The 139,463-nt window shown below is 34.1% G+C and overlaps 12 protein-coding genes, 1 long non-coding RNA gene and 5 pseudogenes across 15 annotated transcripts; 9 read left to right on the top strand and 9 right to left on the bottom strand.

Moving 5' to 3' along the window:
- Positions 1-6,492: 6,492 nt before the first annotated feature.
- On the top strand, positions 6,493-12,492 carry LOC120143705 (annotated as a pseudogene).
- Positions 12,493-16,434: 3,942 nt separating this feature from the next.
- Positions 16,435-19,844, bottom strand: LOC120143752 (phospholipase A1 PLIP2, chloroplastic-like). The gene is made up of 5 exons (XM_039157986.1): positions 19,046-19,844; positions 18,140-18,652; positions 17,978-18,037; positions 17,321-17,737; positions 16,435-17,241 (listed from the first exon to the last, which is right to left on the bottom strand). The coding sequence occupies exons 1-5, from the start codon at positions 19,715-19,717 to the stop codon at positions 16,660-16,662; spliced, it is 2,244 nt and encodes a 747-aa protein (XP_039013917.1). The 5' UTR covers positions 19,718-19,844; the 3' UTR covers positions 16,435-16,659.
- Positions 19,845-21,457: 1,613 nt separating this feature from the next.
- Positions 21,458-24,954, bottom strand: LOC120143711 (dnaJ protein ERDJ3B-like). Its single transcript, XM_039157958.1, has 10 exons — positions 24,884-24,954; positions 24,650-24,798; positions 24,428-24,562; positions 23,907-24,016; positions 23,078-23,194; positions 22,887-22,973; positions 22,300-22,359; positions 22,046-22,123; positions 21,877-21,948; positions 21,458-21,788 (listed from the first exon to the last, which is right to left on the bottom strand). Exons 1-10 carry the CDS (start codon positions 24,952-24,954, stop codon positions 21,630-21,632), a joined length of 1,038 nt encoding a protein of 345 aa, XP_039013889.1. The 3' UTR covers positions 21,458-21,629.
- A 1,250-nt stretch (positions 24,955-26,204) lies between these two features.
- Positions 26,205-26,686, top strand: LOC120143744. The gene is made up of 2 exons (XR_005517974.1): positions 26,205-26,271; positions 26,372-26,686. It is a non-coding gene; the product is annotated as an uncharacterized LOC120143744 (long non-coding RNA).
- Positions 26,687-28,044: 1,358 nt separating this feature from the next.
- LOC120143714 lies at positions 28,045-32,356 on the top strand (annotated as a pseudogene).
- Positions 32,357-33,486: 1,130 nt separating this feature from the next.
- On the bottom strand, positions 33,487-35,262 carry LOC120143738. The gene is made up of 3 exons (XM_039157976.1): positions 35,032-35,262; positions 34,684-34,781; positions 33,487-34,070 (listed from the first exon to the last, which is right to left on the bottom strand). The coding sequence occupies exons 1-3, from the start codon at positions 35,161-35,163 to the stop codon at positions 33,515-33,517; spliced, it is 786 nt and encodes a 261-aa protein (XP_039013907.1). The 5' UTR covers positions 35,164-35,262; the 3' UTR covers positions 33,487-33,514.
- Positions 35,263-58,317: 23,055 nt separating this feature from the next.
- Positions 58,318-59,611, bottom strand: LOC120143721 (annotated as a pseudogene).
- Positions 59,612-65,628: 6,017 nt separating this feature from the next.
- LOC120143722 (phosphoribosylformylglycinamidine cyclo-ligase, chloroplastic/mitochondrial-like) lies at positions 65,629-68,319 on the top strand. Its single transcript, XM_039157966.1, has 8 exons — positions 65,629-66,001; positions 66,514-66,608; positions 66,686-66,787; positions 66,879-66,938; positions 67,093-67,265; positions 67,428-67,530; positions 67,619-67,777; positions 67,900-68,319. Exons 1-8 carry the CDS (start codon positions 65,689-65,691, stop codon positions 68,068-68,070), a joined length of 1,176 nt encoding a protein of 391 aa, XP_039013897.1. The 5' UTR covers positions 65,629-65,688; the 3' UTR covers positions 68,071-68,319.
- Positions 68,320-69,031: 712 nt separating this feature from the next.
- Positions 69,032-75,521, top strand: LOC120143715 (annotated as a pseudogene).
- Positions 75,522-78,775: 3,254 nt separating this feature from the next.
- On the bottom strand, positions 78,776-79,489 carry LOC120143746 (zinc finger protein GIS3-like). Its single transcript, XM_039157982.1, has one exon. It carries the CDS (start codon positions 79,476-79,478, stop codon positions 78,900-78,902), a length of 579 nt encoding a protein of 192 aa, XP_039013913.1. The 5' UTR covers positions 79,479-79,489; the 3' UTR covers positions 78,776-78,899.
- Positions 79,490-86,948: 7,459 nt separating this feature from the next.
- LOC120143737 lies at positions 86,949-89,311 on the bottom strand. The gene is made up of 4 exons (XM_039157975.1): positions 88,981-89,311; positions 88,037-88,881; positions 87,796-87,890; positions 86,949-87,681 (listed from the first exon to the last, which is right to left on the bottom strand). Exons 1-4 carry the CDS (start codon positions 89,309-89,311, stop codon positions 86,949-86,951), a joined length of 2,004 nt encoding a protein of 667 aa, XP_039013906.1.
- Positions 89,312-91,281: 1,970 nt separating this feature from the next.
- On the top strand, positions 91,282-91,951 carry LOC120143700. Its single transcript, XM_039157953.1, has one exon. The coding sequence runs from the start codon at positions 91,389-91,391 to the stop codon at positions 91,815-91,817; it is 429 nt and encodes a 142-aa protein (XP_039013884.1). The 5' UTR covers positions 91,282-91,388; the 3' UTR covers positions 91,818-91,951.
- An 11,915-nt stretch (positions 91,952-103,866) lies between these two features.
- LOC120143709 (probable galacturonosyltransferase-like 7) lies at positions 103,867-105,542 on the top strand. Its single transcript, XM_039157957.1, has 2 exons — positions 103,867-105,129; positions 105,515-105,542. The coding sequence occupies exon 1, from the start codon at positions 104,001-104,003 to the stop codon at positions 105,102-105,104; it is 1,104 nt and encodes a 367-aa protein (XP_039013888.1). The 5' UTR covers positions 103,867-104,000; the 3' UTR covers positions 105,105-105,129; positions 105,515-105,542.
- A 6,432-nt stretch (positions 105,543-111,974) lies between these two features.
- Positions 111,975-114,966, top strand: LOC120143753 (COBRA-like protein 7). The gene is made up of 2 exons (XM_039157987.1): positions 111,975-112,606; positions 113,462-114,966. The coding sequence occupies exons 1-2, from the start codon at positions 112,048-112,050 to the stop codon at positions 114,865-114,867; spliced, it is 1,965 nt and encodes a 654-aa protein (XP_039013918.1). The 5' UTR covers positions 111,975-112,047; the 3' UTR covers positions 114,868-114,966.
- A 242-nt stretch (positions 114,967-115,208) lies between these two features.
- On the bottom strand, positions 115,209-117,242 carry LOC120143736 (two-component response regulator ARR14-like). The gene is made up of 6 exons (XM_039157974.1): positions 117,119-117,242; positions 116,693-116,845; positions 116,205-116,591; positions 116,007-116,092; positions 115,536-115,934; positions 115,209-115,298 (listed from the first exon to the last, which is right to left on the bottom strand). The coding sequence occupies exons 1-6, from the start codon at positions 117,240-117,242 to the stop codon at positions 115,209-115,211; spliced, it is 1,239 nt and encodes a 412-aa protein (XP_039013905.1).
- A 9,760-nt stretch (positions 117,243-127,002) lies between these two features.
- Positions 127,003-129,620, bottom strand: LOC120143754 (annotated as a pseudogene).
- A 1,173-nt stretch (positions 129,621-130,793) lies between these two features.
- Positions 130,794-133,534, top strand: LOC120143755 (protein DEHYDRATION-INDUCED 19 homolog 3-like). 2 transcript variants are annotated; one of them, XM_039157989.1, is made up of 5 exons: positions 130,794-131,014; positions 131,139-131,281; positions 132,329-132,406; positions 132,680-132,953; positions 133,069-133,190. In XM_039157989.1, the coding sequence occupies exons 1-4, from the start codon at positions 130,939-130,941 to the stop codon at positions 132,941-132,943; spliced, it is 561 nt and encodes a 186-aa protein (XP_039013920.1). In that variant the 5' UTR covers positions 130,794-130,938; the 3' UTR covers positions 132,944-132,953; positions 133,069-133,190. The 2 variants fall into 2 exon arrangements, with proteins under 2 accessions (XP_039013920.1, XP_039013919.1); XM_039157988.1 differs by having other exon boundaries at positions 130,797-131,014; positions 132,680-132,939; positions 133,119-133,534.
- Positions 133,535-134,041: 507 nt separating this feature from the next.
- LOC120143740 lies at positions 134,042-137,187 on the bottom strand. Of its 2 annotated transcripts, none has more exons than XM_039157977.1 (6): positions 136,710-137,187; positions 135,882-136,081; positions 134,943-135,165; positions 134,759-134,844; positions 134,581-134,672; positions 134,042-134,490 (listed from the first exon to the last, which is right to left on the bottom strand). In XM_039157977.1, exons 1-6 carry the CDS (start codon positions 137,001-137,003, stop codon positions 134,228-134,230), a joined length of 1,158 nt encoding a protein of 385 aa, XP_039013908.1. In that variant the 5' UTR covers positions 137,004-137,187; the 3' UTR covers positions 134,042-134,227. The 2 variants fall into 2 exon arrangements, with proteins under 2 accessions (XP_039013908.1, XP_039013909.1); XM_039157978.1 differs by having other exon boundaries at positions 134,042-134,481.
- Positions 137,188-139,463: the final 2,276 nt, after the last annotated feature.

Raw genomic sequence — 139,463 nt, 5'->3', positions numbered from 1 at the left:
CTGTTTGGCATTCAAAGGGTGGTTCAAAATTTGATCAACACTGGAAAGTTGGAATTCAATACACCATCTACATCAAATCATCCATTGCCAAATCATGAGATAAAAACGAATGCAATTCAGGAAGAGAACAGAAAGAAAGCAAAAACTGACATTTCTGAAATAAAATCTCCTTTGTTTGGGTATTCCAACAACTCTCTTTAGCCGATATAATTCCACAACAATTCAGGCCAAGCAGATGAAGGCAAGAATTATTGTGAATATCATCAGGAGAAAGGGCATAAAATTCAACTATGTCATGAGTTTAGGGATTTGGTGCAAAAATTGATGAACAACAGAGAAATAGATTCTTTGAGAAGAACCAGGGAAAAAAGAAGATGATGTTTGCTCATCAGAGGATTCTAAACCTAATCAAAGAATAAATGCCTGTGATCATTAATGTGAAATCATCTACGGCGATTCCTGCACCAATAAAGCCGAAAGTAGTTTATCACCACTCCTCTACCATTTCCATACAAAGATACCCGCAGGGTACCTTGGAATTATACTACCAATGTTTCAATGGTAGGAGGATCTTTTTTCTCTAGAAAAAACGAGAAAAAACAGAGTTTGGGTACGATATCGAAGTCTGAAGCAGTGAGCGAAGTCGGTTTCTTTACAAGAAGTGGGAGATGTTACTCTCCTAAACATCCAATGCTTCAGAACAAGCGAAGCAAAAGGAAAAACCATGGTAATACCTCAGAAGGTATTTGAGGATGAATCCCTTCCAGCATTTAATGAGCCTGTGACAGAAAAACAGCTCAAGAATTTTTGAAATTCTTGAAACATAGTGAGTATAGTGTGGTTGAACAACTACACAAACAACAAGCGAGAATTTCTATTCTTGATCTATTGATGAATTCAGAAGCACATAGAAATGCTTTGATGAAAATTCTCAATCAAACATTCATCCCTGAAGATATATCCCTCATAAACTTGACAAATTGTGGGACATAGCCGCTGACAATTACATAACATTCACGGATGATGAATACCGGAAGGCGGAATGGGGTCAGTAAAAGCTTTGAACATCACGACACATTGTCATGGTCATGTGTTGCCAGGAGTATTGATTAAAATGGATCCGCTCTCAACTTGATGCCTCTAGTCACACTTCAAAGAATGCCTGTGGATCAATCACACATGAAGAGTTATCAGAATGTAGTGCGAGCATTTGACGGTACTCAAAAGAGTGCTTGGGAAATGAAATACTGTTGTTAATTGGACCAGTCGTGTACAGTATTGACTTTGTGGTGATGGACATCCACCCTACATATAATTTTCTATTAGGGAGGCCATGGATTCATTCAGCAGGAGCTGTTCCTTCTTCATTACATCAGAAATTGAAATTTGTTATTAATGGACAACTAATATGCGTAGGAGCTGAAGAAGAATCATTGCGTCGGTAACAAGTGATGTTCCATATATCGACCAATGATGATGCTCTTGAATGCTCTTTCCGAGCTCTTGAATTTTAAATGCAACCTTTATTGCAGAAGGAAGCAAAATTTCATATCCCAGATTGTCTGATTGCACCAAGATGACGGTACAACAAACTTTAGGCATCGGAGCTAAAGCTGGGAAAGGTTTAGGAAGAATCTTCAAGGGATTTCAGTTCCTGTCAGTATAAAGATGAAGAAAGATCGTTTTGGGCTTGGTTTTAAGCCCAATTTTCAGCAAAAGAACAAAGAAATGAAAAGAAGATGTGAAGACAGAAAGGCAATGTCGAAAGGGAAAGAAATTCTTTGGGAACACATGTTTTTCCCACAGTTGAAGACCACATTCAGATCAGGGGGAACAATTAATGTAGAACAGCAACTTGTTGAAGTCTTTAAAGAAGAAAAGTTGACGAAAAATCAAGACATAGTTGAAGAAGCTATGAATGGATTATTTATCAACATGATCATGAATGACAACAAGACTGGCAAGTACTTGGATAGGATTCGCCCATGTTTTCCGGGAGAAACACTCAACAATTGGACCACTGAAGATCTTCCTATAGTTTTTAATATTAACACAGAGTAATATTCAGAACTAATCTTTATGTTTAGCTCAAAATATGAAAACTTTTTGTTATCTTGTAAAGGAAATTATGTTAAATATAAGGAACTTTCTTTAAAATTTTCAGATGGCAATCATTCTTTACATTTTCTTACATTTTTACATTTATTTATTTCATAAATTTACTATATTCTTTCGGAAATATGTCCGACTTAAATTTGCAGGTGTCACCATGTTAATAGCATGTTTATTCCTAAATTTAATCAAGAGATAAATTTAGAGCAACCTATATGTCTGGAAGAAATCAATGGGTGTGAGGATAAACTGGAATGTGATATTCCTACTGAACTATTAAGATTGTAGAAAAAGAAGACAACAATTCTACCCCACAAAGAAGAGGTTGAGACTGTGAATTTGGGAATAGATGAAGAAATAAAGAGGTGAAAATTGGTACTACTCTGACAATCCAGATAAAACAAGAATTGATAAATCTCCTTCAGAGTTCAAAGATATCTTTGCCTGGTCTTATCAAGATATGCCTGGTTTAAGCACAGATATAGTGATACACAAGCTTCCATTAATTCATAATATAAACCGGTCCAACAAAAACTCAGACGAATGAGGCTAGAAATGTTGTTGCAGATCAAAGAGGAAGTGATGAAACAGATCAATGCATGTTTCCTACAGGCAGCTAAATACCCAGAATGGATAGCCAACATTGTTCTCGTACCGAAGAAAAATGGAAAAGTTTGAATGTGTGTGGATTACAGAGATCTCAACAAAGCTAGTCCGAAAGATAGCTTTCCATTACCCCACATAGACACATTGGTGGACAATACTGCAGGACATGAATGGTTTTCATTCATGAATGGTTTTTCAGGATATAATCAGATAAAAATGAATCCTGAAGACATGGAAAAAACAACATTTATAACCATGTGGGGCACATTCTGTTATAAAGTGATGTCATTTGGATTGAAAAATGCAGGGGCAACGTATCAAAGAGCCATGGTAACTTTGTTTCATGACATGATGCACAAAGAGATTGAAGTATATGTAGATGACATGATTGCCAAATCCCGAACTGAAGAAGAACATATTCAAAATCTGAGAAAGCTTTTCCAGAGATTGAGGAAGTATCAGTTAAAGCTCAACCCCGCTAAATGCACTTTTGGGGTAACTTCTGGAAAACTTTTGGGATTTGTGGTCAGCAAAAAAGGAATCGAGATTGATCCAGATAAAGTAAAAGCAATTCAAGATCTTCCACCACCCAATACAAAAAAAAGAAGTTCGAGGCTTTTTGGGAAGATTAAATTATATATCTCGGTTCATTTCTCAATTAACTAACAAATGTGATCCAGTGTTCAAATTACTTCGAAAGAACAATCCTGAAGTCTGGAATGAAGAATGTCAAGAAACTTTGGATATTATTAAGAAATATTTATCCAATGCCCCAATTTTAGTATCACCAATGCCTGATAGACCATTAATTCTCTATTTAACGGTCTTCGAAAATTCGATGGATGGTACTAGGACAGCATGATGAATCCGGAAGAAAAGAAAAGCTATTTTATCTGGTAAGAATTTACTGATTGTGAAATTCGATATCCACCAATACAAAATTATGTTGTGCCTTGGTGTGGGCTACTCGAAGACTCAGACAATATATGTTATACCATACTACTTGGTTGATATCCAAACTTGATCCTTTGAAATTCTTAATGGAATCACCAGCTTTGACAGGCAGAATGGCTAGATGGCAGATGTTATTATCTGAGTTTAATATTGTATATGTCAACCAAAAAGCAATAAAAGGAAGTGTAATAGCTGATTTTCTGGCCAGTCGTGTATCAAATGATTATCAGCGTTTGAGTTTCAATTTTCCTGATGAAGATTTGTTATGTATATCCATGAATGAAGAAGTCAGAACAAATGACACATCTGCATCTTGGAAGCTTTACTTTGACGGAGCATCCAATGCTTTGGGACGAGGAATCGGGGCTGTGTTAATTTCTCCAGAAAATATTTATTATCCCTTTACAAGTAGACTGGAGTTCTTTTGCACCAATAACATGGCAGAATATGAAGCTTGTGTCATGGGATTGAAAGCAGCTATAGAAAGAAAAATCAAATGTCTCAAAATATATGGAGATTCATCGTTAGTGGTGTATCAATTGCGAGGAGAATGGGAAACAAAAGATCCCAAATTGTTGGAATATCGAAATTTTACCCTCGAATTAGTAAAAGAATTTGAGAGAGTTACCTTCAATTATCTCCCTCGAGAAGAAAATCAAATGGCAGATGCTTTGGCTACATTAGCTGCTATGTTTCAGGCAACTAAGAAAGTTGATATGATGCCAATCAAAATGCAAGTATATGAAATTCCTGCACATTGTTATAGTGTGGAAGAAGAAGTAGATGGTAAACCATGGTATCATGATATTCTGCAATATATCAAAAATCAAAGTTATCCACCAAATGCATCGGAAATTGATAAAAGAACCTTGAGAAGAATGGCTGCTGGATATTTTCTTGATGGAGAGATTATGTATAGAAGAAGCAATGATCAAATGCTATTGAGATGTTTAAATACCAGCGAAGCTCGAAGCATCATTGAAGAAGTACACGGTGGAATGTGTGGAACACATGCAAATGGTCTTTCCATGGCCAGAAAAATAATGAGATATGGATACTATTGGGCTACCATGCACACAGATTGCATTGATTATGCAAGGAAATGTCATAAATGCCAGATATATGCAGACAAGATTCATGTACCCCCATCTCCTTTACATGTAATGACAGCACCCTGGCCATTTTCTATGTGGGGAATAGATGTCATTGGTGCAATCACACCAAAAGCATCGAATGGACATTGCTTCATCCTTGTGGCAATTGATTATTTTACTAAATGGGTGGAAGCTGCTTCATATGTCAATATTAAGAGGTCCACAGTCTGCAAATTTATAAAGAAAGAGATAGTTTGCCGATATGGCCTACCAGAAAGGATCATTACAGATAATGCTCTGAACCTGAACAACAAAATGATGACCGAACTTTGTGCACAGTTTAAGATCAAACATGCAAATTCAGTGGCGTATCGTCCAAAGATGAATGGGGCAGTTGAAGCAGCAAACAAGAACATCAAGAGAATCATTACAAAGACCACTGAAACTTACAAAGATTGGCACGAGAAGTTACCTTTTGCTTTATATGCATACCGAACTACTGTTCGAACATCTACTGGGGCAACACCGTTTTCTTTAGTCTACGGGATGGAAGCAGTCTTACCAATTGAAGTTGAGATTCCATCGCTTCGAATATTGAGAGAAATAAAATTGGATGAATCTGAATGGATCCAAGCTAGATTTGATCAATTGAACCTTATTGAGGAGAAAAGATTGAAAGCTATTTGCCATGGACAGATGTATCAAAAACGGATGATGAAGTCTCATGACAAAAAAGTACATCCAAGAGAGTTCCAAGAGGGTGATCTAGTACTGAAAAAGATTTTGCCTATACATAAAGATTTCCGTGGGAAATGGATGCCTAATTGGGAATGGTCATACGTTGTAAAAAAGGCCTTTTCCGGAGGAGCATTGATCTTAGCAGAAATGGATGGAAAAATTCTGAGAAATCCAATAAACTCGGATTCTGTCAAGAAATATTATGCTTGAAGAAAAAAGAAAAAAAAAAGAGAAAAAAAAGGGGTCAAGGTGAAAACTCGCAAAGGGCATCTTGTAACCAAAGGAAGGATTTGAGTTGAAAACCTGGAAAGGCGGCTCAAATGCAGGTTGATATTAGGCATCTAGCAATTGAATACTCTTAAGATTTTGACAGTTTGGAAGAAACTTCACATCTACAAGCATTTCGACAACGTTTGAGATCTTCCAGACAAAAGCTTACATCATTTCTCTAAATTGTGTCAACTTGATTAATTTAGAAATACTTATGCTTATAATTTGTTGAGACATTTGAATTTTTATCATTCTTATGCTTTCCAGAACTTTGAATACAATTCTATCTATTTCAAGTTCAATTTATTTGAGATTCAATTTATTTTTGGAAATTCAATTTATTCTTCTATGAATTAACATAATTTTGAAATGAGTTAAAGATTTCTGAATATCACTTGATGTTAATACTTTTAAATACATGGAATACAAAGTAAGCAAATCATCACCATCTTAAAGCCATGAACATCAAGATTGTTACATGGGATGCTACCAACAACAAGGTCGAATCCGCCAAATCTACTCATCAATTGCTCCAACCGATCACCATTCAGTTCTTGCACATCTGTTTTCAAAGATATACTAAGACAGTAGAATGCGACCTCTGCAGTACTGATTCCAGCAAAAAGAAACAAGACATTGATATCACTAGGAAACATGTCTCTATACGGATCCTTGTGTATGGTTTTTAAGGAAAACTAGAAGCATTTCCACCTCATCAGGTTCAAGTGGAGCAACTTTATTCCTTCCAACCCATACTAGATTCCATTTTCAGCACTCATCAAGAACATACTTCTGGACACTCAAATATGGCTCATTGTCATAAGCTTCAAGAACCTTACAGATCCTTTCTGTCAATTTGGCACTTCCTGTACATGTTTATAAACAGTTCAACTTTGTTCTTGGATCCCAGGAAGGCCATCATTTCTTTGTCAATGGAAAAGCATCAGCACATGGAGGAAGCAGAATAAAGAGAAAATCTGTTCTTAATTGGCAGAATTATGAATATAACCCTTGTCAGTGTAGTAGCATGAAAATATTTCGAATCTACAAATTATGGCTTTACATCTAATAAATATTGTGATATCCCAGTCCAAACCTTAACTGGAATAAATGCAATTTGCTAATAGCATCTTCTGGAAGTGTTCTTTGAGTTATCTGATCTGGTTTGGCAGAACCAATCATTGAATTTGGAAGATGAATTTGCTCATAGTAAAAATAAGGAGACTCAATAGCATCTTCTGGAAATGTTCTTTGAGTTATCTGATCTGGTTTGGCAGAACCAATCATTGAATTTGGAAGATGAATTTGCTAATAGCATCTTCTGGAAGTGTTCTTTGAGTTATCTGATCTGGTTTGGCAGAACCAATCATTGAATTTGGAAGATGAATTTGCTCATAGTAAAAATAAGGAGACTCAATAGCATCTTCTGGAAGTGTTCTTTGAGTTATCTGATCTGGTTTGGCGGAACCAATCATTGAATTTGGAAGATGAATTTGCTCATAGTAAAAATAAGGAGACCCAATAGCATCTTCTGGAAGTGTTCTTTGAGTTATCTGATCTGGTTTGGTAGGAACTACAGAACAAATCATTGGAATTAAAAGATGAACTTCATGATCATCTTCATTAATAAGCTTCTTTTCAAGCTTCATCTGTTTATTCCTTGTCCACAAATCATAGCCCAAGTTTCGCCTTCGTTTGTAATTGAGATCATTGCATAATGGCTTCCCATCTTTTACCGGAAGAAATGTGTCGGCAGTCTTAGCCATTTGAGCAGTACATATAAAATTTGCAATTGATGAATCTGGAACACATATCTCTATGGCTATTGAAGTTTCAGCCTCTGAGAATCCCATTTTTGTCAAGTATAACAGTTTATTCTCCTCATCAGAATCAGAATTCAAGATTACTTGGTATTTAAAGAACTATCGATATCTGTGAAATCATCTTGAAAGGACATTTCATAATCAGATGAGTTGTTATCAGAACCAACATGTCGCATGAAGGCAAGCTTTTCAAGAGCCTATACTATTGAGTTTTATTCTCAAGAGGTTTTGTGACATTATATCTACATCTACATTTGTCAAAGATGATAGATTCTCTGATTTGAAGAAGAAAGATTTATTGGGTTTCTACAATTGAAGAAATACTCAGTACACCAATCTGAAATCAAATAACTTAACATTCATGCATCATATTTAGGCATTTACAAAAATATGTGCATTTTCATTTATTTTCATCCATGTGGAATTTTGACAGGAATTTCAAAGATTTTAGCAAAGATTTAAATCTATCACTTGATGGATTATCTTTTCCAGAAAGAGTTCATAATGAGAAGAACTCATCTGAAGAAGGATGAAGAAGTTCATAATGAGAAGAATTTGTTCAACCTTTTGTTTAAATCTATCACTTGATGGATTATCTTTTCCAGGTAGAGTTCATAATGAGAAGAACTCATCTGAAGAAAGATGAAGAAGTTCATAATGAGAAGAATTTGTTCAACCTTTTGCTTAAATCCATCACTTGATGGATTAACTTTTCCAGAAAAAGTTCATAATGAGAAGAATTTATCTGAAGAAGGAAGAAAAGAAGTTCATAATGAGAGGAATTCATCTGAAGAAAGAAGAAGAAGTTCATAATGAGAAGAATTTGTTCGACTTTAGTTTAATCAACATCAACTTTTCCAGAGAGAGTTCATAATGAGAAGAACTCATCTGAAGAAGGATGAAGAAGTTCATAATGAGAAGAATTTGTTCAACCTTTTGATCAAATCCATCACTTGATGGATCAACTTTTCCAGTTCGAGTTCATAATGAGAAGAACTCATCTGAAGAAGGATGAAGAAGTTCATAATGAGAAAAATTTGTTCAACCTTTTGATCAAATCCATCACTTGATGGATCAACTTTTCCAGTTCGAGTTCATAATGAGAAGAACTCATCTGAAGAAGGATGAAGAAGTTCATAATGAGAAGAATTTATTCAACCTTTTGATCTAATCCATCACTTGATGGATCAACTTTTCCAGTTCGAGTTCATAATGAGAAGAACTCATCTGAAGAAGGATGAAGAAGTTCATAATGAGAAGAACTTATTCAACCTTTTGATCAAATCTATCACTTGATAGATTATCTTTTCCAGTTCGAGTTCATAATGAGAAGAACTTATCTGAAGAAATAGATGAAGAAGTTCATAATGAGAAGAATTTGTTCAACCTTCTGCTCAAATCTATCACTTGATAGATTATCTTTTCCAGTTCGAGTTCATAATGAGAAGAACCCATCTGAAGAAGGAAGAAGAAGTTCATAATGAGAAGAATTTGTTCAGTTTTTTGCTCAAATCCATTACTTGATGGGTCAGTTTTTCCAGAGAAGAACTTATTCAACCTTTTGAATGACTCTATCACAGAAAGAAAAAGGTCAACATCATCCCCAGCGGAAAGTTCATAATGAGAAGAACTCACCTGACAGAGAGAGAAGAATTTATTCAACATCTCCATACTAATCAAGTGAAATCAAATGAAAAAAACTTATCATCTTTTCGTCTTTGTTCTATTCTTATTAAGAATAAGCAAAGAGGGGCAGCTGAAGATATTCATTTTTTTTCATTTTTATTTTATTTATATTATTATTATTATTATTATTATAATTATTATAATTATAATTATAATTATTATTATTATTAATATATTATTTAATATTACAAGCCCAAATGGAAGCCCAATTACAAACAGTGGCCCAGATCCAAAATCCTACAGTAAACCTTAAACCCAATTTAGGGTTTGTATCATCCAGCTGCCGCCGCTCAAGCTTCAGCCGTTGGATCTGGTTTGATCCAATGGTCCACAGTTTGCCAGAGGAAACCCTAGGGTATCAATACCCTAGGGACACGTCCCAGCGCCGCCGTAGATTCCAGAAGACCACGCGGCGCTGCTTCAGTCTCGTCGCCACTCCAGCCGCACACGTCTTTCCCAAATGGTGAGTCACCACTGGAAGTCCGGTGACTCACCGAAGAACCCCTTTCGGACCGGTCTGAGACGAACACCGGTGATGGCTATAAAGCCATCACCCCATCTGCGAGCAAAAAAAGGAGAACAACAGAGAGAGATACAGAGAAACAAGATACTAAAAAAATATACCAACGATCTCAACAACAACTCAACAAAGAAACAGAAAAGAAAGAAAAGAAAAAGAAAGAAGAGAAACTTAATGTCATCAGAGAACCCCAACCGTCGCTGGATACAACAAAAACCGAAGGTACTTTTGTAGATTTGCTCCGATTAGGAGCTTTTTAAGGAAAAAGAGCACCGGAAACGCCCTTAGGACGTTCCGATTTATTTAACGGTGTAAAAATAAAATTTTTCGGCCACCGGATGTGGTGGCCGGCGGTGACAGTCACGGCGGCACACGGTTGCAGTCCGGTGACCGGCTTCCCTCCGATGAGGGAAGCTAGAGAGAGGGCAGAGAGAAATTTGTTCTCTCTCTGTTAGAGAGAGAACAGAAATAAGGAAATGAGAAGCTGGCCCGTAGGGCCAGCCGGTTTAGGTTATAAATACCCTCTCCCGAACGACGTCATTTTGGGAAGGGTATTTCTGTAATTTCACAAAGGGTAAACCCCGTCCGAAGCCATTCCAACTTGTAATTTTTACATTCTAGTCACTAAATCGAGTTTATAATACTTTTAATTCAGATCTTTAATTTTAATTTCATTTATTTTAGTCCTTTATATTAAAATAATATATTTAGGATAAATAATAGATTTAATCCCTTAATTTTAATAAATAATATTTTAATCCATAGTTTATATTTTTAATCTTATATTCAAATTTTAAATAATTTTATTTTAGTCACTAAATAATTATTAAATAAGAAAATAGCATGTTTAATCCCTGTAATTTTGATTAATTATGAATTAGGTTTTTAATTTTAATTTTACTATAATTTAGTCATTTATTTTAAATGTTTTCATTTATTTTACTGCTTTTAAATATATCGTTCTAGTTGTATTTTTATTGTTTTAATTTTACTTGTTTATATTTTAAATATTTTTATGTATTCATAAATATATATATAATAAATAATAATTAATTTTTTTAAAAATAAATTATTTTAATATTTATTTTTCAATATCGAAGAAAAGGACAGTCTTAATACAACTGGATGTCCTATTCTGGTATTTTAAAATTTAATAATTAATTTTTTAAAATATTATTTAATTTAAATTAATATTTATCAATATCAAAGAAAAGAGCTGTCTTAAGGCACCTAGAAGTCCTTTTCTGATATTTTAAATATTTTTTATAATTTTGAAATAATAGGATTATAAATTAAATATATTTTGAATTTTTAATATTTTTAATAATAGAGACAATTTATAATTAAAAAGTACCAATTTTGGGCGTTGTAGGGGTGTTAATCCTTCCCTAAACGTAACCGACCACGAATCCCTCTTTATTATTAAAAAAAATGACTTTTTGGTTATAAACGCATATCAGTTCATTTTTTAATTGATGTTTTCTCAAAACTCTTTTAGAAAATAATTTTTAGGTATTCGACCTACCTGACCCAAAAGGCCGATGGCGACTCCCAAATTATTTTCAAAACCATTTATTCACATCAATTTTCCCGCCAAATAAATATTTCATGCCCGGACAAAAACCGGTTACGACATAAAACATTTTCTTGGAGCAATCACGATTTTCTTATTTTTAAATGCTTAGGAATCTGCCGAGGCATCAATTTGGTAATCTTCAAAGCAAGATGTTCCCGGCTTATTTCTCGATGGTCGGGGCTTGTTGTGCCTTATCGGTGGCGGCGTTTGGTTATTTGCATCCCTGGAAGTCAGTGACGACGCCGGAGAAGTACCAGCTTGGGTTTTTAGTCTCTGCATTTGCTTTCAAACTCTCCAATTTGTTCATTTTTACTCCCATGACCATTGAGGTAATTTTGTTAACCGAGTTTATCTAATGCTTGTCGATCATAGAAATTTGAATTCCGCGTGGTCAAGTTAGTTAATAAAAATGTGCGAAGTTCAATTTCTTTTCTAGGGTTCAGGCTTCAGCTGGGTTGGTTGAAGAAGAGAACAAAAAAAAATCTAAATTTTCTTGTCCAAGTCCTTTCTTTGTATGAGAATTTGGAATACCTTACTACTTTTGAGAATGTTGGTATAAATTTAGTTGAGTGGATGCTTGTGTTAAAGCCGTAAGAGTTTATGGCTTTTAGCATTTTCTGGTTTTCTCTACATTTTGTAAGGGTCCTCCAGTAAATTGTTCGTTCATTTTAGGTCGTTTAATTGCTGCATTCCTGAGCATAGCTTTTGTTTTTATAGCTTGGTTTGCTTGTTGACTTGCTGAATTGCAGTTGTGTACATGCAATGCTTTTGTGGTATGAATATGTATATATGATCATGCAGATGTTGAAGTAAAGGCACAAAGTGGAAAGAGAAGAAAACATGGGCTATGAAATCGGATGGACGAGGAAGTTGCAAAGTCGAATCCAAAGCTTGCAGCAATGAACATGAAATTCGGAATGATTCATGGGTTATCTTCCCTTGCCAACATTATGTCCTTTGGCAGCCCTGTCAGGCCCTCGTGGTACTTAGCCGGTAAGCTCAATCTGTAGTTGTTAACTTTGACATAGAAAGTTCAAGTTCTAATTTGCATTCTGGTTATAGATTGAAGTGATGACCTATATACTTTATGTTTCTCCCTTGAATAAATGTAAAACTGAATCGAATGTCAGTAAAGAGGATTCAGTCTTATTAGGTCACTTTAAAATATATGAACAAAGTGAAATGGCGTTTCATGTACAAATGGGGTGGTGAAATTAGACTTCTTTCTTAATGAGTTTATTATTTGGGTACATTACATTAAAATTCCGTGTTTGCGGTTGGTTAGCTCGGCTGTATCTACTATCTACATAGCTACTACTTCATAAATAAGCTTTGATCGCACTGATTTAAAGGCTTTTTGGATCATCCAAACCTTCCCATGCTTCTTTCTGGGGAATGTGTTCTTCGAGGGATAATAACTTCGCATACTTCTGTTTATTTTGATAATGCACTGATAGTGATACTTGATAGAATGGTGTTCCTGGTTTGTGGCAACCTAAAAATATGTCACTGATAGGATTGTGCAAAACTCTATTTGATTCCAAAATTTTGTTTTTTTAAAATTTAAAGTTATTGGAGTCAACTTGAAATTTTGGTTCGGATTTCAAGATTGAATCTTCAAAGTTCAAATATACTAAAAAGTAAAAAATTAAAACGACTTCGTTTTGATCTTTAATAAAGTATTTTTTTTATTTGGTTCATGATCTTCTTGTTTCTTCAATTATTTCTTCAATTTAAATCACTTTTTTTTATCAAATTCAAGTCGTGTGTTCTCAAACACTATAATAACAAATGTTCTTTTTTGACAACAAACTGTTTGTTTTTATAATTTAGTCTTTGAACTATGTATTTTATTTAATCTGAGCCTATGACAGTAACTATTTGTATTTTTTTTTCTCTTTTATATTGTGTCAACATTTTATCTTAAAATTTCTTCTTTAAAAATAACATTATAAAGATATTGTATAATTTTAGAAAATATTTAATTTATATAATAATATTACAAATCTTATTTATACATATGAAAAGAATATGAATTTGTACATATAATCTATCTATACATAGATAAAGAAAATTATTTAAATTAAAACCAATATGTATTATACTACTATAAATGATTACATTTAAATATGAATAAATATATTAGGTTTAAATACTTTTAAACTTGATTCGATTTAAAACATATAAATTATAAAATATTACTAGTAAGTTCAATTAATTTATTTTCTTTTCACTTTATTCGATCAAATATTTGTTCTTAATTTTTGGTCATCGATTAACAGTTAATGGGTACATGTGGAGGTTGGTCTTGGGCCATTTGTTAAAGAACACTTTGAACAGAAGAAATGAGTAAATTAACCAAATTTCACTATTCTAATTTTATCCTATTTAATAGTTTGAGTGGGTGGGACTGCAATATCACGGGAATTTGCATGGGAATTTCCATTTCAGTTGAAGAACAGTAAAAGGCCCCGGATTTGTTGACATCAAAAGTTCCAAGCCAGTCCATTGTCCTCACCTCAGAGAATACTGAAAGGGTTTCGAATGGGGCAACAATGTTTAGGCCCACTATTCTAGGATCTCTTGCCCTATTCAGTAGGGTAGTTCCACGATTAGACAGTCTAATTTAAGATTATTTAGAGAGAGTTTTAATTTAAATTGTTATAATTTTTAACTTGAAAAGTTATACAAATTTTTAATATTTTTTTTGTTACAACTAAAAAGTTACATTGTAAGGAGTTAGGGTTTGCAACCGAAAATATTACAAAGAATGTAACATTTTCGGTTGCAACTAGGAGTGCTTAACAGTTCATGAGTAGTTCGAACTCGACTCGGTTAAAGCTCGATAGAACTCGACTCGGAATGATTCGACTCAAACTCGAGATCTTAACAAGTTGATTCGAGCAAAATCTAACTTAACTCAATAAGTTCACGAGCAACTCATTAATTTTTTATACAATTTTTCAATAGTTTTCTTAAAATAGTATTTCATTAAAAAAATACTAATTTACTAATAGAAAATAAAAAGATGGTAAATTACTAATCTATTAATTTTTGAATAAACAAAAAGAAATACTTACTACACTAAAAAATCAAACCATATTTATTATTTTAATGTATTCTTGGATTGTTATTTTAGAGTTTAGACTTTGAAATTGTTTCATACACTCTTTTGATAACATTTTTTGTTAAAATTATTAATTTATGTTTATATTAAACTCTGTATTGTATTAGTAGATTTTACCTATAGTTAAGAAAATAAGGTAAAAGTTTCGGTGAGTTAAACGAGCAACGAGTCGAGCAACAAGTTTTTTAACGAGCACGAGTCGAGAAAAAATTTATCTAACTTAATGACGAGTCGAGTTGAGTAACAAAATTTTTTTAACGAGCACTATCAAACTTGCGATCGACTCGCTTGATAAGCACCCCTAATTGCAACCTATCCAACCTAAAAAGTTGTTTTGTCCAACCAAAGAAATTACTTTTAATAAGATTTTGCAACTGATTATTTTCCTTTATAAGTCTTATATTAACATGCTGTATCTTAGAATTTTCTTATTTCCTAAGGTTAGGAAACAACTTGGTCCCTTGTATCCTCTCTGCCTGGGTTGTAGCTATAGTCATAGTGCTAAATTATAATGGTAACGTAATATAACAGTTGCATCATAATATTATAATGTGTATTTATAATTTATAAATATTATTATTTTTAAAAAATAAATTACGTCATAATTTTGTAGCATTCATATTTTTGACACTGGAACCATAATCACAATCGCGACCATAGTCACAATTTAGGACATAACACAAATTAAATCAAGCGGCTAAGTTTCCGTTATTTACGACGAAGAATTAATTGCGTGAACGTTTTTTTGTTTAATGGAGAACCTAATTTCTTTGTCGTGCACGCTATTTTCAACCGTGGTACTTCGTAGAGCCCATGTGGTCCTTAAACCTACCGTGCCAATCCTCAGTTACTTTCATAATTTTTGGCAGCTCTTTGTCCAAATGGTTCACGTCCCACTTTCGTCCCTCCTACCATTATTTGATCGAAAAAAGAAAGAGAAATATGAATAAATTGGTTGCAGAAAATTCATGAACCTCAAAGCAAAGCAACTACCAGATAATGACGGGAATTCCACACGTAAAAATGCAGTGCGGTTTTGGCGTCGGAGATTTAGGCAAAGGCTGGCAGTCTTGATCTCCATCCAGGCTGACTTCTTGCCTTGTTGGATGGATAGGGTCAATGAGCACAGTCATTTTGGACCCCGAAGGCCGTGGTGACTCCTTTTTTGTTTACAGATGGAACCTTTCTCTTCCATGCAGCGCCAAGCAGACGAGAAACTTTTGTTCGTGGGGTGGCCAGCCTTGTCTGTTTCTTAGAATCTCAACGTGTGGGGTGGCCAGCCTTGACTGTTTCTTAGAATCTCAACGTGTGAGTCGACTCACCCATGTGCTTAATGTGGGTCATTACAGAATGGAAAAAGAATCCGAGTTGGAATGGCTCATTCTATCATCGCTAGATATGCATGTCTCTTCTACTTTATCTCAAGTTTTTCGTTCCTTCCCATTAAATCAACGAGCTGTTTTTTCCCCCCAAAGATTCTAAATTAATTTGAAAATAATATGTGTTCGATTTTAAATACAATATTTACACACATGCAAATAAAATTCCTTTTCCCAAAGATTACGTATCTTCCAAGATTGAAATTTGCCTAATTTCGTGATATATTTTGTACCTAGTTTTGTGACATATTTTGTGCGTGACTAATCATGACAGATATTTGTCTGTGCTTAATTAAATCCGATCCACTCAAAAATACCAGCAAGTTGAAATATTATTGTCCGTGATATTTTTATAGCACCGGAGCAATATCTTAATTTCGTAGATATGCCAAGGCAAGGACGGCACAAAACCCATCAATTTGACCATCGTTTTCTCTAACCAGTCTCGGGTAAAAATCGTCGGCTTTGGCCAAATACTAGAGGAAATATCAACTACTATTGTTCCAAACAGATGAACACACAATACAATATCCAAAATTTCATAAGTTTATATTTTTTTTCTCTTTCATTTCCCATCATTCATAAACAAATGTTTATATCTCAATAAATCTATTTGACACTCCCATATGATTGAAATTTGTAAAGAAAGAAAAAAGAATGTTTTTTGGGGTTCCTTTTATAAATCAATGAATAATGAATCTAGCATGCCACTTGCATCCACCTGCCTAAACTTCCCAGGAGGAAACATTACATGACCTACCAAATAAGCTGGCATCAGCTAAGACTGATCAAACTGTACGCACCAACGAGTAACAGCTTGGCAGGGAACAGAAGAACCACAAGCAAGTGCATGTGCTGTGATGCAACAAGCCTGGTAAATCGTTTCAACGATTCTCCCCCGGTATGTAAAACGCCAGCAAAGTTGAATTGCTCCCGCCCTGCATTGATTGTTGCTCTAGACCTCCCAAGAATGATACCGCCGGCATTTATTTCATGGGGAAATATCAGGGGCCACCAGACCTTGCGCCGCTGCTCTCTCCTGGTCTTCCTGATGCGTTTTAGCTCTTGACGGATCACGCCTTGAACACATTTTAAGTAAGAATTCATGTCATGGTCTCTTTGGATTGTTCCTTCAGAACCATATGCGGAACGGTCACTTAAGATCTCAAGTGGATGTGGAGAGTTAAAGAAAACTCTCTGTGCAGCTCGGAGCAGCTTTTCTTCACTATCATTACCTGACATTTGACAACTTAGGCAATATAGACCGGTTCCTGAAGGAAGGAGATGATGATGTGGAGAGAATTTCTTGTCTGGTTGTAAAATCATAATTTGCCCCATTGGTGCATACAATACCTTCTGTAGTTAGAGAAACAAAGAGTTAGCTCCGTGTCCTATCGTAGTTGCATATAGATTTTTAATATTTCAGAAACATTACCTGATTTTCAAGACAAGGAAGATGGCGAAATTTTCCATTAATAGCCTTTAAAAGCTCCGCAACATGATTAGGATAACTGCAAGAGAAAGCTCGGGGAACAATGTCTCTGTGCATTGTGACTGATTGAACATGACTTCGTGGTAAGCCAAGTTTGCGAAGAAGACCGTCACCCCCACACATAATGCTTGGAGATCCAAAGGTTACAACAGGAAGTAGGGAAGAAGCTGGCACTTCACCTCTTATAAGCAACATGAGATTTATTAGTAGTGACAAGCTGCCACCAAGGGAGTGCCCAGTGAAGCGGAAAGCTGCATGCTTGCCATGTGATTTTAAGTGGGAACGCACTTGAGGCAACATTTGTTCATACATTCCTTTAGCAGCCTCATATATACCTCTATGCACAAGAATATCAAATCCCTAAACCAAGAAGATTTTATTGCAAGGATCAGTAACAGGAAAATAAATACATTTTACTCATTCCTCTACGGTTTTTAACTAGCACACTCAAAGCAGAGGTTCAGAATTCCTGATTCTCTTATCTGAAAAGGTTCAGAAATTGAAATATGATGCAATTTCTATGAGCATCTTGAACATTTACGAATCAAAACAAAGGTTTTCAAGCAGAGCAGCAAACCAACATATTTTTCAAGAAAATACCTCAAATTGAACAGGCTCAAAAAGTAGATTTGCCTGCCAAGATGCCAGTGTCTCGGATCCCTACAGATACACATCATAATTTGATTAAAACCAAATGGAAAAGAAAAAGGCAAAATAACAAGTTGGATAGTGTAACAGTTAAAAAGTAGTTATGTTACCAACCTGAATTACAAAGAATCTAGTAGCACTCTGATCATCGTCGCATATAAACCACTCGCAAGGTGATGAATGTGTTGAGTTCAAATCATCGGCAACAGCCTGCTTCACTTCTTCTTTAGCAGCAACCACAGCAGTCACAGAGTCTGTGGTTGCCACTAAAGAAGCCACATTGGAGATTATCATATCAGAACTGCTATCACTTAAACTGCCCTCTTCAGATGAACCTTTACTGTTTTCAGGATTTGATGATTTGAAAGGAAGTACGGCCACTGTATGGGAATGCAAATAAGAAGCAGCAGAGGCAGCTATTTGATATGCAGCAGAGGCACTGAACCGAGAACCAAGATTTTTCTTCTCTTGTCCTTCTGCATCATCCCTCTCATTACTTTTCGAGGTTGGATTTTCAGATGACAAACCAATTTCCTCATTATTTTTCTCAGTTTTCGTTCCCAGTTCTCTCTTATCTAATGATGAAGTAACCATTCTTAAACCACAATCTTTTAGGAGATTTTGAGGCTGAATTTTATCCCAATAGGTAAATGGAGAAAAGAAAATACATGTTACTTCTTCATAGACATATGAAAGGACTACATGTGGGTGTTTGTGAACCAGGATAAAATTTAGAGAGAAATCGATCGAAAGTTTAAAAAAAAAAACAGCATCCGAGCTCGGCCTTAATAGAAAATTAATAGATCTTTTTCACAAAAGTACTAAAGATTTAAAATTTGCAGTTTTGGTGCAACTTATTACAGACTGAATTACTTAATGTCAGGTCTTAGAAACCCAGAAACAGATCATTAACTATGTCCATTGACAAAAGCAATAAAAGAAAAACGTCTCCAACATTTATAAATGAACGAATAAAATATGAAGAAAAATGAAGGAAAAACAAATAGCAGAGTTTGTTACCTTAATATTTTGAATCTCGTAAGCCAAGTTTCCAAGGTACGACAATTGAGCGTATAACTTGGCTTCAGCTAAAGACACCCTTCGTAGCATCTTGGAAAAGGAATCTTTATCGATTTCAATATCCTTTTCTTCACTTTTATCATCATCATCAACAACTCTACAGAATTCACAGATTTCTTCATCACCATTGACGACACCGTTTCCATTGTTTTCTCCTTCAGCCTCCTCTTCTTCGTCGGCGTTGTTTCTTTCCTCTTTTTCGCTTTCTTTCCACAACGACTTGACGTGCAAAATCTTCAAAACCCAATTCTCATTCCGCCCATCCGCCGTCGCCTCACCATTCACGTCTTCCACGTGTACTTTCGTTGCCTCCCCGTTATTATTCTCCACCAAAACGACGTCTTCAACGGCCAACCCGTTGTATCTCTTATTATTCCCACCTCCACCACCGGGCCACCAAGATTTTAAAGGATACCGAAATGAGAATCTGGAAAAAGCCGTCTTCTGCGGAGGAACCGCAGCCGAAGACGACGTCGATGTCGATCTATGATCCACCGAAGACCGAGACAAGGCGCTGATTTGCGTCGTGTGAGTCCTACATTCCACTGGTCCAGTCACGGAGATCGCCGGCGCCATCCCATGAATCCCCGGTTTCAAACAAAGCCCATCCATTACCGTTCCCGGATTCCCTCAGCTTCTCTTCAGAAACGTAAAAATATAAAGAAAAAAATCACAGAGCACAATAGCAGGCTGGAAACAAGCAAGGTGCTAAAGCTTGTAGACGTAACCAAACAATCTTTTGAAATATATAACTACTATCGTTTCGTCTCTCCTTCGTTGTTTCTTCTACCCGATTATAACAATCAAATTCAAAAGAGGGGCAAACAAGATTCGGGAATTCTTCTCTTTATAATAACTTAACCGTGAGATTGAAACGGCGGCGTCTTGGATTGAGTCTCGTGCCGTGTTTGTTTCCAGACTGCGTGGGAGTGGGGATAATATTTGTCTGCCACGTCACAGGATTACGGTGCAGTATAAACTCGAAAACCAAACGTAAAGTTTGATCTGTACGTCTCTACAGAACAACACGTTTCCAGCATGCGACGCGTTTCTCTCTATTAGTATTTCATTTTACTTTTTGTCATTACTGTTTTGCTATATACGTCAATTTTGGATTTGTTTGCTCGCTGTACGTAGCTGAATAGTTTTAATTTTAGAAGTATTTTTATTGTATTAAATAATCTTTTTCATTTTTATTTTATTCATATTAAAAAATTACTTCTTATTCGTATTCTCATAAATGGCTTTTATTTACTATAAAACATTCATTTATGTTTAAATATAAGTTATAGATATGGAAGATATACAATCTTTATTATTTATGGGTAAATTATACCGTTAAATATTATTTTAAATTATAAATAAAATATTATAATGTATATTATTATTATTATCATATATTGTCAATTTTGAGAATTAAAATCATTATTATATTAAATTAAGTTATTATTTTTATTAATTTTTTAATTGTGAATAATGAAAATAAAAATTATAATATTAATTAAGTTTTATCTAACAAATATAATATTAATGGTATTTTATCTAAAAAAATATCTCTAACGAAAATATAAAAGTGAAAATAATAATTTAATGACTAATGATAAAATTTATTCTTATTTATATTAATTTGTTGAAAAATAAGAGTGAAACCTGTTTTAGATAAATATAAGTAATTGTTTAGTATGATTCATCAATACACTTAACAATAATTTAAAATAAAAAACAAATCATATCACTAATTCATTTAAAATCATAATGAACTTTTATATATTTTCTGATTGATAAATATTTATATCGTTAATCTTAAATTTTTATGATAATTTATTTTAAATTTTGTGTCAATTGCTGATTAAGTTGTATTGAGAATTATGATTTCGTTGAAGGAAATTTGAAAGTCTAGTATATTAAATAATTAATCAAATTTTCAGCAATTAGTATTATGATTTTGAGATATTTATATTCTTTGAAATATTTGACATAAAGGGACACAAATATAATAAGAATTGTTAAGAGTATTTCACATATGATATTTTCAAATTTTCTAGAAGTGAATATCACTAAAAGTAAATTAAAATTAAAAGCTTTATCTTTTATTTTTAATCATTAATATTTAACATTTATTTAGATCGAATATTATAATGAATTTTATAAGATAATCTTTTCAATATGATCTAACAGTAGCATATATTTATATGTTTAACGCGTTATGATATTTTTCTAAACCCCGTCCGCATGATATTTTGATAGAAAGCAGGAAAAGAAGAGTAAAATTGCTATTTTATGAAACGCACACAAAAAGAAAAAGAAGAAACGAGACCAAAACCTCTCCAAATTGCTGGAAACTCGAACGTATTTTTCAGACACTGCAAACTAATTTGTTAATGGAGCACATTGGTGACAAAGGGAATGAAGAAAATTTTGAAACCCTCCAGATTTCCTAGCTTATATGTATCCTCATCGAACGTTACAAAAGGAACAGTTTATGACCCAGCCCTTCCCCAAAGAATATGGTTATCTTCTAATCCTAGCCAAGAATAGACTTGATTTTCGCCTTTTGATCATCCGTAAGCGATGTCGGGAACAAAACCTCAAAGGTAACGTAGAGATCTCCTTTCTTGTTGCTGAAATGCAATGGCATTCCTTCCCCTTTGAACTTTCTTACTTCTTTTGGCTTAGTAATACCCTATGGGATACAAAATCACTTCTTACTTTGGATAAAGTTTTGATTTCAGGCAACCAAATCAAATCTACATGGGACATGTCATGCTTACCTTAGAGCCAATGTCTACTAAATGGTCATCAAGGTGTTTAATGGTCTTCTCAAAACCAACAAGAGCTTGAGCCTAGATTAAGTTATGACACGGAAATTAGTTCATAGTAGTGTAGTTGGAAGGACGACGAAACATTGAGACTTGTCAAGCTTAGAAAATTGAATCTTACAAGTGTTATAGTGATAGTGGTGTGCAAGTCATTGCCTTCCCTCCTGAACCGGTCATGGGGTGCTGTACGAATGAGGAACTGCAGAAAATGCGAGTCTTACATGAGCAAGAATGAGTAAAATCCACTATACTTACTAAGGCAGCAACCAAATTTCGACCGGAAATTAATCTACCGGTCTTGCCCAATGCCCAGCGATTAGCACAATAATTGAGCTACATAGAATGGGAAATTTTCATCACTAATTTAAGTCTAACCTTCAAATCTCCGGGTTCTCCATCTATTATAGGCTCACCATCTTCATAAAAAACCACCTCCTGTATGAGGTAAAGGAACAAATTATTCCGAATTCAAAAACAGTAATGACTAGATGAATATGCAACTGTCCTACTCCTAGCAGTGTGATAAAACTACAATATGATAAAAACTACAAAATTCCAGAACTGAAGTTGGACAAGAAACACGGATAAAATTGTCAAATGAATGAATCTGAAAAAAAAAATGTGCTACATTTAGACATGCTCTTAAGATTTTACCAAATAACATTCCTCAGCCCGTTTTTATTCCCCCCTTGAATTAATAAGGAACAACAAAACACGTCAGAAAAACTTGATACATAATTAATCATTCTGAATTTCTGCTCATAATTGTCTTTTTTAAGAGAAGCACAGAGAATCATAACGATAATTCAACAAACTTTTAATGTCACATAAGTTTATCCTCTATCACTTTCTTAAGATTTCATGCATTGCTATTTTTTTTACCATTAAATAAGAAAAATGGACAACAGTATCAACAAGCACTCCAAGAAAATACAACAAAATAAAAAACTAAAAAAACTTACCTGTCCATCTTGCATTCCTTTCTCAATATCAACTGTGACAAAGTACCCCTCTCGTTCATATTTCACATTTTGGCACTGCTCACAAACCTAAGAAAAGAAAAGCAGTGTAAAAAGGCAGAGGAAATGGATCTAGTACATTACTAGTGTGAAACATAAAATCAATAAAAAGAAACACAATAAAGCCACAGTACCTGTTCTGTCATCTGTTGGAACATCCCTGGACCAATTTGCTTATGATAGACCTCATTTCTGCAGTTACAGCGTCGTTTACCAGGAGCCGGCTTTAAGATGTTTTTCTCCCTCCAAACCTGGTAAATTCCAGATCAATGTTACTTTTCTATAAAGTAAGAACATTGAGAAGAATGATTGGGAATGAAGCAGGGGGAACAGAAAGGCAATTGACTAGCTTTTTAGGAAATAAAAATCAGAAAAAAAGTTGCCAAGTACAAACGACTAGCTCCAAACACAGCCTAACAACTTTCTTTTAGACTACAGACAATTTCCTTAAAAACTCTAACATGGAGGAAAGTTTAATCATCTAGCGCCTAGCAAATACGGGTCAGAACATTACATGGCTTCATTTTGCATCATACCATATACTATGATGCCTTATAGCTGATAAACACTGATGTTCGGAAGAAATAAAGAATCTAGCCTTGTCATTGTTAAGGGTCCACAAAACATGCGAGACAGCTGAAGTATCTATGTGTACAAATTTAGTTATTACTACATGGATATAATTAAACTACTAATATCCTGAGAAAGCAAAAGTGTACTCAAATGCATGATTCTGTTTACAAAAACCTGCTTCTCAGGTCAAAAAGGCAATATAAGTACATAACACCATATGCTCACAACCATTCACACAGACTAACAGCTCAGTTAAGACATTAATTAAGGTAAAAGGTATGCAAAAAAAAAAAAAAATTGGTTCCACACAAGTCAAGATGACTGAACACTGATCAGCTATCAATTTGGATTAAGGATGAGAAATTTTTACTAGAGCATGTAATTTCTCACCTTAAGCGACCCTCCCATGTATAAATCTTCAAGTGTTGCATCCAATTCAACAATTACATCATTACCCTTCACAATTCTCTCTTCCTCTTCTGCCTGGCCTCCACCAAAAACCTGAAGAAATCACTATCTTGTCAGCAATCATAGGTGGTTGAAATCAGAATAACACATAAAAATAAGTATACAATTCCTAAAATTTGATGGATAGTCACGTGTAAACTAAGTGAATGTAGGAGTAGGTAGACGGTTTTTAAATGTTTAAACCATCATCAACGTATATCATCCAAATTATAAGTCAACCACCATTGTTGATTTCACACATCATCATCTTAAAAACTAAACATAATCAACAATAAAGTAATGGTAAGTAACCTGAATTTGGGAACATTAGCATGCCCAAGATAAACTTAAGCAACATTGATTGGCTTCTAAATGTCCGCACATCATTTATAATAACATTTAACTACTAGTCAACCGCTATTAAGATGATTAAATGCAATCGACTGTTAAAATTCAAATATCTTACGAGCTAAAAATGTCCTGAATATTTACTCCCATTCCTCCTCCTCTGCCTCCGCTAGCAGCATGCTGCTTCAGGCCCTCTTCGCCATATCTATCATATATGCCCCTCTTTTCGCTATCCGACAACACCTCATAAGCTAATCATTATCAAAAAAATCCATTCCATCATTCAACTAATTTTTCAAAAATACAAATAATAATGATAAGCACCAAATTTTTATCACCATTGTTAATCTCAGCAAATCGCTTATTGGCCTCTTCATTGCCGGGGTTCTTATCAGGATGGTACTTCAATGCCAGCTTTCTATACGCTCTTTTGATCTGCTCATCCGATGCTCCTTTCGGCACTTGCAATATATCGTAATAATTCTTCCTGAAGCAAAATCATCACAAATTTCCACATTTATAAAAACGCATTTCATTAACAAAAAAAATAATAAGAGAAAATTAGCCCATGCCCTGCAATGGAGACAATTGCGTAAGACAGAGCGAACAACAGAAAAAGTATCTTCGTTCTTGAAAGCGCCATGGATTTGATATCAGGAGAGAAACTGGATCTCTCCGGAACTTATGAAATGTTTACAAAACTGTTATCAGATCTTCGATTCCCACTAAATGAAGAATGATCTTGAGAGAGAGAGAATACGGGAAGGGATTCCCAAGCTTTGGCTCTGCTTTTCTATAATTTATTTTCTTCAATGGAGCGTTTTTTTTAAGCTTAAGTGCTTCGAAACCGGGTTTTGTTGCTCAAAACATTTAAACAAATAATAAGAAAGCAACAGTAGACGCGAAAAGAGAGCGAAGCGAAGCATGAGGAATCAAACGACTCAACTTTGGGGACTAAAACTTTTGCTACGTGTTCTTGAGAAAATTGGCCAATGGGCGCAGGCTTCTTCTTGTTTTCTCCAATAGACTTTCGCCACGTGGATTGAATCGCCATCTTCCTGCGTCGTATATCTGCTTCCCTGGAAAATGTAAACTTTATTTGCAAAGCGATTTAAAATTAGGGTAAATTACTACAAATACCACTGCACTTTTTATCATAAACTTTAAAATGATATGATTGTAGCATTAAATTTTAATTTTATCTTCAATTATGTTACTAGAACGTTAACATAAAAACGATGTAATGATATGGACAATAATTTATGTAATGTGATGACATGGTCAAAATAATATTTTTTATGTGATTATATTAATGCTCAAAATGACGTCGTTTTAAGGACTATATAAACATTTTAATTTGTGCATCAATTTTATCATCATGCTTTAAAACACTTCAATTTTAAGCATTAAACATTCTGATTGTCGTTGACATCCAATCATCGCCTATTAGAAGTCATTATTAATAGAAAGATTGATACCAAAATATTTGTATTTTACTTTTTTTTTCTCAAATGATTGGTTTTTCATGAAATTCATTCAAAATTGACGAAAATTCATCGAATAGTTCGACATGCGAATAATTTGAACTCCTCCAATGATCATTCAAAATTGATGAAAATCCATCAAATAGTTCGACATGCGAATAATTTGAACTCCACCAGTGATCATTCAATGAGACTAGTTTTGAGGTAATTTTTGTCTTCTCTAAATAATGTTTCTTACTGTTCGAATTTTAGAATAAACCCCCAAAAATCCTCAAATTCAATAACATTGTCATATCAATTTAGAGTTTAATAATAAAATTAATACAAACATTAAACTTCAACGGTAATTGGAATAATTAACTCTTAAAATTGTAATCAATACAAGCATTAAACTTCAACGTGAATGGCGCTGCAAGAAAGCTCGGAGGCGATGCTTAACCGCGGATTCCAAGTTCCAGTTTATCATCTATTCACCGGTAAGTTATAAAAAAATGTAGCCTTTTCCACCTCTTCCCTATTTTAACTCGCAATAAACCCAAAACGATGAAACTGACGCACTGAATAATTTCCCCCCAGGTTATAGTGGCTTTGTTTCAGCCAGGAAAATAGCGCTTCTTATTACCTGGCAAGTTTCTCTGCTTATTTTATTACGAGTTGGTTTCTTTAATGTATTCTTATTGTTCGTTTACAATTTAGCCTTCTCAATGCTCTACATTTCTTTGTGTTATGGTATAAATTGATCGAACAATGTGAAAAAGAGTTTCGGCATTTATCACTTAGGTTTAAAGTTTATTTGTTTCCCAGGCGCCTCTGTAAATCTGATTATTGACAATTTAGTGGTGATTTGTGTCTTAAGTTTAATACCATGATGGGATGATGTTTGACAAAAAACCATTTGTGGGTAGTTCTGTTAAGGGTTTATCTTTTATTAGTATTAACTAGTAAGTCATATCTTGGTAGGAATTTGGACACTATAGTCTAGGATTAACAGTGGGCGTAGCAACTATTGTCGTCTTTATTACATTATTGCATAAAAGTATTCCGAAAGGCACCCAGCATGGTTTATTGATGCAGGATGGGAAAGCTTATTTGTTATTATGATAAAGAGTCATTGTTTGACTTTGTTTGCTTTAGTAGATTGATGGATGAAACTTCATTTATGTGTGGTCGGGCCATTATTTTGACCTGCTTGTTGACATGCCTTGGTAGCATTGGCTTTGAGATGTAGTGTAATTTCAATAGTAGTCTGTTCAAGAGGTTCTACAGTTCTTGTGTAATGCATACTTTATTATTCCATTAGAACAGTTGTTTTAACCAACGTGCTCATATAATAACATTCCTGAGGGTATCATTTGAATCAATACTCTCTACTAGCATCATGCTCCTGTTTTTCATCAACATGCTTTCGTTTTTAATGTTATTATTTTGGAATGTATGAGAAGATAAGAATAATGCAATAATTAATGCCTCTTTGAAAACTGTAAAGCTTTTCTGTGTGCTAACATTCTTGCAGATTTTAGGAGCAGAATCAAGCAGCTGTTTTATTTTCCAAAATTTCCATACATTCGAGTAGTGCACTTTCTGATTTGAATCATAAACAATTAGTGCATTATGTGCATGGTATATCTAATACTGGAATTCATAGATTCTATTTGCACATATTATATATGAGGTTATCTTATGATAAGGGTGGTTGCAGCATCCAGTCAAAAGGGTTTGAGAGCTTAAAGCGGTCATTGCATACTTCAACAGATGATGATTTTGCAGAATTAGGCTTACCGGTGGAACGATTTGGAGGTATTATTCGGAATCTGAAGATAGGAAAGCATGATCATTTTGTGGTAGGCATTCTATGTATTTCTTATCCTCCCTTTCCTCTCTCTATTACCAATCATGTATGAGCTGGCTGTGTGTGTGTGATCGTTCCTGTATGTTCTTTTGTTTATTTTCCTTTTGACATTCCGCTGCTAGTGCATGTATAATGAATAAACTTTCACTGCTATTTCCTCTTGAATTGTGCTCTGACTTCGATCACCATCTAAATTCTCCATTTTATGTCGAAAATCGGCAGTGCTGAAAAGAAGTTAAATTGATCATCTTTTAAGGAAGATAACCACCTTAACATCAAGGATGTAGCACATAAAGTTGGGAAGTCTTCTCTTCCTTCTTTAGATCTTCAGAACAATAATGAAAAAAAATCTAATTCAGAACTCCACATTCTGTTACGATTAAGAATGTACCTTCTTCTATAATCAACTGTCTCGAGTTGAAGGAGGCTATTTCAGTTTTTGGCAAGGTTTCAAAGTTTACCAATAGGTCAGTTCCAAATGGACTTGATTGTTGTGACATTGAATTTAAGGTATTTTTCTTTCTTGACTGTAGAACTTTCCTTTTCCTTTTCCATTTCCCCCCCTCTAACCCAGGTGATTTCAAATTTTGAATTTTCACGAGCCCGTTTTGAATCTTTTCTCTCCTCCGTCAAACACCCATTGTCCTCCATCGTCGTCCGCCACCCGCCGCCTCCGTCAGCTGTCCGCCGCCTTACTCCGACCTACTTTTGATGCGTTTTTTCCTGGGAGGTTCGTCGGCTAACGGTGTTTTCGGATCTGGTCTTAGATTTGCGAAAATCACTGCCATTTGACGCAAATCTTCACAGCTTCCTCTGTTATCTACCGTCGCATCCCGCCGTCAGCGTTCGACACTGTCTCACCTTCGAACTCGTCTTCTCTCCGTGACCAGAACCCGCGTTTCCTTGCGTAAAGAATCGTTGCTTTTTGCTCTGTAAGTTTCGATCTATCCATGGCACCTCAACCACCGTCCCAACCCAGGCGACATCGAAGGTCTGCTGCAACAGACGTGGTGGATGCTCCAAGGTCTGCTGCATCAGATGCGGTGGATGCATCCTCTGCAGGTCATTGTTCTGCTCCTCCTTCAACGACTAGGATTTCATCTCTCCCTCTTGAAGCCAAGGATTTAGAAGCGAGAGTGAAGGAACTCAAATCTCTTGTGGCTGATTTGAAGAAGCGAGAACAGGAACTTAAAATGCTGGAGGATACAATATCACGAGGTAGGCAGTTCAAAACCGCTGGACTCGTCGCTGCAAACACTTCATCTTTTTCTGGTAAGGAAAAACGTTCAAAGGAGAATGAAAAGGAGAACGCAAAGATTCGGAAACGATACAGACGAGTTTTCACCAGACGTTTGCTGGCTGGTTTGAGGCAGTTCGGTAATTTCCCTATTCCCCAGAATGCTGCTATGAATGATGTTTTAGCTGCCTTGGCTCGTGAAGCTGGTTGGACAGTTGAGCCCGACGGTATTACTTTCAGAAAAGATTCTACGTCCCAAAATCAGCAAAGTTTGGGAACGTATTTAGAGAGGTCAGGTGACAGTCCACATTCACCCTATCCTCTGAAGCAGTGCTCTGATAAAGCAACATTGGATTGTCAGCCACCTGTTAAAAAAGATGACATTGGTCGGTCTTATTCTCAAGGAGGAAATCATAGGGTCGGGAAGTTTTCAATAGTTCAGGCAGTACCAACTCTTCCTAACACCGATATTGATCAAGATGGAACCAAGGAGAGCACTATGAAAGGTTTCTCTAATGAAGATTTTCTCGAAGTAGCGAGAAGGAGTAGAACTGGTTTTCATAATTGGTCGAAAGAAGGTCAACCAAGTTTCGGGAATGGGTTCAAAAATGGTTGTTACACGATTTTTATTAAAAATCTTCCAGAGACGATACATTGGAAGAGACTTCGGTCTATTTTTTGCACTTACGGGAAAGTTATTGATGCCTTCATTCCCAAAAAAAAGAAACTCGCAAGGGGTTCGTTTTGGGTTTATTCGCTTTGCAACAATTAAAGAAGCCAAGATAGCGATTTCAAAGATGAATGGTAATCATATTTATGGAAGCAAAGTTAGAGTCTCTTTGGCTAAGTACAGACCCCGACAATCTTACTGGAGAAAGTCATCGACTGTTGTTTGCCGTAAGTCTGGGCTGGAAGATATTTCGGGGATTAAATTCTCTGAAGTTGAGGGCGTTGTGGACGAGGATAAGCTACACGAGCTGAGTAACTGTCTTGTGGGGTGGTGCAAGAACTTCATTAAAATTGGTAATCTTGCTAACCAAATTCAAGCCAAAGGACTTGCTGGCTTCACGCTTATGAGAGCTGCTGCAAATGTAGTTCTAATGGTTTTTGAAGACTCTGATTCGTTGAGAATCGTGAAGGATGACTATCTAGAGACTCTTACAGAATGGTTTTCCAGAGTGGAAACTTGGTCCGAGAGCCTAGTGGTGAATTGTCGTCGCGTGTGGTTAGTTTGCGAAGGTATTCCTTTTCACGCTTGGAATTGGGATACTTTCAAAAGCATTGCAACAAAGTGGGGCAAATTATTATCAATCGACAAAAGTTGCGAGTTTCCATCATCTTTTGATCGGGCTAAAATCCAAATACTCACAAAATATCAAGTGAGAATTGATGAGTTGTTGGAATTGAAGGTCGGTGATAATTTATTCAAGATTATGGTGCATGAAGTTGATCCATCCTTCAAACCTAACTCTTGGGTCCCCGAAGATTGCGATATCTCATTAGAACTTGATCCTCCAATTGTTTGGCATATGTTTTCAGAGGCGTTTTTTTTTCAAGTTTTTGGTTGTAATGTTGGTTTGTTTTGCATTAGGTGTTGTTAGATTTGGTTAATAGGATAGCCAATTTAGAGGTTGATGTCTTACCTAATGAAGGAATTGGCTGGTCTAGTGGTGCTATTTATTGGTGGTTTTAGGTTGTTTTTGTTCATCGGTTCTGTTATAGGTGTTTGTAAAGTTGTATCTTTTGTAATCTCTTATGTGCAATAAAATCCTTAGGCACTCTTTTCCTCTTTCCGCTGATTAAGGAGCTACACTACTAGCTCCAACAATCAAGAAGGGGGTTTTTAACGAGGCCTGAAATTCTTATCAAAAAAAATAATAAGTGTTAATATATGCTTTTTCCAGCTTGAGAAGTCAAGAAAGAAAGCACTATCAATGGGCTATGTATCACCGAAGGAAGTCTCTCACCAAATATGGCCACTGCAGTCTTCAGAGATTGCTATAATTAGAATTAGGAACATCAGCTTCGAGACTGCAGAATCAACAATACACTTTAAGTGCAAATCATGTGGCCTTTTGGAGGGTCTTGTGAGGTTGAAAGCGGATGTTGTGGATGCCTCATTTAGCGTGAACGGTGAGCCAGACACAAAGACCATACTAAAAAAGTAAAAAATGTTCACCATTCTATTAATATTGGTTACAATCTTGCAGATCTTTTTAAATTATTTTATTTGGATATAATCATGATCGTGCATGTTTGTCACCCATGTGGTAAGATGGAAGTGGAACATGTATGAAGACTAGAGGCAATAATCTGAGTGAAATTGAAGTCTTAATAAGCTTATTAGGGCATTTCTTGTTGGCAATGCTAGTCACATTGTGCTTTGCTTTTGTTGCTTTTAGATTTTCTCGATAGTGATAGGTAATTAAGTGCCATTTTAGAAATGTGATATTAAAATGGAACATTTTGCTACTGAAACTGAGGAGATTCTTCCTCCTCTTTTGAAATGAATTTCTCTTTAGTGTTGGAGGGATAGGGTGTCTTCAGGTCTGAATCAGAAATCTCTGGCAGTTTGTTCATGTTGAGGTCATTGATTAGCTAATAGATCTTCCTCTCCTGGCTTAGTTGTTTAGTCGTAACAAGCGAAGGCATAAGCTCCTCTAGAGAGAGGAGTGAGCAGCAAGCAGGCTGAGGTTAGTATAATATAAATGAAAATTTTCTATGCAGGTTTGAATCTCACATTTGAAAGGTAACTTTTAAGCTAGTTGAACCATAGAAGAGGAACCATTCTGTTTGCGTCAATTAGTAGTTTGTTTGATTTACACAAAATTAGTGATTGTTTTGTCATCAAATACATAAATTATTCTGATTTTAACCCATTCAATGCTATCAATGAATGGTTTCTTTTAGTAGGGCTTGCCAATATTATGGTTTGAGCAACATTAATCCCTCCCTACCGAGATAGTTTCTAGTAAAACTTTTTCCCCATGTACCCATTTTATGTGGTTTAAAATATTATATGACTTGTCATATTATGCAGGACAACTATTTGCTTTACTAATTATTTGTACTTGGAAAAAGCAGCAAGGTAAAATGGTATTCAGGGTTTTTTGTTATACAAGCGTTGATGCTGCCATGTTGTAAGTTGGTTCATACTAACAATGTAGATATTCTTATTGATAGATTGAACTCTAAAGTCATGGATGAGTCCAAATGGTCAGCTTGTTTACCACATAGTGAGTCTCCTTCAACTGCAATGACCGAAAATGGCAATGCTGAAGATGATGACGTGGTGTTTAAAATTGGTGGGCATTTGACTGACATGGAAAGGTGAATACGGATGAAGAAGATTTGTGTTAATGACCTACAGCATCTGCATCATTGCTTGCTTCACCTTGAAGATCACCCTCTGAAGGCAGATGCTGCTAGCTTTCCACCATCAGAAGAATCTGACTTGTAAAGTTTCTCAGTAGGCAGCAACAAAGCAATTACTAGAATGAGTTCATTAGAGTCTGAGTATCAAATCTACGCATTTGCTTATGACAGCTTCCTAGATAAATCTGTTGGAACCTCAATCGGGGTTTAACCCATATAAACATGAGCATATTTGCCCTTATTGTTTTTTGATAAAATTCATTAAGATCATATTAATCATTATTATCAAATATTGTTATAATTGTAATTTAATAAAAATATAAAGTATAATTATAATTTTATTTAGAAAATATTTTTTTAATATCATCTTAGTAATATAATAGAGGTTTTAATTTAAAATGTTCACTTAAAGTGTTTTAAGCTTTTTTATCAATCAAGTGTATAACGTTTTCTTGGTTATTAAGGCCAAATCTGTTACAAAAATCGTTAACCACTCAAATCATTACACATGGTGTGTCTACAAATTTTTGAAAATTTAATTTACCGAAAAACTTAAATTTCTTTTAAAAAGATCAAATTTTCGTAAAATCTATATATAAAAAAAAATTCAAATTTCAATTATCATCGGCTCCCGCCTCCATCGTCGAACACCTACTCAATCGTCGTATGCCTTCCACTGACCGATTATCCCCTTGTCGTCATCCCAATCTCTATTCTCCTTCTCGAACACCCACCCTTTTTCCCTCTATTGGAAACTCATTGCCGACAACAATAAGAGGAGAAGGAACAACTGAAGGAAGAAGGGATTAGGATACGAAGGATTTAGAGAGATTCAGGAATTAACGTTTAAGAATCTAAAGTATTGCCATTGGGACGACAATAAAGAGATAGTCAATCAGTAGAAAACCGAACATATATAACCGACGACAATAATAATAATTGGAAATTTGGATTTTAGGAGTTTATTTTAAAAAAAAAAATCTCTTAAAATATTTTTTAAAATTAATAAATACATCACATATCATGCCTTCAATGATTAATAGATTTTTTTTAACTGTCGTTGGCTGTCGGACAACTTGAATAATAATAGAGAAAATGACATTTATTTTGATGAGAAAAAAAACTTTTGATACTTATGAAAAAATATAATGTGAACACTTATTTTTTAATTAAGCTTTTAATAGAAAATAAGAAGTATTATCGTTCGTGCTTTTATGCATACTATTATGATAAAGCTGGCGAAGATTTTTCAAGGCATCTAATCCCCAGATTCACCCGCTTTCAGATCCATATTAGACCTTGTACAAGATTTCCCTTGACTAAATTCAGGATCCGACATACCCAGTGAGGAACATTCTTCAATCTGATATTCTCTATCGCCAATTAACGACTTCACAAATGAGCATGGCCGTTCCTCCACTTCAATACTGGGCGGATTCTCTTGTCCCGGACCAAATTGCAAATCTAATGATGATTGACCAGCCGGCTGTGTTTTCATCTGTACAGACCGCATCAGTGCTGCCCTTCTTAAATCAGAGGAGTGGACGATATCACTTGGTGAGGATGGAAATCGGCCCTCTGTATCTGACCCTCTTTTGCGAGGCTGCGAACAAGTGCCGACATTTCCAGGCAAAGGGTGTGAACTGGTTGGAGTGGAGCAGAAGGCGTTCAGTGGTCTTTGATGTCTATATGGAGAAACAGGACTCGTAGGCCGACTATCAGAATGGGAGAAGCAACTGTTCATAGGTGTCTCGGACAATCTTGAGTCATCTGAATCTTCAGACATTGGTGAATATTGCCATGCCATTTCATCCCTAGAAACGATAATGAGGATGAGTTTTTTCAAAAAGCTTAATCACATTGACAGGAGAATCGTGGAAACAAATATTACACTGTCGAAGCAAATCGTACGCAGACAAAAAAAAGGTAATATTAAGTTCGAAATTAGCATCCGGAAGTGCTAACAAAACTTAGTATTTGAAACACAATCCAACTTAAGCAAACCTACAGGTAAGTGGTTAACCTCATACAAATACAATCCATCCTCATCACATAAAAATGAAGACGAGACCTTCACAGAATGCAGTCCAGTCGCAGGCTACAATTCAACACAAGAATCGACAAGAAATTGTATTAAGCGCTAATGCGAGATTAACATATTATCAACATCTTTTCCTAATGGGGAAAAACACTTGATAGATTCCCACACAGGCACAATGCCAAAGACAGATATTGCTATCTTCAAGTCATTGACTATGCCAACATAGAAAAGCATGAATAACAAGCTGATGAAGTTGCTAACATTTATCAATTAGTATAGCTTAAATCCAAGGGTGGATCATAACATGTAAACCCAAGTAGTCTCTTCAATCTTTCATAATTCTGGATTTGGTTATGTGGAATGCTTTAATATCTGCAACAACTAACCTGGGAGAGAAGGTAGCTTCGGACCTAGCAGGAGATTCCAGAAGATATTCAGGAAGTGGGTCCCCAACTGTTAATCCGTTCAAACTAGAAGCCATTATCTGCAAGCAAATACTTCAATTTCCCAATATTTGAAACCCTTTAATGCAAATACCCAAAAAAATATAAACCGAGACAAAGAAATGCCAACTACCCAGAAAAAAAAAACTGGGAAAAAAAACAAAATCAGATGATCAAATTTTCTACACTACGAATATCTAATAGGATGAAATTAAACAAAGATTAAATTTTGAGAATTTGGGTATTTTAAAAACAAGTGAAATAAAATAAAGCATGAAGAAGAAAAAAAACCTCACTGAGATAACGCTTGTGAGAATGGAGATTGTCGACGTAAACCTCATCTTCGGGGTCTCTGCCTCGCTTCCCACTTGGGGACGGCGCCGTCGAAGATGACGTTGTTGCGGAGCTTGATTCAGGACGCATTATGTGCTCTATTTTTTTGTTTCGTTTGGGTTAAATTCAATTAAAGAAGGAAAATATTTGGGATTGGGATACATTGAACGATAGAAATAAAATAAAGTGAAATATTTGGCTGCGGATTTGTGACAGAACTGGGAGATGAATGATACCAATGGTAATATGATTCGCGGGCTGATTGTCTCAGGAAAGACGGATTAATATATAGTTAATATACGGTTTTATTGAATACATTAAAAGATATTTGATAAGTTCAGTTTAGCATTATCGGAAATATCGAGTAATAATAATATAATAGGTGGAAATCATGAAGAAATATTAAAAAATTTGGCAACTGACAAACTTAGCTTGTCGATTTGTGTTGATACTTTATAAAAATATATTGATCTATAACAATATAACAGGTAAAAAAATGACAAAACCGCTCTATAAATTACAAAACAGGTAAAGCGCTACCAGATATATTGAAAGTGTCTATACTTTATAAAAATATATTGATCCATAACAATATAACAGGTAAAAAAATGACAAAAACAGTCTATAAATGACAAAACAGGTAAAGCGCTACCGGATATTGTTGAAAACATTTTGATGTTTCGATATAACAAATTAAATTAAATGAATTTTAAGATTTCACAAATGATTTTCTAAGTATATTCGATTTAATTACTCGAATATCAAATTATTACTCCAAGACTTTCAAGATCAATTTCAAACCTTACTAAATGTGTAAAATTGTGTTTTATACTTAAACTATTTTTGAAACAATTTTCACAAAGTATTTTGTACCAAAATCAAGTCCAAAATCAATTTTTCAAAGTGATGCACCGATGCACCAATACATGCATCGATGCACCAATTAATTTTTCAAATATCGAATGCATTTTATGCATCGATGCACATACCATGCATCGATGCACTCAGTACATTTGATGTATCGATGCACAATACCATGCATCGATGCACTCAGGCGTTTTCAAAACATCGAATGCATTTTATGCATCGATGCACTCTTAGTGCACCGATGCACTGAGAGTCCAACGATCAAAATATTTGAATTTTACACTGATGCACCGATGCACCTAGGGTATGCATCGATACACTACGCTCTCAACTGCTTTAATTAATTGTTTTCACACTTAAACGGCTCTATTGACTCCACTAATCATCCCCAACATTCAGAATCATTTGAAGGTGTATTTAAACAAGCTTAGAAGCCATTGATCAACAACAAGAAACAACAATCAACAAGAATCAAGAGAGAATCAAAGAGAAAATATCAAACCCCAAGTTTGAGCATTTCAAGCTTATTTTTCATTCAATATTCATTTTGCTTTCAAGAACACTACTTGTACTCAATTGTATTCATTTTTTAGTGTTCTTTTATTTGTTCTAGAATTATGCAATCAATCTACCTTGTGAGGATTTCCTTGTAAGTTTGCAAATTTGTAATCTTCTCTTTGAGAAAGAGTGTTATCAAGAATTGGGGTATATTCTTGAGGGAGTTGTAAGGTTATCTCTTTGGCCTCAAAAGAAATAACAAATTAGTGAATTTGTTGGAAAATCCTTAGTGTGGATAGCTAAGGTAGTGGACGTAGACTTTGATTGAGAAAGTCAAACCACTCTAAATCGATGTGCAATTACTTTCAATTTTTTGCAAAAGCTTCCACAAAAATTTCAATTGCCAATTCACCCCCTCTTGGTCGATTCCGTCGATCGATTAACTCAATAATTGGTATCAGAGCCTCACTCATTTGAAGGTTTAATCGTCTCTTGAGTCGATTCGGGAAGAGTTACATCGATTGTCAAGTCATCAATGGCCTCTACTTCAAATGTCGACTCCGGTCTCGTTTCGATGCCCGTCAACAAGCCTTCTTTCTTCAATGGAGCTAACTATGCCTATTGGAATAATAGGATGATGTATTTCATTCAAGCAAGTAACATGGGAGCATGAAATGTTGTAGAAGACAGATATATCAAGTCTCTCACTCATCCAAGATTGTGGAATGAATGAGAGATAAGAATGTTCCAGCTCAACTCCAAAGCAATACATATCATATTTTGTGCTCTTGAACCAGATGAATATGGAAGAGTTTCATCTTGTACAACCGCCAAAGAAATATGAGATAAACTACAAGTCACTCATGAAGACACCGACGAGGTAAAAGAATATAAAATTAGTCTTCTAACACATAGCTATGAAAATTTCAGGATGAAACCAAATGAAGATATCAAAGCTGTGACGGATAGATTCTCAACGATTGCCAATGATCTCAAATCATATGGAGAGATCATTCCAAACTAAAAGCTTGTGAGGAAGTTAGTTTACTCACTTCCAAAATCATGGCAATCCAAGAAGAATGCAATCATCGAGGCTAAGAACCTAAAGTCCTTAACTCTTGAAGAGCTAATCGATTCCCTCATCACTCATGAAATGATGCTTGAAGATGAGGTGGGCATCGATAAGATTGATGAGACACCAAAGGAGAAGGAGAAGAAGAAAAACATTGGAGTTGCTATCAAATCCACAAAAGATGAGAGTGATTCGGATGAAGATGACGATGACGATGACGAGGAAATGGAATTGTTTGCCAAACGGTTCAGAAAAATGATGAGACCTTACCGAGGAAGAAAATTCAAACGAAATGAAGGCCTAAAAAATGAACCAAAAGAGAAGGACCCTATCATTTGCTATGAATGCAAAAAGCCGGGGCATATCAAATATGATTGCCCACATTTGAAAAGAAATGGTCAATCAAAAATTAAGCACAAGGCTCATGTGGCTACATGGAGCGATGAAGAGGGTTTCGATGAAGAGGAAAAAGAAGTAGCAAACTTGTGCTTGATGGTATTCGGGAAAAATTCTAAGGTAACCTCTAACTCATCTGAATTTGATGATTTATCTTATGATGAACTATTAGAGGAATATAATGGGCTGGCTTCGGATTATGAGAAATTGTTTTTAAAATATAAAAATGATGTTTTAAAATTGAAAATTGAAAATAAACTCATATCCAAAACCAACAACGATCTTAAAAGTAAAATCAAAGATTTGCAAATCAAACTAGAAGAGTTTGAAAAGAAAAATTTGGATTTGCAAAATTTACTTTCAAAGGTCAATAATGATCATCAAAAGAAAATTGATGATCTTAAAACTTCTTTTGATAAAGTTTGAACAAAACGTTTTGAAAATGGAGAAAATTCAAAATCCAACTTTGTTAGAAAAAGTTTTAAAAACTACAATCATAGAGGTCCCCGAAGAACCTCTAATGGAAAAATCGTTAGAAGTATATGGGTTCCTAAAGAACTTATTACTACTAAAGATAAAAATATCCTACACACATGGATACCTAAGGGGACTAGGATTTTGGAAACTAATGAATATGGACCCAAAAGAATTTGGTTACCAAAAATTAGAAATTAATCTATGTTTGTAGGAAAATGAGCATTGCTACAAGGCACGGGAATCAAATTCAAACTCATGGTACCTTGATAGTGGATGCTCAAGACACATGACCGGGGACAAAAGCCGGTTCATAGAGCTTAACGCCAAAAATGGAGGAGAAGTGACTTTTGGTGATAATTCAAAAGGTCACATCGAAGGTATATGTACTATAGGTAATACCTCTTCCATACAAATTAAAAATATTTTATATGTGAATGGATTAAAGCATAATCTCTTAAGTATTAGTCAATTATGTGATAAAGGATTCAATGTCATGTTTGAAACTAATGGTTGTAAAGTTATTGACATTGCATCTAATCGAATTATGCTTGTTGTTCATAGAATATGAAACATATACATGGTGCATTTAGACTATATTGATGCCTAGTTGCTGAGGATGAGCATGATAGTTGGTTATGGCATAGGAGACTAGGACATGCTAGTATGAGTGTTTTGCAACAGCTAATTCAAGGAAATTTAGTTCGAGGGTTGCCTAAGCTTAAATTTGATAATGATAAAATTTGTGATGCTTTTTCTAAAGGAAAACAAAAGCGAATTTCTTTTAAATTCATTAATGATGTATCAACTAGTAGCGTATTAGAATTGATCCATATAGATCTTTTTGGGCCAACTAGGACTACTAGCTTGGGTGGAAAACAATATGCATTTGTCTTGGTAGATGGCTATTCTAGATATACTTGGGTTCTATTCTTAATTACTAAATATGAAACATTAGAAAATTCATCACGTTTTCAAAAGTAATCCAAAACGAAAAGGTTACTCTATAACTAGTGTTAGGAGTGATCATGGAACTGAATTTGAAAATCTTGGATTTACTGATTTTTGTAATTCTAATGGTATTGGTCATAATTTTTTCAACACCTAGAACCCCTCAACAAAATGGAGTTGTTGAGAGGAAAAATGGAACTTTAGAAGAAATGGTTAGAACCATACTCTGCGAAAATAATTTGCCAAAATATTTTTGGGCTGAAGCCACAAATACCGCTTGTTATGTTGTAAATCGAGTAATGATTAGGCCAATCTTAAAGAAAACTCCATATGAAATTTTTAAAAATAAAAAGCCTAACATTAGCTATTTTCATCCTTTTGGATGTAAATGTTTTGTTTTAAACAACGGTAAAGACAATCTTGGCAAATTTGATGCTAAAAGTGATGAAGGGATTTTTCTGGGTTATTCATTAAATTCTAAAAGCTTATCGAGTATTTAATAAAAGAACTTTAGTTGTAAAAGAGTCTATACATGTTGTTTTCGATGATAATCCCCTTCCGAGGAAGGATTCTTGTTTAAATGATGATGTAGGTATTATAAATATAAATGACGGTGAACATGACGTTGGAGAACCATCATCAAAGGAAGAAACGAAAGATGAGGAAACTCAAGATCCTCTCGAGAATCCAACCATTGAAGAAAAGGAAGTATCTTACCCAAGAGAGTACAACTATGTCAAGGATGGTGAGATTATAAGTGATCCATCAAAAGGGGTAACAACTCGATCTTCTCTTAGAAATATTTGTAATTATGTTGCATTTATCTCATGCATAGAGCCTAAGAATATTAAAGAAGCATTAAAAGATGAACATTGGATTATGGCTATGCAAGAAGAGTTAAATCAATTTAAGAGAAGTAAAGTATGGACATTAGTTGAAAGTCCTAGTAATAAATCTACTGTAGGTACTAGATGGGTGTTTCGGAATAAGCTTGGTGAAAGTGGTAATATAGTGAGAAACAAGGCTAGACTTGTTGCTCAAGGCTATACTCAAGAAGAGGGCATAGATTATGATGAAACATACGCTCCCGTAGCTAGAATGGAAGCAATTAGAATGTTATTAGTATTTGCATGTTTTCATGAATTTAAATTATATCAAATGGATGTTAAAAGTGCATTTTTAAATGGTTTTATAAAGGAAGAAGTGTATGTGGAACAATCTCCAGGTTTTGAAGATTTAAAATTTCCAAATCATGTTATTAAATTGACAAAAGCACTTTATGGTTTAAAACAAGCTCCTAGAGCTTGGTATGAAAGATTGTTAAATTTTTTAATTGAAAAAGGTTTTTCAAAAGGGAAGGTTGACCACTACATTGTTTTTAAAGCATAAAGGTAAAGATTTATTAGTAGTTCAAATTTATGTTAATGATATAATATTTGGTTCTAATAATGATGTTCTTTGCCAAGAATTTTCTAAGCTAATGCAAAGTGAATTCGAGATGAGCATGATAAGGGAACTCTCATTTTTCTTGGGACTCCAAATCAAGCAAAGAAAAGATGGCATCTTCATCAATCAAGCTAAGTACGTTAAAGATATGCTCAAGAAGTTTGGACTAGAAAATGGGAAGCCACATAACACTCCAATGAGCTCATCGACAAAGCTTGACATAGATGAAGGAGGTAAATGTGTGGATGTTAAATTATATAGGTCAATGATTGGTTCTTTGCTTTTTCTAACTGCAAGTAGACCGGACATTATGTTTAGTGTTTGCTTATGTGCTAGATTTCAATCATGCCCTAAGGAATCACATTTACTAGTTGTTAAGAGGATCTTTAGATACCTTAAGGACACTCCTAGTTTAGGACTTTGGTATCCTAGAGACTCTAGCTTTAGCTTGCATGCCTTTTCTGATTCGGATTATGGAGGATGCAAATTAGATAAGAAAAGCACATCCGGTACTTTCCAATTTCTTGGAAATATGTTGATTTATTGGTTTTCAAAGAAACAAAATTGTGTCGCATTATCTACCACTGAAGCAGAATATATTTCAGCCGGTAGTTGTTGTGCACAAATTTTATTGATGAAACAACAACTTTTTGATTATGGAATTGAAGTAGGTATCATTCCTATAAAGTGTGACAATACTAGTGCTATTTGTCTCACTAAAAATCCCATCCAACACTCTAGAACTAAGCATATTGAAATTATACATCACTTCATTAGAGACCATGTCGCTAAGGAAGATGTAGTTCTAGAATTTGTTGATACTTTGCACCAATTAGCGGATATCTTTACAAAACCTTTAGACAAAGAAAGATTTTGGACACTTAGGAGAGAATTAGGTTTAACTGACCTATCTTCACTTAGTGTTTAAAAATAATTTTAACACTTTTAAGTATAAATGAAAAATGCTTATAATAATAATTTTTGGTTGCATTCTTTGCTATTAGTTAGGGGGAGTTTATTTTGCTTGATGAAAATTAATTTTATGTTCAAATGAAGCTTAAGGATTAATTTTATTGATTGAACATGATTAATTTTCAATATATAAGTTGCCAATACCACTAGAGCTAGTTAATTTTAGCATTGTAAGTGTTTGAAACAGATTTTTGACATTTTTGTGCTTTATGCATCGATACACTTAACAGTGCATCGATGCATCCCTTTGAATATGCATCGATTCATCATATTGATACACCGATACACTCCTTGAATGTGCATCGATGCACGGGGTCATGCGTCCGTCAAGTTTTGGGTTTAAAAGGCTTATTTTCTCATTTGTTTCAAACCCTAAAACTATATCCTCATCAACCGTACGCCCCTCTCACTCTCTAAATCCTCTTTTTTCTCAAAATCAACAAAATTTTGTCCGAATCTTCGAGCTTTTCAACTTCTAATCCTGCTTTAATCATCAAATCGTACAAAACAACATCACATTCCTCTCAAATCCGAAATTTTCAAGGTAATATTTCAAAAACTTCTATTTTATTGATTTTTGATCTTAGGACTAGTTTTAATTAGTTCTAGGATGAACATTATATCGGGCATTGAATGTTTGATGATTACAAACTAGTTTTTACAACTAATTTCGTCAAAAACTAACAAATTTTCAAAGATTTTTCTGAATTTTTCGAAATAAAAAAATTATTATATCGAAAATCTGAATTTAATTTGATGTTTTTGATTTAATTATGTTGTTTTCATGAAAACTATACATATTATGATTATTTTCAAATAGTTTTCAAAACCTTGCCCATTAGGATTTGATTTAGCGAACCTTGAATTATTGAGGACTCAATTGAGTTTTGGGATTGATTAAATTGCATACATGTGTTTCAAATTGCAGGTTTTATTCATTTTTCCGATTCCTAAACCATGTCTAATCCCAAACGCCCTAGGACTTCATTGATTCGTTCTCGTTCAAACCAACCTCCTAATCTCGTTCCTCCTCCACCTTCATCTCTATTAGGATCTTGTTTTAATTTGCCTGAGCGTCGTAGAGACGAATTGTACTCTAGGTATAGAAATTCTTTTCAAACTTATAGAATCTGGGAAGAGCGTATTCCTTCTCTTCAAGCTATGATAGATATTAACTTTGAATACCTTCCGATTCTTAAAGCTTGGAAGTTTGATAAATTATTTCAGCTCAAACCTATCGTCTATCAACAATTAGTCATCATTTTCTATTCCAATGCGGTATGTATTCAAAAAGAAACTCAATGTGGAACTATAGCCATTAGATCTTATCTTTTAGGCCAATATATTAATATTGACCCGAGACTATAGCTTTCCGTTTTGGGTTAGATGATGATGGGATATATAATGAGAATGAAACTGTAGATTATCCCTATGTTCCAAACGCTAGTGTTAGTACTCTACGATCTCATCACGATTGTTTTCTTCATCTGATGATCTCTTGGTGGTTTAGACCATCCGGAGGTAGGTACTCTACTCTTCGTATTAGGGATTTGTGGTGGATGCACTGTCTCAAGAATAAAATCAAAATCAATCTACCCCACATTTTCTTCAGTCAACTAGTTGATGTCATAAACATTGTTTATTCAAAACATGTCGAAACATTAGTTTATAGATGTCTGCTTAGTAACCTCTTTATCAAACTTAGTCTAGACGTCTCTCTCGACAATCCTATCCCACTCCAAAACCAAATCAATCTTACTTCCTTGAAGAAAGCGGATTGGAAACAAGACGAGGAAACCGGTCTTTGGGTATTTCGACCCGGTAAGCAAACCCCGGGAGCTAGCTCTTCACGAGCTGCTCCTAGCTCTTCTCGTGCTCCTCCTACTCCTCCGGCACCGGCTGCTGACGATGATCCTAAGTTTCAACAACTTATGCAAGATATCGACGATCACGTTTAACACGATGAGCCTGCACCAGAACCAGCTCCACAAGAGGATCAAATGCCTCTATATTTTCGTTTATTTTTTGAGACATTTGATCTATGGTATGCTTCCATCGAATCCCACTTGACTGCTACTCACGAAGCAGTAAATCAACGCTTAGACTCTTTGGAAGCTTGACAGATGGAATTTCAAAGGGAGATGCTTGCACGCATGGATGCTCTCTCTCTTGAGATGCAAGCCCGATTTCCTCCTCCGTCTCCCGATCCCTCTATGGACGAGTAGACCTTGTTTTGTTTTGGATCATTTTTGAACTTTTATTGTTAAAACATTTTGAATACTTTGGGGATTATTATTTTTATTTGGATTATTTGAATTTGTTTGAAGATATAATTTGGATGCTTTATGGTTTTTAAACTTGATATATATATTGGTTTGATTTGAATTTTTCACTTTGAACTTAATATTTATTAATTTTTTGCATCAATTTCATATTAGTTGCATTATGACCAATTATGTCATTTCACATTTGATTATGAATATTGATTATGAAACTAATGGCTAACGTTTCTCTTGATTGTAATCTTAGCAGCTTAAGCTATATTACTAATCAATTGGCTAAATGTTTTTTTACAACCTTGTTTACATTTTCGAGTCTTTTTGATTTAACAAAAAGAGTGAGAAATGTTAAGTGTTACAATGTTTTAAAAGGGGAGAAGTGTTATAGTAAGGGGGAGTAGTAATTTCAAAATAGATTTCAAAACTTATCTTCAAAGAAAATCTTAAAATTACACAAATGTTTTGTTATATCAAAAAGGGGGAGATTGTTGAAAACATTTTGATGTTTCGATATAACAAATTAAATTAAATGAATTTTAAGATTTCACAAATGATTTTCTAAGTATATTCGATTTAATTTCTAGAATATCAAATTATTACTCCAAGTATTTCAAGATCAATTTCAAACCTTACTAAATGTGTAAAATTGTGTTTTATACTTAAACTATTTTTGAAACAATTTTCACAAAGTATTTTGAACCAAAATCAAGCCTAAAATCAATTTTTCAAAGTGATGCACCGATGCACCAATCCATGCATCGATGCACCAATTAATTTTTCAAACATCGAATGCATTTTATGCATCGATGCACATACCATGCATCGATGCACTCAGTACATTTGATGCATCGATGCACAATACCATGCATTGATGCACTCAGGCGTTTTCAAAACATCAAATGCATTTTATGCATCGATGCACTAGTGCACCGATGCACTGAGAGTCCAACGGTCAAACTATTTGAATTTTACACTGATGCACCTAGGGTATGCATCGATGCACTGACGCTCCCAACTGCTTTAATTAATTGTTTTCACACTTAAACGGCTCTATTGACTCCACTAATCATCCCCAACGTTCAGAATCATTTGAAGGTGTATTTAAACAAGCTTAGAAGCCATTGATCAACAACAAGAAACAACATCAACAAGAATCAAGAGAGAATCAAAGAGAAAACATCAAACCTTAAGTTTGAGCATTTCAAGCCTATTTTTCATTCAATATTCATTTTGCTTTCAAGAACACTACTTGTACTCAAATGTATTCATTTTTTAGTGTTCTTTTATTTGCTCTAGAATTGTGCAAACAATCTACCTTGTGAGGATTTCCTTGTAAGTTTGTAAATTTGTAATATTCTCTTTGAGAAAGAGTGTTATCAAGAATTGGGGTATATTCTTGAGAGAGTTATAAGGTTATCTCTTTGGACTCAAAAGATAGAACAAATTAGTGAATTTGTTGGAAAATCCTTAGTGTGGATAGCTAAGGTAGTGGACGTAGACTTTGATTGAGAAAGTCGAACCACTCTAAATCGTTGTGCAATTACTTTTAATTTTCTGCAAAAGCTTCCACAAAAATTTCAATTTCCAATTCACCCCCTCTTGGCCGATTTCGTCGATCGATTAACTCAACAGATATATTGAAAGTGTCGATACTTTATAAAAATGTATCGATCCATAACAATATAACAGGTAAAAAAATGACAAAACCGGTCTATAAATGAGAAAACAGGTAAAGCGCTACCGGATATATTGAAAGTGTCGATACTTTAAAAATGTATCGATCCATAACAATATAACAGGTAAAAAATGACAAAACCGTCTATAAATGACAAAACAGTAAAGCGCTACCGGATATGTTGATAGTGTCGATACTTTATTATAAGTATCGACACTTATGGAATTTAAAAGAGAAGAAGTTATAGCGCTAATAAAGTGTCGATACTTTATAAAAATATATCGATCCATAACAATATAACAGGTAAAAATATGACAAAACCGGTCTCAAAATGACAAAACCGGTAAAGAGCTATCGGATATGTTGAAAGTGTCGATACTTTATTATAAGTATCGACACTTTTGGAATTTAAAAGAAAAGAAGTTATAGCGCCAATAAAGTGTCTATACTTTATAAAAATATATCGATACATAACAATATAACAGGTAAAAATATGACAAAATCGGTCTCCAAATGACAAAACCGGTAGTAAAAAATTGTGCTTGTGTGGTCATTTTTATTTCAAAATTTTCATTTTTAATACAAAAAATTGGATATTTTAAGCAAAACCCAGTAAGAAAAGAACAAAAACTTTGCAGTAACAAAAGCATAACATTGGAAAACCCACCATGTTATCAGTTTCTCAAAGAACAAAAACCCAGAAACAGGTAAATTTACAATGTAACCGGTAAAAATATACTGGTTAATTAGCAAATAGGTTTACATTATGTATTGACACTCTTTAAATATGTGTCGATATTTTTTTCCCAAAATGAAAGCACAACGAGGTGCACGCATAAAGTTTCGATACATTTAAAATTTTATCAATCTCAAAAACATCAAAACCGATAATTATAATGTAATAGGTACATTTGCAAGGTTTAAATATACCTGTTTAGTTAGAAAATAGGTCAATATAAGCGCTACCTATTACATTATATAAGCACTACCTAATATATTATTGTACTTGATAATATTTCCAGTTAAATGATATAACATAACCAGTCTAAATTTTAACCGATCACTTATTTAACATGTCACGTCGTTTTTAGCCGTTTTTTAGGCGCCGCACAGCAGAAGTTCATTCTTTCATCTTTTGACACGTGTTATAGTTATTACTTGTCCTTGACAAAATTTAATAAGACTATAGGAGGTGATTTTTTAAGTGAGACTATGATATATTCATTCATAAAAGTATAGTTGATAACATCTTATTAATACATATTGAATAAATACATCATGAATATAATACGAAAAGTATAACAATGATAGTCTAGTGATAGTTTGATAAGTAAAAGCGTGAATAGTTAATATAATGATGTATGGAAATGGATCGTTCCCGAGCATCAAACATAGAGAAGAAAAATATGAAGGATATATAAAGGAAAGAATGAAAACTGATCCCCTTAATTGCAATCTCATCCAACATAGATATCCAATCACCAAAGGAATGTCGGATACAAACGAATGAAGAAACTGGACATTAAGAAAGCAACCAACTAAAAAATCATGTAGAATCGCAGACCTAGAAGAATATAAATAAAAAAATATGTACCGAAAATCTAAATGTATTGATAGCCACGATACCCTTTATTAGAGAAAAGGTCAAGAGAAATTATTATTATTAATATGTCAAAATATAATTGAAAATTAGTAAAATTAGATAATATTGAAGTGGAAAAGAAGAAAAAATGACAAGGAGATGCCCATGAAAAGCCTCCACCGCTGCCTGGAAGTTAGGAAGGTGTGATAACCGGCCAATGAAAAATAACTGTTACAGATGAAAAAAGAGGTGCTCCATAGGGTCTTTTTTATAAGGGTAAACTATACATTTGATAACTGAACTTTATTATCTCTCCTATTTCATTTATTATATTTTTATTTTTTCATTTTATCCACTAAACTTTACAAATTGAATTTTTTTGTCACTCCGTCGTTAAATATTTAAATGACGTTATGACATGAAGACTTAAATCAGAATGATGTCGTTTTGAATTCTTCAAAAAACTTTAATTTTAGACTAAAATTATGTTGTTTTGAATAAAATTTGACCATGTCATAACGCTGTTAATTTTTTAACAGTTGAGTCACCAAAAAATTTAATCTATAAAGTTCATTGAGTAAATTGAAAAAATTGAAAGTACGATGAATGAAATAAGAGAGAGTAAAGTTCAGTTATCAAACGTATAGTTTACCCTTATATAAGAAGAGGTGATCATTTAATATAAATTTGGATAAACTACATTATTGATCATTTTCTTTTTAAAGTGTACAATTTTATTCATTAAATTTTTAATAAAATTCATTACTTATGTTATCGATCGTTACATTTAACGATTGAATTATTAAATTATGTTAGTTAAATAGCATGACATGTTAGTAAAAGAGGTTAGTTTTTAATTTAATTCCTAAAATAAGATAGATTATTAATTTAACTTTTGAACTTTGGATAAAATATCATTTTGACCCATAATCTTAATGTAAACTATAGATATGACCACTAAATTCGATCAAACTCTTCCTTTATCATTTGTCACGCACCATTATTGCTATCGATCACCACTGACCGTCATAATACATATAATCATTAAAATCATATATTTAAATTATAATATCATTAAAAATATAAAAAGAAATAAAGGTTTTGAAAATTATAAGAAAAAGGTGTTTTTTTAAATATATATATATATATATATATAATTTTTATTTAATTTTTTTATTTTTATCATTCGAAAAAAAATCTTTAATCAGTTCACATATATCATCTTATTTTAACGGTAACAAAATATTAAATAAAGTGACTGGCAAAATTATAATATAGAGAACAAATTGAAAATAATAAGAAGATTGAATTAAAAATTTAGACAAAATATACGGGGAAACGATACCAAAAAAAAAATAATAATTTGTATGTAATCTTATGAATTGATTCGTGTATGTCTTCCACTAGAAAAAAACTCGGTATTATCTGATATATTAATCGACTAATTTAGATTGGGTACTGTAGATGCGAGGGCGACCCTTCCAACCCAATTTGCTCCATTCGCAGATGTTAAAATGCAAACTCTAACCTTACTTAAAGGATCCAGTGTATTATCCCACGAAATCAACTAGTTGTTGATTCGGTTTTACAAATTTTAATCTTTAAGAAAGATGAATTAGCGGTTGGAGAGGCAAAAATGAGGGTAGGGGCAAAACAAAACGGAAATATTATCACAAAGCCCATTTTGCAAAAAAAATAAATAAAAATCTTAATCCCTATCTAAATTTAGCATATAAGATAAGTGAGATGTCAACCTCAACCAAACTTAACATATCGAAAATAAATTTAAAAAAAATACGAGGAAAATTAAATGATGTACCCAAAAATCTCAACATCACAGGAGAAATAAAATAATAAATGAATGAATGATATGACAGGAGGAAACTCCCCTTGGGTATTAAGTCATAATTTGATATATAATTAAACTAAAAACTATATATAACTTGTTTTTATCGATGAAATCAACAGAAAAGAAAATGATAAACTATGTATTTAGTTATTTAATTATTTCTTAGTTCTTTTTTATCATTCAATCATGTTTTTTTTAAAATCATATTTAATGTCACGTTTTTACATTTTTTGTTAAAATAATATAACTATTATCGTGATAATTTTTATTTTTCAATGATAATATGATATTATCTTATGGTGATACATTAATATTATTGTTAATTTTTAACAATGAATGATTAAAAATAAATTTATATATATATAAAATAATAATTAAATGACAAAATAAATAATTTACTTGAAAAAAAAGTGACAGGGGCCTTAATGAGGCTATTTTCCCGGTATATCACCGGTGATCGGTATTATTATCGATTTAACACCGGTCAGACTATATTTTCTGTTCTAACACCCTTAGCAGGAAAGCGCGTTCCCTGCACCGCGCTATATGCTAATTTGGCGCCACATGGGTATAGCGCGCCCCATGCCCCGCGATATACGGTGATCTGACGCCACGTGGGTATAAGGTAGGGGTATAGCGCGGATCAGGGGCCACACTATATGTTGTATCAAAATTATATTTAATGTAGTCTCTGATCCGCGCTATATCTTTTATCTGAATAATTACATATAGCGCGGTGTAGGTACCGCGCCTTATATGCTTATAAATACACTCCTCCAGCTCACATCTCCTCGTATCTCTCCTCTCTTATAAATTAATACAACAATTCCGTCAACGAGTAATAATTCTCGCAATCTTCTCAAATTTGATTTAGAAGTTCGTGCGATTTTTCGTTATAAGGTAATTTTGTTATAATTTTTAATTATACTTATTGTTTATTATCATTATTTGAAAAAATATTATACTAATTATTTTCAATTAATTTTTATGTTTGTAAAATTGAAAAGTGGGAGCATACGTCGAAATAGTTTTGCGGTGCATGTAATAATATAAAATTATATTATTTAAATTATTTACGTTGATGTGTAAAAAATTTATTGTGTTATATTTTCGTTCATATATAATTTATTTAATCAGGTTTGTTTAAGTTATTTTTTTGCAGATATAATATTGTCGCACTTTTAAACTCAAAGAATGGCGCGACTTTCAGCTATTGTTTATTATGATGGTGAAATTCGAGAAGATGAAACCGGCGTTGTTTTCGTATCAAATGAGCGTGTTAAAATATCATTCAAGATAAACATAACTCTTGAGGAGCTAATAACAAAGATTTCGAGGAAGATTCATGTTGGAAGTAACAGAAGAATGTCGTTGTTGAAGTACAGATTTCCAACATCATTGTTGCCATTAACTTATACAGCGTTCGAAATTTCGAACAATGATGATGTTCAAATGATGGTTGAAGCTCAAAGTAATTATTCAAACGCCGCTATTGAGATGTATGCACATTTTGTTCAAGTGCGTGTTGTTCGGGGTCAATCTTTAAGCTCACACTATGGGCTGGCTGAACAAGTTGATAAAGTTGACAGCCCGACTACAATAATGTGTAATGATTTTAATGCCATAATGGGGAGACATTCATCCGTAACTCCTTACGATATGTACCGAAGTGGGTCCACGAACAATCCGTATGGCAACACCGCGTCCAGTTCAAGGGGAAGGCATTCATCTGCAAATTTCTTTGACCATATGGAGATGCCATCGACGCAACCATCTGTGCAGTTTCCATTTGACACGATGGCTTCAAGCTCCAGGGGAGGCATTCGATTGCGAGCTTTTTCGATCTTAATGTCGATATGCCTTCCAGTTCAAGGGGAAGGCGTGCAAGTAGTAGGTTCTTCGACCTAAATGTGGAGAGCATAGAGGAACCATCATCTCTACCAGAAGAACCGCTTCGTGAGCCTGGTGCGGATGGTGCTGAGACTGGACTATTCATTCACCCAGAATCACCACAATTCAACTCCGATGATGATGAAGTTCCAGGAAATGTGGCACAAACTGACCCTCCTGCGCACATGTATGAAGTTGATTATGGTGCAATGCGGGCCAGAATTTGCGGATATGCCTCATCTCGGTGACTATGAATATTACTCATCAATAAATAATGGTGAGTTATCTTTAGGCATGGAGTTTTCAAGCAAAGAAGAAGCGATGATGGCTATCAAAAATTACAATATCCGTAATTCTGTTCAGTCCAGAGTCAACCGATCGACGACCGAAAAATATGTATGCTACTGTGCCCGACGCGAAAACGGATGCAATAGGATGGTTCGCGTATCGAAAATGAAGAGGAAAAACAACATATGGGAACTAACAGTATACAACGGTCCTCACACATGTTGTGCTGGAGGGGTCCACCAAGATCATCCGAACTTGGACTCTGAAGTGATATGCCAAGCCATCATGCCCATGGTAAAACCAAGCTCTCATATAGCTGTTGCAGTGTTGATTTCAGCTATACAATCGCAGTATGGGTACACCGTCTCCTATAAAAAAACTTGGTTGGCAAAACAAAACTTCATGGCGAATGGGATGCATCTTACAACGAACTTCCAGGTTGGTTTAGGCTGGTGCGGACGTTGAATACCGGGACAATTGTAGACTTCGAAACCTCCTATGCATACCATAATGATCGAGTTATTCGCGATCGATGCCAATTCTACCGGGTTTTTTGGAGTTACCCACAGTGCGTTAATGCTGCCAAATACTGTAAGCATGTGGTCCAGATCGACGGGACTTTCTTGTATGGAAAATGAAAACAAGTTTTATTATCGGCAGTTGTCCAAGATAGCAATCGCAACATTCTTCCAGTTGCTTTTGCTCTTGTCGAAGGAGAAGATACATATTCTTGGGCTTTTTTTCTCCGAAATTTACGTGTACATGTTATCACGAGAGAAAAAATTTGTGTCATTTCAGATCGCGGAGCTGGGATCAAAGCAGCAATAGAGTCTTTGGGTTCAATATGGCAACCACCATTTGTCCAACATAGGTATTATCTCCGACACACTGCTTCGAACTATCATGGAATGTACAAGAAGAATGATGAGCGTTAATTAATTGTGCGCATGGGTAAGTGAAAGCAAGTTAGTAAGTTATACATTTTTTTATCATTTTAATTTTGCAAAGAAAACAAGTTAGTAAGTTATACATTTTTTGATCAGGTTACAAACTACTTTCTCGAACGTTTGAATCAATGCTTCAAGATTTGCGGGCGAAGAACGAGGAAGGATACGATTACATCAGCCTCATCGATAAAGAAATGTAGACGAACGCATATGATGGTGGATATCGATATGGACACATGACGACCAACTTGGCTGAGGCAATCAAATTCAACCATAAAGGGTGCACGTCACTTACCTGTAGCGGCTTTGGTAAAAACTATATATTTTTGTTTGGGGCGTTTTTTGCGAAGCTCGGGGGACAAGCTCAAACCTGGATGCAAGGTGGTCATGTCTATTACCCTAGATTAGTTGCAGATCTACAGAAAAAAAATTGCTGCATCAAATGGAATGTCTGTAACAAACTTCTCTAGAAGGCATGAAATGTTTCGTGTCACAGAGTTGCCCCGACCTCTTCAAGTGATTGAAGCTGTGTTGTTAAGAGTAAATCTAAGGGACAGAGCGTGCGACTGCGGGTTTTTTCAAGCTCTGAAGTATCTATGCTCTCATGTGATAGCAGCTTGCTCGCATACACGTCAAGACTATAACCATTTTGTGGATCCCGTATACCTACTATCTGAAGTTTTTAAGGTATACGAATTTGAGTTTCCCCCCATAGGTAATGACAAAGACCCTGATGAGGTTCAAGATTGGCTTCCGATTGTACCAAATCCGAGTTTATTGAGGGAGCATGGTCGTCCAAAATCCAATCGAATTCATTGCGATATGGATATTAGAGAAAGATCTAGACAAGACAGAAGATGTGACCATTGTAGAAACCCATGACACACTAGAAAAACATGTCCACTTCTGTTGTCATCAAGTAACAATTGATGAGGAAATGATGTATTTGTTTATCAAATAATAATTCTTGTATTTTAATTTGCATTTACTTCAAGTTAATGTCATTTGATAATCGCTGATGAAGATTAAAAAAATGAACATAATTATTAAATTTTATCAAACTAATAACAATTTGATATTTAAATACAACAAACTTACAATAAGAATTAAATGGTAAATGATAACCAAATTACAATAACTAATATTAAATGGTAATAAACAAAATTAACTAAAATATATTAAAAAAAGTCGAACAAATTTAACAAAATAAAGTAAGTATTAAATGAGAAATAATAAAAAATTACAATTAAACGAAATAAAGTAAATACAAATATAATAAAAAAAATATATCGATGCCTGCGTCGCGAATGTGTTCCGCATGGCGGTGGCTGTCGGTCTCGAGGAGGATTTCTTCGTATCACTGGTTTTGACTCCTTGCTGTCATCATCGTCGTCGTCGTCACCATCGTCATCGTCATCGTCGTCGTCCTGAGCAGGTACATTAGGTTGATGAGGAGCTGATGACGATGAAGCACCTCCATAGAATAATGACCCTGGAGGTGTATGACTGACTATCCCACAGGCATGCGAAAACTGGGAAAACCCAGACATCGCTGAGTGTGAAAACTGTACATGAGGTGTCTGTGCTGCGGCCATGGGTGATGAGGATGAACCCGTTAAATATCCAGTATATGAACCCCAAGTCAGATCTGCAAACATAGACCCATAATAGCCTCCAGGAGGGGTCATAAAACCAGGTGAAGGCGGCGACATCTGGTAATGGAAAGGCGATGGTGGTATCATATATGGCTGCAGCATCATATATGGCTGCGACATCATATATGGCTGCGGTGGCTGCTGGTGCAGCTGAGGATGAAACGAAAGCACCTGCTCTCCGTCCACGAGTCGAGGGACGATGATGCTGTGTCGGTGAACGTCTCTGTCGACGTCATGGAAAGGTCTGCCCTCGTGCCTCCTCAGGAAGTAGAAACGGTTTCCCGTTACTGTTGAACCACTCATAATAATCCTCAGCATACATCAAGAAGTCAGTAAAAATGGGCTCTCTACGTGGAAGGCGCAAATGTCGATCCTCTCACAACACGACCCACTCATGATGCCTCACCATCCAATCTGTATTTGTCTTGTCGCGTCTATCTAAGCTATGCAACTCGTCTATATTACGAGGTACTTCTGGAATTGGTTGAAAAAAAACCAAACTGCCGGAGCACGCGATCAGTGGAGTGCCACTCGACGGTCGCATAACAGATCAGAGGGACCATTGCCATCCAAACATCTGATGTACCCCTCAACTCAGGTGGGATCACCGCCCTCACATCATCAGTAGAATATGACACTCATTCAAACTAAAACAAATAATATATAATTTTTATCAAAATAATAATCTAATTATATAACTATAATCTAAAATCGATTTTTAAACATTAAAATTCATACATGTGTGCCAGCCTTCTGATCGATTAGCACCCTAATTTTTTCTAAATCATCAGGTAGATCCTGATGATTTTTCCTATCAGTAGACCACCTATTCAAGGAAAAAAATTTGTTATACGCTGTATAAAATTATTAATATACAAAATCAGTTTTATAATTACCTCAGAAGTAGTGGAAATACGAATGGGTTCTTCACAACGGGACATAAAAAGGGCAATCGATACCATGCCCAAGACTGCAACAGCAGGAGACATCCGCCGATAGCATTACGCCTGTAGTCAGTGGCTCCACACATCTCCCTGTACAACAAAGCCAAAACTGTCGAGCCCCAACTGAATGATCCGGCGAGACGAAAGTCGCTAAGATGTCACAACCACATGCAGTAAACTAGGTTGCACGATTTCTCCGGCATCAGCAACCCTCCTATCAGTTGTAGTATGCATGCCCGTGCATACATCTTAACCTCATCCTCAGAGGCGTCTGCGCTCAACTCCCGAAAATTGGCATCTAACCAATTTAACGGTATCCTACCTCCGATAAAATTTTCCGGGACACATCCTAGACTATCCCGACACAATGTAGTCCAAGAACCGGAAGCTATCCCCGATATCACATCTCCATCCACCGGAAGCTCCAGGTGCATAGAAACATCCTCAAGCGTGATCGTGCACTCTCCGCACGGAAGATGGAATGTGTGGGTCTCCGGCCTCCACCGCTCTACTAAGGCAGAAATCAGGTCTGGCTCTATCTTACAGTGACCCTGATATCTACCTATGTAACCGAATCCAGCCTCTACTAAATACGGGAAGACACGGCTGAGTATCACTAACTTAAGATTCCTAATAAAACGATCTAATACACGGTCCTTCTCCTAAAAATAAATAATTACAAAAATTAATTCTTAATCTAATAATCATACATTAAATGAATCAACTAATTATTACTAATAATTTAAATTAAATTAAAACGTTAAAATGTTACCGTATCAGCAAAGTGTCGAGATATTTAATTCTTAATCTAATAATCATGCATTAAATAAATCAACTAAATATTACTAATAATTTAAATTAAATTAAAACGTTAAAATATTACTGTATCAGCAAAGTGTAGATATATATGATTTCCATCCGAGCGAAGTAGACTGCCTTCCATTATATATCTGCAAAAGAATTATATTAATAAAATATTAAATAAAGTAAAATATAATAGTAAAAATATTATAAAATATACCTTAAAAAGATAGTATTTGAGAGAAGTTTAGAGAGTTTGAGAGAATTTAGTGTAATAAAAGTGATTGAGGATGGGGGTATTTATAGGGAGGATGGGGACGTGAAGGGTTGGTAATTAGGAGTATAGCGCGCCCCCAACACCGCGCTATACCCTACGTGTCAGATATCCATGTATATCGCGGATCAGGGCGCACGCTATACCCACGTGGCGCCAAATCACCGTATATCGTAGACAGGGGGCGCGCTATACCTATGTGACGTCAAATCAACATATAACGCGGTGCAAGAAACGCGCTTTCCTACTAAAACTGTTAGATCGAGAAATATAGTACGATCGGTATTATATCGATAATAATACCGATCACCTGTGATATACCGGGAAAATAGCCCGCTCTAAACAGGGGTAGGCCTTGCTATTAGTGGCTTAAAGGTTGAGCAATAAAGTAGTATAGACCTAGTGTGTGGGGTTGATGAACAGAATCAGAACGGTAAATGAATAGTGAAAAATATATGATTCCATGCACATAGGGAATATAAAAAGGTTAAAGGTTAAGCCGAAGTCTGATGTTTTGATGCGTTTAGCAGCAGGAAGGAATCTGTGCTACTGTGGGACCACAGTCGGCGCAATTGGCGATAAATATCTGACGCAAAACTGCACAACCCATGAGGCCACGCACTGGAGGCTACACCTCTCGTAATTCCCTCAAACACATTGCTTAATGAAGTACATTAACTTTAGAGTAAATTTATGTTTAATACCCCAACTATTACTTTTATTCTAATTTAGTCAGTCAACTATTATTTTTTTCATATTCATATCTAACGTTATGTGTTGATTTTTTTCTATCATCTACTATTAAAAAATTAACAAAATTACTGACGTGATATTTTTAATTTTTTTAATGAAGGATTTGTTAACATCCTTTTAATAATTATGTGGTATTATCTTATGGTGATAGGTTAACTTCAATGTTATTTTGTAATGAATGATGACCAAAATGAACTAAATATAATGATAGATATGATTTTGAAACAAAAAATAATTTAATGACCAAAATAGAACAAAGTGATAGCTATAATACTAAACCTGTAGTTTACCCTAGATTTTAATTATTTTCACCATTTCTATTAACCCATATTTCTATGTTAAAAAAGCAACCATTATTCTTGAACTCAGCGTCATGTGCATATCGTTCCATATTCGATGAAACCCCAAAAATATATAGACAGTCCAACCACAGAAACCCAACTGTGATATACCTAAGAGGGAAACATATGGTCCCAATTAAATTTGGTCATTGAATTACATCCGTCTTAAGGTTAAAATTTAACGGATTAATTAAAATATAAATGTCCAAAAAGATGCTTAATTTTTTTTTATTAAATTACGTTTTTAATGTTTTTTTCGTCATTATTTATACTTTTTATCGTCAATAACGGTTAAAAGTTTGTCAATTCATTTAAAATATGATATATGATATGTTTTATAAAATTTTAAAATTTGAAATCGTTATTATTTTTAAAAAAGAAAATTAATTTTTTTAAATATCAAAAACGATAAATCACATCTTTAAAAATATAATAAAAGTTATTAAATTTATGAATTTTGTTTTTTAATTAAAAATTAAGTCGTGTTAAATATTAATTAGTTGATTGTTTTTTAATAATTTGTTTTCTGTAAATAACTTTACAAAGGCTAAGGCTAAGCACGTAATTTAACATAAAAAAACCTTTAAACATATAGAATGAACATATAATTTGAATATTTATTTCTTTATTGAAGTATAATTGAACTCCAACCCCCGGCAAGCACAACGCAAAATATGTCATTATCTTTATTACTAAATCACTCAAGAGTCTCCCCCATGTGGGTCTAATGAAAGTTCATTTCCCAGATAATAACAAATGCTTACAGCTCAACTAACAAATAAGAACGTAATCCATGTGGGTCATCTGCCTTTGATACCATGGAAGGGCATGGCCGATATCAGCAGTACAGTACTTGCACAGTTCATAAAAACGACCTGAAAAAAGAAATCACATCTTTGGAGAGGAGGGGTGATCGGTGATCCACAGCCAATACCCCTCACACAGATCGATCAACTTACGAAAATCCAAACACTACCCTACGAAGACAAGGAGACAGTAGCCTTAAACATGTCGCTATTGTTCCACAGTCATTTCAGACCATGAAAACAGAGTCTCATGATCTACTCTGAACTTCAAACATCCATATCTGCCTAAATAAAAGTTTCGCTAATACAACAATGATTACCCTTAAAAACCCCGTAATCACGACGAAAAGAAGCTTTAACAATGTTGATTAAAAACATAACATAGCTTCTTGTACAATAGGCTTACCTAATATCAAACTAATACATTAAACAGTGTTATATAAAGAAACTATACATAAAATGATAAAAAGGACCCTGTTTTTTTATCCACTCCGGCCACCGTGAACTACCTGGATGAGACTGGATTCAAGCTTCTGGCAAGGCCGTTAAGTGCACCGTAACTTTTCGAACTGAAGCTCAAGCAACCGAATAATCCTTGTCTGTAAGGCAAGTAAGTCCTCTTCTTCATTTCCTCAGCTTGAGCTCTGTTTGTGGTGTAGTGCAACTCGTGCGGCGACGGTGGGACTCGTCGTTTTGCTACCCCATTTGACGGTTTTCCGGAACCCGCTTTCTTGCCCGCGCCTTGTTTGTTTTCCTTTGCTTACGTTCAGAGGTGGAGGCTTTTCCTGTTCCATTTGAATCTTTTTCTCTTTTGATGGTGAAAAGGAAATGGAAGTCCAAAACTTTTCCTTCCCATTCGCTCTCCCTTCACTTTTACTTCTATACAAAAGATCTTTCAGGAATATCCATTTTTTTGAGTTTCTGCCCGAAGATGAAGATCTTGACGAAGATGCAGAGGAAGACGGTATCGTTTCCTTTGACACGTCGGCTTCTTTCAATCCTTCCAAAATGAGCTTATTGACTTCTTTCCCTTCTTCTCTGCTACACTCTTCTTCTTCTTCTTCATCTTCCCATTGAAAATCTAGGTTTCGAAGCGGTGATAAAGATCTCGCCTTTCTATGAAGCGATCTGCTTCGAAGCTTCAGATCCCTTCCTCGTGAAGCTACTTGCTTGTTTCCACCGTCATTGTCTTCCTCGACATCTAGATCTAATAAAGGAGCTAGATTCTGGGGTCTTTGCAAGTGAGGAGAGCTTCATGGGCCTGATCTGGCCGTTCAAGAACAACTCGTCAGCCGAACTCATGGATCCAACGGTGACAGAACCATTACTGGAGAAGCGAGACGAGAACTCGAACTCGAGAGACGTAGCATCCGATTGCGCCGAAACTAACGAGGATTCAGACGAAAGATGACACTTTGGGGAAGGAGAAGAAGACAGAACGAAATGCATGGGACTAGCCGGCGCACTGAAGAAGTAACCCGAGGTGGGGCCACGACCGGGGCTCGATGGTGCACTAACGTAGGGAGTGGAGCAGGTTGAACCAAAGTCTTCACTGAAACGCGGCATTTCAGTGTGGTCGCCATCATTGTAAGAAGAAGAAGAGAGGTGAGTCGCAGTTTCAGTTTGAGTACTAGGATGATTGTTAAGGTTTTGACTTAAATCCATATTGAGAAAAAGAAAGGACTTAGTTAAGATTTTGAAGTGGGGAAAGCTTGGTGGAGACTGGAATAGCTTGGGTGGCGCGTAATAATGGAGAAGACAGTGCGCAGGGAGCGAGGAGGAGGAAAGCGCAGTGCAATAGGTTGAAGTTGTAAGTCTTTATATTTATATATATACTGTCAATATAATGGGAAAATATAAAACTGACCTAAATTTGTAAATGTAAATTTATAAAATCGGCATTAACCACAAGATTACAATAATTAAAATATTGTTGTTATTCTTAGAGTTTATAAATTTGAACATAATGTTTCTAAAAATATTTAAATATTTATTATTAAATAATTAAAAATCTTTTAAACATATATCTAGATTAATAAAAAAAATAGAATTACAATAAAATATTTACATATGATAAGTATCCATAAATAATAAGCATAAGTTGCAAAAGGTAAATCATGGATATTCAATGGTTCTTTTAGTCAATAATCTTTAGAGTAGGTCATTGGCTCCTTCCTCTTTTATAGGTTGTGAATTCAATACTCATTGGAAGTAAAAAAAAAAAATTCTCTCTAGGTATGAATTACTAAAAAAAGTATGGTTTTTCAGATTTCTATTTTAGTGTATTGACAATGTATCATTTATATAAAATTAGTAAATAAAATTATAACATGCAATTAAAATTAAATTAAAACATTTAAATAAATTAAGTATTTTAATAAATAAATTGTGTATAATTTAAGGGATAAAGTAAACCATGTATTTAAATTGTAAATCCTATATTTAAATTTACAATTTTGAATTATTCAAAAAGATTTACTATTATTATTTATTCTAAATAATAAATATTCGAAATTTATTATTTTAAGGATTCGGATTATTATTTATATTGTAAAATAAACTTAAATAATAAATATTATATTTTTAAAAGTTACTATTTTTTTCGTTTATTTTAAAATTATTTCAAATAATTTTAAAAAAATAAAAATATATCTTAAAAGATTATAATGTAGTATTTGTTAAGAATAAAATCCAAATTTAAATACTGTTTTAATCAATAAAAAATGGAAATTTGAAATTTATTAATATTAGATTTTAATTTTATGTTATTATCCTTACATCCTACCATGAATATTTGATAGATTAACGGGGAATGTAAACTATTCTGATAGTCCCTAACTGTAGTGTACTTTTTATTTTAGTCTCTCAACTATGACAAATTATTAAATGTTCACTTAAATTATCGAAAGATATATATTATTTTTGTAAATAATTTTGAAATAATTTTAAAAAATGAGTTACATGACTAAATTAGCCTCGGCTCACACTTCACATAGTTTTTATTTTATTTTTTCATTGTTTATTAATTATGCTATAATCCATTAATAAAATATGTAATATGAGATGAATTTAACTTCCTCGTGCAAACCTTAAATTCTTAAAGAGTGACAGTATTCTCAGTCATTTTCTTGTCGTTTGAATCTGACTTGCCATTTGTGTTTGCTAACTATTATATTATACCATGTGATATATGAATATACTCTCCCAATTTATGGCCCAACTAACAATTTGGTTCTGTTTATTCACAACAATTTATTTGGTAGTTTTGATGTAATATATGATTAAGAAAATATACTATCGGAAATATTAATATTTCAAACGCTACTTAAAATATTATATTTTTTAACTGAAAATGTTAATTTCATTATCTAATTTGTAGTAAAAATTAATATTTTAGGTAACACCCAATATTAACATTTTTGGTAGAAAAAAATAATATTTTAGGTAGCGCTTTATCGAAAATGTTAAACATTTTAGGTAGCGCCTAATATTAACATTTCCGGTAGAAAAAATAATATTTTAGGTAGCGCTTTACTGAAAATATTAAAAAAATATTAATGTTTTCAGTAGCGTATTTCCTTAACCGTATATTATGGTTGTGGTACCTTAGACATCCCCAATTTATTTCTATCTTCACCGCTGATGCTATATTACATCCATCTATAATTTTTTAAGCATTAATTTCTATTTTCGACCAGTAATATAATAGAAACAAAACCTAATTGTTATAAAATTAGAAATCTAAAAATCTAATTTTACTAAATTATTAAGAATAAAATATAATATGAGATGGAGAAGTGTATTAAATTAATTTATATATTAAAAATTAAGTCTTTCTTTAATTGTGATATTAATTTTTTTTTGTCGTATAAATTCTCTAACAAGATAAAAGTAATACAAATTAATATATTTCTTAGAGACTACTATATCTTTATATAAACTTAATATTAGGTCAATTTTTAGTATTTATAATTTTGTCCATCATCAAATTATAAATACAACTTATGATATCTACACTTTAGTACTTGTAACATATGTAACATGAGTAGTCACTTGATTTTGTTTCATGTTTTATGATAGCATTGTACATTATACGTATATGTCTATAATTATAAATTTTAATCCAACGTAAGAATCATGAATTTCATTAAATAAAATTAAAATATAAGATTAAAATAAATTAAATCATAAATTTGGCATTAAATAAAAAATAGGTTCACACTAAAAACGAGTTAAAATTAAACCAGACAATTAAAAAGTATATGCATACCAACAATACTATCAATAGTGAAAAATAAATATCAACACTAACATAAAATTGTATATAACAGTGATACATATTGTTCAACTGAATTTATCACAATTTGTTCATAACTTTTCTTTTGATGGTTGTGAGTATCTATCAATAAATGAGAATTAACATAATGCTTACAATAGAGATAGATCAATAAAATATTTAAATAAACAACAATAAGAGAGGTGATATTAAATCTAATATTGAGAAAAAATACTATAAAAATAGATAATACAAAAACAAATAAAATTAATCATTATTTTTATGGGTAAAGTAAACAAATGGTCCTTCGACTATATGATATTATTTTATTAAGTCCATCGATTATTAAAAATTACAAAATGGTCACCTGACTATTAATTATGTTTCAAATTCGTCATTTTATGTTAAAAAATTGACGATAGTATGAGCTGGACGTTAACTTGTTGATTGAGATATGATAAAATATGGTTTCACAATCTCAAACGACTATCATATCTCAGTCATCATGTCAATATTCATATGAAACTATCATCAATGTTTTAATGGAAAATGACGAGTTTGAAACATTATGAATAGTCGGGTGACCATTTCATAACTTTTAATAGTCAAGGGACTCAACAAAGAAACTCTATATAATCAGAAGATCATTTTATAACTTTTAATAGTTGAAAGACTCAATAAAATATTATCTTATATTCGGAGGACCATTTGTGTACTTTACCTTATTTTTATATAAAAAATTAATAGAAAAAAATATCATGTCTCAAATGGGTCTGCTATTAACTATTAAGTCAATATGGAGTTCCTTACCAATTAGATTATTGGACCTTGTGAAAACCTTTATTTAGGGGTTGATTGATAAAATAAAATGATTAAACGTTAAATGATTCAAAGGTTCTGTATAAATTAGCTCTGAATGTGACATGCTATTTGATAATGGTTCTAAATGTACAATCTAAATTATGAATATTTTCATTTTTACCTTCATAATGATTTATTATATTATAAAATATGATTGTTAATAAGACAACATATGAAAAAAAATAGGTATTATGATAAAATACATGATGCTTAATGATTTAAAATGTACTTTAATGTTGAATCATTCAGCAATCAGGGGCGGACTCAGGGGTAGCCCGGGCAACCCCTCAAATTGTGAGGAACATTGATCAAATGATATTATTTTAATATTTTTATATATATTTTTTGTGATTTTTAGGTAGAATCCCTATATTCCAGATAAATTCTTATAGAAAAAAAAATTTATACAACAAAATTGTCTACTTAGTGTTAATTTTTTCTAATTTTTTTTTAATTAATACAAGTGTCACCTTTAATATTGTGCAACCCCTAAAAAAATTTATAAGAATTTTTTGTGTGTAACCCCTGAATTTTTGTCATGGGTCCACCCATTCAACATAATATTATGAGAAGCAAACACACTAAATATTAAACGATTCAACATTCAACACTAAACGATTCTGAAAGATTCATTCAAAAGTAAACAAACATCCCTTATATTTATATCTAGGGTAAAGAATAGTAATGGTCACTGAACATTTCAGAAGCTTGCATTTAGGTCCCCCAACATTTAAAACTTGCAATACAGTCTCCCAATATTTATTCCGTTTGCAATATGGTCCCCCAACTTAAACCACAGTTAGAAAATTAGGATAAATTATATAAATGGTCATTGAACTTTTCAGTCACTTGAATTTAGGTCCCCCAACTTTTAAAACTTGCAAAACAATCATCAATTTCATTATAAACCCCAATTTCCAAAGTAATTCAATTTTATTCTAAACCCTAAATTCCAAAATACTTAAATTAAATTCAATTATGTCAAAGTTATTATTATTTAATTTCATCTTATTTCATGTGATACGTATTTTTTATATAAATATAATAGTATAATTCTTATCTGTTGAATAAATTTTTTAATTAAAAAAAGTAGTTAGGATATAAAAGAGGTTGAAAATAATTCGAATTTTAAATTTATAAAATGTTATTTTGACGTATAAATAAAAGTGTAAACTACTCGGTTGACAACTTAACTATCTAGCCCTTTTTACTTTTGTCATCGATCTTTTAAATTTATCAATCATACCACATAATTATTTAACTGTTTCAACTAAGCCACTAGTCGTTACCAATTGATAAAAATGATGATGTGGCAGTTAAAGGAATTGACATTATTATACATTCAGTCTTTATTATTTATATAATCAATTTGGTCCTAAATTAAATAAAATTTAATAAATTAATCATTTAATTAGGATCTGACATGTGTTAGCACATGATCATGACACGTGTCATTGGTGACACGTGTTACCACCTAATTATTTATATATGCTATCAATTTGGTCCTAAATTAAATAAAATTTAATAAATTAATCATTTAATCAGGATCTGACATGTGTTAACACATGATCATGATATGTGTTATTGGTGACACATGTCACCTCCTAATTAGAAGAAAATTAAGTTACAAGAAGTAAAATTTGGGTCTTGGGCAAACTCAAACCTGAGTCACACAAATGAAAGATATAGGGTGGAGCCACTAAGCTAACACCATCGTTTGTGTTAAGAGATATACAATAATACATATACTAATAGTATGACCAATGCCAGAAAAAAAGAATATAATGTAAAATGGAAATAATGAGATTTGAACTTCGGCAAAAAATTTGAAAGCAATAAATGATGGGAAAATATTATATTTTTTACAATAAAAAAATATTATATTTGATAAATTGTTTGATAGATTTAATATATTTTTAAATATTAGTTGATACAATATTTTAAAAGAATAAATTTAAGATTTATATATTTTTAAACTAAATTTAATAATTATATTTTTCATATTTATAATTCATGATTATATATATAATCTTAAGTTGAGTATTTATAATATAATTAATAATTTTAATTTCTTATTAAAAATAAAATATTCAAAAAATATAAATGATTCATACAATAATATATATATTTTTTATTTATACATCTAATATAAATATACATTTATATAAATATTTTATTCGTTGTGTCTGTGCCTTGAACTCTTTCTTCAAGCCTATATTACCTTAAATTGAAGTATTTTAGAATTTAATTGAAGTATTTTAGAATTTAGGGTTTAGAATAAAATTGAATTACTTTGGAAATTGGGGTTTAGAATGAAATTGATGATTGTTTTGCAAGTTTTAAAAGTTGTGGGACCGAAATTCAAGTGACTGAAAAGTTCAATGACCGTTTATATAATTTATCCTAATTTTCTAACTGTGGTGTAAGTTGGGGGACCATATTGCAAACGGAATAAATATTGAGGGACTGTATTGCAAGTTTTAAATGTTGGGGGACCTAAATGCAAGTTTCAGAAATGTTTAGTGACCATTACTATACTTTACCCTTATATCTATTACAAAAAAAAATGAAACGCCTAGCACAAACCCCAGTAAGCCGCGCAAAAACAAAAGCTTTTGCCCTAAAGCACTCCTTTCACACTATGCCTCTTTGAGTGCAAATTACAGTTTCTTGCTCCTTCAGTTCTACGCCACTTTCGACTCTCTTCTATTCTTTCACATGACAAACACCGTGGCAACTGCAAACGCTGAACTATCTCGATGCGTTTCGAGACCCGTTTTCGACAAACCCACCATTGCTACTCAATCTCCTCTGGCAGTTCGACCCAACCGCTTGCAAAGGTTTCCGTGTCTTTCTTTATCCTTGCTGGAAAGAAATAGCCGCTTGCGCTCCATGTCCAAGGACTCCGATGGGTCGGGTGGGCTAACTTACAAGGATGCTGGTGTTGATATTGATGCTGGAACTGAGCTTGTTAGAAGAATCGCTAAGATGGCTCCTGGAATTGGTGGCTTTGGCGGTCTTTTCCCGCTCGGTATTATTTTTTTTACCTTTTTTTGTAAGATCTCCTTTCATTTTACACGGAATGGAGTATTTTTAATGAGGGAAATTAATTTTTTTAAAGCTAGTTTTTTCTTTTCATGAAACAGTGTTACTTCTTTACCTTTCTTATTCGTTGAATATAGGAAATTGTCAAGCCTATTCGTTGGCTGTCTCAATATCCGATATTATGAATTTTCGTAACTTTTTTTTTTTAATTTTTTGTTAGGTTATGGATTAAGTAGCTTAATCTGATTCTTAATTATGTACAATTGATAGAAAATGACCAATTACTTGAATTGTGTGCTATTGATAGGACATTGCCAAGCACCTGAATCTTATTGAGGTTCCCTTTAGTGTAACTTTCTTTTCTTCTTCATTATTTACAAAGTTCAACTTGCTAGTACTTCTACTTTAAATGTTTATAGAACGCCTCTTCGTTTATGGTTCATTTGGAAAAGTTAGTCTTGGTTAGTTGAGCTTATTGATTTCCTGTCTGATGAACAGGTGATTCTTACCTTGTTGCTGGTACTGACGGTGTGGGAACCAAGCTCAAACTAGCATTTGAGACTGGAATCCATGAAACTATCGGGATTGATCTTGTAAACTTGGAACAAACCTTGTTATATGCATTTTCTCTATACAATAATATTTTCATCCTAATATACTTGCACCTCAGGTTGCAATGAGTGTTAATGACATTGTTACTTCTGGAGCAAAGCCATTATTCTTCCTTGATTATTTTGCCACAAGTCACCTTGATGTTGACCTTGCCGAAAAGGTTCAAATTGTTTTGTTTACTTCCATTACACTGGGTGGATAAATCAAAATGGTTAACAGTATTTAATAATCACCATTCCGTTTTTTTTCAGGTTATAAAAGGAATTGTAGATGGTTGTCAACAATCTGACTGTGCTTTGTTGGGTGGGGAGGTACATGATTTAATTTTTACTTCACTGTTCTCTGTTGAAGTTTGTCTCTGCACTGATGAAGTCCTTTCAAGCCATATGTATGTTTAGATTTAGAAATTGCAAGAAATATTTTTAATTTTGTAGATCAACTAAATGTAATTTGCATGCCTTTCAGACTGCAGAGATGCCAGATTTTTATGCGAAGGGTGAATATGATCTTAGTGGCTTTGCCGTAGGAATCGTTAAAAAGGATTCAGTTATAGACGGGAAAAACATTGTGGCTGGAGATGTACTAGTTGGCTTACCTTCCAGTGGAGTCCATTCAAATGGTTTCTCTCTTGTTAGAAGGTTAGCAACCTTTGTAATGAAATGTCCTATTTGTAAATTATCTTCAGTGGTATCGTGATATATATGGTCAAATCTATGTGATTCTTTGATATACTAATTTTTCTTTTTTAAATGTTATTTTAGTGCATGAAATCCTTTTGATTTATTTAAACTCTTTTGCAGGGCTTTGGTTCGTAGTGGTCTTTCTTTAAAGGATCAACTTCCTGGTGCAGCAGTTACCTTAGGAGAAGCATTAATGGCACCAACTGTTATATATGTTAAGCAGGTTAAACTCAACCTTTGTTTGACAGTATAAGTTTGGTCTCATCTTCTCATACACAAATTTGCAAGCTAAAACCATTTTCCATATCCAGGTGTTAGATATAATTGGCAAGGGAGGGGTGAAGGGGATAGCACATATCACAGGTGGTGGTTTTACTGACAACATACCCCGAGTGTTCCCAAAAGGCCTTGGTGCTGTCATCTATAACGATTCTTGGAATGTTCCAGCTGTGTTCAAATGGATACAGCAGGTAGAAAGTTTTTTTCGTAAATAATTATTGAATTGGTTTCCTTGTTTTATATTTCTAGTTTGAAACAAAGGTTTTTAGGTTGATAAACGGTATTTGTTTATTTTTGATTGATATGTATTTAGGCTGGAAACATTGAGGACGCTGAGATGAGGCGGACGTTTAACATGGGCATCGGCATGGTTCTCGTTGTGAGTAAGGAAGGATCTCAAAGAATACTTGAAGGTGCAAACGGTGCTTACACAGCTTACCACATCGGTGAAGTCGTGAATGGAGAAGGTGTAACCTACAGCTAGAAACTGTGGCTTGTGTTGTAACATGCGACATTTATTTCTCTCGTAATCGGGACGAGATCCAAATTCACAGCTCTTTCATTGTTCCATGCAACAGCATCGAAGGCCCTGTATGACATAGTTATTCAGTTGTAATATTAGAGTTTGGATACATGAGGTTGTTGGGAGGTTTTTGAACTCATAGTAAGAATGAACACGAGGTTGGCTCAGCAGGATTTCCTGAAGTTTGCGTATAGAATGGGGTGAGAATAAATGTATCCCTGGATCAGAAAAGAAGAATAAATGTATGCAACATTCATACAAGGGACAATGATATTTAATGTTATACATGCCTTATGCTCCTTGTATTTCACTTTCACATCACAATATTAGTGGAAATCTAAAATAGCTCTTTTCGAGGTAACAAGTTCTCATTCCGAATTTTGACCCTGACAGCTGATTAAGATTAATTAGGCGTTAAGCAGAATAATAAATACAAAAGATAAAGGTCATTTCTCCCCCGAAGAATATGCCTTCGGCCTAAAAAAAACAAAGGATAATCTAACGAGCAAGAGCATTAGGCATCCATAACACTAAGCATCCTTTTTCATTAAGCATCTCACAAAGAAGTGCTTCCATTAACTAAAGTCTACTAAGCATCCTACAAAGAAGTGCTTCCATTAACTAAAGTGTCTGTTTAATTAGATGCTTATCTTTAATTTTTATTTATTCCAATGGGATTTCATGTTTATTTAAGCATGTTTCGTCTTTTGCAAAAAGGAAATTTTTGTCATTTGAAACAATTTATATTTTATAAATAATTACATGATTTCATGGTAATTTATAATAATCATAAATATTTTGATAGTAAAATAATCGTTGATTGTCCAACTATAACTAAAAAAGAAGAAAGTTAAGTGATTCCTACTAGTGTATACATAGACGCAAAAAATGCCAGACTTTGTCATTTCTGCCGCTGCTTCTTCAAGGTTTTGACGCTCGCTCAGGTACATTTAAACAAGAACGTCGCATGCAATACAATTCACAATCAGTTTTAATACTAATTTTACAGAGATACAGAAATGAAGTACGTGTTGGTTACTGGAGGAGTCGTAAGTGGACTGGGCAAGGGCGTCACTGCCAGCAGCATAGGCGTCGTCCTTAAAGCCTGTGGCCTCCGTGTTACTTCTATCAAAATTGGTTCTTTTCTCTTTTGCCACGTCGTTTTATTATTTCTCTTGTTTTAGCTTATCACTATTTTTTCCTTCTTTATATGGGTCCAGGCTTCTGGGTTGATTTCTAAACTTAGTGTTACTCGTTTAAGGATTGATATTTTCTTGAAGATTATATAATATATTTTTCATTACTGCCATTACTTGCTCTTTAGTTCCTAAACTCCTTGTTTTTTGCGATTTATTTTCTCTTCCAATTTGAGGAAAAAACCCGGGATTATGTTTGGTTTTGTCTGTGAATCTTCTTCATTTCATTCGTATCTTACAGATCCTTATCTGAACATTGATGCTGGAACCATGTCTCCATTTGAACATGGGGAAGTTTTTGTTCTTGATGACGGAGGAGAGGTTCTACTATCTTCCCTCCTGCATTTAGTATTTTGTGCTAACAGTATTTGCCAGAAAAGAGAGGAAAAAACTGCGTTGCAATATATTAACTTGTGTTGGTTTTTGTTTGTGTTTCTCTTTAAAGGTAGATTTGGATTTAGGTAACTATGAACGCTTCCTAGATGTTACTCTTACCAAAGAGAACAACATAACTACCGGAAAGATATATCAGGTATTTCATTTAGTCTGAATTGATGCTAATTTATTTGTTCAGTGTTCACATTAATTCCATTAGTGATTGAAAATAACCCAGCTGTTTCATCTTATCAGTTCGTCCTTGAGAAGGAACGAAGAGGTGATTATCTCGGAAAAACTGTTCAGGTGAATATTGTTATTACTGAATCATATAGCTTCTTTTGCCTACATAAATAATGTAATGATAAATTCCTGTCAATTTTTTTTCCTTTTTGAGTGGATCGTAGGTTGTTCCGCACGTCACGGATGCTATTAAGGACTGGATTCAGTCAGTTTCTCACATTCCTGTTGATGGAAAAGAGGGTCCGGCAGATGTCTGTGTAATAGAATTGGGAGGCACTGTGGGTAAGAAATTCTCTCCGTTCCTTTCTTTAACTTGTTCTAGCAGAGAGATGATTGATTTATATGTACTTTTTGGCCTGGGGGCGGGGGTTCTTCAGGCGACATTGAATCAATGCCATTCATTGAGGCTTTGCGACAGCTGTTTTTCTCAGTTGGTAAGCCTGCAGTTTTTTCTGTTTATCCCAGAAATTTAAAAATGCATCTTAGGTTTGTGGTGTGTTTACACTCACACATTGATTAACATAAAGACACAGTTAATAAGGTTCAAAATGTTTGGTATCTTCATCATCCTGTTAATCATCAATCTGGTAATAAAAAAAAATTGATTCTACATCTATCTTATGGCTCAGAGAAACTTTATATTAGCATATCCAGGATCTTTGGATATGGAATCTTCATTTGTAATAATTTTCTTTTCCTCAGGGAAAGAAAACTTCTGCCTCATTCATGTCAGCCTAATACCTGTCTTGGATGCTGTTGGAGAGCAAGTAATACTCCATAATTTTCTTTGAACATTGTACATAAATTGTAAATTTTTTTAAGCTGAAATAATCCAACTCCCTGAAATATTAGACTGTCTCCTTTAATGGTGAAAAGAAATCCGTCTCTCTTGCGGGAGCAGAAAACTAAGCCTACACAGCATAGTGTCCGGGAACTTAGAGCCTTAGGCTTGACTCCTCATCTGCTTGCTTGTCGCTCTGCTCAGGTACTCTGCGTTTGCGTGTACTATCATACTCATGGTACAGATGATTTTTTCCGTCACGATCATCAGGTCAACTGCATTATTGCATTTTATCTTTCAGGAGTATTGTTAACTGGCTCATTATTGCAATTATGTGCGTAGTGGTTAACTATATCATCTTTTTAGGGTGACGTGTCTTTTTGGTATGATAGTGCTTTTGTAATGTTTAACGCTGAATTTAGTTGGACTTGTCATTTTAACTCTGTACTGTGCTTGCCAGTCATGTTGTTTTATTGTTTCCTTGTAAAATTGCAATTTCTCTTCTTTGGCTCTTGAATTTACTTGTGTCTTCCCGTTTTACCTTGCCGAATATACTTTTGACACTTTTCTTTCTTTCTTGTGGTATGTAATATCCTTTTGCTTGGTGACTTGCAGCCCTTATTGGATAATACAAAGCAGAAACTTCAACAATTCTGCCATGTTCCGGTAAATTTGTTGGCTAAATTTTGTTTTTGTTCTTTTAATTTAGGTTTATCATCTTGACTGACAATATTATGTCTTCTCGTGGCCCCTCACAGGCTGCCAACATCCTTAATATTCATGATGTGCCCAACATTTGGCATATTCCCCTCTTACTAAGAGTATGTTCCGTAGCAATTCTTCTATTTCTCTAGAAGGGATAAAGCAACATTTAGCCCCTGAACTTGGCAAATTTTTCCAACTTTGTCCTTGAACATCTTTTTGGTCTACTTTAGCCCATGAACTTGAATTTTTCATCTTTTAGATGATGTGGCGCTCCGGTATTGTGTCACATGGTACAATCTCGTAGCGGCACATCATCAAAAGGAATAAAAATGGGAAAAATTGCCAAGGTAAGGGACCAAATGTTGCTTTATCTCTCTTTGGAATTTCAGGTCCAAGTATTATAGTATATCATACTTGTACCTTTCTTAATGCTGCTATATATTGAATGTTGCTTCAGAACCAAAATGCTCATCATTCAATTCTGAAACAGCTAGATTTACTGAGGTTAGTTTTTGTTTCAATATTTCCAAACTTCCCATCTCCACCTTCTTTTTTCCTCAAAACCATTGGACCGCTAAGTTTGTTAACATGTAGCCATCTAGGGGTTAACACTTTGATGAACAATGAGGCCTACGCAATCAATATTTTTGTATGCAGCCTAACTAGATCATTGTTGGTCTTTTCCCATTAATTCATTTTCTGTGATTTTAGCACTGGGAAAAGGTTGTTTTTATCATTGGTTAAGCTGGAACTTGACACTGAAATTGATAGGCTGTTAACTAACAAAATCATCATTAAATTTGGATCAAGGTACCAACCAAAAGAAGGTTTGATTCACTAACTAAATTTTTTTGAAGTTCTGTTTCAGCATTGCCTCGCCTCCGGATTTAGAAGCTTGGACCAGGATGGCAGAAACTTTTGATAATATCACTGATTCTGTCCGTATTTTTAGTTTAGCTCTAATTTTCTAGTTTGAAATTGAGGTTTCTATCTCAGTTGGGAAAAAAACATATTGTATGCAGGTGAGGATTGCTATGGTTGGGAAGTATGTTGGTTTGGCAGACTCATATTTATCTGTTGTGAAGGTTTGATACTAGTTTAGTATCATGATTTCTATAGATCCTTAATTTTAGCCATATTATCTTTTCTGGAATATACATTCTTAAACGCACATAATGTTATACAAGGAATAGCTCCTGCTGCCGTATATTGTTGTTGTTGTTACATTATCTGTCTTTTTTCATCCTTTGAACCTAAGGTGTATGGTAAAAGCTCATAAACAATTATCCAAATGTTTTAGATGCTGGAGGGATTAACAAATTGATCAGTTTACATCAGTCCAAATTCTGCTTTGCGATATTGCATAATCTAGACCATTTTGGTAAATGACATATCATATTGTGACTGATTAAAAACTAGGTAATTCCTTTTTAGTAATGCAAAATCATGTCTCCGCTGATTGATATATGTTATTTAAATACTGAAGTTCAGTGGCTTGATGGTTTATGTCTCTGATAGTAATCATTATTGTGTATAATTCCCCTTACTTTATATTTTCTTTTGCTTGTAGGCACTTTTACATGCCTCCATTGCATGCTCTTTGAAGCCATCTATTTACTGGATTGCTGCTTCAGACCTTGAAGATGATTCTGCTCAATCGGTATCGAACCAGTAGTGCTTTTGCTATTACAATACAAAAGGAACTTATGATTATGTCATCTAAACATTTGTCTATCTCATCCAGACCCCAGAAGCTCATGCTGCTGCATGGAAAACTCTGAGAGTAAGCCTTTTATTGTTTTCCCTTATTGTTTTCTATACTGTGCAGTGTCGGATCCTTTACCCAACATCTGGTTTTGGTTTATTTTTCTCAGAGATGAGTTCTGTTCAGGAATAGGGTAAAATTAGATTATTATTGATGGTCCTGGAGAGTTGATACAAAGAGTTTACAGTTAGATATATAGTGGGGAAGTAGGTGTTGGTCCTTAAACCAATTTGTACTTATCCTCTCTATTTAGGTTACATCACTGTTTATGAGTTATTATTTCTGCTGCATACACCAATTTGAATTGGGATAGAAAGGGTGTTGCCGAAATTGATTTTTTTTCTCTCCAAGTTGTTATATGCAGAATGCTGAATGTGTCCTAGTTCCTGGTGGATTTGGTGATCGTGGTGTAAGTGGAATGATATTGGCTGCAAAATATGCTAGAGAAAATAATCTTCCTTATCTTGGCATTTGCTTGGGCATGCAGATCTCTGTAATAGAGTATGCCAGATCTGTACGTGCATATTAGAAATACTTTTTCTTCTTTTTCCTCCTTTCCCCCCCTCCAAATTATACGTTAAACCTTATGTAGTTTATTGTTCTAGGTTCTAGGTTTTGAAAGGGCAAACAGTTGATCAGCAGACACCTAATCCATTCGTCATTTTTATGCCCGAAGTATATGCTTCCCATTGCTTATTTTACTTCTCACATGTGCGACAAGCTGCAGGATGATATTATTTTCTATTTGATTTGTCAGGGATCAAGAACACATATGGGAAGCACAATGAGATTAGGATCTCGAAGAACACTATTTCAGACACCTGATTGTATTTCTTCTAAATTGTATGTTATTGGTTCGTTTAATTTTGAAAAAATTCTTCATACTCTGCTTCTGCAGAGAAAAGATGAACGCTCTTAAATGATTTGTTTCCTATTTGTGTCATGTGATCTTCATCACAAGTTGTATGCAACTCCAAGTATTTCAAGGGTGCAAGGCTAGGGTTTATGGTTTATGCTATATGATTACTGTCCAAATAAGTGATTCGTTGTATTCTTGCTAGGTACTGCAATGCACCATATGTAGATGAACGACACCGACATAGATATGAGGTTGGTCAAGTTGATTCAACTGGGAAAGAGAAGAAAAAAGTGGATGCATCAGTGTAAATTATATGATATTCTATGGTCTGATTTATTGCCTCGTTACATGACTTTGCTGCAGGTAAACCCAGATATGATCGGGGTTCTTGAAGGAGCGGGGCTGAAATTTGTTGGGAAGGATGAAACTGGGAAAAGAATGGAGGTGAGTTTACATTTTTTTTCCATCTCGCTGAAGCTTTTCTTGGTTTGTGTAGCCATCTGTTGGATTAGAGTGGGATTTAGATTCTCAATTTCCCAGTCTGAACTGAAAAGTGACAAAGTTCATTCATTTTCTCTTGTTTTGCAGGTTCTGGAGCTTCCGGGTCATCCATTTTATGTAGGAGTGCAGTTTCATCCAGAATTTAAATCACGGCCAGGGAAGCCCTCAGCACTGTTTTTAGGTACTTACAGTTCACAATTACATCATTCGCGTTATGTGCATGCAGGGTGCATAATTTGTCATCAATAGCGTTCTAGCAAAGAAAATGATGTGAGAAAGACTGCACTCATGCATCCCTGTGAAAGGTCATGATCTCATATGGGTGAAGTTAAAGATCATCATCGCTCGATGATTTAAGATAGTCTAAATGTAGCTTATGGTTATTTGTCTGAAATAATAAATAAACTTCATATGCTTGATCATATAACTTTCACTCTTTCCATTAGGAATATTTCATGAATTTGTGGATGATTTGACATTTATCTTCTAACATGCAAAATGGTATATATATGCCTTTGGGATTATAGGGCTTGTATTATCTGCAAAAGGACAATTGGAAGCATATCTTAGCAGACATCAAAATGGAAGCTGATTCACAAGTTATAATCATACATCCGAATCAGTTTTACAAGGTAATCATCTTTTTGAAAATTAAATATATAAACAAGGTAACAACTTGTACAAGGCTTAGTTGCGAGCTTGGATGAGAGGATTTGCTTCCACCATGAGAGAATCTGTTCTAGAGCCTAAGCTTGGTACCTGTTGCCGGTTCGGGTCAACCGGACCTAATTGCTATTATTGTTTGCACATATAAAGTCGTGGCAATAGGTGTAAAATAACATCAATTGATTGACTATCCCTTATATTGTGTTCTTCAAGTCCCTTTACTATTGGATGGAAATCGTGGGGTTATTGCCAGTTAGAGTTTGGGACAAGACAGCTGTTGGCCAATAATTTTCTTTGGAAATGCTGCAAACTGCCATGTCCTATGTAATGTAAACTTACTGTGTATCAATTGGTTCAAGTTATTATTCATTTATTGTTTACTCTGGCCATTGTACAAGCAGGCAAAAAAGGGATATTTATTTATATTTTTGTTGGCAATATTAGTATGGGGGCACTCTCCCCCCTTTTTTTCTGATGAAACTTGTTTGATTTGTGTCTCTAATTTATATAATATATATAATATACATAAATACGATGATGGATGTATGGTTTTATTTTATTTTAAGGATGAATTTATAAAATTTTAAGAGTGAAACAAAAAAAGTTTAGAAGGATAAAAATAAATTATCAAATAAAAAATGTAAAGAAAACATTTAAATTATATAAGAATTTAAATTTTTTAGGGACGATTAATTCCACTGGTTATATTCAATCCATCTCATATTCAGTCCATCTATGTATAAATAGCTACGAGTAGGATGACTAATTGAGCGCTACTGATTGCTAATGCAAGGTGTTGCGATCAAAAGTGTTAAGATCTTTAGTTCTTATTGATAAATTTGAAAACACTTAAATGGATGTTAAGGTGTTGCGATCAAAAGTGTTAAGATCTTTAGTTCTTATTGATCAAAAGTGTTAAGGTGTTAAGGTTGCCTCTTTTATATATAAAGCTATGGAATGTAGTTGAGCGTTTGATGATTGATACGTGGAAACAGAGTGAGATTAATGAAAATAAATGGATGTTAGTTTGTTTTTAGTTGTTTGGTCCGGTGAGAAATGTGAAATGTGGGCGGTGGAATCAGGGTTTCAAATCGCGGTCACGTTTTCGGTTATTTTGGATTTACCGTGATTGCGGTCGTCGAAGACGCTATTACGGCCGTCGCAGGTAACTCGGATGGCGGCAAAACCGTTATATCACGGCCGAAATCACGGTCGCTGACCATTTTTTAAAACATTGGGTGAAACCTCACGGGAACACCGTTGTAAGCCACACAAATTTAGCTGTTCTTTAGAATTTCTGAATAAAAAAAATCAATGTACTTCTTAAGAGTTTTTTTTTACACTTCAAATTTTCAAATTTAAAATGTTATTCAATGTAGTCTTTTTAGTAAAATCATAATTGATTGTTATGATATTAATACAATGATTTATAATATTAATATGTTGATTCGCATATGAATGATGATGCTAGAAATGATTTTAGTTGTTTTTTATTTATTTAAAAAATTTAAAAAAATTGAATACTTATTTAATCTTTAATCTAAAAATTAAAAATTATTTAAAATAAAAGTATAATAGTAACAAATTTTTAAAATGAAAAATATCATAAACTATAAAAATTAAATTATTAAAAAAATAATATTTGTATCAAAAAGATTTTCGATCGTCTCTTATAAGAATGAGTCCAATACTATTTTTTAAACATATTTTCAATGAAATAAGCAAAATAACAAATATTTTTCATCAAAAGTATCTTTGATAAATTTTCTCTTCTTTTAAGATTTTTTAATCTAATTTTTATCTCAAAGTACGAATATCCAATTGTGTTATGTCGAATTAAGGTATTCTTCTCCATCATCTATGTTGCTAGGATAAAATATTTTTTTAGAGGATTAGAGATTTTTTTAACTGAACTCTTCTACGTTACGCCTTAGCAACTTAGATGGTGAAGAAAAATATCTCAATTCGTCGGAATCTAGTTGAATATCCTTACTTCGAAACATGAAAAAGATAAAAGTATTTATATATTTTAAAATTGTAACTTAAATATTAAATAAATTTTTAAACTTTTTAAAAGAATCAATTAAATCTATTTGTTGTGTTATTATTCACATATTTACAAGTGAACCAACACATGAACATTGTAACAATCAACAATTATTTATATTAGTTATAAACTATTAATTTTTTAATAGTTTAACGTGATTACAAAATAATATTCGTTCAATATTCTTTTAACATCCTGCAAAACATTTGCTCAAACCAAAGATATCTAACGAGAAGAACCTTCTCTTTTATAATTAAAATCACTTCAGTAATTTGTATTTTTTGTTCCTCCTTAACATTAAACATTTAATTTAAACCTTTTAGCCCTTTAATTAAGTGGAAAATTTATACTTTAGCCCCCTCCTAAAAATTAATTATTTTTATATTTGAACCCCTCCAAAAATTTATAGTTTTATATTGGACCCCTACACTAAGTTCCTAGCTACGTCACCGATAATAACACGTAAATATTTTTAGTGTTCGTTCATGTTTAATTTTCGACGAAATATAAATTGTTATATTAGTGGGTTTTTTAGTATTTTTCATGTTTATTATACGGAGTTTAAAACTCGTCCTTCCAATAATATTGAAGATTATTTTAATTATTCTAGAAAAGTCAATAGTTTATATAGATTATTCCTTTATATTAAACAAATCAAAATAATTATTCTCAATAGATTAAAAAATAAGTAATTTTTTAAATTAAAACAGGCGTCGAGTGTGAAAAAGTTGACCAATGAATCCCGTGAGGAAGAAGCCAATGATGCGGTTTATTTGAGAGCACATCAAGGAACAGCTGAGCTAAGCTGAACCGGCTAAGCAAATTATTTGATTTAAAGATTATTATAATATAAAAACATATTTATAATTAATTATTAGTTTTAATTGATGATGCAACATTGCAGGATCATCTATGTGCAAATAATTGTATTCTTTAGTATAAACTACACCAAATATCATTATAATTTAAGATTTATATCGATTTTATAACTAAACTTTAAAATACTTCAATAACTTTGATTCTGATTTAAATGTAAACATTAAGTTGTTAAATCATCAATGGCGTGATGATAAAATTATTTTCTTCCTCATGAACTTTAGTTTGTGTATCAATTTTATTACTAAACTCTTTAAAACATTTTGTTTTTAGGCACAAAACTTTAATTTGTGTATCATTTTAGTCTTCGTACTTCGGCGTCATTGTTGGTATATCTCAGCTCATCATTGGTCATCATTCATAGCAAGATTGATATTCAAACATTCATATTTCGCTTTTATTTTCTTTTTATTAGATTGATTTTTCACAAAATTCACTCACAATAGATGAAAATTCATCTAAACGTTTGACGTTCTAATACTCGGATCTATTCCGATGATCTTCTTGTAAGACTAAATTTGAATCTTTCACTGATCAAATATTTTAATGAACGATCGATTAATTAAATTTTAATTAATTTAATTTTAACGGAACAATGCATGCCATTAACCTTGAACACCAGAATTGCCAGGAAGATCAAACTCTTAAAACACAATGAACGATAACACGTTTCACGGCAAATTTAACCAAAGAGAGGAAAATACAAAAGCAGAAGGGGCATAAATTAAGCTCCATGATATACATATATATATATATATATATATATATTATATGATCTAACAACCTGAAGGAGAGAGTTTAAGATGAAGATCGAGGCCTATGTTCGCCTCTGGCAATTTACCAGGAAATTCATTAAACGCCGCGACTGCTGTGTCAAAATGCACTGGATGTGCTACGTAAAATTGATGACCGTACTGAGTAGGAGTCGAGGGAAGCAACAGTGGCTGTGATGGACGATAACATGGTTGCGGCACAAATTTAGCAGCACCGTTGCTAGTGAACCCCCTACTATACGCGGCGTGCATCGGCCGTAGAGAATTTGAGCTTAAAACAGGCGCAGATGCTATGACCCGTTGATGGCTATGAAACTGGGCTCGCCCGGCTCTTTGACGCTCTCTCTTATGTGCATTTTGATGTCCTCCTAGCGCTTGAGAGTTGGCAAATTCTCGGTGGCAAAACGGACACTCGAACTTCCTGCTTTCTCCAAAATTCTCAGCTTTCTCTATTACTTCGCCTTGCTGATTAGTTAGTGAGAAACCAAATAATTTCAACGGTAAAGAGGGTTTCTGGTACGATTGTTTATCCGGTGACATATCGGTCGAAGACAGCTTGGTTGAGATCGAGCTCTCCGCCATTGTAATGAAGAAGAATAGGAGATGGTTATGTATGAGATGTTAAAACTAGTTTTGCCCTGTATTTATAGCTGGGAGTGGTTTGATATTCGTATATCCGCCTTTAGTTCATAAAGTTTTCAAAGGGTATTAGGCCAACTGAGTTGAGTAGATTATACCTGGAAGTGAAAAGCATGGTTGTTGTACGGAATTTTGGGGGCTATTGGTAACAATTTCTCAATGTCAGTAAAGTAAAAAAATTGCTTTGGCCATGCAATTTATTTTCAAGGGTAATTACTAGTTACGTACAGGGTTAGAAAGAAAAGGCCGTAAACATGTGAAAACATTCTTGTCAGGCACAGTTTTCACGTGACGATGAAACATTGGAAAAGGAGAGAGAAAAGATAAAAGAAAAGTGCCCGAGAAAGACGGGGGATTAGGGTCATTGTCCCAACTGTAGACAAAGATGAATTAAGATTGTCCCTCCCTCTTGCCTGCCTCCTTTTAAGTGCCAAAGTCCACGCACGCGCGCTTTTGCTTCTTGGCCTGCATAATCATTCAGTCGACCAACAAAAGATTGAGACTTGAGAGCGTTGATCCAAAACTCATATAAACTCATGCCCTAAAGTACTTAATTCTGCATATAACCATCTAGCAACAGATTAAGCTTATTTTATGACAAGACGTGAATAGAAATGCTGCATTTTCATGAAGCCTCCCGGTTGCTAAGGGCTGTAAGCTGGGTTTCATATATACATGAAACAGTTCTTTAGCTGTCAAACTATTAGTTAGGTTGGTTTCCTTCATAATCTTGGCTGACGGAACCGGAAAAAGAAATGCTAAATCTCGCTGTGAATATAGGTTAGATCCGATACAATCGATGTTTGAATCTTCTCCCGACTACCACTCTTTTCTTGGTATTAATCATCCTGTATAACCCAGATTCAAAGAAGCCATCCTGTTTGTTGATCAATACTCGGAGAAGATGATTAAGTGATAAAATCATGTTACGTAATAATAGTGAAAATTTGACGTTGATGTAACCTTAATTCGTATTCCCTAGTTGCCCCTTTTAGGGTCAATTGTGGTGTCATTTAGACAGGTTTCTGCAATTGAACATGTCTACTGAGGTGTAGGCCAATCCACATGAGATTAAACAAGGACTTCTTTTTCCTTTTTTAAAAAGAATATTTAGTCTTATGGGATTGGTGAGGGACAAACAGAGGCATGACATATGAGTTTTTTATCCGCTCAATTGGACTGTGAAAAGAATTAAATCATTTGCTGTACTTGACATAGGCATACTATATTACCATGACTGTCTCTGTATAGCCACACGTTTCGGAACGCCGTTGGCTCGTGGATTAGAATGGTTGTCTTCCACTAGCGTCCTTAGTGACATACTTGAATCCTTCATCCGCTCATCAAGTGTTCTTTTGATGGTCACAGTGTTTCCCATAATCTAGCTTTGCTTGACATGCATCCCCCTTTTATTTCACTAAAAAGAAGAGGAAAAAAAACTATACTCTGCTTTTTTTTAATCATAGTATTAAATACGACCACAAAATAATGTAACGACTTAGCATAACTGATCCCAAGTCGGCAGCTAGGATCATTAATGGTTATTGACTACCTTTTGATGATGTTTATCCCCTTCGAACAGCCCATTAGGAAAAACTCAGACAATGTCTGACTTTGCCAGCTGAATAGTACTAAGAATCCTATGCGTTATATATATGCCATGGTGGATCTACCCTTAGCTCATGGTAGACACGTGTCCATCCTAAAATTTAAATTTTTTTCGATTAGTTATGTTCATCCTTAAATTTTATTTGTGTCCATCTCATATGAAAAATTTAAATTACTAATGTATGTATATTCACCCTCAAAAGAATTTATGGATCCACAGCTATATGTGTGTTTGGCCACATCTCGATTGAAGACATTGATTAGAATGGTTTGGTCTGTACGACATATTCTTGACGATGTTAGGCTATTTGCTTCGACATCATTGGTTTCCCCACATGTGTGCTCCGTAGTTTGCTTCCTTTATCACCACTGCTTTGCAAATAAACGATTTCACATCATTCCAAAACACACAGATGAAAACGCCTCAACAGGCTAGCGATGTCCCCACCACGGCCAATGGTGTCATATTGCCCTTCCTTTCCGGTTGTTTGGTTCGAGTGATTGGACAAAAACTCATCGAGTGGATAATCAGCCCTACCGGAATATAATTAGGATAGTTTCTTTAGCCCTTTTTTCACTTCCGTTTCCTGTAAAACTAGCTAAGAGCACAGTGAAACCCTTATTTTAAGCGCTAAGCAAGTAGTTCAAGCTTTTTCACTGTGAAATGTGAATGTTCTGTTGGATACAGGACACCGAAGTACAGATGATGGCTTAGTTCGAGTTTTTCTTTACTTTCTTGAAATAAATGACCAACCCAAAAAAAAAAAAAGAATCTTCAAGGCTCCATTATTGTTCCTCGTGTTTTCATTTGTCAGATTTTCAAGTCTTTAAATTGCCTAGTTCCTTGTATTCTAAGTTTCAACAGTTAAACGTGACATGACATCATGGAGGTACTTATCATCTCTTTCATGAAATATTGCAGACTGTCCTCTAATAACTACATGATCAAACAAAGTAATCTTGTTGGGGCCATCTGTCTGTTTTATTACCCTTCTCCATGAAAAATTCCAGAAGAAGTTGAATCTTTTTAAAACCTCAGAGCAGCATTAACAACTGCATGTTGCTTCCGAAACATGAATAGACTGCTCAGCCACTGAGTTTGGATATGGTAAATTAGAGGCCACCGGAAAGTGAAAAAAATATGGTCTAGTCTGGAAGTAGTCGGGCAGTAAGATATACCGATGTTGAAATCAAGATTTTAATTTGCTCTAATACGACATAACCCTGAAAATATATAAAAGACTGGTGGTAATGGGTTAGGATAGGCACAATAGGATCACCTTGGATCTCTTGTTAGTTGAATAAGACACGATGAACTTTGTTAGAAGACATCTAAAGATTTCAGAATCCTTAGAGGTGACCCACCGAGCTCCCCATTAGCTCTTATGACAAGGGACTAAAGCCTGTGTGGTGCAGTTGTATGAATCGGCTTCAGCACCAAGTGTTTTTCGTAAATGGCTATGGATTATGGATATTGAGGTGGCTCTTACGGAAATGGTCAACTTTCCCTCACCATTTGGTTTGCTTGTCTTCATTGTGGATGTGGTCTTCCTAGCCCTCAAATTAACACCTTTTCAGCTTGAGATGATATCCCAAGATTTTATTCCAGATATTATGATTCCTAAATCCTTATGTTACATACCCATAGTTGTAATTCAAGAAGAAAATAAAGGGTATAAATGTTGAAAATCTGTTAAATATTATTGGGTAAACTATACCCATGACCACTTAACCATGGGCAGATTCTATTTTGACCATCAATCCTTTAATCTTATCAATAAAACAACTTAACTATTTAAATATTATCAATCAAACTACCTACCGTTAACGTTTGATAAAGAAACGAATGTGGCAGTTAAAAGTATTGGTATAATTATACATTTAGTTTTCATTACTTACAAACCCAATCAATTTAGCTTTAATTTAAATTTATTTCATAAATTTAATTCTCCAATTTGATATTAAGATGTGTCATCGTATGATTGTAAAAAAAAAATTACATTAAATATGGATTGTGACGAGAGCTGCATCCAAGTGAAGGTTTGAGCACGTCACTGCCATTGAACCAAGACCATATGAAGAATTTGGAAAAATCTAAGCCACTAAACTAAATATAATATTTGGTTTTAATTGGCTTCAATTACAAAGCCTCTGGTTCCTTGTGAATCAATCAGTAAGTAGTTGACAACATTTCGCTAGCATTTCTCATTACAATCCAATCATAATCGGATACTTAATCGCAGCTTTTTGATTATGAGAAGATGACACAGGGATGTTCTATGGCATGAAGTACTACAATGACCTATTAATGGAAACAGGCCCATTTGGAATGTTCAATCAAAGGTGCTTCTTAGGAAGAACAAAAGCACCTTGACTTTCAAGCAGGGGTGGGTATTTCCAAGGAAAGTGTATTTCAATGGTGATGAATGCATCCTCCCTCCATCTGATACATTCCCATTTTTACCAAATTCTGCGCATCAACGCCTGTTCTTCACCAACTTGTCATTTATTGCTGCAATTCTTTCCTTATTGGTGAGATTTTTGTAACAAAATTGTAGCGTAATGGTATCCGAATTTGTCAGCAAAACTATGTGCATCCACTTCATAACAAATTCTAGCACAGGGGTGGGCATTTTTGAAGTTCCTTCAACTAGTCAGAAAAGGCATTTTGTAAGAAAATTCTAGCACAATGGAATCCGAGTTTGGCAGCAGATCTATATGCATCCCCTTCATAACAAATAAAGTAATGCACATAATGAAATGAGTTTATTTGTTGCTGCTGATGCACCATGTTGAAATGTGTTGGGATTTCAATGAAGCTAAAAAAGTAACCGAATAATTTGTTAAGAGTGGGTGAATTGGATTTTTGAGTTTAGGGAGTAAGGAGTATAAAGTTGAAACAATTTGCACAAGTATTTATAGTGGTTCGACTTCTCAACTAAGTTTACATCCACTATCTAAACTTCTCTTTTAGGATTTTCTAACAAATTCACTAATTTGTTCTTTCTTTTTCCAGAATAAAGAGATAACATTTACAACTCCCTAACTTTTCAAAGGCTAAGCTATAATCAATCTCCTTTACAAAAGGAATAAAAGATGTAAACAAGAAAACATCTCAAAATGAAGGGTGTTTACAAGATTTAAGCTCACAAGAAAACAATTAAAAGATTTGCAATGAGCTCAAAACACTAATATTTACAAGAGAAAGGAAAATAAGAATGAAAAACTCTTCTCTTGTGTTTGATTGCTTAGATAGGTGTTGTTCAACCTTCTTCAAGTGTTCTCAACTTGTTTTTAAATGTTGGAATGAGTTTGTGGTCGTTTCTAGCTGTTGGAGATTAATTTTCTGTAAAATAAAACTACTCAGGACAAGGAGTATCGTACTCTTTAAACGAGTATCAGTACTACCTTTGTAATATTTAAATAAACTGGCTGTTAAAGACCGTTGGGCTTGACCAGTATCAATACTATGCTTCATGGTATCGATATCACTGTGTAAAGTAGTATCGGTACCCCTTTGAGTATCGTCACCTATTTTGCATTCTAGAATTTGAGCAATTTAGAAAACAACTGGTAGTATCGATACTTCTCTTACATTTGGTATCGGTACCATGTTAACAATATCGGTAGTGTTCATGCAGTATCAATACTGTAAGAATAGTATCGATACTACGCACCCAGAAAAATTGTTTTGTGCTCAAATTCTAATTTAATGGACTTTGAATTATTTTTGAAAATTTTAAACAAATTTAATCAAGTCCAAAAACATTTTGTCTTAATTTGTTATATCAAAACATTATAAAACATGGTTCAACAAAATGTTACTAATTTAAGTCATTGATGCCATCACAATATAAGAAATCATGAAACTAACGTAATAAAATTAAGATTTACAACATTAACAATCAATTGGTTTAATGAGATGATATATTAGATTTCTTAACTAAAATCAGGGTTCATACTCTGACGTTTATGAATAGAAATGAACCTCTATAAAATATAATCTATATTAATCGATCAATAAATAAAATACCAATAATTAAATAAAAATTAAGATTTACAACAAAAACAAATCACTATATAAATAAGCTACAATATTTGTTAATGATTTATTTTGTTACAGTTGTAGTAAATTTTAGATATAGCTTATATATAGTATGTATCCCATATCATACAAATGGGATTCGCCCTCACGCGTTAGTTACCCATGAGATTTGGGTTCAAATCTCACTAAACAAGGTTTTTCCTCAATAATTCGTTTTCTAATCACAGTGTCATGTATCACTTTATGACTGAAAAAAATTATTAAACTAAATATTAATTTAAAAAATATTTTATCTTCCTAAAAAGATCAAATGATCTACTAACTAGTATTGACATAAGTAGTTGAGATTCAGAAATTTGAGCTTGTAAGGCCGAGTTCAAATCTGACAACTGTCATTTTTAGTGGACAATTTATAAAATCCTATGTAAATTTCAATTAAATCTTAAGTATCTCTTGACCCTGAATTAAGAAAATCACCCATAACCTAAACTTTTACGTAAAAAAAATGATCTGATCATTTTCTCATTGCATTGATTATTTTACCCAATCAAAAAAAATCCTTTTCCTACGTCTTGTATGAAACATTTTCTTAATTACATTATCTAAAGATATTTACTTAGAAAAGACGTTTAATAATTAACCGAATAGACTTTTTGCACACTATGTGCAGCAAATATGATTAGTAGGAGTATAGGACCAAACTATATTATAAACTTGTGATCAATAAAAATAAACCTTTTATATCATATATATAACTCTACTTTTGTATAAATCTTAAAACAAATTGATTCTGATAATTCACATTTGGGTTTAACTAATGGAACAAAAGATTAAAGAAAATAAATATTATATATGGTAACCACAATTTCCTTAAAGAAACATAATCTAATATGACTTGAAATAAAGGGGAAAATATTCTAGTACCCTGAAAATAAAGTTGCCTTCCCACTCTCTTATTTATTATGGGTGACAGAGAAGAGGGGAGACAAAGACTTAGAGTCATTCCTTATCCACAAAACACTGAGAAATGCAAAGTCGGTTAGTAAAAAGTCAAAAGTGTTTATGACTTTATCGACACTACATCATGTGATTCACATCCCTTTTCTCCATTATTCGTGAAAAGCCACTTGAGTTGAGGCCTACCCAATTTCTCTATATTTTTCATACACGTATAAAACTATAAATATATAAATTATAATTAAAAGAAAATTAAAAATAAAATTAAATCATTAATAAATTAAATTTCAAAATTGGTATTATTAAAAAGATAACGGATTCGGAGACTTTTACAGGATAACAAATATATAATTGGTGAAGCCAACCTTGTTAGATCATTCCTATTTAGTCATTAAACTGACGCCACGGTACAGGCTCATGATTCATGTTTCCTTACTTTTAAATTGTTCACACTTTAAAATCTTTTTTTACTTTACTTAAAGCCTAAATGATATGAAATTATTTCATAACAAAATTATATTAAATTCTTTTTTTATAAGTAAATTATATTTCATTCAAAAAAGAATGCAGCTCAGCTGCAACAAAATAAGGCAAGTATCAGCACTAAACAACCCCCAACTTATGCACATACGCCTATTAACATCATCGATCCTATGTATGCAATGACTATACAATTTGGTTTTAACAGACTCCCTAATTCTATTTACAATACTATCAACAGAACGAGAAAAACCTCTGAAACTTCTGTAGTTGCGTTCCTCCCAAATATAATACAGGTAGCCAGTCCAAGCAAGTTTGAGGATCTATACACGAAGGGAATTGCCCCTCAAGTTATCAATCAGCCAGTTGAGGCGATCATCCCAGCTAAACAAGTCAGATCGCAGTCCACAAGAAATAAAAATAGCATTCCATACATCCCTAGCAAAAGAACAGTCTGGAAACAAATGGTCCCGGGACTCCAAACCAATCCCACACACAACACAACCAGCTTCCAAAGTCAAACCAAACCGAACCAGCCTATCCTTGGTAGGCAGTCTATCAAGGATTGTCATCCAAGAAATGAGAGAAAATTTAGGAATATGGGTAGGGAACCAAATAATTCTGTGCCATCTGACCTTCTCCCTACAAATTCGGACCCTTTCCCAAATCCACTTGCCTCTAACTAAGCTCAAGTCGGCAGAAGGCAAAAACATACTCCTAGCTACCTCTTTAAGCTTCAAAAGCTTCTTTAAAATCCAACTAAAGTTGACTCGAATTTCAAACTCCCAGAAGCTCACTGTTTTAAAACAGTATTCCTGAATCCAGGCAAACCAAATAGAACCTTCGTTAGCCAAAATGTTTCTAATGAGCAGCAGGCAGCAGGTTTTACTCCACAGGGCAAGGTCCCTAAGACCAAGGCCACCCTCGGATTTCAAAGAACAAACCTGATTCCAGCCTACACGAGCACCTCTAGCAGGGGCTTCACAGCCTTTCCAAAAAAATCTCATGCAAAGTCTCTCAATGTCATTGATGATACCCTTAGGGAGGATGAGTTGTCTGCTCCAATAGTTAAAAATGCTAAATAAAACAGTTTTAACCAGTTGCAGTCTACCCCCAAAACTTAAATTCTTGCTAGACCATTGTCTCAATTTACCTTTAACCCTCTCTAACAGGGCAGAACAGTCTCTCCCTGTTAGCTTACGAGTAACAAGGGGTACCCCAAGATACCTGACAAGGAGATGAGCCAGCCTAAACCCAGTAGCCGACTGAATCAAATCCAGAGCATTATCATTCAAGCCACATGCAAAAAACTCAATTTTTATAGCATTCAGCTTGAGTCCTGACATATTATAGAAGAGCTAAAAGTACTTAACACACCCATCATAGAGTCAAGAGACACATGACAAAAAACCAATAAGTCATCTGCAAAACTAAGATAAGTGAGGGGGATTCTTTTACATTTAGGGTGATATATGAATATCCCTTGCATGGCAGCAACATTCAGCAAAGAAGATAACACATTCATCACAATGACAAATAGGTAAAGGGAAAAGGGATCCCCCTGCCTGATCCCCCTAGCCCCCCTAAAATGCCCCACCAAACTACCATTCAGACAAACAGAAAACATGGGAGTAGTGACACAGGCCTTAACCCAATTACAAAAAATATCAAGAATCCCCATAGCCCCAAGCACAAAAAACAAAAAGTCCCAATTAACTGAATCAAAGGCCTTCTGTAAATCAATTTTGACTGCACATCTAGGAGAAAGGCTCTTCCTAGAGTAACATTTCACAATCTCCTGGGCTAAAAGAGTGTTATCAACAATATTCCTCCCCTTAACAAAAGCATACTGATTATGGGAAATCATATCAGGGAAGTAAGGAGTAAGCCTATCAACCAGTACTCTAGTGATAGTTTTGTAGACTACTGAACAACATGAAATACGTCTAAAATCCTTGGCAGAGCAAACATTAAGGGACTTAGGGATCAAGACCAAGGCAGTGGCATTAAAGGCAAGCAGTAAACAAGAGGAGTGAAAGAAATACCTCACAGCTAAAGTGAAATCACTGCCAATAATGTCCCAGGCAGCCTTGAAAAAACCAGCAGTGAAGCCATCAGAACCAGGGCTCTTGTCCTTCCCTTGCCTAAAAAAGGCATCTTTGATCTCCTTATCACTTACCTCCTTAGTGAGAGAGGAGATAGCACCATCAGGGAGGGTGTAATTAAGCAAATCCCTCAAAGTTTCAACAGAACAACCTCTAACAAAAGGATCAGGGGTACCAATGAGACTAGTAAAAAATCCTACTAGTTTAGCTTAAATTCCTTCAAAAGATTCATGGATCTGTCCATCCTCACATCTAATGACCCTTATAGTGTTCTTCTTTGTATTAGCTTGAACCCTCTGATAGAAGAACTTGGTATTCAATTCACCCTCTCTAAGCCAGGACACCTTAGCCTGCTGCCTATAAAAATCAGATTCTGCAACTTCCAGGTTAACAAGCTCAGCATGAATCATTTTCTCATCATCAATCCTCCTATGACTTGAATGAGCGAGGTTAAAAATCTGAATATACTTCAGTTCAGCCCTTTTAAGTCTTACTCTACCAGAAATGTCAGAGAAAAACTGCTTATTAAATCCCCTAAGCAAAGTCTTAAGCCTCTTAAGCTTATTGAACAGGCAGTTCATTGCAGAACCTCCACACTGCTGCTACCATGAATCCCTAACAGTACCAAGAAGTGTTCATGATTAGTCCAGCAGTTGAAGAACTTAAAAGACTTGGGTTTCCTAGTCATAGCAAGCTTATGAGACCATATCAATCCAAGGCAGTGATCAGAGACCCCTTGTGCTTTGAATTCCACAAAAGAATCTGGAAAATCCAGAAGCCATTGGTCATTTACCAAGATTCTATCAAGCTTTCTGGCTAGGTAAGAGCCTTCTTGTTTATTTGACCAGGTGAATAAGGGACCAAAAAAAAAGGATGATCCATGAGATCAAGCCCCTCCAAACAATCCTGGAAGTCCTTCATATCAGATGTGCAATGAATACCCATGATGTCAAAATCAGAGCTCTCCTCAACCTTGGCAATGATATTGAAATCCCCACCAACCAACCAAGAGGAGGGACCAATATCCTTCCCAACAGTACTTAAATGCTCCCATAAACCCCTTCTAACAACACCATTGTTACTGCCATAAATAGCAGTAATAGCAATGCTATGACCATCAGCAGCCCCAATAATAGTAATAGCTTGATCACAACTTCTGAAAATAGAAAACATCAGATGATTCCTCCAAAAGATCCAAATTCTTCCACCTTCAACAAACTCATAATTCACAGCAAAATTCCAGTCATCAGACAAGGCAACAATGAATCTGTCAGAATTATCACTTTTAATTCGAGTTTCCATCAGACATATGACATCAGCACCACAAGAGATAAGTCTCCTAAAAACCTTCAACTGTTTAACGGGATTGTTGATCCCCTAACATTCCAGAAGGAGACAAGCATCATAAAGAGGGGAGAGGGGCAACACTACTGCCTGTGCTCAAACCAACGACATTACCTCTAGCTTTATCGAGATGATCCCTCTTTTTAGATTTCATTTCGTTGAGAAGCATAGCCACACCCATGGAAGCCACACAAGCTTTCCTCAGACCATCAGCCACAGTCTCCAATTTACTAGAGGAACCAACAACATCTTTTTTCCTACCCTTTGGTTTCTTCTTCAAAGAGTCTTGAAGAGATGGGAAATCCCCATGAACAGCTACCTGAGGACAAGCAGTAGTTATTTCAAATTCTTTATATATATATATATGGATAAACATAATGTAATATCTATTTAAAAACTCTCAATTCTTTGAAAATAAATCTCGCATACATTTGCATATGTAGTGTTCAAACCCAAAATCTTAAGAGATAATAACAAATATCTTAATTATTGATATCATTTAATTTGTGCATTAAATTCTTTATAAATATGATATATAATGATAAAATCGATAAAACAAATCAAATTGACAGATGATTAATACTAAATGATGGTTATGCATATGCTCATTTAACATTAAATTTATATGTGTATTGGAATTATTTCATAATTGAATTAAATGCTGATTTTTTTTAGTTTCGTTGAAAACGAGAGGATGAGTTTATGTGTGGTGGTGGAAACGTGGAATGTCCACACACATTGAATATGGAGAACGACACCCGTGAGAAAATGCGGATACATATTTATGGCTCTCCATCATACATCTACATATCTATATCTACGCATGCATATTTAATATTTCTCCTCTCTGAATATAAAAATATATTTTTTTAGAATTTTGTTTCTAATAAATATTAAACTCATAATCTAAGATCAAAAAAATATCAATTAATTTTTTTAACTATATACTCTTAAGAATTGTTGACGTCTATTTATAAAACTTGAATCAACAATTTTAGGTAATTGGCATCAAATTTTCTATTATTTGGATATAATAAAGTCTCGATAAATATAAATATTGCTAGTTTGCTACGTAGCTTTTAATACACCTATTATTAGCGTCTTCTTTCCAAAATATTGGTACTGTAACTAATTTCAATTCGTAGTTTACTGTATATAATATATCTTTGACTTTATATGTAATATATATATGTTATGAAGCTTATACCAAATTTATCACTCTCTTCAATCTCCCACCCACCTCCGCCTTTTTCTCAGGAAAGAAGACAAGTAGCTGGAGAAACAATAGCAAATCAAAACTAGAGTGAAACAGCGATGGAAGGTATTTCGGCGACCATGTACAAGGGCTTGAAAGGGTACTGGAAGAGAAGAAGCTACGTGAAGCTGAATGGTTCAAGTGGAGCACGGCGAAGCAGGGTGGAGCTCGGCACCTCACGGCGGAAGAGGTTCTGGAGGATTAAGATGAAGGCAAAGCTGAGAATAAAGTCGCCCAAGAGGTTATTCGTTTGGCTACGCGATGCGTACGTGAAAATGATGATGGGGTTGGCTAACTCCAGGATGGTTAGCAGAGGGTGCGGAGGAGGCGTAGCGAATCAAGGGATCGCTGCCTTGGGGAAGCGTCCGATGAAAGAGTATGACGAGAAAATGATCGTTGAGATCTACAAATCCTTGGTGATGCGTCAAGGTCAGTTAGTGGCTCGGGAACCAGGGAAGCTTTGCTCTGCAATCCTGTGTCAACGGTAACAGAATACGAAAAGGGTTTACTTTTTTGGTACCACAAAACCGTCGATGAACATTGGAGAAAGGAGGGAAACGAATTATTTATGCTTGTTGTAAGCATATTTGTTAAAAAATTTATGCATGTTAGACTGCTATTTTTCTCCACAATAAATTTCTTGGTTAGGATGCATTGAAGCGGCCTTCAAATCTGATAATAACTTGTACATGTATTCTCTTATCGACTTAGTTTTCTTTCATTTATGTATATTTCTATTCAAGATCCATAGTATGAGAACAACAATATTCTATTAGGCAGCCATGAAGACCAAACAATAACAGGATTAATTCTTGGGCAGCAATTAATTTTGGTCAAATAACATTTTTTATTTTTTATACAAATAAATTAATTTTTACCTTTATATTAAATTAAACCAAAAGATAGTAATATATTGGTTAGGGTTATATAAACTAATTTGTTATTTTAATCAGTATTGATGTTACTTATATCATTTTTATCAGCTAATTTTAAATTTTAAAATAGTACATGTCTTCTACATATTTAAACCTTAATTTTATTATACATGTAAACTACTTATATCTTCAAAACCTTTAAATTATAAGATATTATAAATTTAAATTCATGATCTCTTAGATATAACAATAATATCGATGCCAATCAAGCTAAAATTTAATTAACTAAAATACTTGTTAGTAGTTAATGCTCCATTTGTTAAATACAAACAATTCACATATTAATATAAATAATACTTGACAGATGAAATTTGGAAGTTAAAAGTATGCGGTATGGTTTAAAATAAGAAATTTTGGGTCCATTTGGTTCTAAAAAGTATTTTTCTACTTTTATTTTTTTTTCAGAAAATAGTTTTCATTTTCAATTTTTTTTAAATTAGAAAATATGTTTAATTAATATAAATGAAAACTTAAATCCAATGATAAAATAGTAAAAATATATTTGGTATATAATTTCTAAAAATATATATGAATACATTGTTATTAAAAAATAAATTAAACCATAATTATTAAAAAAAATTCATTACATTAATTTAACATGTGAGTTATGCAAATATAAAACAATAAAATTGATAAGAAATATCATAACACAAAATAAATTTTAGTTTATAATAAGAATATAATGTTATTGTATTTTGTATGTCAATTAAATTTTAAAAGTACACAAATATTTTCATACGCAAGAGCACACAAAAGTATCATTAAAATAAAAATTATGTTTAATGGTAATTGAGGCCTCGAACTTTTGGGAAAAATAATTAATGTAGCCCCAAAATGTTTTTTACATTTTAAAAAATTAATCTAACCCTTTGAAAAACGAAATCAAATGTTGATTGTCACGATGCTTACATGACAGTTTATAAACTTATGTGACAATCTAAAATAAAGATGTGACAATTTACGGTATTGTTGTGGCAGTACACGATAGACGATGATATGGTAGATGGACTAAATTGATTTTTTAGCTAAGTTTGATGGCGCAATTGATTTTTTTAGAAAGTTTAAGGACTTAATTATTTTTAAAAAAAATATTTAAATTAAAAATATAAAATATAAATAATTATTAAGATATTCAATACATTAAATATAAAAAACACTACAAAATTAAATTATAAAAAAATTTAAATTTAAGGACTATATTGAGTGAAAAAAAAGTTCAGGTACCTATTAATTTTTTTATAAAAGTTTGAGAGTTTCAGATACCATTAAATCAAAAAAATTATTGTTAGAATAATTTGAACTCGTATAAGTTAAAGTAAAAAATCTAGATCTTATGTTTCCTTATATTTCAAAGTTCTAAAACAATTTTAACAAAAAAAATGAAAACATTTTTTTTATGTTTTCATATTTTCACTTATTTTTTTTAATTTTATAGAAATCATTTTCTAATTTTACAACCAAACATATTTTTCTAACGTTTTATATTTTCTAAAAAATAAAATAAAAATAATCTAAATTTTCTAAAACCAAACCAATCTTTTTATTTTTTATTAACTACTCATGTGTCACAGTTGGGCTTAGAATAAAATGAGGAAGCTTAATTCCGTTGTTAGGTGGGACTTGCAAGCCTGATTGAATGGGCGATCCTCGGTGGCTAGCAAAATGCAAAACACATGGTATATGGTAGTTTCGTTTAAGGGTGTTTAATGAGTTGAATAGTTGTGAGTAGCTCGAATTTGACTCGGTAAAAGCTCTACTCAGATTGATTCGACAGAAGCTCAAACTCGGCTCGAGACCTTAACGAGCAGAGTCGAGCAAAGTCCAACTCGACTCGATAAGCTCGCGAGCAACTTATTAATTTTTTATAATTTTTTAAAAATTATTTTAAAAAATTAATTCATTCAAAAACTATTAATTTACTAATAGATAATAAAAACATGATAAATGACTAATCTATTAATTTATAGTATTAGTAGATTTTACCTATAATAAAAAATAAAATAAAAATTCCAGTGAGTTTATCGAGCAACGAGCTGAGCAATGGGCTTAAAGAGCAAAGAGTTTAACAAATGAGTTGAGCAACAAGTTTTTTTAACGAGCACGAGTCGAGTAAAATTTTAACGAGCACGAGTCGAGCACTGCCCAACTTGTGATCGACTTACTCGATAACCACCCTAGTTTCGTCCCTTCAATCTCTACTAAGATATTGAGATCGTAATGCAACATGTGTTTTGAGTTCAAAGGCTCTTTTAATCCACTATTATTGTGCTGTCACCACTACATTGCCTCGCTTTTACAATCTATTCTCAAGTCGTGTATTTACTCTTTGGATCGCAACACTTTTATTAGTCTATGGGTATTTTTTTTTTTACTTTTAAAATTTTTAATTTATAATATTGACATAAATTAGGGTTATTAAATTTATTAGGTCATATTATTATTAGTTATTGTGTTATTATTGAATTGTATATTTAATTCTTGTTCTTCAATTTGATTATTCTAAGTTCATGTAATTAAGATATATTATTCTTATTAGAGTTGCAAAGACAATTTTTTGAAGGGGTTGAAACTTATTTACAAATTCTTGGAAAGTCAAAATATATTTTTATAATGGCACTAGTTTATGATTTTATAGTTTTTGAGGGGTTAAATTGAAGTTTTATATTACTTGGGGATAAAAACACAATTTCATTGTCACCTTAAGTACAAAATTGTAATTTTAAAGGGGCTTGAATCACAAATTTTCCATTTAAGAGGGCCAAGACTGGGGTGTAAAAAAACCGATTTAAAAATTTGAATATCCAATATGTTTTATAGCTTTCGGATAATTTGAATTAGATATCAAAAAAAAAAAAAAATCAGATAATAAGTTTAGATACGAATTGATTTAAAACTTAAATTCGAATTATTCAAAAATCAGATGGAAATGGGCCTTAAAAAGATTCTATCCACTCAGCCAGCCAATCTGCCCCTAGCCTGAAATCTTCCACGGCCAGCGCCCCAACTTGAAATCCAAGCGCCTTAAATCTTGTTTGCAAATTGAATAATGACTCTGCTTACAATTCATTCAGATTTCAAAATCATTGAAATGAGTTTTATATTTTTATATTATTTTGTATTAATTATTGATTTTTTTTCAAATTTTCAATTATTTATTTTTCAAGTCTTAAAATAACGTATTATAAATTTATCTTGAAATATATAATAGACGTGTAAAATATATTGTATAAAGTCATAAAATAATACTTTTGAATCTAATTTCTTTTATAAAATTTTAAATTTATATTCAGAACCAGATATTCAGATATCCTAAATTTTGAATATTCAATTTTTTAAATCGAATACGAATCATAATTTTAATGATCCAAATTTTTTAATATTCAAAATTTTAAATTGAATAATATTTGACATCTAAAAATGCATACCCTAATCAATACCACTGCCATCGCCCCTTAGTTTGTAAGAGAATTTTATCATATCATTAATTTATTCATTAGGATAAATTACACTAAATGTCACTCAATTATTAGTATGATTATAAATTGGTTATAAAGTTTGAAAAGTACAAATAAACCACTCATTTAAATGATTGTTACAAACGTATCATCTTACTATTAAAATGAAATATATATTAATTTTTTAAATTATAATTAGATAATTTTTTATCAATTATAACAATCAGATCGTTCTATTTATCAATTGTCACAATCAAATCACTTAATTTATCAATTATAATAATCATATCACTCAATTACAACTAAATTTTATATTCGTTATATACCGAATGATGGAGTAATTTGTTTGTAATAATCTATTATTGTGTGACTTATTTATAATTTTTTAAATTTAATAATCCGTTTAGACTTTTTAATATCACTTATCATGATAATTATTCCCAAATCGTGATAATATAATTAAATTGTGGCACGCAAACAGGACTAGATCAGTCAACCAATATGGTGCACTTTACCATTGCAACAAGTTTTTTCTTGTATTTATTAAAATGTTATCATTTCAAATATCGTAACAAAAATAATATTTTCATAGATAATATTAATATTATGGTAAATATATTTAATTTTGAAGAAAAAATAAAAAAAATGTAATATATGTTATAATTTTTATATCATTTACAAAATTATTTTTTTAATGAAGATGTATCAAATAATATTTTTTCTTTAATAATTAAAATATTTATTTATTATTATTTAAATAGCCCGTGTAATGTATCATTATAAACTATAATGCTTTTATATAAATCTAATGTGATGAGTACATTTTAGCATGCGTATATTTATTAGTTTATATAATTATATATTGTAATTTGCTTGATTTGATTGCTTTTGAATTCTTTAGCCTATATTCAGTCTAAGCTACCGTTCAAAAGTATATTTCCACCAAGTTGGCAAGCAGTTTCGAGTCAAATCCAACACCAAAACTAGATATCTTAACGTTAACTATATATGCATATAACTCAGGTCAATTATGAAATTCAAATCATAATATTTTATATTTAGCCTAACTGCTGCCGCTTAAAATTCTGTCTCCAATAATTTGGTTAGCAATTTCTAGTCCGTTCAACACATAATATTGCTACATGCATTGCTATATAGAGAATATCTCTAGTTTTTTCATTTCTATACACTCAACAAAATGATATCGTTTAAAACTAGAACATCTCGAGTTCGGATCCTTGAATATATAAAAAAAATTCATTGGGAGACTCACTTACTACAGCCACGATTCAGATCATTCTAGATTAGTCAAGACGAGACTTTGAAAATCGAAAAGACAACCAAAAAAATAATTATATTTTTATAAACATATTACACTGCCTAAATACATGTTAGATGTATAATAAAATTATGGTATAATGTTAAACTTTATCATTAATGTTTATCTTAATAGTTATTTTAGTCTTTGTTTTTTTAAACATTTTAGTCTTATGTTATGACTCAAAATAATATTTTTTAATGAAAAAAGTTAATCAACTAACGATTATGTATATTGTTGATTAAGATGATTCACATGAATTGACTAGTTGATGTGTTATTTTTATGTGTATGATATGTTAAAATTTATTTATAAATTATTATTGTTTTATTAAATTGTTCAACAAATCAAACTATGACACGTAAAAAAATCACACCATCGCATTTAGAAATATCATATAAGTTCACGTGGACTGTCATAATTAGCAATACGTGTTCGTCGTCATTCAACTAAAATTTTCAATAATAAAAGTTATTCCGATCTAAAATGAAATTTTAAAAGATAATTTTTTTTGAAAATGCATTAATCAAAATAATTATTCAAACATACGTTAATAACAAACTTTAACCTTAAATTATTGATTTTGACCTTTTCACCATGTGAATTCAAATCCCAAGTTACACTTTCGTAGACTTGACAGTGATTATCATGGTTTTCAGAATCGGATCGGTAAGCGAACCGGTTATGTTATCGGTTCACTGATTTAACCGATTAAATCGGTCCGATCGGTCGGAAGAATCGGACGACATCATAATTATTTAAAAAATTAAATAAAAATACCAATAATATTTAAATAATAATAATTTTTTATATCAAAAGTCATATTCAAAGCATGTCATAACATATATAAGTTAAAGACTATAAAATCAAGTGAAACAAAATGATTCAAATTAACTACAACATAATATTTAAGGTAAAACATATTAAATAATAAATATAATTATATAACTACAATTAAAAAATAAATTTGGGGCTAAAAAATCATAATAAAATGATATTGTTTGGTTTAATTTTTTTTAAAACAATCTCACATGACTAAGAAACATAGAATAGCATCTCAAAAGTCTAAAGAGTAAAAATATGAGAACAAAACAATCCCACATGGCTAAGAAACATAGAAGAGCATCCTAATTAACTTCTATAAATAATAGAGGTAATTTGGCATTCAAAATCATGGAGTATTTTTTGTGAGCATTGAGTTAATTATTCTTTTACTTTAATCAAGTTCGAATTTTAGGCTTCAATTGAGCTTCTAATTTTTTTTGAGTTCAAGCCTTTTCGAGTTCAAGTTTCAATATTATATTTTGAGTTTGGGTTTCAATATTATATTTTGAGTTCGAGTTGAACTTGATAATTTTTAGCTCGTGAGTTTGAGTCGAGTTGAGCTTACTTTTAAAGTTTTCAAGTTCGAGTCGAGCTCAGCAATACTCGAGTTCGATTTGGCTCGTTTAACAAACGACGTCGTTTGGTTTAATTTAAACAAAAAATTGACGATTTTTTTCCGGTTTTCAGCCGGTCCGGTTCGAAGGGTTCAGCGGTTTCGGCCGGTTTACTAGTAGCGGTTCAACCGGTGTAGATTGAACCGGACTAGGCAACGGTTCCCGATTGAATCGGACTATATAGCGATTCCCGATTGAAGCGGCCGATCCGGTCCTATTTTCAAAACACCGGTGATTATTGTAATAAATTTTCAGCACTATAGAACTGCATGCAGGCGATTCTGACTCCAGCGTCGATGTCGAACCCTAAATTTATTGAGCTTTCATTGAGTTGACCATTAACATTCTATAATGGGATAAGTTCAAAAACCTCCGTGCCTGCCCAAAGTGACAAATACATTTTCTTTTAGGCTAGCAATAGCAAGGGTCCCCCGTTTTTTCTTTTATTGTTTCTTTTGTTGCAGGCGTTTCTCATTACTCACTATTAATGGAATTGATTGTGCAATAATTTTCGGCGCTGCCTCGTAAAATAAGGTTGTATATATATAGTTGAATTGTTTTATATATGTTCAGAACCTTTATTAATAATTAATAATATATATATATATATAATTACTTGAGTTTAAATCATTTATAATGAATAAAATAAGAATATTAAATAAGATAAAATGTAAAAGAAATTGTTACTTATTGGTATTACGGTGTGTATTATTTAGTAACAAAAAATGACTGCTCCCTTGAATCCAACATGTTACATAGTTTGTGGGTAACGGTATTGATTTCGTTACTAAAGAAATAACTTGGTGAATCACAAGAAAATTTTGTATGGGGTGACAATGAAGCCGACCAATGCTATAATTGTCATAAAAACCTTCGCACGGTATTAAACTTATTGTTTCCAAGTGAAATAGTGAATGACGCTCTACGTTGTTATCAACCATACAGCTCAATCTCGAGTAAGGAAATAATATCTTATACTATGTAGTAAATTGTTGGACTTCGATTTACTATAATTTTAAAATTTGTGATGGATCCAATATCTTAGCTCCATTTTAGTTTTTCCTTTTTTAGGATTTTTGGGACAGAGGGGACCCCAGTTGTTTGTCCATCTCTGTCACATTATAAAATGTCTATATTTAATCTTTGATTTGACCAATCACGAAGTGACTTTACAGTCCTACCCGAATACTGGAATCCATATGTTAGAAACCCGAATACCCGATATCTGCATCTGCATGTAATAATTATTTTCTCTGATGGACTACAGGCTGGATAAAGCAGAGACTGTGTGAAGATGTACGGGTTGCCGACGAGCTCGCCGAGGAACACGCTTTATAAAGCAATGTAATGTCATGCTAAATTGCGCTGGCTGCCACCAGAAGCACAGCTGAAGCGGGCAGTGCCGTATCCGGTACCTCCTCCAAGTATAGGGGGTGATTATTCGATCGATGAGTATATTCGTTTTAAATTAAAAATTTTGAAGTTAATTGAGTTGATTAGTTTATATTTTATAATTTAAATTTTTATTTGAGTTTTTTAATCGAGTCAAATTTATAAAATTTGAATTAAATTTGAGTTGAGTTGTTAAATTTTATATTTATATTTTATTATAAATATTTATTATGTCATGATACTAATTAATTTTAATTTAAACAAAATTTTATAATTATATACAATATACATGTGTATATTTATTCTTATGTAATTTATTATATAAAATTGAAGGAATTAATTCAAATTTATAATGTAATTCACTAATTATCAGAAATTTTAAATTATCCAAATCTTACTTTATAATTCAAAATTTTTAATTCAAGTTATAAGTCCAGATTTTTAGCATCAAATACAGTAAAAAAACTTAATTTTTCTCAAATAAATTTGCGTTTTGCTAACCCGTCACCCCTATCCAAAGCCACCGGTGTATCCTCAACGTGAACTTATTGTGTATGCTGAAGTAAACGTGGCAAAAATCTATTGGTTGTATTCGAATTATGGGGGTTGGGCCTTTCTTTTGTGTTATTTTTTTCTGACGGGAGGAGTCAGAGTTCAGTAGATTTTGTTTCTTTTAATTATTATCTTACATGTCAGATGTGCGACAGAAGGACAAAGAATAGTTAATGTTACGGGTTTGTCAATAAAAATGTCCTAAAATTATTTAATGTGCACTAATAAAATATTAAATCAAATTATAAAAGTTATTGCCATTTCCATTTGAGGATTTTTTTAGTTTTACTTGACATAAAATATTTTTTGTAAGTGATTTCGAGGTAAAATTATAAAATAAACAATGGTACATGTGCCGTGCAATAATTATGATCGCGGCTAGTTAACGATGGGAAAGATTTTGTCGCATGCTATGCCTGGTTTCAAGGGTTTTTAAATCACATGTTGGTACAAGTACAACAACTGCATACGGCATAATAAATTAAATATGAATAAAAGTATAAATAAGATAATTTTCATTTACATTTTTACCAGGAAATGAACAAAGATTTTATTAATAGTAAATAAAAGAGTAAAGTATATAAATGGTCATCCTATTATAAAATATTATTTTATTGAGTCATTCAATTATTAAAAATTATAGTCTTTGGATTTATAGTATTGATTTGTTAAATTTTATAGCTATTAAAAGTTATAAAATAATTATTGACTATTTATATTTTTTTAAACTTATTATTTTCTGTTAAAAATTTGACGGTCATTTGAACTAGATGTTAACTGATGACTTAGATGTGATAAAATCATATTTTAATGATGTCTACCGATACCGTCGTTGCTTTCAAGCATTGGCTAGACAACAAAATATTTCAAGCAATGACTCTATGACATAATGTAAATAAAGAATCGATCCAACAAATACATCTCAAACGATTTTGAAAGTATATTTTATCATATCCTATTTAGCAAGTTAACGTTCAACTCAGACAACATTCATTTTTTAATGAAAAATGATGAGTTTGAAACATACGAATAGCATAATGATTTATTTATAACTTTTCATAGTCGGTGGATTCAATAAGATAACGTTTTATAGTCGGAAGATAATTTTATAACTTTCAATAAGAGGAAGACCCAACAAAACAACACATATAGTCGATAGGTACTTGTGTACTTCACTCTAAATAAAAAGAAATTTAGTATTCTAATCTGACCCAAAATAAAGTTTAGTACCTTCGATATCACTAGCATCTATCACATATGGGATATTTTAATTTGCTAAACGTGATTATATATTTAACATACATTATATGAGTAGTTAAAAAATGATATTATTAAATTTATTATGTGGTTTTATAATGATCTCACAACTTTAGGATAATGATAATTATTTGTATATTGAAAATATAAAATAGATATGATTATCAGATAATATATTTTATTATGACGGATTTGATTGTACAAAGATATAATATTCTGAAAGTTTTGAAAAACTTAGAGATATTATATACATAATACTCCGAAGATCTTGACCCTCCATAGAAAAAGAAGTAACAAGATGAGTATTACCTGCCCAAGAGATATAGAGGAAATAACAAACAATATACATGTAAAAACAAAAGAATTGAATCAACTAACTTGAATCTCGTTATTGTAACCGAACCACCCATTCCCACGAAGTTCCAATACCTGTTATACCACTCTTCGCGGGAGACCTTTTATCCCAAAACAAGCAATCTCTACGCCTTTTCTCCCAAAGCAAGAAACAGGGCCCATGACCTGTTATACCATGAATGTGGACATTAATATACCCAATTTTTGGTTATAATTTGTAAGAGCTATTGGTGTGAATTCAGTAATCAATGCAGAGTTGTCGGGGGTGTTCTCATCAGGGACAGTGATAAAACTTTTTCATTAAATGAGAGAATTTTTAAAATTTAAAAAATGAACAAACTTTTATTTAAAAACAAAAAAAAGTTTATTAATTAAAGTTTATATACATATAAAAATTTAAAATTTTCCCTAAACAAATGACCATCCACCTTCATGAATCCATCTCTGTTTTTGATGGACTTAACACGATGTGGTCGCTGGATGCTAGATAGGTCCCGTTGCAACTGTATAGCTCGACGGCTGTCAAGCTCAACATGTGTGATTAAATTTAAATTTTATATATGTGACGATTTAATTATTTTTATTTAAGTGGAGAATCATAGCCTATGACCATCAAAATTAAGATTGAAATTTTTGTTTAAAAGTTTGATAATTTAATTTTAAGAAAGAATGAAGAAAGTTGAGAAGAAGGACTAAGTTTTATGAAGGGTACTATTTTTAGAAGGACTATTAAGTTGTTCTTATATTTAGTGTCCTTCGAATTACATGCACAATTAAATTAACGAATAATCAATAATAGAATATATATATATATATATTAATCGATAAGAGATATTATGAGATTTGACGTGTTAATTTATTATCGTATAATTTATTTGATTTGCAAATTTAACAAGATATGATAGATTATCTTATATGAATAGAAACTATATTGGGGGATTATAGCTCTAGAGTTAAGGATCAGAGAGTATTGAGTGTCATATAATCTTGATGTTGAATCTGGCATTAGTTGATCATTATAATAACATAAATAAATTGTATTATAAAAAAATGTTGTGAATTTATCAATATTTGTTGGGTGAGTTTAAAATGATTGAATTAAATATTTTAAAAATATTAAAATTTAAGTAATATATATATAATTAAAATAATATTTTTATATTTAAATATCTAATTTATTTTAATTTTAAAACATAACAAAAAATTATATAACTATGAAATATAAAAATAAAAGTGTGGTGGGCTCGTATGGTAGCAAGATATATTTGGCTCAACTTTGCAAAAATAAAATAAAGATTAATTGTAAAACAAAAATACATAGGGGACGAGTGACGTGTAAAATTGTCCAAGTGTACAAAATGCACGTGGAGGATTCGGGACACAATTGTCATTCTAGTTGAAGAGGAGGTTTCCTTGTACGAATCATCGGCGGTTTATATTACTCAATATAAAAACATTTATCTTCTTAACAAATTAGGAAATGCTGTTATTAATATATATCGTCAAAATTAATAGCATTATGTTTGGCCGTCGATTTCTATGGTAACACGAAAACGCAAAGCTAAGGGGAAATAAAAAGATATCTACATTCATCTGCTTCTTATCTCTCTATTGTGCTTCCCGTCAGCTTCTCTCATCGAGGAAGACGGGAAAAAGTGCAGAGACTGAGAGGGTTCAGAAGGTGGCGCACGGTAGCACCGGGCCTTCTTATTCTACGCTCTGGTTTGTTTTCCCACCGATTTTTTTCTTTGGTTAACGAAGGTCTCACGACAATTTCCATTTTGACACAGAGCCCAAGAAAAGCTTATTCATATATAGATTTTTTTTTCGTTCTGCTGTTGGTGAACCCTGGCGGAACTGAAAGGAACCAATCGTGCTTTCGATTCTCACTCTCTATAATATTGGTAGATTGGTGAGGCTTCGAATCTGAAAAAAAGGGTAGCGGAGGAGAGGGATTTATTGTATTAAGATGCTTTGGGTAATACGATTCTCTGGGTTCTTTTCAGCTGCAATGGTGATGATTGTTTTGTCTCCTTCACTCCAGTCGTTTCCTCCAGCAGAAGCCATTAGATCCTCTCGCCTCAATAGTTACCTCCGGTTACCGTCATTTCAGGTCTCCTCGTCACCAGGCTCACTGGACGATCGGTTCACATTCCGGAAGGCCTCCGAATTTCGCAATGCCGACGAATGTGGCTTCGTCGACCCCCAAACCACTGGCGTCTGTGATCCTTCTTTGGTACACGTGGCTATAACCCTCGATATTCAGTACCTCCGTGGGTCAATCGCCGCCGTTCACTCTATTCTCCAGCATTCATTGTGTCCGGAGAATATTTTCTTCCATTTCCTCGTCTCGGAGGCCGATTTGGAAACCCTAGTTCGATCCACTTTCCCTCAATTGAAGTTCAAGGTTTATTATTTCGATCCCGAGATTGTACGGAACTTGATATCGTCTTCGGTTAGGCAAGCGCTTGAACAGCCGTTAAATTACGCTAGGAATTACTTGGCGGATCTGCTAGAGCCGTGCGTGCGGAGAGTGATTTATTTGGATTCTGATCTCGTCGTCGTTGACGATATCTCTAAGCTGTGGAGCACCAATCTGGGTTCACGAACAATCGGAGCACCGGAATACTGCCATGCCAACTTCACAAAATATTTTACAAACAATTTCTGGTCGGACGATCGGTTTTCAGGGACTTTTAGGGGAAGGAAACCATGCTATTTTAACACTGGAGTGATGGTGATAGATCTGGGGAAATGGAGACGTGTCGGGTTCACTAAGCGGATCGAAAGGTGGATGGAGATCCAGAAAAGTGACCGGATCTACGAGCTGGGTTCGTTGCCGCCGTTCTTGCTGGTTTTTGCTGGCCGAGTGGCACCGATTGGGCATAGATGGAACCAGCACGGTTTGGGTGGTGACAATGTGAGGGGAAGTTGTCGAGACTTGCATTCGGGTCCCGTTAGCCTCTTGCATTGGTCCGGTAGCGGTAAGCCATGGCTTAGGCTTGATTCCAGAAAGCCGTGTCCCCACGACGCATTATGGGCTCCCTATGACTTGTACGGCCACCCCCATTGAAATCCCAGCTGAGTTTTAGTGGCCGGTAAATTCCCACTTTTCAATTTGTCATTTTCATCTACAAAATTTATGTGTCTTCTTCACTGTGATATGATTGATGACCTTTATTGTTAACTCATTTATCAATTTTGTATTCTATTTTTCCTGCCTCCGAATTTTATTAAAACCAAAAGGCAAAAAGTGAGAGTAGATTTGAGTTGTGCGTTAGATTTGGCGATGTAGTTTTAGAGTTTGGGTTGCTATCTACGTTCAAACAAATCAAAGTTTATTCTTCCCGTGAAGCATGCCTTTAACACGGACTCTACACTGCTCCATTCTAGCATCTTTGTTTCCTTTGTGTGTTCATTTACATTGGCTGGAGATGAAAATGTGATTGAAAGAGACGAAAATTGAGAAATATGTTGTTATAGGTGGAGTTGCAATGATGAAGAAAATGGGAAAAAGGACATTTGATTTTTATTTTATCTGCTGTTGATTGTTGATTTTCCAATGGTGAAGTAATTATAGGCATTGGGAATGATCTATTGGATAAGCCTGTTGCTTGCTTGTAGATTTTTCATGTTGGTGGCAGCGGCGGGAGGCTTGTGAGCTACCGACCTGCCCTTGCCCTGCCCACACTGTTCCTTTGTGCACTTAGGTGGCAATCACATATTCCACCTTTAACCTCGGATTCTTGTGTTTATTATTTCCTCTTGTTTTTAGTATACATTTTTATCCACCAAATAAATTATTATTATAATGAAGGGTTTGTTTAAAAGAAGCTCATTATCTTAACATGGTGGCATCACCCATATGTCACTGTTGCGAGGGAAAGGCCCTGCCTTAACACGTGCCCACCTGGTTTCGATCTTTGTAGAATCAACCCAGTTTTGTTTAGAACCCTATGAATTTGATCCTTTCGTCTTCAATCTAAATTTTGCAGCTTAACTGATTACGTGGCTTCATTGGGTTGTTTTTGCTTCTTACCTTGTCTTTGCTATATCTATAATTTAATTAATTAAAAGATTAGAATGTGATTGACTTGATTAATCAAAATCTGAGGTAGACACAGCAACAGATGCTGCTGGACCTACTCCGAAAGTGCCATCTGACTCTGACAGCATTTTGACCTCAATTATTCTAATCATTACCTAATCCCGTCGGTTTTAATCATTTGGTGAGGTTATGTGTTTCTGGAAGGAGAGGTGCCATGGCCTCCGGCCGGTGAAACCAATTACTTATATGCATTCCTGTAAGAAATAGACGTGGATGCGGATTAACTTTTTCTTTGTGGGTTATTCATTAGAACGTGTGTCGAGCTCAAGCCGGTCCCAGAAAGCCACCGGCATTGATTTGTCCCTGAGGTTAAATTTGCTCTCTAAGCTGCGTGAAAAATTGGGTTTTCACTAGAAAAAGAAAGATCCAACTTCATCTACATATATCGATTTTGTTGTGGGAAAGCATTACAGAAGATGCCGAGCACCTTAAGTAGTATATGGATGTATCTGCAGGGATGCGATACGAAACTATTTATTGACATTAGCTGGTCTGAGAAACCTCCCAACTTACTGTCTCTTATTCCATGTGCACATAAACTCATCAATTCTGTTTCCGAGTGTTGACAGCGATCTCCATTGCTGCCGGTGCCTGCTGTTACCAGCTCTAGCATTTAAAATCATATCAAGTTTAGCAAAGAGGACAAGATAATTTGGGTCTGATAAAAGGGTTCTATTCTCTCGCCATAATAGGGGACAAAAGCAGCGAGACATGTTTGGTTTCTGGTTCTAAAACCATCGATAAGTCCACTGTGGCATGTGAGGGGGAAAAGGCCACAAAAAAGGAATAAAAGCTGTTTGTAAAATGAGTGTCCATGACCCCGAGAATCTTTACAGCTAGAAATAGCTATAATGAGTTAGAGACGGGGACCATCAAGAATCATTGGTTCACCACCTTCCACTACTACAAACAATTACAAGCTTTTCTCCCTAATCTGGAATCAAAATGCTATTGTAGAATTAAACTTGAGATAATATAACATGTTTTCACTCTCCAAAGTGATTATTAGGACCACTTAGGGTTTTTTAATAGTTTAGAGTCATTATCATGTAGTATCTGTTCATAATTTTTTTATGCTATTGATACTGCACACATCCTACAAGCAACTGCTCGAACATAGATTCTTTAAGGAGAACGATACTCATTTTTACTATTAAGACCATTCAATGTGTTCAATTAAGACCACTTGAAAATTTATGCTAAAAAAATTAGCCGACTTTGATGGGTTTTCGGCCTCAGAAATGATTGAATCTCAATACTTCCATAGATGTCTAAACAATAGAAAGCTATGCCATGAGCTCCTCTCGTGTGGGGATACGCCTTGCATTATTAATTAAGTTTCGCAACGAGTCAATCTTCCATAAAATATTACTTGTTGCCTGTTTCATGTGGATTCAGACAAGCCATGGGAGTTGCTGAGCTCAGTGGAGCCATTGAAAATCATCGACAATGCAATAAAATAGAATATAAGACAGAGTAGATTCTCGTGGGCAAGCATACAATAGAGAGAAACGTTTTAGTAGGATAAACGAGAATAAGTGCCGATCGAGCTTTTTCATTAAACAACGTTGTGGGGCTTCACAAAAAAATTCTCTGGAGACTCAAAAGGTTCTCTCAATGGTGGGACTATGAATGGATTTTTATTTTTATTCATTGAATAAATGTGACAAGGATCGTACACAACACAACATTCTACAGAGCTTGAACAGCAACAACTCAAAACATTAAAGGGTGAGGAAGATGTCGAAAAGGAGCTTTCCCTTCAAAACGATTTGAAAAACTTGGAGGAAGCTGAAGCTTTGTTCTTCAGACAAAAAGCAAAAATTCAATGGTTGAAGGAGGGCGACAAATGCACCAGATTATTTAATTTTGCAGTGGCTTTTAAAAAAGAGAGACACTATTCGCACTCTCATTGATGAGAATCGTAACCGGCTTGAAACTTATGACCAAATGTCAGCAGAGCTGGTCAAATTCTATTCCAATCTGATAGGTACTGTTGATCCTGCAGTCAAAGAAATTTCCCCTAACCACCTGAAGGACTTAATCCAATATTCCGTGCCTGCCGACAAGGCTGAAGCTCTTGTGAAGGATATTACAAAAGAGGAAATCAAAGACGCTTTTTTCAACCAAGGAAATGAAAAAGCTCCTGGGCCCGATGGGTATTCTCCTCATTTTTTAAATCCATTTGGCCTATAATTGAAAGAGATGTTGTAGCAGCCATCTCTTATTTCTTCACTGATTCCTATCTTTTTCCTGCTTTCAATGCTACTCCTATCTTTTTCCTGCTTTCAATGCTACTATAATTGCATTGGTTCCTAAAATCACCAACCCAATTAAGGTAAAGGACTTTAGGCCAATTTCATGTTGCACTGTGGTTTACAAAGCTATCTCTAAGATCATTGTCAGACGTCTAACTACTCTCAAGCCTAACTTGGTTACACTCAACCAAACCGCTTTTATTAAAGGTTGAAGCATCATTGAAAACACCCTTCTTGCTCAAGAATTAGTTAGAGGCTACAACAGAAAGAACTTATCTCCCAGATGTTCTTTGAAAGTTGATCTCCACAAAGCCTTTGACTCTCTCAATTGGAACTTTATTTCTCTTATTTTGAAGGCAATTGAGCTTCCTCAGATTTTTGTCAACTGGATTATCACTTGCTTCTCAACAGCAAGCTTTTCAATTTCTTTCAACGGCAGTCTGTCTGGTTACTTCAAGGGAGCTAAAGGCTTAAGGCAAGGAGATCCCCTCTCTCATTAACTTTTTGTTCTCTCCATGAATGTTCTTTCTCGCCTCCTCAACACGGCTGCTTTAAGAGGAGTGTTTGGTTACCACCCGAAATGCAAAAGGATATGTCTGACACATCTATCCATTGCTGACGATCTTCTCATCTTTTGCAAAGGGAATGAGGAATCTGTTATTGGAGTCACTGCTGTTTTAGATTACTTATATGAAATTTCAGGCCTCAAACTTAATGCTTCTAAAAGTGAGTTTTTTTTGCTGCTGGTATGTCTACTGGAGTTATTGAGAACATTAAACATACTACTGGCTTCAACCTTGGTTCTCTGCCTATGAGATACTTAGGTATTCCTCTGCTCACTAGGAAAATCTCTGAAAAGGATTGTGTGGTCCTTATTGATAGCATAAAATCTAGACTGCACCATTGGTCCACGAAAATCCTTAGATATGCAGGAAGATTGGAGCTAATCAAGACTGTGCTGTGCAGTATCTCTAATTTCTGGTGTAGACAACTTTTCCTGTCAAGTTCCGTCTTAAAGAAAATAGAGCAACTCTGCTCTCGTTTTTTTCTGGAAAGGGTCTGACAAAGCTGCTTCCGGAGCCAGAGTAAGCTGGAAAATTTTCTATCTCTTGAAATCAGAAGAAGGCCTCGGGGTCAAGGATATAAAATCATGGAATAAGGCTTGCATGATCTCGCTTATTAAATACATTCTTGCTGGGGAGGGTTCCCTCTGGGTTGCTTGGCTTAATCACTATGTTTTTAAGCAGAATGATTTCTGGTCAGTGGGCATTAAATCCTCTGCTAGTTGGAGTCTCAAGAAACTCCTTAAACTCAGATCCGAGGCTCATCAAGTTCTTATTCCAGCTGCTAGTAAAGTCAGTATAATATGGGATTCACTTCGAGAGAAGAAGGCTAAAGTCCCCTGGCAGAAACTGCTATGGTTTCCCCTGCATATCCCCAAACATAGCCTGATTACTTGGATGGCTTTCCTTGATAAGCTCCTGACGAAATACCGGTTGCTGCGTATAGGACTCATCAACGAAAGCCATTGTGTTCTCTGCAATTCTGAGTTGGAAACTGGGGACCATCTTTTTTTCGATTGCCCTATTGTTGTTGTCATTTGGAGAGCAGTGTTTTCACTGCCTGGTTTACAATTCCCGATCTGTTCATGGGAGGTCTTCATGGCACGGGCCTGCTCAATGTGGAAAGGCAAATCTTTACTCACGGTGATCATGAAGTTAGCTCTCAATGCCGTCATTTACATGATTTGGGAAGAAAGAAACAAGAGGGTATTCCAAAGCCAAGCAAAGTCTACTGAAGCAATTATAAGAGCCATTAAAGAAACTGTTTGTCTGCAACTTAAGGGGGGAAATGTCAATAGAATTGATAGTGCTAATATTACTTTAAGCAATCTTTGGGGTATAGAAGATCATTGATTCTTTTGTAAGTATAGGTTTTGTTTTGGACCCATGATTGTACTTTTGTATTTGACTGTGTTCTTTGGATATATAATCTGACTTATCCAAAAAAAAAAAATCTTTGACCTAGAACCAAAGGATTGTAAATGTGACCACGGTCGGGATGGTGGATGAAATGGCCCTTTTGACATGACGAACAGGGCATTCATGGCTCTGCTTTTATCGAAACTTGGCTATTTCTAAAAATACATAATAAAACGTCATAGGCTATTTTGTATGAACTTCCGTTGTGTCAATCCCGTTCTCTCATTCTAAATTCGTTTGTAGACTATTTATTTATTTCACTGTTGTATCAAATGTTAATTTGATAATGCAAAACCCTTCTTCTCAGTCGTGTAAGGCAGTTAGTTACTCGGGGTAAATGGAGACTTTGAGTACATCAAATCAAAGAAGACCCATGTACATTATTGGGCCAGTATCCAAGAACGTAGGTAAGGAACTTTTATGTAATTCAAGTGAGTTCATAGCAAGTTTAAAAGTCATCTATAACTTTTATGTAATTCAAGTGAGTTCATAACAAGCTAACAATGCAGTTTGAAAACTTATCGTATATTAAGCGATGCCTCACTGCCCCAAAATTTTCCAAACCTAAAACCTTTTAACTTAATAATTTCATTGCGTAAGGTTAACCTGATTAATAAGACATATCTATATAGTTTAGGTAATAATCTACGATGGACCATTGAATATTTTATTCAAATCAATATATGTGAAAACTCCTAAAGCAAAAGACATCATACATGGACACTTGAGCCATTTAGTTTGTTGAAATGGACATTCTTCAGGCTCTTCCCTCATCTCCTCATAATATTCTTTTGGGTTGCCATGAATATAGTGGTTTGATCCTGATACAATAAGAGGCCTAGATGGTACTGCAGATGTTTGACTTGCCTTCGTGTTCCTGTTTGATATTCAAAGACTTTCCTTCCCCCTTCCAATGTGTTTGGGATGGAGATCCAAACTATTCTCATCATTCCCGCTAGCAGAGATTTTATATTTTGATTTCTGTGAGACCGCCTTTCCCATCTGATCGACACTTGTTCTAGGCGGTGCACAGAGCGAAATATCCCATTGGAATGAAGAGCAAAAGAAGATGATAATTTGGATAAGTCTTCTTGTAGTGGCAAATGGTTGATTAGGCACTTCAAGTTGGAGGAAGGAAGGGATGCAAAGTTGTTTTGAGACACTCATTGAACATAGGATCAATTTCTATATAATATTAAAACTTTAGTTTTCCTAAGATTGGGGGGAAGAATATTAAAAGCAGGGGTTAATACAAGACTTTGTATAAATTGAGATTTAATTTGTTTTTTGTTTGTTACCGTTGAATTATTTATTTTATATTGATGGAGCAGGCCTTGTTTTATCTGAACAAAATTAATTAAGTTACAGCATTTGAAAAAATTATAATTCCATTACATAACAATGAAACTTGGTCTCCTTTTATTTTTATTAATTTGAACAAGTAAAACCAACTCTCTAAAAAACTAAAGGAAATTAAAAAGAAGAAGCTAAAGAAAGACCAGTTCTCAACTCTTTTGCTTATGCCAGCCAAGTTGCAGTGAAGTAGAAAATGAAACATAGCCGGCTCTCCACAAACCATTCACCGTTTCCTTTTCTTAAACCCCATTTCTCATTTATTCAAACCAACCTCTCCACTTTCAAAAAAATTCTCTCAAAACCATATCAACCATGGCTGTGGTTCACGACCTCAATCCCGTCATCATCATCCCCTTTGTTTTGCTTTCTGTTTCTCTCTTCAACACTTCATTTTCTCAATCCCAAGCCCCTCCGCCGGATCCAGCCCCAGCCCCGGCCTCCGACTCATGCAACGGTGTATTCTTATCGTACACCTACAACTCAGGCCGTGCCATCCCTCCCACCGACCCAACCAACCAAGCGTACCGTTTCGAGTCCACTTTAAGAGTTGTAAACAACGGACGTCACGAGCTCAAGTCTTGGAGAGCGTTCGTGGGGTTCAATCACAGGGAACTTTTGGTCTCTGCTTCTAACGCTGTTTTGGCAGATGGGAATTCGCTCCCTGATGCGGTCGGGAACGGTGCCGTTTTCGCCGGGTTCCCCATGAGTGACCTTAAATCGGCAGTAGAGACCGCCGGGGATACGTCGCAAATGGAGGTTAGCGTCGGGTTGGTGGGTACACAGTTCGGTGTCGGCGCTCCGGATGTTCCCATGCCGCTTAATATTAGCCTTGTTAATGATGGGTATACTTGTGTTAATGCCACAAATCAAGGTCTGATCTCTCTCTCTCTCTTTCTGTTTTCTTTTTATGTATTTTTTTTATATAAACTTAATCTCTTGATTCTGAACACTAATTTGGCACACAGTCTATAATTCAATAGTAGAAATAGAGGAAAATTTGATGTTTTTTAATTAATAGTTGAAAATGATTATTTTGTAGCTTTACGTAATAGTTGAAAAGTCCATATTGCATGAATCCACTTCAACTTTGACCAGATAATACCAAATTTGCTCTTGAAATTCATATTTTTTTACGAGTATAGGATGAAAACGGGTCCGGCTGTGTCGACCGGAAATTTGAAGCCCTTCACTTGCATTCGACCCGACACAGGCTTAAGAAGGTCACACTCGACCCAAAATCTGACCCGATTTGTTTGACTAAAATCAGCATCCGCACTTGACCCGATATATATATATATATATATATATATATATATATATATATATTATTTTTATTATGTAAAATAAGGATCCAATTGAAAAAATAGAACAAAAAGGGACATTATAACAACTATATTTAAATATATAAAGAAAAATTATAATATTACGTTGGGTCAAATTTTTCTTCCTAAACTTGAAACTAACCCAACTCGACTCGAATTTAAATTTTCAAAATAAAAAACGGTGCCAACCGGGTTAGAACTGTCGAGTACGGATAAAATTGCCATCCCTAAACAAGTCCATTATTTGTAGTATGTGTCGAAATCAGAAAATTTAATGTGTACTCCATTGATATCTTTTGTTAATGTCCGATATGTAATTTGTTTTTGGAATTTAAAACTTGGATGTCTATCTGCAATTCTATTCATTGACGAGATGATTTTTTGGTTCTTCTTTTTTTCACTAGGGAACCGTGTGATGCACGTATGCTGCGTTATTCAAGATACAAACTCAAACAGAGGGGTAAATGAAGAATTCTTGCCCAGGCAAGATGGTGATCTTATAATAATGTATGATGTGATTAGGGCGTATGATGTTAATTACTGGGCACAGGTTTCGATCTCGAACCATGACCCTCTCAGTCGCCTGGATAATTGGCAATTGAGCTTTGATTGGATGAGGGAAGAATTCATTTACACTATGAGAGGAGCTTACCCTTATGTTGTTGATACAACGGACTGTGTTTTTGGCAGGCAGGGTCAGTACTATCAAGACATGGATTTTTCTCAGGTATTGAATTGTCAAAGAAGGCCTACCATTATCGACCTACCTCCGACGATGGCGAATGACTCCAATCTTGGACGAATCCCCTTCTGCTGTCGAAATGGGACGATTCTGCCTCCTTTGATGGATCCGAGCAAGTCTCGATCATCTTTCCAAATGCAAGTTTACAAAATGCCACCAGACTTAAATAGGACAGAGCTAGCTCCACCTCAGAATTGGAAGATCAATGGCACTATGAATCCGGATTATGAATGCGGGTCTCCGATGCGAGTTAGCCCGAGTCAATTCCCTGATCCTAGTGGTTTGCCTTCAGAAACAGCAGCAATTGCTAGTTGGCAAGTAGTCTGCAATATGACACAGTCCAGGCAGGCAGTTCCAAGATGTTGTGTTTCGTACTCGGCGTTTTTCAATGATTCTGCTATCCCATGCAATACATGTGCCTGTGGCTGCAACAGCAACCCAAGCCAAACCTGCAGTGCTTCAGAGCCGGCTCTACTTCTTCGACCCGATACTCTTCTTATACCTTTCGAGAACAGAACTGCTGAAGCTTTGGAGTGGGCTGATATAAAACGACGAACAGTTCCGAATCTCTTGCCGTGTGGAGATAACTGTGGAGTTAGCATAAACTGGCATGTATTATCCGATTTCAAAGATGGTTGGAGTGCAAGGATCACTTTATTTAACTGGGGTGAATCTAGATTTGAAGATTGGTTCGCGGCCGTTCAATTGGATAACGCCGTACCAGGCTTCGAAGAAGTCTACACCTTCAATGGAAGCGTGCTGCAAGGCTCCAACAACACAATATTCATGCAAGGCCGTCCAGGATTGAATTATCTTCTAGCGGAAACAGATGGTTCCAATCCAAGAAAGGATCCCCGTGTTCCCGGAACACAACAATCGGTTATCTCATTCAAGAAGAAGTCTACACCGGGTATTCAAGTGGCAACCCGGGATGGGTTTCCGACCAAAGTGTTGTTCAACGGAGAGGAATGTGCACTTCCCACTATACTTCCTAGCAAAGCTCCCATGATCAGTGCAGCAAGCAGCATTGTTGGCTTTCTAACACTTGCTCTGCTATTGCTAATGTAGTACTGATAAGCTTTTGGATTGCTTGCCTTTAATTGCTCCAAATTCCTTCTATAACTAATGTTTTTAAGTTGCACTACTCCATATGTTCAATTATTCATCCATTTGTTTGCAGTATAATGTATAATGAGAAGATAAGTATTATGCCAATTCGCAAGCAATATTCCATAATATTCCAAAAAAAAAAAAAATGAAATTGCAGCATTGAGAAGAAGTCATGATGTCCAGAGCTTCCAAAGTCGGTAAAAAGTTCGAATTCGAAAACTCAATCAATTCCTATGCTAAGCTAGCTTCTTGTTAAGCTGAAGAAACAACAAAATGCACCTATGAAAAAAAAATTTAATCTAACTTTGGGTCAAACCAAAACAATTAGAACTGCACGAGAGGTATCCAGCCATGTTCGATTGAAGTCCAACCAGTGCAACCTCCTGCTGCTGCAAATAACATAAAGTAAAAAACTTTGAATCAGTAACCGTAACCGTAACCCAGGGGATATAAAATACATTACATAGTCCATTTTAGGGATCGTCAACATACTCATTCCGTGACTTTTAGCTACTATTTTATCAGATTCAATCAGGTTCTTAATCATAAAAAATGACTAATAGTCATACATTAATGACTACTTTAAGCTAACCTATACTAAAGGTGGAGGAAAGAAGTTCACATACCAAAAACGAGGGTTCATAGATCAACTCATGAGCTGTCGAAAACGGGTTCGGAAGTTCAGTAACTTTTCCTGCGTTACTGTGAAAATTTTCATCATTTGAGATGGCAACACCATCACCAGGAGGGAAATCATTACGGTATAACAAGTTCAACTGAGAGAGATTGTACAAGGAGGCATCAGTATGGACAGAGCGACTTGATTCCGGAACAAGATTCGGGTCAAATATATTTCTCTCTCTATTGACATGAATCGGAACTGTACTTAAAACATTTGCATTCGCAACATTTTGCTGTGGAAGTTGATATGTAGCAGTGGGTGTGGGTTGGAACTCTTGGTAGGCATTGAGATCTCTGTTACTAGCCGATCGTGCACTTTCTTTCCTGAGATGCATGCGGTATTTCTGCAAGATTTTTCACTTAAAAAGTAAATATATTCCTTAATAGTGCATATAAAATATGTTAATAAATTTCACCTGAAGATGACTGGCAATATTGGCCCTTGAAAGATAAGTAATATTCATAGCTTGCATACGCTCCAAAATTTTGTTAGGAATATCATCTGCAACAACATGATCAGATATTAAAAACAAAGCATTTTTTTTATAGGAAACTCTATAGTGCTAGAATAGTTCATACTGCCAGGTCCAAGTTGATTTACAGCAGTAACAAACAACTCATGGAGCTCTTGTGTCCAAACCACCCTCGGTTTCTTCCCATTCGTCCCGGTCGTTGCTTCATCAGAGGAATCCCCTTCATTAGACGCATATCCGCTCCTCCGTTTTGACATTGCAGGTTTCTTTTATCGGTTTTTGGGGCAGTTCGATTAGCGGCAGCAGCTTCCTTAGACAGTTGTAATAGGCTTAACCTGTCGGTAACATTAATGTTAATGTTTTCAACGCCAGGGTGCTGGGATTCTTGAAACAAACGTTGCTTCTTGCGAACCACATGCTGCCAAATGAGACTAATGGCTTCCATGCGAACTGGTTTCACCAAATAATCACAAGCTCCTTTGATTATATACTTCACAACAACTCTTGGTCTTTCATCCGAAGACATCGCTGTGTAAAACATAACACGATGATGCAAATATACACATATCCGGCTTCAGTTGAAAAAGCGTAGAGTTATTAAAATTAATTGCATGTATTCAGGAACTTACTAACGACCGGCAAGTCCATCTCTGATACAATGATATCAATAAGGTTGAGTCCATCAATGTCAGGCAAATGTGAATCACATATGACAATATCATATCTGATTTTGCATCGTCGAAGCAAAGCAATGGCCTCACTCGCATGCTGACACTTGGTAACTGAAAATCACTACGATCGGGTCATAAAATCGTCGGAACAAGACGAGTTTTTTTTATATAAAATTATGATCTTCACCAAAAGGATTGACACTTATAAACAGAAAAAGGATATAAAAGAAATAAACAATACAGACAATTTTGAGAATCATGATTAATCATTGATTAAACTCATCATGTTTCTGAATTGAAAACCCAAAACATCGAACAACAATCCAAATCAAGCAGTAATGAATTCGCAATTAACAAGATGAGTGATCAACAAAAAAGACATACCTCGGTATAACAACTTTCGAAGCATTGTTTCCAACACTAGGAGAGATGTTTTATCTTGATCAATTATGAGAATATTCAAATCTGCTGGGAAGTCAGCAACGCCATTATCATCAACTATACTCATTGGACAACTTCTTTTCTGAAATACCGATTTTTGAAGTTTCTGTTTACATGGAACAAAATAAATAATATCAAGCAAGAAGCTGACGGCTGAACTTAATTTGTATCCATTTTACATCTCTAGTGCGATCTGTTTTGTTTTTGGAAATCAAAATTTTATTAGTAAGACCGAGTGAGTGAGTGAGAGAGAGTGTGAGTCTAGGGTTTTAGTTTGTTGGTTTGTTAAGGTGAGGAAGAAGAGTATTTTAAATTTCAAGAAACCATCCATTCTCTCCAAGAAATTTCAACAGAAGACAACCGGCTGATCCTACATTAAATGAACCAATTTCCTTTTACTCCCCTAGCGACACGTGTTTTCAAGTCTGCCAAGTTTAAATGTGTATCACGCGCTTGAAAATTCTTTGACATTCTCTATTCCTCTTCCTCCTTTTGCATTTCTTCTTCTTGTCTGTTTTTCTTTTAAATTCTATTCTTGAGCACACCATTTTTCATAATTATTTTGGCCATGTAATTGTGATTTTATGTTACGGATTCTAATTATTACTTTGGATTTTTTTCTGCAGTGAAGCGTGTGCATTTGATCTGTAAGTTAAAACAAAGCATGTTTGATGATATCACTGGTATTTATTACGAAAATAAATATACAAAATATGATTAGAATAAGAATTTCATTTGGTATTTTATTATATGTTGAGTTTTATACTTTGATTCATGATCAATCGCGTCTATATTGATGAATGTTTAAAGTAAGATCTTTTTAATACTATATACGAAGATAATTGTGTAGTATAGAAAATATTTACTGTCTTAAGTGTTATGTTTGGTTTGAAATTAAGTTTGGCAAGTTGAAAATTTCATCTTGGTTGGTGGCTAACTCATTAAAAAATTCTTTGGTAGGTGGCCAACTTATTTTTCATATTTGATCCCTAAAATATTAGGTTATTTATAAGTTTAGTCCTTAAAACTCAACTATAAATAAGCCTAAGTATTTCCATTAGAAATCATCCCAAAAACAAGTTTTCTTCCTCTTGTTTTCTTCATTCTCTCACTTTGGGAATTCTAAAGAATTCAATTTGTTGTAATATTTGTTGATAGTGAAGTTATCATCCGGTGTGGTGTCCGAGGAGAAGACGATATTCTCGTCGAACCTCGTACATTTGGTGTGTTCTCTCCTTTATTGTTTTTTATTCGATTTTTTCATTGTGTTTCAATATTCAATAGTTTGATAGGTTTATCTGCTGTGCAACCTTTGGTGGTTTTGATATTGATATTTTAGGTCAATTTTGAAACTACGTTCATGTGAGAAATAACCCGGTTTCCCCAACTATTGGCATCAGACCTTCGGTTGAGGTTATCCTGGTGGTTCCGTTGCTGAAAAGATACAGTTTGTGATATTGAATATTGTTCGTTAGAATTAAAATGTCAAAATATGGATCAGTTGAGACATCAAGCTCTTCATCTGGACTGGTGAGGAGGGTGATGTTAAATGCAAATTTCTCGGTGGAGTTGTTCGATGTATCTGGTCATTTTGGCATGTGGCAAGGCGAGGTGTTAGACGCTTTATTCCAACAAGGTCTAGACATCGCCATTGAGGAAGAAAAACCCGAATATATGGAGGAGAAAGAATGGGGAATAATCAATCGTTTGACGTGCAACACGATTCGATCTTGTCTTTCCAGGGAGCAGAAGTATGGCTACAAGAACGAGTCTTCTCCAAGTAAGATGTGAAAAAAATTGGAGGAAAAATTCCTAAAGAAAAGCTCTTAAAATCGTCTCCACATGAAGAAAAAATTGTTCATATTTGATTATCAACCAGGCACCAGTATGAATGAACACATCACTGCATTCAATGAGCTAGTGGCAGACTTATTGGGCATGGATGAAACTTTCAAAGATGAAGATTTAGCCTTGATGTTGTTGTCATCTCTTCCAGATGAATTTGAGCACCTTGAGACAACGTTACTTCATGGTAAGGATAATGTTACCCTTAAAGATGTAACTGCTGTTTTGTATAATTATGAGCTCAGGAAGAAAACCAAGAAGGAGAGCAAGTACTAAGCAGCGAAGGCCATGGTGGCAAGAGGTCGCTCGAAAAGTCAAAAGCTAAAGTGGAGAGGGAGATCAAAGTCGAAGTCAAGACTGGGAAAAGATGAATGTGCCTTTTGTCATGAGAAATACTATTGGAAGAAAGATTGTCCGACAGAAGAAAGAAAAGATGCTCCAGATGCATGTGTTGCAGAGCATGATGCAAATGACTCTGACATATCATTGGTTGCTTCATCAACAACATTCCATTCATATGAATATATATTAGATTCGGTTGCACCTATCATATGTCCCCTAATCGGGAGTGGTTCTCCGATTTATTAGAACTAAATACAGAGTTATTTATAAGGGCAATGACAATGCATGTAAAACTGTTGGGATAGGTTCAATTCGATTGAAGAATCAAGATGGATCAACCAGAGTTCTAACGGATGTCTGATACGTGCCCAGTTTGAAGAAAAATCTCATCTCGTTGGGAGCCTTGGAATCCAAAAGCTCAGTAGTCACTATGAGAGATGGAGTTTTAAAAGTCACATATGGTGCACTTGTGATGATGAAGGGCATCAGGAAAAATAATTTGTATTACTACCAAGGTAGTATAATTATTGGAGCAGTTGCAGCAGCTTCCGGAGGTGATGATTTGGACGCAGCCCAATTGTGGCATATGCGGTTGGGACATACTGAAGAGAGTGAAGTTTGGCACCACTATACATAATACAAAAGGTATTGTGGATTATATTCACTCAGATGTATGGGGTCCTTCAAAGTCATCGTCTTTGGGAGAAAACCATTATTTTGTAACTTTTGTAGATGACTTTTCCAGAAGAGTTTGGGTGTATCCGATGAAGTCTAAAGATGAAGTGCTTCGAATTTTCATGAAATGAAAAAAATATGATTGTGACATCCTCAATATTGGGTTAGTGATTAAAGTGTAAGATTTTTTTAAAATTCAATGACCAAATTAAATAAATTGAAAAGTGAAGGAATTAAGTGAAAGATGTTGGTGTAGGATTAATTAGCAAATGAAGGAAGAGTAAAAGGGTCATTGAACAAGTGGATGAATAAAATATTAATTGGGTTATCTTATAACCCACGTGGGGCATATGTGGGAAACAAATATTTCCAGATTTCTCTCATTTCTTCTTCCTTCTTTCTTCATCTTTTTCTTCTCCCAAACGTGAAGCACCCAAGCCCAAGGTGAGTTTGATTTCTTTTGGTTAATCTTTAAAATTGAAGTATGGTTTTGGTTAAGGAAGACTTAGAAAGCATGATGGAAGGAAAAAAGACTTAGAAACTCAAAGAGTTTTGAGTTATGGAGGATTAAAGATAAGAAGTGTCTAAGTGAAAATCTGAATATGAATGTGTAAATAAATTTGAGGATTGAATTTGACTTGTCATCTATGAAAATAAGAAGTTATAAGTGTTATAAATAAGTTTGGATTACATTTAAATTTTGGTATTATTCTTAGTTTTAAGAATTTGAATGAGATATGGAAGATAATAAAGTGTTGGAATGATAGAAATTAGTTAAAGTTATTATAGATGAGTTTAGTAGTATAATAAGGATTTATACATGAAATTTTGGGTGAATAATTGATTGGACAAGTGCATCGATACACTATGAATGAGTACCGATGCACTAAGACAATTTTGAAGGTACATCGATGCATTAAGGGGTGTATCGATGTATGGAAATTTTGAAGCTATTTTGGGTACCGATGCACCCATAGTGCCTCGGTACACTCCTAAAGGAAAAGTGAATTTTTGGTTCATTAAATTATCCTAAGTTATTAATACCAAGTTATAAGGTTTAGGATTTTGAAAATCATCTCGAAATTTATGTTATGTAGATATCGAGCCTAAACGAGTTATAGAACAATTGAAGAATTAGGATTGAATCAATGCAAGCAAGGCCAAGGTGAGTGCATATTATAAGTATAGTACAATGGAATAAGACTTGTGATAAGTCTAATTCCTATGTTGATTTTTATAGTACAATAGTTATGAACATGCATACATGATAATTATTATGATACATGCATAAGGTATATATGTTCATATGATTTGATAAATGAAGTATGTGAATAGATTCAAATGCACATGTGATATGATAAGTGATATGAGCTATGTGATCACAAGAGAAATAACATGAGTACATGAACATATGAAACATAAGAATAATGCCCATGGTATATGATATGAGAGCTATAGGTATAGTTGGCGTGCCAAGAGTAGAGGGTTTCATAGGTCCTTCGGGACAACTCATAGGTCCTTCGGGACATATTCACAAGTCCTTTGGGACAAAATTTCATATGCCACTCAATGGGACTTATACTAGCTGTGGTGACAGCAATAGTGCACAACCTCAATATACTCGAATACCTTGAGTTCTCAGTAATGTACATGGGCTTATAAAATGTTATCAAATGTAATTGCATTATTATTGTTATATGTTACCATTTTATTATCGTTTACATTGAATTACATGTGACATGATTGAATGGATATATTACATGTTCGTATTCATAAGGAATGCATAATTATTATATTTATATGCCTCACTAAATCTATGACTTAGCGTGTAAGTGATTTACACGTAGGTACAGAAAAACATGAAGATCGATCTTAAGAGCAACAAGGCAGCATATCATCATTTGAAGATTAGATCAGAAGAACCTTACAAAGTATGTCTGTTTATGTGATATATGTGTTGGCATGTAAATAGAGTCGTTTAGCATATATGCTCTGATCGACTTTTGTAATGTTTTAAACGTATAAATGCAAATGGTAAGTGTATAGTAATGAACGGTTAAATTTTTACGAGTTTTATGTACGTTTTACGAAAGTTACTGTAACAGTACTGTAGCAGTGCATCGATGCACTGTAACAGTGCATCGATTTACAATTTATATTCGAAATTTTTTAATTGTTCATGGTATTGTTCATACCGTATAAAACTGTTCATAAATATGTTTTTGCCTCAAATTTTTATAACATACATAATTCAATAATATATTATCATATTTTCTTAATATAAGTTCAAATATTCTGTTATTTTGTAAGAACATTGTTTTAAAAAGTCAATGTGACATATTGGACTCGTATTCGGGTTGGATACGGGTTGGGGTATTACAATGATCGAGAACCAGACTGGTAGATAGATCAAACGTCTTAGGATGAACAATGGAGGGGAATATAAAAGTGACCCATTCTTTGACGTTTGCCAAGAGTATGTTATTGTTCGACACTTCAGTGTTAGAAATACACCACAACAGAATGGGGTGGCAGAGCATATGAATCGAACACTATTGGAGAAAGTTCGATGTATGTTGTCTAATGCTGAGTTAGGTAATGTATTTTGGGCTGAGGCTGTGACATATGCTGGCCATCTCATCAATCGTTTGTCATCATCAGGGATATGAGGAAAAACACCATTTGAGGTATGGTCTGGAAAACCTGCTACTGATTATGATTCCTTACATTTATTTGGATCCACTGCTTATTATCATGTAAAAGAATCTAAGCTTGATCCGAGAGCAAAGAAGGCTCTCTTTATGGGAATCACCCATAGAGAAAAGGGATTATGCCTTTGGTGTTTAGACACCAAGAAGATAATTTGTAGCAGAGATGTTACCTTTGATGAATCTGCCCTAGTAAAGAAGGTAACAAATGAAGATGTCCAGACAAGTAGTACTCCGCAGTAGGTGGAGCATACTCCAAAACAGGTGGAGTTTCAGCAGACGATGATCCTAGAAGTTGATGCAGCTGATTCTTCTACTCCAATAGAAGAATCTGAAGATGAAGAGGTTCAAACCCAAAAACCATTGGAGACACCAGAACCACTTGCAGTTACAAGGCCAATGAGAGAAATTCGTAGACCTGCTCGATTTGTTGATATGGTGGCCTATGCTCTTCCAGTTATTGGTGATGATATCCCTATCACTTACCAAGAAGCAATACAGAGCTTGGAAAGTGATAAGTGAAAAATGGGATGAATAAATGCAATCTCTCCAAAAGAACAACATTTGGAAACTGACACAATTACCGAAAGGTAAAAGAGCAATTGGATGCAAGTGAGTATTTGCAAAGAAAGATGAATCTCATAGCAAGAAAGATGTTCGCTACAAGGCACGGTTGGTAGCTAAAGGCTATGCTCAAAAGGAGCGAATCGACTACAATGAAGTATTTTCCCCTGTTGTGAAGAATTCCTCCATTAGAATATTGTTGGCCTTGGTAGCACAGTTGAATTTGGAGCTAGCTCAACTAGATGTAAAAATAGATTTCTTGCACGGTGATTTAGAAGAGAAGATCTATATGACTCAGCCAGAAGAATACAAAGATGGTGGTTGTGAGAAATTGGTTTGTAAGCTGAAAAAATCGCTATATGGATTGAAGCAATCTCCGAGGCAGTGGTACAAGCGATTTGATAGCTTTATGAGGAGACAAAAATACACTAGAAGAAAATATGATCATTATGTGTATTTGCAAAAGCTCAAAGATGGATCTTTCATTTATCTTCTCTTGTACGTTAACGATATGTTGATCGCTTCGAATAGTCAAAAGGAGATAGACAAATTAAAGGCTCAGTTGAATCAAGAGTTTGATATGAAAGATCTAGGTGAGGCCAAAAAGATTCTTGGTATGGAGATAAGCAAAGATAGACAGAGAGAGAAGCTTTGTTTAACACAGAAGCAGTATCTGAGAAAGGTATTACAATGTTTTGGCATGAATGAAAATACCAAATATGTAAGTATCCCACTGACTTCTCATTTGAAACTTAGTTCTCAATTATCTCCTAAAACTAACGAAGAACGAGAGTATATGGAAAAAGTTCCATATGCTAATGCAGTTGGGAGCTTGATGTATGCAATGGTGTGTACACGTCCTGCCATTTCACAAGCAGTTGGAGTTGTGAGCATGTACATGCATGATCCTAGAGAAGGACATTGACAAGCTGTGAAATGGATTTTACGGTATCTCCAACAAACCGTGGATGTTAGTTTAGTTTTTGAACAAGATGAAGCACTTGGTCAGTGTGTGGTTGGATATGTTGATTCCGACTATGCTGGTGATTTGGATAAGCGTCGATCAACTACTAGGTATTTGTTTACTCTTGCTAAAGCCCCAGTAAGTTGGAAGTCTACTTTATAATCTACGGTGGCTTTGTCTACTACAGAGACAGAATACATGACAATTTCAGAAGCTGTGAAGGAAGCAATTTGGCTTAACGGGTTGATGGAAGACTTAAGAGTTGTTCAAAGTCACATTAGTCTATTGTGACAGTCAGAGCGCTATTCACTTAGCGAAAAATCAAGTCTACCATTCAAGGACTAATCATATCGACGTGAGGTATCACTTTGTGCGGGAGATCTTTGAAGAAGGAAAGATTTTGCTTCAGAAAATTGCGACAGCAGAAAATCCTGCAGATATGATGACCAAGGTAGTAACAGTAATCAAGTTCAATCATTGTTTGAACTTGATTAACATCCTGAAAGTATGAACACCTTCGGGTGTGTAGCACTTGTGAGCGCAATTAGAGGCACAACATCAAATTTGGGGAGTTGAAGAAGTTGAGTAGGCTTGATAATTTCAAGCCAAGGTGGAGATTTGTTATGTTTGGTTTGAAATTAAGTTTGACAAGTTGGAAATTTTATCTTAGTTGGTGGCCGACTTATTGGAAAATTCATCTTGGTTGGTGGCCAACTCATTGGAAAATTCTTTGGTAGGTGGCCAACTTATTTTTCATATTTGGTCCCTAAAATATTAGGTTATTTATAAGTTTAGTCCCTAAAACTCAACTCTAAATAGGCCTAAGTATTCCCATTAGAAATCATCCCAAAAACAAGTTCTCTCTTCCTCTTGTTTTCTTCATTCTCTCACTTTGGGAATTCTAAAGAATTCCATTTGTTGTAATATTTGTTGATAGTGAAGTTATCATCCGGTGTGGTGCCCGAGGAATAGACGATATTCTCGTCGAACCTCGTAAATTTGGTGTGTTCTTTCCTTCATTGTTTTTTATTCGGTTTTTTTCATTGTGTTTCAATATTCAATAGTTTGACAGATTTATCCGCTGTGCAACCTTTGGTGGTTTTGATCTTGACATTTTAGGTCAATTTTGAAACTACGTTCGTGTGGGAAATAAAAATATGATTAGAATAAGAATTTCACTTGGTATTTTATTATATGTTGAGTTTTATACTTTGATTCATGATCAAACGTGTCTATATTGATGAATTTTTAAAGTAAGATCTTTTTAATACTATATACGAAGATAATTGTGTAGTATAGAAAATATTTACTGTCTTAAGTCATATAAGGAGTGTATCTATTTTGTCTTTGTATATAAGTTATTAGTCAACGTAATTAGTTTGGATTAATATAAAGATGGTGTCGGATTAACATGAATAAGAGAAGGTAAATATCATATCGAGTCTTTTAATTTTTCCTAGATATATAAGGATCTAATGACAAATAAATACGTTGCTAGATTTTTATCAAAAAAATAATTTTAACTTTTCTAATAATTAAGGATCATAATTAATTGTTAGATCACACTCATATTGCTTTTCTTGTTGATTAGGTCCTTAATTGTTATGGTGCATCAGTAGGCTCCCCTATCCAACTGCCCTTTCCATTTGACAATTTATACAATCATCATGAATTAGTCAAAAGCCAAGCCATGGGAAAACAGCAGCATCCTATAAAAATACAACCCTACAATTAGTTCAGTCCAAACACGTAAAAATAAAATTCATACTATAAAGTTGAAAGAATTGACAAAGAAAAATACCAAATCTGAACATAGTTAGGAAGAAGTGATTTTGTTTTATTCTTCTTTTGATGCCATTATACACATGTTATCCCGTAAAGAAGATTAATCGATTTGAAATTTCAACTCACCAAAATTCGACGAGTAGACCATGTCATAAATCATGATGTGAAGGATAATTTTGGGCATAAAAATATAAAATTTGGAATAAATTGATTTAGATTTAACGTTTTAGGTTAATTAAGATATTCGGTTATATTATTACGGGTAGTTTAGGGTTTTAATTGATTTTAAGAAAAGATATTTCTGAGCTCGTGTTACTTTAAATCAATTGAGATGAACACTAACTGAATAATGATTCATGTTTGAGTGATTTAAGACTAAGATCATCTGAGTTAGATAATCTAATTCAAATTTATTAATTTTAGAATCAAATAGACAAACCGAAGCAAACTATTTAATTAGAAATTTATTTTAATATAAAAATAAATAATATTGAGAAACATTCTATATTTGTCCTCAATTCAGATAAAAATTATACATTGTTTGTATTATTTTAATGTTTAACATATAAGTTCATATAATTTTTTATACTTTAATAACTCACTTTAAATAGGTTTTGACGCATTTTATATCCATAACATGTTCGTATTATTATTTTTTTGTGGTCACGTCTCAATCGTTTTAAAGCGACATTTTAGTATGACACGAGTTCAAGATTTCATTATTAGTACTCGGTAGATAACAAAGTATTTTCCTTGATTATGTGTTGGGTTCATCAGTCATATTGGCAACATTGATGATAATATGGTAATTTTGAAACTAATAAATAGGAGGAGGATCAGTAGAATAAGAATCATGTTCATGCCAACTACAAATTAAAATATCAGAGTTCAAGACCGACGAGATAACCCATGTACTGCCTTCCATTTTTTCATTAGTTTGAGAATTTCCCACAAAAATTGATTTGCTACAAACTAGAACAATCTCAACCTCATTACAAATGTCAAAAGGAACTAGACAATCCAAATTCTAGCACCTATTTAATGAAATTTTTCAATGCCAAAACAGTGCAATACCAAACTATTTACAGCGCAGTTTATGATTTTCATCAGGATCATATGTGGGAATGTTAGCATCTCAGTTTTTATTAGGATCTTACTCGGGACCATCATTTATACATGATGAATCATGTGAAACTAGTATGCTAAGCCGCTATCAGTACGGTACCCTAAAATGATCATAAGAATAACTCTTTGAGGATCAAAAGTACTATCATGATGAAGCATAAAATAACAAGCACTGTCGCACACTTCACCATCCCTCCCTTCTGTGATCGCTCAGCCTGCAATTCCAGTGTACACAAGACGACCATCTTATATATAAGTCTCAAGTTTTGTCCAAACCACCATAACTTAAGTACAGCTTAGCAACTAATGCACACACACCACATGCAATGAATTCAGAAGTAACCATATACTAGATGAGGGCAGATGGTCTTTGGTATCCAAAGATTTTGAAGGGGAAAATGGGTCAGGATATGGCCATAAAATAAGGGAATGAGTTTGCCTGTGTGTATATGCACGCATGGATGACTGAGTGAGGCAAAAATATATACAACCTTCTGGAGCTGTTTGAAGCCCTCCTCAACTGATGTAGCCACATTTTGGATATTGTAATCTATTCGGTCAACAATAGTGCCCTGATTGGTGATATTAGATACAAAAATCAGCTTGTATCAATCAACCACAACGGATAACATAACATAACACAACACAAAGCTGCATCATACCTGGTCTATCACAAGGGCTGAGAGGTCTTTCATGATTTGAGCAAGCTCATTTACAGACTGGACAACCTGCATAAATACCATATTCATTAGATAGAAATTAACATTGAAACGATAAACCACATGTATTCAGGTACCTGCGTGATCTCTCTCTCCCTCTCTTCAGTTGTGAACTCGCTCTGCTTCAGCTTGCTCATTTGGTGCTTATTAAATCCCTGCGGTAATCACCCATCATGTCATTCATACTAAAGTACTAGACCATAAAGCGGGTTGAAATGAACTGTAAATGATTCAGGCCTTGTATCAATCACATACCAAAACATTTCCAAAACAAGTGAACTTTGTTCAAAGCAAATTCCAACAACAAACTATCCACAATTAAACACTTCAATTGAGTTTAACATCTTTCTGATCCAATTTTTTATTAAAAGTATCACTCACTTTGTAGTAGAAATTGAAATCTCTTGGGCCTTAACACCAAGTACATCCTAATCATTAAAACCAATCCACCTATTGAAACAGTAGAAATATGGAGTACAAGTGCAATATTGGCTTACCATGCCACTGAATTCATCGTCATCCTCTCGATATCTGTTATCATTCAAGTTCATCTCCAAGTCAACACCATCCTGTCAGTGCACCATAAAACAAATTACAAAGTTAACCAGGGTATAAATCAATCATGCACCGTAGTAGGAAATCATAGAGATTTGAAACAGACCTCTTTCTGCTGTCGTAACCGTTTCAAATAAGTCGATTGTTTACGTCGCAGGTCCACGGATAGTGTCTGAAGGTCTGTTGCTAGTGAACGCTTCCCAAAGATGAATTTAACAAATAAATAAAGTAAACCACTGTATAAACAATCAGAAATTAATTTATACCACGTTCTATTGATCTAGAATTGAAGGTAGAAAAAATCAACATTGTTTAAGAACGAAATTCTTGATAAGTACCTGGACATTTTTTCTAAGACTGGAATCCTCGGAAGATCCGTTCCTCGAAAGCCTTTGCAATCGCTTTTCAGATTTCCTTAATAGATCTGTAATTTCTCTGGTTAAAACCTCAATGGCGCGTTGATCTTCATTTCCGTCTCCAAATGAAGGCATTAAAGCCTTTGAATGAGCTTTGGCTAACTCCGTCATCTTGACCTTAGCTCGTTGAATATTTGCCGCTATTTCTTCCGAATCATCAACCCACGATGGCGGCAAACCTACCGTAAATGCACCACTACTGCAGCGAAAATAAATAAATAGATAAGAATGATAATTGATTAAAATCATTCTATCAAAAGAGAGAGAGAGAGAGGAAAACAGTTACCTCGAAGGACCAGGGTCTTCTTCAGTACTGAGAGGAGCGTACGAAGAACGACTATTGCGAAGGAAAGAAGTGTTACCATTTCAATAACCGAACCGCCGGAACTAGATGCCGAGGAAGAGAGAGGAGCTCGAACGTTCTTCACTGCATCCCTAGTTTTCTTGTACTGGAGGGTCTGGTTTCTCGTCGCCATTAGGAGAAGAAAGCCAACGGGTACCGATCTCGCCGGGAATCGAAAAAAGAAATGGCCCGTGAAGGAGGATGAATTACAAGGGAAATTTGGATCTTTTATGAGGGCTTTTTGGGATAAGAGAGAGAGAGAGAGGGAATGGTTGAAGATGGTAAAAGCTTTGAATTGAATTTTCTTAACAGATCTCTCTCTCACTATTTTCCAGTCCAGAAACAACAACCGTCAAGATGGATCTGCGTTCCCGTAGATCTGGTTTGGGCTTTGCTTTGGTCATTTGGGCCTTACTTTGAATTTAATAAAAGGTATAACGTCAAAATTAACCCCAATATTTACCGAAATAGTTATTTTGGCCTCTATTTTTTTCTTAGCATTTTGGCCCGTATGTTTCATTCTAGTGAAAAAAGGTTCCTCTGTAGATGGAAACCGTTAATTAACAAACGATTAACACTAAGAAAATGGAATTTATTTTACCTTAAAATGAAATGTTGAGGGCTAAAAAATACTTTAGAAATAAAGAACAAGGGCCAAAGTCACTATTCGATCAAACATTATGGATCTTTTTTCCCTAAAACAAAATGTTGGGTGTAAAAATACTCCAAAAAAAGAAAATAAGCAAAAAATAATTATATTGATAAACATTGGGGTTAATTTTGACATTATATCTTAATAAAAAATAACAACTCACGTCACTATCTTATTAGACGATTAAATTTATTAAATTATTCTTAAATTAAAATAAAATCAAGTTGATAAAATTTATATTAAATTTTGAATTATTTTGAACTAAAAGTAATGGATATAATGTATAAATTTTGAGACTATAATTATTATTATCCTAGGTCGATGACCAATTTAGAGAAAATTTAATGTTAATGATGACCAATATGATAATAATTATGTGACTGAATAGATTGCTTATCCTTTATTTTAATTTTTTAGTAATTTAATTTTTAATTTTTGTATATGTTATTTTAAATTTAAAAATATCTTTATTTTTTTAAATATAAGTCTTTGAATTAAAAAAAAAAATCAATTTGATATTTTTTAGCTCATTTTTCATGGCATTTACCATATAACCACCCATGTGGACTACCATGTCAATATTATAGACTATCATATCAGCACCTTAAAGTGTTACATCTTTACCGTAACAGTTAAGGACAAAAATTATTAGTAAAAGGGTGAAATTGATTTTCTTCTAAGTTTGAGGTCACATTAAGTGGAAAAATAATTTAAAACCACATTTTTTTAATACTACAATGGCCTCGAGTATATTTTTACCAATGATTAATACATACAAATCCAAGTAGGTAATGTGATAAAAAAATTCTTCAAGGGTCAAAATGATAACGGTGTATAGTTCAGTGGTCAAATATTAATTTAACCCTAAAAACGCAAAAATTTCCCTTCTTTCCCCGAATCCCCTGTTCTCCCTTTTAAGTCGCTCTTTGTTCATAAACCAGAAAGGCAGAAGAAGAAGAAGAAGAAGAAGAAGAAGAAATACAAAGGAGAATCTAAGAAGCAGCCGTGTTAGATTCTTTTGCTTTCTTAAAGCAAACCCAGCTGCAGTTTACGGCGTTATCTAAGTTTCAATGGAGGATGATACTTGGAGCTTTGCGTTCTCAGTTTCACCTAGGAGCTATCAATCCACTCTTAAATCCCAAAGTGGTTAGTAGTTCATTTATCTGTTTGTTTTTTATTATTTTTTTATTTTGTTGCTTTTGATTTTTAGTTAATGTTTTCTGGATTTTATGCGGTTACTGAATTGGGGAGTTATTGATTTTGGAAGCAGATCTTTTTATTGATTTTGAAGAGATCGAAGAAGACGATGAATTGATGACGGAATACCCCTGCCCGTATTGTTCGGAGGATTTTGATTTACTTGGCTTGTGCTGCCATATTGACGAAGAACATCATCTTGAAGCCGGCTATGGGGTATATGCACTTCCCTTTCTGGATTTATTGTTAGGCATAAATTTTTCTTTTGCTTTGAAAAGATTGTTAAAAACTCAGAATTGATATTTAGGTAATGTTTTTATTCTTCCTGGATATGCTTTTAGTTTGGTAAAAATTGTGGGTGGATAATGGCTAGAAAAAACTGAATCGGAATCTTTTAGCGGCTGTGCATAAGTTGGCCAGCAAAGGATGTCCTTGGAAGTTGAAACTCATTCAACTCTTTGAAATTTATCATTCTGATCCATGTTTTAATGCTATGCCCTTGCCACTTGGGGGAAGATAAATGGTGTTTGACAGTGTTTGGTAATTTATCTGGAAACTTAGATTGATGAATAGGTGTTATAAGAACTAAAATCCTCGATTTCCTTTCCCCCTTCTCATTCAGCATTATCACCTAATGTTACTCATTTTATGTACATTTTCTAGCAATGTTGTTTGGCTGAAGTTGTTATTGTTTACCCATAGAAGCTTTAGAAGTGATCACTGGCTTCATGCTTTCATCCATCATTTTTCAATTTTTTGTCTTATAATTTCTTCCGACTGTTAGTGAATAGATGATTGCTAAAGCTACTGAGCAATATTTGTTCTCACCTTCGTGTTTTTAGTGTCAACCTATCTTTTTATTATTAATCCGTAATGCTCCATTTTTTAAATTGATATTGATTCAAAATATTATAGAGCCCTTATTAGTTTTTGTACTTTAGTTCATTGTGTGCAGTTAAGTTAGCATATCATATTCTCTCTCTCCCTATCTCTTTTGTATGTGTGTTGGCTTGTTGGTAGGAATTAAAGCCTCGTACATTGTCAGTGTAAATTATAGTTTATGGAACTTTTCCTTGATATGCTTCATTAACATAATATGAAGTCTTCTGTTTGGGAAGAATAAATTCGATGCTGACCTTACCAAAAGGAACTCTTCTTATTGAATCTCACAATGATCAGGGTACTTCAAGACAGCTTAGTTTAATTGCTGTTTAGGCATAAATGACGCTTAAGATCAGTAAATCAGTTCGCTTATAATTGTAGGTATGTCCCGTTTGTGCTCAGAGAGTTGGGATGAACATGATTGATCACATAACAATGCAGCATGGGAATATTTTCAAAATATCCTTTTATTTCTTTTTGGTTGAAAGATTTTACTTGTTTTGTTCATATTCCCTTTTACTTTCAACTACCTGTTCTAGATCCTGTCATTGTGCTTGAATCAATTCTCGTGACATCCTCTTTCTTTCACTAAAGCTATCTGAATCAGTCTGTTTTATATATTAACTTTCTTTGTGTGACCATGAGGATGCTTTGAGTGTTTTTTTTTTCTTTTTTGAATTTTAGGCCATATGCCTTGAAATTCATGATCTGTGTCCCTTGACCAATGATTACAGTAACTACAAATTAAATTTTCATAAAGGCGACTCTTATTCAACTCTTTCTTCCTTGAGGAAGGAGTTGCATGATGCGCATTATCAATCTCTTCTTTCCAGGTCATGGTCTTCACTTTCTTCCTCCACCACAGGACCCGATCCATTGCTTTCATTTCTTCATAGTGCACCTCCTGCTGATTCATCCGGAAGTGTACAGCCTGCCTCTCCTACTGAAGTGACCTTGGAGGAAAAAGGCTCAAATGAGAAAATGTTAGAAAAGTAAGTTATTTTATGTGTGTTTAAGATGTTTTCTTTAGTGCTTGAGCTAAGCAATACCCTTTGGATACTGTGCTGTAACAGCATGATTGTGTCAAACTTTTTCAAGTGTCAGTGGTATTATTACTTAAGTTTTCCCCCTTAACTGAATGCAAATCCATGATAGTGTTTATGTTGTACAGAGATGTTCACCCGTCACCATTGTCAGATAAGGAGCACTCAGAGAAGGCAAACAAGTGTGAGTTTGTACAAGGGCTATTGTTATCGACTATTTTTTATGGTGGCTTATGAGCTAGGCAGAACATAATCGACGGTCCACAACCTCAAATTTTAACAAACTGACCGTCATCCACGTTCTTGCATTGAACATTCTGATAGTTCAATGTAGAAGCTAGGGATAAATCAAGAATGTAATGTAATTTATTTAATAGGTTGATGTTTCTCAATTAAGACCTCAACAGAGTTCAAACTCCTGTATTTCATGTTTAAAGCATAAGTTAATAAAAGCCATTATTAGCTTTGTTTAAACCTTACATTTGTTAGTTAATCTGAATGTAAAGCTTCATAGGTATTAATAAAATTTGAACACTTGCTTCAGTAATGGCATGTGCCTTGATAATAACCCTGCTATGGTCTGTTTAGGGTTCTTCATATTTATGGTTCAAAGGCCTTCCCCTGACTGATTTGATGAAATATAAATGTTTGCTCATTTTAATTAGAGTTGCTCAGGTTCGAATCAGGCTTAGACCGGGCAAGGTATGTACAATATCTCATATAACTAGGAAGAACGATATGCTCAAGTATTCTTGTAAATACAGAACTGAAGAAAGCTTCATAAGCCCTGATAATTCATGTGTATTTTCTGGAAACAGAAGGTATACATGTATATGTGTAGATACAGTCCAGGCATTTGAATTTTAATCGATATTCCTAAATGTTTATCAAATAAATCATGTAGATGCAGAGAAACAAGGTTGTTTGGTTAATAATTTACTAGTGTACCAAGAACAAACATAGCTTGAACTTGAACCTGAGACGCGGTAAACAATTGAGTGACCATCAGGATTCTGATGAGCTGATCGTAATTTTGTGGCCTAGCTGAATATATTGTAAAATAGCTACCTCGTATTCAATGAATGCAGTCTAGAATCAAAAGCTGAAAAACAAGGTGCTTCTTTGAAGAGTTTTAAGTAAGCTATATCATTTGTCACTAAGTATCATTCCGACAGAGCCTTTACGATTCCCCAACTACCACTCAAAAGACCAGTTACAGAGAACTAAGGTATCTTGGTTATCTCCACTGTGAGTTATGTGATGCAAAGAACTGGAAATCAGGATGATGCACTTGTAAACATTGCAGCCAATTGTCAGCAGCTTGTAACAGAGAGCTTGCTTGCTGCCATTCTTGGGCACCATTGGCAGTCAGAATTGAACCTTTCAGCTTATAGGAAGCAAGGCCAAAAACTGATAGAGGGATATTTGTAGATGCTTCAACACCACAGACTTTCCTACTGCTAGAAGCAGGTTTCTGCAGCTGATTTTTACCTGCACCAGCAGTAAAATAATGAACAAAATTAACTCAAAACAACACAAACCAACCGGCAACATGCCCTATGATCATAAATGAGAAAGAAAGAGGTATACTTTGAGAATGTGTTGACAAAGAATGGAAGGTCAAGAAAGATGCATCCAGATTTTGTAGGGTTTGACCCATAGGTATTCTGTATATTGGGTACCTATAGACCAAAAATAATGACCAAACATATATAAAGCTTAAAAGAGCAGTGAATTGGTCAATCTTTAGAAGTATTAGATGTCCTACCAAGCCACTGAAATCCAACTTGCTGGTAATAGATCAGAGCTCCTGTACATCCTGATCCCTGGAAATTGAGATGCAAGACTTGAAATCTGGTGGGTAAGAAAAAGGCGCCACAAGCATTTGGGTCAGAACACACAGACATTTGAAGAGAAAGAACAACATTTTAAATCACCACATGTGAACTTGCCTTGTCATACAAAGGTTTTCGATGATGTGGTTGCTCTTGTTCAAAGTATTCAAAAACCAGCAGCTGAGCTGACTTGTCAACCTGAACATCATCACTAGAGGAACTAATATGTGATCTATTCGTACTCTTTGAGTTGTGCTGTGACCAAGCTCCATCAACACCACCTTTTACTCTCCTATCTGTTTCAGAGTCACTACTTCCAGCATCACTGTCCTTACTAGTCCTGATAGTTTGAATACATTGGCAGATTTTTGCAGATTAACACTAAGGCAACTCAAAAGCTCCAAAGGTTTTACATACATATCGCCTAATATCAGGCATACAGCTCTTTGTTGCATGCTGCTCCACGAGTTCCCAGAATAAGATTTAATAAACAGCGTCGTCATACAAGGGTGAGAGTAGAGTAAGGCAGTGGTATTTGTGAGGATCAGATGTAGCATCAGAAATAAATGATTTCACAATTAAGTAACCATTATTTTTCAGGTGCAGTTTAGTATGTGTAAAGTATAATATCAAGATTCAGTAGATATCAGGTATGGGAAGCATTTTCCATGTTCAATGACAATGCAACCAGAGAACAATTAACATTAAGAATCTGTTCGAAAAGAATAATTTGTAACAGTGGATGCATTATGTAGGAAACCCAACCAATCATTCCCAAACAAGTTGGGTTCTTTAAAGAGAGTGCATCCAAGGTTTCTTGCTGCCAGATAATATGGAAAAAGTTTGATGTTTATCAACCATGAATGTAACTTATTAGTTATTATCACTGCAATATCGAGAGGAAGCATAAGAACCAATAAAAATCTAGAATATTCTCCGCTTCCATGTATCTAACATTTTAACTAAAAGAGCAATATGACATAATTAAAAAACATCAATTCCAACTACCATATTGAAAGGGAAAAATTAGGGAGGATATGGCAGTAAGAACCTCACCTTGGCCTATGTGGATCAACATACAATTGTATGCCTGACAAGTAAGGAACATAGTATTGCTTAACAGAATCACTCCCGTTCAACGTTAGCGGGACTCCAACACCGTATGCACTCCACTCACTAAAATATTCCCAAAGATCACTGAGACAATAATATGAGTGCAAATCTGTTTCACGAGTTTCCCATCCCCTAAATTTTGCCTATCAAATCAATAAACAAAAGAAGCACAAATGAAAGCCATGAAGTAAAAAATTAAGCACAGATTGGTACATAAATACATAATGTAATCTATTTCAAACTCTCCCCTTAAATAAACCTTGAACCAATTAAAGCATTCAACTATTAATGGAACCATAATATATAGAAGAAATAAATCTATTCTTCTATTTCCATTGACGAGGCTGCACCGCTGTTACCTTACAAACCAGATAAACCTAATCTTCTTATCACTTTAGGGCCACAAGAATGCAAGTCGTGGACTAATTGTTAAACCGCCGCACCATTAATTAGCATAATTAAAGAAGCTAATTCTCTACACGTAGGAATTTGTAACAAACTGACCATTCCATTTCTAATTAATAATTCATAATCATTTGTATTACTTTTATCCCAAAAAAAATCATTTGCCTGTCTTTCCTAAAGCAAGCTCATCTTTACTCGGCCAAAAAAATAACAATACAGTATATCAATTAGCTCTCCAAGGCTTCGCCTTGTACTTTTCCTTGTAGCCATCAAAAAGTTGTAAACAGAAGTCAAAAAACAATCCACAGAAATTATGTTTAGTTTCAAAGAAAGTATATAAATGAATATATATCCTTTTCACAATACCTCAGAGAAGCAATGAGCCGGAACAAAAGGAGTGACCGCCTCCATGAGCCTATCCAAATTAGACAATATAGAAACCTTCGGCGACAACAATGTAGGCTCGTCAGAATCCATCCGAATCTCAGTCATTGAATCGTCCGAGTTGACTCGGTTCTCCTTGTTCAACGGTCTCCAAATCTCATTTTGCGACGGTCTGAATGTCTGCTGCTGCCTCTGCAACTGCTGTTGATGCCGCCTAACCGCCGGCAGGTTGTAGAACCGCTCCCTCGTCTGAGTTCGGAGTACCGAGTTTGACATCTTACCGCTGTGAAAGTACTGGTCGTTTGGGCGGAGTAGTGAAATTGAAAGGATATGGAAGGAAAAAAGGAGAGTGAAAAAGGCACCCACGAGCGTTTGTTCTATCTGTGCTTGTTTTTTCTGGAGAACGCTGGACTTGTTAGACTGAGCGCAAACTGAAAAATAGATAGCTCTGTCGTCATGAATTCTGATTTCGCTACTCCGCGTTGCATTTCAATGATTGTTATAACAGAAACTAAAAGTGATCTAAATGACGGTCTTGACCCTCTGTTTCCTAAACATTTTACTCGTTTCGAAAATTAATTACTATCCACTTGATTTTATCAGCTTTAAATATTTATGGGGTAGTTGAACCTTTGATTAGTTTCATGATCACAAACCACATAAATAAGTCGCGTGATTAATTTATAAAAAATATCTACATGATTGTTCATTGAAATTAAATTTCAGAAAAAAAATCATAATTTATTTTAAAATTATAATTTTTTAAAAATCATAAAACTCTTTGATATATAAATGTAAAATACTCAATTGAATGCATATTAAAAAATATTAGATTCAAGTTACAAATGTGAAATATTTGTTGAATTCATATACCAAATTGAACAAAAAGGACACTGTATTGTATTAATTAGGGAAAATGCAAAATTCAAGTACCAAATTATATATATATATATATATATCCCATTAGAACAAAATGTCAAAACCCAAATATTTAAAGATACAATAAACCCTTATTAAAAAACTATGTTCATATAAAAAAAGTAAATAAGTAAAATAAAACTGTAATTTATAAATAAAGTTCTTGTGTGATTAGAATTAATGGTAATTTGCTGTAATACATGTCATGAATGCAAATCAATACACAATAATAGAGTGTCAGAATTATCCAAAAGCATTATTCTTGTCCAAATTTGACATGTTCAAATAATAATCATTCTTATTTAGAAAATTTTTTTTTTAATTTTAAGAAATTAAGCATTATTTTAATCCAATGTTCATACAATTTAAGGAGAAGTTATCAAAATATGTTTGATAATAAAATTCTTTTTTTTTCCATGTGATAAACACAAATATTGATAAGAACTACTATTAATTTTCGTCTTTGTTATAATTAAGATAACTAAGAACTATGTCATGTTCTTGTTCAATAATAGATATCGATTCACTCCATCTCCAGAAAGTGAGAATCTTCTCTTGACAAAAAGAAAAAATAGATATTGATTCACATATCGTCTTGTAATACTTGATTGTTTAAGTTAAGCTAGTTAGTTTTGCACCAATTCTGATATATCACTTGATACATGTCGTATTGATAATAACATTAAAGAAAGAGTTTGAAATGAAAAACCTTGAAAAGAACAATTTATATAGAATTACATATTGAGTACCTAAATAATAGAATCATTGTCCATCAACTAAGGATAATTTACATGTATAAAACACATTCGTTAAATAATTTAATAATTTTTAGATCACATAATGTAAATAAAGATTATTTTCTATCCTCCAAAAAATGATGAGATTTTCTTGATTCTAAATTACCGTACTTAGGTGTTATTGATGCATTAACATATCTTATTAGTTATATACGAATTGACATATCATTTGTTGTCAATTTATTAGCAAGATTTATGTATTATCTAATCGTAAGCTATTGAAATAGGGTTAAACATATTTTATGTTATCTTCAAGGTACGTGTTTAAAATAGATTTAGTTTGTTTTACATATATAGAGTACTTATATGATCCTCACAATGTACGATCATAAATCGATTATATTTTCACATAGGATGAAACAATATTTTCTTGATGTTCAATGAAACAAACAATTACTATCACTTCTTCTAATCATTTGAGATTTCGGTAATCCATGAGATTAGTGACAGATTTAGAAATATTTTCGAGGATGTACACACATATATTAATAATATATTTTTTTGGTATAGGGTGAGATCAAATAAAACACTAAGATAGGTATAATCAATAGAATAAGTAAATAACAAAAAATAAATAAATTTTAAAGTGAACACAATAAAAAATTCATATTCCAACGTAAACATGTACCCATCCTAAACCTAATATATATATGTCAACACGAGTTTAGTTTTCAACATTAAATTATGTATTATCTTCTTATATAAATAAGAGAATATTACTTGTGATTGTGTGATGAAAAATGCAATAAAATTCTATTCCCATATCTCTCTTATCTGTTGTACTTGTGTTCTTTGCATTATTAACTTCTAAAACCAGATTTTATGTTAAATATTTAAAAAAATATAAATAATATAATTGAAAATTATTACTTGACAAATCATCATTTTACTTGTAATAGTTGATTAAATATATGTTTACAAGTGTATATATATTGACTGAAAATGAAGAGCATAAACACTACTCTAGCGCAGTGGCCGTATGAGTTTGGTTATTCTCATGGATCAGTTGGTTTACTTTGAT

This window comes from Hibiscus syriacus, unplaced genomic scaffold (genome assembly GCF_006381635.1).
Source record: "Hibiscus syriacus cultivar Baekdansim isolate YM2019G1 unplaced genomic scaffold, ASM638163v2 tig00110863_pilon, whole genome shotgun sequence".
Lineage (NCBI taxonomy): Eukaryota > Viridiplantae > Streptophyta > Magnoliopsida > Malvales > Malvaceae > Hibiscus > Hibiscus syriacus.
The sequence above is the reverse complement of the archived record's forward strand: the minus strand, read 5'-3'. Positions and strand labels throughout refer to the sequence as shown.

What these genes read in the sequence shown, in the direction of transcription:
- LOC120143709 (XM_039157957.1), top strand. Translation starts at nt 104,001, where the DNA reads ATGCTTTGGGTAATACGATTCTCTGGGTTCTTTTCAGCTGCAATGGTG.
- LOC120143722 (XM_039157966.1), top strand. Translation starts at nt 65,689, where the DNA reads ATGACAAACACCGTGGCAACTGCAAACGCTGAACTATCTCGATGCGTT. An exon ending in AAACTATCGGGATTGATCTT is followed by an intron (nt 66,609 to 66,685) that starts GTAAACTTGGAA and finishes CTTGCACCTCAG; the next exon opens with GTTGCAATGAGTGTTAATGA. An exon ending in GTGCTTTGTTGGGTGGGGAG is followed by an intron (nt 66,939 to 67,092) that starts GTACATGATTTA and finishes CATGCCTTTCAG; the next exon opens with ACTGCAGAGATGCCAGATTT.
- LOC120143746 (XM_039157982.1), bottom strand. Translation starts at nt 79,478, where the DNA reads ATGGCGGAGAGCTCGATCTCAACCAAGCTGTCTTCGACCGATATGTCA.
- LOC120143711 (XM_039157958.1), bottom strand. Translation starts at nt 24,954, where the DNA reads ATGGCGCTTTCAAGAACGAAGATACTTTTTCTGTTGTTCGCTCTGTCT. An exon ending in TCCAACAGATGACAGAACAG is followed by an intron (nt 22,974 to 23,077) that starts GTACTGTGGCTT and finishes TTCTTTTCTTAG; the next exon opens with GTTTGTGAGCAGTGCCAAAA. An exon ending in CCACTATCACTATAACACTT is followed by an intron (nt 21,949 to 22,045) that starts GTAAGATTCAAT and finishes AACTTAATCTAG; the next exon opens with GCTCAAGCTCTTGTTGGTTT.
- LOC120143738 (XM_039157976.1), bottom strand. Translation starts at nt 35,163, where the DNA reads ATGCGTCCTGAATCAAGCTCCGCAACAACGTCATCTTCGACGGCGCCG. An exon ending in ACAAGCGTTATCTCAGTGAG is followed by an intron (nt 34,782 to 35,031) that starts GTTTTTTTTCTT and finishes ATTTGCTTGCAG; the next exon opens with ATAATGGCTTCTAGTTTGAA. An exon ending in GAAGCTACCTTCTCTCCCAG is followed by an intron (nt 34,071 to 34,683) that starts GTTAGTTGTTGC and finishes TATCGTTTCTAG; the next exon opens with GGATGAAATGGCATGGCAAT.
- LOC120143755 (XM_039157988.1), top strand. Translation starts at nt 130,939, where the DNA reads ATGGAGGATGATACTTGGAGCTTTGCGTTCTCAGTTTCACCTAGGAGC. An exon ending in AGCATGGGAATATTTTCAAA is followed by an intron (nt 132,407 to 132,679) that starts ATATCCTTTTAT and finishes ACCAATGATTAC; the next exon opens with AGTAACTACAAATTAAATTT. An exon ending in AATGAGAAAATGTTAGAAAA is followed by an intron (nt 132,940 to 133,118) that starts GTAAGTTATTTT and finishes TATGTTGTACAG; the next exon opens with AGATGTTCACCCGTCACCAT.
- LOC120143752 (XM_039157986.1), bottom strand. Translation starts at nt 19,717, where the DNA reads ATGGATGGGCTTTGTTTGAAACCGGGGATTCATGGGATGGCGCCGGCG. An exon ending in ACGAGATTCAAAATATTAAG is followed by an intron (nt 18,653 to 19,045) that starts GTAACAAACTCT and finishes GATAAAATTCAG; the next exon opens with CCTCAAAATCTCCTAAAAGA. An exon ending in CTAGATTCTTTGTAATTCAG is followed by an intron (nt 18,038 to 18,139) that starts GTTGGTAACATA and finishes GTGTATCTGTAG; the next exon opens with GGATCCGAGACACTGGCATC.
- LOC120143740 (XM_039157977.1), bottom strand. Translation starts at nt 137,003, where the DNA reads ATGTCAAACTCGGTACTCCGAACTCAGACGAGGGAGCGGTTCTACAAC. An exon ending in CGGCTCATTGCTTCTCTGAG is followed by an intron (nt 136,082 to 136,709) that starts GTATTGTGAAAA and finishes TTGATTTGATAG; the next exon opens with GCAAAATTTAGGGGATGGGA. An exon ending in GAAAACCTTTGTATGACAAG is followed by an intron (nt 134,845 to 134,942) that starts GCAAGTTCACAT and finishes CTTACCCACCAG; the next exon opens with ATTTCAAGTCTTGCATCTCA.
- LOC120143736 (XM_039157974.1), bottom strand. Translation starts at nt 117,242, where the DNA reads ATGAGTATAGTTGATGATAATGGCGTTGCTGACTTCCCAGCAGATTTG. An exon ending in ATATTGCCAGTCATCTTCAG is followed by an intron (nt 115,935 to 116,006) that starts GTGAAATTTATT and finishes AAAATCTTGCAG; the next exon opens with AAATACCGCATGCATCTCAG. An exon ending in TCTATGAACCCTCGTTTTTG is followed by an intron (nt 115,299 to 115,535) that starts GTATGTGAACTT and finishes TGTTATTTGCAG; the next exon opens with CAGCAGGAGGTTGCACTGGT.
- LOC120143700 (XM_039157953.1), top strand. Translation starts at nt 91,389, where the DNA reads ATGGAAGGTATTTCGGCGACCATGTACAAGGGCTTGAAAGGGTACTGG.
- LOC120143753 (XM_039157987.1), top strand. Translation starts at nt 112,048, where the DNA reads ATGGCTGTGGTTCACGACCTCAATCCCGTCATCATCATCCCCTTTGTT. An exon ending in TGTTAATGCCACAAATCAAG is followed by an intron (nt 112,607 to 113,461) that starts GTCTGATCTCTC and finishes TTTTTTCACTAG; the next exon opens with GGAACCGTGTGATGCACGTA.
- LOC120143737 (XM_039157975.1), bottom strand. Translation starts at nt 89,311, where the DNA reads ATGAACTGCCTGTTCAATAAGCTTAAGAGGCTTAAGACTTTGCTTAGG. An exon ending in CACTATAAGGGTCATTAGAT is followed by an intron (nt 88,882 to 88,980) that starts GTGAGGATGGAC and finishes CTTTTGTTAGAG; the next exon opens with GTTGTTCTGTTGAAACTTTG. An exon ending in GTTTTGCAGATGACTTATTG is followed by an intron (nt 87,891 to 88,036) that starts GTTTTTTGTCAT and finishes GATTTGATTCAG; the next exon opens with TCGGCTACTGGGTTTAGGCT.